The 144,179-nt window shown below is 42.0% G+C and overlaps 3 protein-coding genes across 4 annotated transcripts in view; 2 read left to right on the top strand and 1 right to left on the bottom strand.

Annotated features, from left to right (window-relative positions):
* Nucleotides 1-41,209: 41,209 nt before the first annotated feature.
* LOC139367025 (activin receptor type-2B-like) lies at nucleotides 41,210-99,871 on the top strand. The gene is made up of 11 exons (XM_071104911.1): nucleotides 41,210-41,649; nucleotides 84,307-84,514; nucleotides 86,742-86,848; nucleotides 88,011-88,159; nucleotides 88,829-88,975; nucleotides 89,051-89,194; nucleotides 89,761-89,909; nucleotides 91,216-91,330; nucleotides 91,563-91,701; nucleotides 91,900-92,030; nucleotides 97,410-99,871. The coding sequence occupies exons 1-11, from the start codon at nucleotides 41,601-41,603 to the stop codon at nucleotides 97,602-97,604; spliced, it is 1,533 nt and encodes a 510-aa protein (XP_070961012.1). The 5' UTR covers nucleotides 41,210-41,600; the 3' UTR covers nucleotides 97,605-99,871.
* Nucleotides 99,872-112,438: 12,567 nt separating this feature from the next.
* LOC139367024 (nuclease EXOG, mitochondrial-like) lies at nucleotides 112,439-124,002 on the top strand. Of its 2 annotated transcripts, none has more exons than XM_071104909.1 (6): nucleotides 112,439-112,697; nucleotides 112,915-113,064; nucleotides 113,209-113,348; nucleotides 113,537-113,613; nucleotides 113,843-113,957; nucleotides 120,819-121,647. In XM_071104909.1, exons 1-6 carry the CDS (start codon nucleotides 112,439-112,441, stop codon nucleotides 121,302-121,304), a joined length of 1,227 nt encoding a protein of 408 aa, XP_070961010.1. In that variant the 3' UTR covers nucleotides 121,305-121,647. The 2 variants fall into 2 exon arrangements, with proteins under 2 accessions (XP_070961010.1, XP_070961011.1); XM_071104910.1 differs by having other exon boundaries at nucleotides 112,449-112,685; nucleotides 120,819-124,002.
* A 12,807-nt stretch (nucleotides 124,003-136,809) lies between these two features.
* Nucleotides 136,810-144,179, bottom strand: part of LOC139367023 (sodium channel protein type 3 subunit alpha-like) — a 177,973-nt gene continuing 170,603 nt past the window's right edge. The window contains exons 23-27 of the mRNA XM_071104908.1: nucleotides 142,767-142,820; nucleotides 142,410-142,551; nucleotides 142,191-142,291; nucleotides 141,695-141,965; nucleotides 136,810-139,929 (exon numbers count right to left, since the gene is read on the bottom strand). Coding sequence (XP_070961009.1) covers nucleotides 138,671-139,929; nucleotides 141,695-141,965; nucleotides 142,191-142,291; nucleotides 142,410-142,551; nucleotides 142,767-142,820 — 1,827 coding nt within the window. The 3' untranslated portion in view covers nucleotides 136,810-138,670. The remainder of the gene's footprint in view (nucleotides 139,930-141,694; nucleotides 141,966-142,190; nucleotides 142,292-142,409; nucleotides 142,552-142,766; nucleotides 142,821-144,179) is intronic.

The raw sequence follows: 144,179 nt of genomic DNA, 5'->3' as shown, positions 1-144,179 counted from the left end.
CAGCAGCACATCTGGGTGCTATTCATTAGGCCCCAGATGGACGAAAATGCACTAAAACACAAATGTACTACCTAGATTTGTCACAAAATGTTTTCTGTTTCAAAATGTTGTCTATTGCATGCTCGAATGACTACGACCATGGTTTTGGCACCCATGCTCTTTAACACATGCAGTGTTGTTATTGATTGGTGGATGAGAGGGGAGGTGTTGGGTCGGAGGGGAGGAGTGTGGTGACACGTTGCCATGACACGTTGCCAAGTTTCTCTCCATGGTGGTGGGCGTGTTCCCCTGTTGCCATGGTAAGTTGCCTGGGAACGTGGAAGTGAAAGTGTAGAATGTTTATGCTTATTAAATGTCCCCACAGACACCCACCTCAACCCTCCACAATGACACCCCACCCCATTCATCTGTCCAACACTGGTCCTAGACAATATTTCTGTGTTCAAAATACACACATCCAATATACTTCACAGTTGTAGGATGCCAGTCATATTCTGAGAAACCCCCCCCTATGAATTTATATAGGATTTATAATAGTGGTTGCATGTTTGGACTTGAAATGTGGGTGTTGCACAGCTATTCGATATAATAGGCTTTTGCTTTGAGAAACTCGGGGTTGGGAATCCTTTTTTCCAGATTTTTTCATCATGTCGCCCTTGGTGACATCAGACCGTGGTTGCCAGAGGCATATCCAGCAGCACTATTAGGAAAGAGAGCTCTCAAGGTCTGTCTATGTACTCCTGGATAACACATTAGTGTACAAGTCCGGCGGCTTATAGATAGCCAAGAGCAACAGTACATCACCCCCTTCTCTTAATAGAGCCAGCCTCGGTTCCTGTGTTTGCAGTCTTATAGCTTCCCACATACCCCCCAACCGCGTGATCCTTCATGTGTCAAACCAAGGAGAGGGAGCACACACATGTGGGTTTGTGCGCACACACATGTGGGTTTGTGCACACACACACACACACACACATGCCCGCACTTACACACCCAAGCAAGCCCTATCCCCCTGCCTTATTAATTATGTATACAGTCACAATAGAGGCGGGTTGCAGGGAAAAGCACATGACCAATAGTTTCCTGCTTGGTTTAATCGAATGATGGGAGGGCCATGATTTCCCTAAGGGGATGTTCTAGGCTCTCTTCTGAGGAGGAGAAACGGAGATCTTCCCCATAAAACCTGATTGTTAATTTTGAGCGAATGAGGACAGCGATTAAAATGGATGACATTTCAAAAGCATAATAACAATGTGGCCATGATTGACTGCGACTGATCTGTGGCAGGCATGCTGTTATTGTTACTTGAAGTCTCACTAGAAGCCGGGAGAGTGATATGTACCAATATTTCATATTTCTCTGATGGATTTTTTTGTGTGTCACAAATGTAACCAGGATGATATGAACATGAATGAGTTCTCTGATCCCTAGTACCACTCCAATATCTATATTGAAGGACTTTTTCCCCCTTCCATTACACGTCTGAAGTGCTATCGCGTAGACTCCTCAACTCTAGCTCATTTCAGTGGAGTGTTGCTATCTCTCTATGGGAAGATAAGCCATCCCCTGAAACCTTTATCTGCTCAGAGGGAGGAATATACCTTAATGAAGTGCACTGTACACACACTCACGCACGCGCGCACACACACACACGCGCACACACACACACACACTTGTTTACATAATGCCTTTATTGAAGTTGTAATCTGAAAGGCAGGTGTATTGAGGGAGGAGGGAGCACTTTGGAAAAGGTTGGATTAGAGGGGCCCTTGCTAGTTTAATGGATTAATGGATGGTTCTCATTTGTGTCCTTATAAACCTGTCAAGAACCTGTTAGGAACCATTACGGCCGAGGATTGCTTATAGAGGAAACAGAAAAAGGAATGAGTAAGGAATGTCCTTTTGTTTTTATGTTATTCTAGACAGTATTTTTCTTGCATTTAACCAGGCATGCCAATTGAGCTTGAAAACATATTTTTTAAGAGAGACCTGGCAAGAAATCTCGCAACATAAATATTTTTATATTCCTGTCTCTTCACTTCTTGACATCCTAACTGAATCCTAATGATATGTATCAAAACTATTTGCCCATTGGAATCCCATATTGTATGTCGGATAAACCTGTAACGTGAGAAAATGCTCTATGTCACATGCATGCAGTGAAATGGTAATTATAATCTAAATATTCACATCGTCAGTGCTCGAAGACCTCTGGGAATATTTGACTAGCTAGACCCACACACAAACGCCTCAGAAAAAGACAACCGCCGTTCTCTCCAGCATCGTGATGTCGCAAAAGGCAGAACCTGCATGGCTAACATTGTATTTATAGCCCCAGGAAGTAGGCTACTCTCCATCGCTTACATCCTAGCATACATATATCCTAGCATCTTAAACATGTTACACAATAATGCGGTTATGTAACAATTCAGAGAAGTGGCACTTAGGGATTTCCGGCTGCAGCCCATCTAAGAGCCCTCTGCGATGTTCCGGCAATCTGGGTCTTACCGGGAATCTCTGATACATTGGTATGAAGGAGGAAGGAAGGAGTGAAGACAATATCAAGCATCCTGATCCACCCCTGCGGTGTAAACACATGTAAATCCATATGGGCAAACTATATGCATCAGGATATATAAAGAATACCCACTGGGCACACTACCTCATTTCAATGTCTAAATGTAGGTAATATTTGGTTGAGACGTTGATCAATGAGATATAAAGCTTTTTTCTCCCACTCAAAAAGACAGCCAGAGTTTTTTGTCATCTAACTGTGTTATCACTGCTAGTAGATACCCATAGACTTCCAGTCATTTTGCTAACGCTATGGAACAATGGTTTGCATAACTACCTCCAACTTTGTTCATACTGGACACAGAGACATAGAACTGGTCCATCTGACTCTGGGGAAGAGGAGACAAATCCCAAAGTATCCCTTTAAAGGAGATGTATCTAATGCTTGGATAGTTTCATCTGAGCCACTGGGTTAATCCTATTCTTCAACTTTTATTTTTGGTTTAGTTGGACGTGCATCCAACATATCATTTGTTAACGTGTCGACAAGTTAATAGGCTATTTACTGTATTGCAAAAATGCTATTGAATTGTGTTTGGTTGTCAACGCAAACAAATATCAACATTTGAAGGGGATGTATCTTTTGTACCACTGACTTAGTCTGGCTTTAATTCCAGTTTGTCTACAAATTAATAATGTATATGGTGGATTCACGTCTCTATTTCAAATCGAAAATCAAAGTTAAGTTCAGGACGAAATCAAACTAGAGGCCATGAGTAACTTGGTCGAAAAGAATGTCATCGATTGGCCTATGGGTGGCGCAGTTATAAGCAGTAACTCATTTTAAAAAGTACTGCCTTGTAAGCAACATCGGAGAAGGTATGTTTGCAACAGGGGCACAGTTTATATAACTAGATAGCTACTCTACAGGTGCCAACATTTGACTGTAGGTTGTCAGCAAATATAATAATAAATATAATCAATAAGTTTACACTATTGATCTATGGCAAAGATACTTATATGTTTCCCCTCTGACACAGTTGTCATGTCAACACATCTGTCAATGCTGCTGTGAACCGCGACATAAAACATTTTTACATCATTAGCTAGGTTTCCATCCAATTGGCGACAGATTTTCATGCGGATATTCTCAAATCTTTCCCAACAATGCACAGTTAAGAAATTAAGACACATTTGCTAAATACAAAATGAAATAGCAACACAATAAAATAACAATAACGAGGAGTACAGTATACAAGGAGTACTGGTAATGAGGCAATGTGTAGGGGTATGAGGTAGTTGAGCTAATTGAGGTAATACAGTGCCTTCAGAAAGTATTCACACTTATCGTCGTCAGTGATCATGTTGTCGGCAACCTTAATAATGGTGTTGGAGTCGCGCACAGCCACACAGTCGTGGGTGAACAGGGAGTACAGGAGGGGTCTTAGCACGTAACCCTGAGGGGCCCCCGTGTTGAGGGTTAGCGTGGTGGATGTGTTGTTGACTATCATCACCACCTGGGGGCGGGAAGGAAGTCCAGGTTCCAGTTGCAGAGTGAGGTGTTCAGTCCCAGGGTCCTTAGCTTAGTGATGAGCTTGGAGGGCACTATGGTGTTGAACACTGAGCTGTAGTCAATGAACAGCACTCTCACGTAGGTGTTATTTTTGTCCAGGTCGGAAAAGACAGTGTGGAGTGCAATAGAGATTGCTTCATTTGTGGATCTTTTGGGGTGATATGCGAATTGGTGTGGGTCCAGGGTGTCTGGGATGATGGTGTTGATATGAGCCATGACCATCCTTTCAAAGCATTTCATGGCTACAGTTGTGAGTGCTATGGGGCGATAGCTCTTCTGGTAGGCTAGGCGTCACTGGGCAGCTCGCAGCTGGGTTTCCCTTTATGGTCCGCGATAGTTTGTAAGCCCTGACACATCCGACAAGCGTTATCAACCTTTAGTCAAATTAAAACTAGAATTGGTGTATAAACTCAATACATTAAGCAATATCTTTAAGAAGTATTAACTGCTGCATTCAAAGATAACCAATCTACAGCACTAGACTAAACTTGCATGACGCAAGTTACCGTGTGGTATTGCGGGATAAACATGGTAATCTTATTTACAATGACGGCCTAACCTGGCCAAACCCTAACGATGCTGGGTTTGTTTCCCAATCATGGCCGGTTGTGATACAGCCTGGAATCAAACCTGAGTTTGTAGTGATGCCTCTAGCACTGAGATGCAGTGCATTAGACCACTGCGCCATTCAGGAGCCCTGATTGCACATAAAGGAAGATAGGACACAAATCAAGCACTCTATCATGTAGGAACTATCTGTCATCCTGTGAACCCCGTTCATTCCTGCTCACAGCTATCTTTTAAAGTGCATTTACTGTTTGATTTGATTTAATCCTATTCTTTAAATTAGATTTTTGGTTGAAATGGAGATGTGAATCCATCATATCAATTGTTAATTTGTAGACAAAGTGGATTTAAAGCCAGTCAGTGGCACATAAAGAATTATCCAAGCAGAAAATACCTCTGGTGATATTTGGTTGTGTTGATAACCAAACACAATATCCAGTTTGTTTGCAAATTCATATTTTGTAAATCTTTATTTAACTAGGCAAGTCCGTTAAGAACAAATTCTTATTTCCAATGACAGCCTGCCAGAAAACAGTGTTGAGCAAAACAACAGATTTTCACCTTGGGGATTTGATCCAGCAACCTTTCATGTTGCGTTCATGTCTTCATCTCAACCAAAAATCAAGTTAAAGAAAACGACAAAATTAAATTAAATCTAACTTTAAACACATTTTAAATTAAAGTTTGATTTAGTCCTATTCTTTAACTTGTATTTTTGGTTGAGATGGACTCATGATGAAATCCAACATATAAATTATTAATTCACTTTAAGAATCCATTTGAAATCAAGTTTTTCCTAGCCACCGTGCTTCTACACCTGCATTGCTTGCTGTTTGGGGTTTTAGGCTGGGTTTCTGTACAGCACTTTGAGATATCAGCTGATGTACGAAGGGCTATATAAATAAATTTGATTTGATCAATCAAAGCTTGAAACCGTATATACAGTTGAAGTCGGAAGTTTACATACACCTTAGCCAAATACTTTTAAACTCAGTTCTTCACAATTCCTGACATTTAATCTGTCACGTTCTGACCTTAGTTCTTTTTTTATGTCCTTGTTTTAGTATGGTCAGGGCGTGAGTTGGGTGGGTTGTCTATGTTCCTTTTTCTATGGTTTTGAGATTTCTGTGTTTGGCCTTGTATGGTTCTCAATCAGAGGCAGCTGTTTATCGTTGTCCCTGATTGAGAACCATATTTAGGTAGCCTGGTTTCACTTTTGAGTTGTGGGTGATTATTTTCCGTGTTAGTGTTTGTTACCACACGGGACAGTGTTGTTTGTGTCACTTTGTTATTTTGTATTTTTGTAGTGTTCAGTTTGACTTATTAAAATGGACACTTACCACGCTGCAAATTGGTCCGACCTCTCTTACTCCTCATCAGAGGAAGACGACAAACGTTACAGAATCCTAGTAACAATTCCCTGTCTTGGGTCAGTTAGGATCACCACTTTATTTTAAGAATGTGAAATGTCAGAATAATAGTAGAGTGATTTATTTAAGCTTTTATTTCTTTCATCACATTCCCAGTGGGTCAGAAGTTGACATACAATCAATTTGAATCTGGTAGCATTGCCTTTAAATTGTTTAACTTGGGTCAAACGTTTAGGGTAGCCTTCCACAAGCTTCGCACAATAAGTTGAGTGAATTTTGTCCCATTCCTCCTGACAGAAGTGGTGGTACTGAGTCAGGTTTGTAGGCCTCCTTGCTCGCACACACTTTTTCAGTTCTGCCCACACATTTTGTATAGGATTGAGGTCTGGGCTTTGTGATGGCCACTCCAATACCTTGAATTTGTTGTCCTTAAGTCATTTTGCCACAACTTTGGAAGTATGCTTGAGGTCATTTTCCATTTGGAAGACCCATATGCAACCAAGCTTTAACTTCCTGACTGATGTCTTGAGATGTTGCTTCAATATATCCAAATCGTTTTCCTCATGATGCTATTCCTCATGATCTATTTTGTAAAGTGCATCAGTCCCTCCTGCAGCAAAGCACCCCCTCAACATGATGCTGCCACCCCCGTGCTTCACAGTTGGGATGGTGTTCTTCGGCTTGCAAGCCTCCCCCTTTTTCCTCCAAACATAACGATGGTCATTATGGCCAAACAGTTCTATTTTTGTTTCATCAGACCAGAGGACATTTCTCCAAAATGTACGATCTTTGTCCCCATGTGCAATTGCAAACCGTTTTTTATGGCGGTTTTGGAGCAGTGGCTTCTTCCTTGCTGAGCGGCCTTTCAGGTTGTCGATATAGGACTTGTTTTACTGTGAATATAGATACTTTTGTACCAGTTTCCTCCAGCATCTTCACAAGGTCCTTTGCTGTTGTTCTGGGATTGATTTGCACTTTTCGCACCAAACTACGTTCATCTCTAGGAGACAGAGCGCATCTCCTTCCTTAGAGGTATGACGGCTGTGGGGTCCCATGGTGTTTATACTTGCGTACTACTGTTTGTACAGATGAATGTGGTACCTTCAGGTGTTTGGAAATTGCTCCCAAGGATGGACCAGACTTGCGGAGGTCTACAATTTTTTTCTGAGGTCTTGGCTGATTTCTTTTGATTTTCCAATGATGTCAAGCAAAGAGGCACTGAGTTGGAAGGTAGGCCTTGAAATACATCCACAGGTACACCTCCAATTGACTCAAATTATATCAATTAGCCTATCAGAAGCTTCTAAAGCCATGACATCATTTTCGGGAATTTTCCAAGATGTTTAAAGGCACAGTCCACTTAGTGTATGTAAACATCTGACCAACTGGAATTGTGATACAGTGAATTATAAGTGAAATAATCTGTCTGTAAACAATTGCTGGAAAAATTGCGTGTATCATGCACAAAGTAGATGTCCTAACTGACTTGACAAATGTATAGTTTGTCAACAAGAAATGTGTGGAGTGGTTGAAAAATGAGTTTTAATGAATCCAACCTAAGTGTATGTAAACTACCGATTTCAACTGTACATACACTAGTCACTTTAATAATGCTTACATAATGTTTACATACTGCTTTACTCATTTCATATGTATATGACTCCAACCTAAGTGCATGTAAACTTCCGACTTCAACTGTATGTGTTTTCAAAGTTTAGTTGAACCCTCGGTTGATTTGAAACAATAGCTGTTGATGACTTTGCAAATGCTATATAGTGTAGGTCTAAATAGTATAATTGATGATATGTGACTTATAAAATATGGTTACATTTTATTTGCTCTGTTAAACCTTCCCTTTGGAATGACTTCAATCGCAACAGTGAATCTATATACATAGTTAATGAGAGACTACTCAATAATCATTCTCGCGATATCACATTGGTAGTAGTCAGTGACAAATATCAAAGCCAAGCAGGAGTAGCCTTCGTTACAAACCTGGATGGGAGAATGAAGGGATAGCTGTAGATAGATCAACTCTCCAGTAGGAGGTGCTGCCCAGCTTACCTTTTTTTCTGGTAGTGGATATAACATTGAAGATCTGACATTTTTTCAAAGTTACAAATTAATCAAATGTTATACAAGGTTTGTCTATGTTGAAAATTGGTTACCATGATGATATAATCCTGTGGTCGAAATGTTATCCTCAAAACAACAGTTTCAGACCTTGGAACTATGAAGTTCTATCTGACATTTTGGTAAAAAAGGAGGTATTCACATAGAGTTGCTCTTTAGGATGTCCCTCATATATCACATATGTCAAATTTGTGAAAAAGTCCATTAAAAAAACATGGAAATAAAACAAATTGTAAAGTTCTATCTGCGTAAACACCTTTGCACTTGGCGCTATAAGATTCTATCTGCAATCCAATCATACAATGCTGGGTTGTCAAAAAAAAGTACTGTATGTAAGGTGATGTATTCCTCTTTCATGACTCAAGAGGTACATCACAAAACAGTTCTAAGATCTGGCAAGCAGCATACCACCCTGCATCCCACTGCTGGCTTGCTGCTGAGCAGGGTTGGTTGTGGTCAGTCCCTGGATGGGAGACCAGATGCTGCTGTAAGTGGTGTTGGAGGGCCAGTAGGAGGCACAGACATTGCCCTGTGTAGAGTGCTGTCTTTCGGATGGGATGTTAAACAGGTGTCCTGACTCGCTGTGGTCACTAAAAGATCCCATGTGCTCCCGAGAGGTGCAGTGATCTACTACAGACCCTGGTTCGATCCTGGGCATTATCACAACAGGCCTTGATTGGGAGTTCCATAGGGCGGCGCACAATTGGCCCAAAGTCCTCCGGGTTAGGGTCTGGCCAGAGTAGGCTGTCATTGTGAAATAAAAATGTGTTCTTAACTTACTTGCCTAGTTAAATAAAGGTTAAATAAAATAAATAAGAGTAGGGATGTTAACCCTGGTGTCCTGGCTAAATTCCCAATCTGGCCCTCATGGCCACCTAATCATCCCCAGTTTCCAATTGACTCATTCATCCCTCTATTGTCCGCTGTTGTTGCTGTAAATGAGAATATGTTCACTGTCAATTTATCTTGGAAAATACTCATCTCAAAACCATACATTTTGCAGATAGAACCTTATAGTCCCAAATCTTTGATTATTCATATCATAGGTTCTGGTCCTCACGACTTTTGAGATACACAGCATCTCTGTGGTGTACGTACGTACGTACACACACACACACACACACACACACACACACACACACACACACACACACACACACACACACACACACACACACACACACACACACACACACACACACACACACACACACACACTTAAGCTCTTTATGGTAACAACTAATAAATACAGGTGCCTTAGGCCCATTGGAGAGGCATTGCTGTTTTGTCTTGTTCTATATCAATTCGAAAACCTTCATGGAAGGAGTATTTCACTACATTTACAAACATACCAGATTTTATTGATAACTAGCAAGAAGTTTACTGACTGGGTGTCAGAGACCAGAAAAATATATCAGTTTACTCATCCAGAGCTAAGCTTTAGCAATGTTGCTAGTTCTCCAGAGGATATAGTGTATTTGTCATTTTAGTGAACTATCGCTTTAGCAAATGTGTGATGAACATTAATTAATATATTTGATAATGTGATTAGAAAGAAGGGTTTATTTAATCATTAAATGTTTGTACGTTTCTATTGAAATTGAAATCATTGTAAAATTCTGTGCCAGATAGAACCTTATGGCTGAACCCAGATAGAACCTTATGGCTGAACCCAGATTGAACCTTATGGCTGAACCCAGATTGAACCTTATGGCTGAACCCAGATTGAACCTTATGGCTGAACCCAGATTGACATTTCAGAACCATGAGGTTCTATCTGTGTTTGCACTACCCCCAATAAATTTACAAACGTCTCAGTATTTTTGATAATCTGCACTTTAGGTACCTTTAAGGTGAGGACCTTACTGGGTTATGAAAGAAGAATTCACTACAAAGCAGTTCTGAGATCTGAAAACTTTGATGCTCAAGTTCTCAGAACTATGCTTTGTGCAGATAAAACTTTATAGTCCTAAAGTCACGAGATGACGTTACTGTCTTTTTGCAAATCCAATGTGTTTTCCACGTCAAAATACGTTGACGAATGACATTGAAACAACATTGATTCAACCAGTTTGTGCCCAATGGGTAGGGAATGTCTGATTCCGGCCATAATATGGACGAGGTGATAGCAATATGTTCATGTGTTTGTCGGTGCATCGGTATGACATTTTACTGGAATAGTTAAACCCAAGGTGTCACAGATGATAGAGAACTAGAATGTCATATTTGCATTGATATATGACCAAAACGATGGGTTCGAAAGTAGTAGCCTATATGGTTGCTAGGATACAATAAACCCAATTCAATAAAAAGCAGGATTAAGTCAACAATAATATTTACCCAGTGCAGCGGGAACTCTTGTGAATTGATATGAGGTTGAGTTAACATTGTTTTGTAGAAAACATGAATTCAAACCAGCGCTCCCCTGCAGCGCTTGAAGAAATACAGTGCTCTCAGAAAGGATTCACACCCATTTACTTTTTCCTCAGTTTGTTGTGTGGAGTAAAAATGGAGTAAAAGGAGGAGAATTGCATAATAAGTTGAATGGACTCATTCCGTGTTCAATAACAGTTGTTAACAAGATTTTTGAATAACTACCCCGTCTCTGTACCCCACACATACAACTATCTGTAAGGTCCCTCGATCAAGTAGTGAATTTTAAGCATAGATTCAACCAAAAAGACCAGGGAGGTTTTTCAATGCCTCACAAAGAAGGGCACCGATTGGTAGATGTGTAAGAATAAAAAAAAACAGATGCTGAATATCCCTTTGAGCATGGTGAAGTTATTCATTAGGTTTTGAATGGTGTATCAATACACCCAGTCACTACAAAGATACGGGCGTCCTTCCTAATTCAGTTGACGGAGAGGAAGGGAACCGCTCAGGGATTTCACCATGAGGCCAATAATGATTTTAAAACAACAACATTGTAGTTACTCCACAAGGCCAACCTAAATGACAGAGTGAAAAGAATGAAGCCTGTACAGAATAAAACATATTCCAAAACATACATCCTGTTCGCAACAAGGAACTTAAGTAATACTGCAAAATATGTGGCAAAGAAATGACATTTTTGTCCTGAATACAAAGCGTTATGTTTGTGGCCAATCCAACATAACACATCACTGAGTACCACTCTTCATATTTTCAATTATGGTTGTGGCTGCATCATGTTATGGGTATGCTTATCATCGGCAAAGACTAGGGAGTTTTTTTGAGGGTAAAATGAAATGAAATAAGCGAAATCCTAGAGGAAAACCTGGTTCAGTCTGCTTTCCAACAGACACTGGGAGATGAATTCACCTTTCAGCAGGACAATAACCTAAAACACAAAGCCAAATCTACAGTGGAATTTCTTACCAAGACGACATTGAATGGCCTAGTTACAGTTATGACTTAAATTTGCTTGAAAATCTATGGCAAGACTTGAAAATGGTTGTCTAGCAATGATCAACAATCAACTTGACAGAGCTTGAAGAATTGTAAAAATAATAATAGCCAAATATTGTACAATCCAGGTGTAACTTCGAGACATACCCAAACAGACTCACATCTGTAATTTCCGCCAAAGCTGCTTCTACAAATTATTGACTCAGGGGTGTGAATACTTATGTAAATTAGATACTTCTGTATTTCATTTTTAATACATTTCCAAACATTTCTAAAAACATGTTTTCACTTTGTCATTATGGGGTATTGTGTGTAGATGGGTGAGAGAAAAATATATATTTCATCCATTTTGAATTCAGGCTGTAACACCACAAAATGTGGGAAAATCAAGGGGTATGAATACTTTCTGAAGGACTGTATGACATGGACTTTTCCCCTGAAGTCCAGTACCGCTGATTGACTGAATAGGGCCTTGTGTATATAGAATTATTCTTCCCCGTTTCAAAGGCCTACTAAAAAGGTGCCTGGAGGACACAAAGCGGCTCCCAATTCCTTAAACCTCCCCAGTATTATTACAGATTCAATCTATCAGGCAGTCGGGCAGAAAGTATGTTCTCCCAACCGGGATTAGGAGAAGGACAAGGAGAACTGGAGAAGGCATTATTTCATAAGACAGGCCAGGCCAAATAAACACGCTCCCATATGAGTTTCAGGACAGAGTTTTATTAAAATTGCAAAGCTTCATAGCCTCTCACAAGGATGAGGAAGCTGTCTCATCGAATGTGGAAGAATGTTAAAATTATTTCCTCAAGACTACACACACACACACACACAGACACACATCAAAATCAGACAGAGCACGATCATTTCATGTTTGCATTGATATATGAGCATATGGCTGCTAGAACACACACATACACAAACGTTCCTGCCATCTCCCTACATGAAGTATATAATGTGACAAGTCTCCTTGACGACTGCTGTCACATAAGTCATGGAAGGATGAAAAATGACTCTGTCATCATGTGGTGTTCCTCATTGACATTGCAGAAGAAGCAATATATCGGACGCCATTTTCCCCTGTTAGAATGGGAGGGATGGTGTGTGGCGTGGTGTGTTTATCTCTGTTCTGATGGTGATGGTGTTACCTAGGAGGTGAACTGTCGTTGAGGACAGACGGGCAATTTCTCCTAGCTAATGGTCTCTCCCCTACCAGATAAGCTGTCATGGAGGACACATGGATGATTAGTGAAATTCTCTCTCTCCCTCCCTCCCTCCCTCCCTCCCTCCCTCCCTCCCTCCCTCCCTCCCTCCCTCCCTCCCTCCAAATGGATGATGTATTGGCAGCGGTCTCAGCTGATTTCCACCTTCTGCTGAGGAGAGATGGATTGGACAGCCTGGTGGGAGAGAGCCAGATGTGTGTGTGTTTACCACAAAAACGCTGTGTATCTCAGTCCTTCTCTGCTGTGGAAAACATGCAAACTGCATATGAAGATATATACATTCATCCTCGGTCATTAACTGCCATTACCAAAGAAAGAATATTCAAAGAAACATCTCTTTAGTAAGCGTTTAAGTAATACATATAGCCAAACATTCCTAAAAACAACTAACTACATGGAACTAAACAACAATATCCAGCATCAATTATTTAAGAATGTCACAATTCTCTGATTCTGAGAACTAACTATCAGTTAAAGAATTGTTTGTGTCTCCCTGTCAACCATGCCCTTGGGACTTTGCAGCTGTGGTATCTTATCAATAAAGGCCGGAGGCTGATACTGTCTCCAAAGGAGAACAAGGAGTGTACTGCATCTCCAGAGAATGTCATACCACCGAAATAATTGCATTTATCATAGCAACGGATCATTGATTGGCAGCCCTTTCTCCTTTTGTTCTCCTTAGCAGATGAATGTGGACAACAGGGTGCATAGGAGGCCTTTAATAAACATCTAGAACAGGTCTTCTCATTCATCCTGACAAAGGAGACGTTGGCTCTGGTGAAAGAATGTATGAAAACTTATTGACAAGCTGAAAAAGAACAGATGACTGGCTTTTCTTTCTACTGCTGCCATGGCAAGTCTGTCTGGTCGTCACAAACCCCCTTAAAGAAGAATGATTACTGACTCAATCTAAAGGACATGCTGGTGATGACGTCCAAGCTATACAGCAAAATGTCTCTTTTATACTTCATCCAATACATTTTTTCACTTTCATTTTTCCTTTTAGACACCCGCAAAAATATAAAATATCACCAGTAAATCAGATTTACCTGACTAATGATATTTATGATATTAGATATATATTTATTCCCATTGTGTTATAGAATAAAAAACTATCATAAACAAAAATATTCTTTAAGATGATGTTTGTGACAACCAGACAGTAGGAAGAAAGGAAGTTACTTATTCTTGTCAATAAGTATTCATCGGACGGCTGATTGAGGACCATTTTTCTATTTATGTGTATAGTTTTTGTGATTACAGGGCTCATCTTTAATAAGAGACCTTGGTGTCAGCATGACTTCCTGTTAAGACAAAGGTTAAATAAAATCAGCCTTGCACATGATGGAGTGTTATTGAGTGTTTTGTCACCACTGCAGAAATAAGGACCAAATAAAGGTGAAAATGGAGTAAGAAACAGTCTGACAAATCTCCCACTGGGTGGCCACAGACGTCCGTTCAACTGGGTGGGCACAGACGTCCGTTCAACTGGGTGGGCACAGACGTCCGTTCAACTGGGTGGGCACAGACGTCCGTTCAACTGGGTGGGCACAGACGTCCGTTCAACTGGGTGGGCACAGACGTCCGTTCAACTGGGTGGGCACAGACGTCCATTCAACGTCTAGTTTTGACCTACATTTGGTTGAGTCGTCAAATAACATGAATTCAATGGGAAATCTTTTTTTTTTTTTACATCACCATGTCATTGGATTTAGGTTTAAAGATGGGTGAAATTCGCTTAAAATTATGACTTTATTCAAATTCAATCAGTTTTCGACGTTAATTCAATGTCATAACATTGAATTTTATGATTGAAATACGTGGAAACAACATTAATTCAACCAGTTTTTTTCAATTATTTTTTCAAGACTCTCTTGGCATAGCTCCAAGATATAACCTGGTTCACTATAAACTTCATTATAAACTGGGTGGTTCGAGCCCTGAATACTGATTGGCTGAAAGCCATGGCATATCAGAACGTATACCACGGGTATGACAAAACATTTATTTGGACTGTTCTAATTACGTTGGTCAAATGTTTATGATAGCAATAAGGCACCTCGGGGGTTTATGGTATATGGCCAATATACCAAGGCTAAGGGCTGTATCCAGGCACTCCGCGTTGTGTCGTGCTAAAGAACAGCCCTTAACCACACCCCCACGGGCCTTATTGGTTAAATATATCACATCAATATAATAAAATAACGCTCAACAGTGACAACAGGATTAAAATACCAGTTGAAGTATTCTTTCCCGGAAATCAAGTCATCAATGTATTTCTCCAATATGTCACAAGCAATTGTTCGGGGACACCAGAAACCATTCTACCAGCCCTGGGTTCAAAAATATATTATTTATTTCAACAACTTTCGCTCACTGCAACCTAATCCTTTGGAGTTTGTGCTGTGCTTAATTGAGCTTTATCCATTCATTCTCATACCAAGTGGCCAGTCAGGACTGATTGCTCCCATTGTGAAAATCTTTATTTCCCCTGATTCTTGCCCGAATTGTGTAAGCAGTTAGCGTCGCATTCAATATGCCTCTCAGTATATTGTGTCACATAGCTCGATGGCTTCACCATGGCTACTTTACCCAGTCAAGGAGGCTGGATGGGCTAAACAGGGGTCCCTTGGCTGTCAGATGGGGATATAAGCAGCGGTGTAATTCTACCATTGATTTAACACACTGAAATGAATGACCATCTCATCCAGGTGTTTCTGTGTACGTTATTGATGAGCAGCAGAATATACGGATGTGTTATTCTTACCATCACACACACACACACACACACACACACACAAACACACGGAGGCACCACCCCACACTAGGGCTGTGAAGATACCAGTATTTCAATATTTTTCCATGGCAAAAATGTAAACACAAAGCAGACCAAACTGTTTGGTCAAATATTGTGTGCTATAGTTTGGAAAGGAAATAAATGTGATTCTGGAAGACAACATAATGATGTTTGCTTCCAACATCATGTCTGTTTTCCTAAAGAAGTTAAATCTTCTTTTTGCTTTGTTTCCTTCCCACAATACTAATGATTATCACGATACTAATATCGTCCTGGACCGACCCCACATCTACTTGCACAACTCCTGCAACACCCTCACTCCCAGAGCAAAGTCTGCCAAAATAGATAAGTATGGAGAGAGAAATGACAGTATAACATATAACTGGACATCAAATATACAGTACCAGTCAAAAGTTTGGACACACCCACTCATTCAAGGGTTTTCTTTAATTTTACTCATTTCTATATCGTATAATAATAGTGAAGACATCAAAACGATGAAATAACACAAAGTGTTAAACAAATAAAAATATATTTTAGATTTGAGATTCTTCAAAGTAGCCACCCTTTGCCTTGATGACAGCTTTTCTCACTCTTGGCATTCTCTATTTATTTATTCATTTTTTATTTTACCTTTATTTAACTAGGTAGGCTAGTTGAGAACAAGTTCTCATTTACAACTGCGACCTGGCCAAGATAAAGCAAAGCAGTTCAACACATACAACAACGCAGAGTTACACATGGAATAAACAAACATACAGTGAATAATACAGTAGAAAAAGTATATATACAGTGTGTGCATATGAGGTAAGATAAGGGAGGTAAGGCGATAAATGGGCTATGGTGGCGAAGTAATTACAATAGAAGAAGATGAATGTGCAAGTAGAGATACTGGGGTGAAAAGGAGCAAGATAAATAAATAAATAAATACAGTATGGGGATGAGGTAGTTGGATGGGCTATTTACAGATGGGCTATGTACAGGTTCAGTGATCTGTGAGCTGCTCTGACAGCTGGTGCTTAAAGCTGGTGAGGGAGATATGTGTCTCCAGCTTCAGTGATATTTGCAGTTCGTTCCAGTCATTGGCAGCAGAGAACTGGAAGGAAAGGTGGCCAAACGAGGAACTGGATTTGGGAGTGACCAGTGAGATATACCTGCTGGAGTGCGTGCTACAGGTGGGTGCTGCTATGGTGACCAGTGAGCTGAGATAAGGCAGGGCTTTACCTAGCAGAAACTTGTAGATGACCTGGAGCCAGTGGGTTTGGCGACGAGTATGAAGCAAGGGTCAGCCAACGAGAGCGTACAGGTCGCAGTGGTGGGTAGTATATGGGGCTTTGGTGATGAAACGGATGGCACTGTGATAGACTGCATCCAATTTATTGAGTAGGGTTGGAGGCTATTTTGTAAATGACATCGCTGAAGTCGAGGATCGGTAGGCTGGTCAGTTTTACGAGGGTCTGTTTGGCAGCATGAGTGAAGGATGCTTTGTTGCGAAATAGGAAGCCGATTCTAGGTTGATTTTGGATTGGAGATGCTTAATGTGAGTCTGGAAGGAGAGTTTACAGTCTAACCAGACACCTAGGTATTTGTAGAAACTGCCAGAGGTCCGGACAACAGGTCCTCTGATTTGACACACTGAACTCTATCTGAGAAGTAGTTGGTGAACCAGGCGAGGCAATCATTTGAGAAAACAAGGCTGTTGAGTCTGCCAATAAGAATGTGGTGAATGACAGCGTCGAAAGCCTTGGCCAGGTCGATGAATACGGCTGCACCGTATTGTCTCTTATCGATGGCGGTTATGATATTGTTTAAGACCTTGAGAGTGGCTGAGGTGCATCCATGACGCTCTGAAACCAGATTGCATATCGGAGAAGGTACGGTGGGATTCGAAATGGTCGGTAATCTGTTTGTTAACTTGACTTTCGAAGACCTTAGAAAAGGCAGGGTAGGATAGATTTAGGTCTGGAGCAGTCTGGGTCTAGAGTGTCTCCCTCTTTGAAGAGGGGGATGACCGCGGCTGCTTTCCAATCTTTGGGAATCTTAGACGATACAAAAGAGAGGTTGAACAGGCTAGTAATAGGGGCTGCAACAATTTCGGCAGATCATTTTAGAAAGAGAGGGTCCAGATGGTCAGAGTCCAAATTTTGAAGCTCTTTCAGAACATCAGCTATCTGTATTTGGGTGAAGGAGAAATGGGGAAGGCTTGAGCGAGTTGCTGTGGGGGTGCAGGGCAGTTGACCGGGGTAGCCAGGTGGAAAGCATGGCCAGCTGTAGAAAAATGCTTATTGAAATTCTTAATTATAATGGATTTATCGGTGGTGACAGTGTTTCCTAGCCTCAGTGCAGTGGGCAGCTGGGAGAAGGTGCTCTTATTCTCCATGGACTTTACAGTGTCCCAGAACTTTTTTGAGTTTGTGCTACAGGATGCAAATTTCTGTTCTGCCTGTGTATATTGGTTCCTAACTTCGCTGAAAAGTTGCATATCACGGGGGCTATTTGATGCTAATGCAGAACACCACAGGATGTTTTTGTGCTGGTCAAGGGCAGTCAGGTCTGGAGAGAACCATCTGTTCCTGGTTCAATATTTTTTGAATGGGGCATGCTTATTTAAGATGGTGAAGAAGGCACTTTTGAAGAATAAACAGGCATCCTCTACTGACGGGATGAGGTCAATATCCTTCCAGGATACCCGGACCAGGTCGATTAGAAAGGCCTGCTCGCTGAAGTGTTTTAGGGAGCGTTTGACAGTGATGAGGGGTGGTCGTTTGACCGCAGACCCATTACGGATGCAGGCAATGAGGCAGGGATCGCTGAGATCTTGGTTGAAATCAGCAGAGGTGTATTTGGTGGGCAGGTTGGTTAGGATGATATCTATGAGGGTGCCCGTGTTTACAGCTTTGGGGTTGTACCTGGTAGGTTTATTGATAATTTGTGTGAGATTGAGGGCATCAAGCTTAGATTGTAGGATGGCTGGGGTGTTAAAGCATGTCCCAGTTTATGTCACCTAGCAGCACAAGCTCTGAAGATAGATGGGGGCAATGAGTTCACATATGGTGTCCAGAGCACAGCTGGGGGCAGATGGTGGTCTATAGCAAGTGGCAACAGTGAGAGACTTGTTTCTGGAAAGGTGGATTTTAAAAGTAGAAGCTCTGACAGAACTCTGCAGGCAATCTCTGCAGTAGATTGCAACACCGCCCCCTTTTGCAGTTCTATCTTGTCGGAAAATGTTATAGTTAGGGATGGAAATTTCAGAGCTTTTGGTGGTCTTCCTAAGCCAGGAATCAGACATGGCTAGGACATCCAGGTGGGCAGAGTGTACTAAAGCAGTGAACAAAACAAACTTAGGGAGGAGGCTTCTAATGTTAACATGCATGAAACCAAGGCTTTTACAGTTACAGAAGGGGAATAGGAGTGAAGCTAGGCATTGCAGGGCCTAGATTAACCTCTACATCACCAGAAGAACAGAGGAGGAGTAGGATAAGGGTACGGCTAAAGGCTATAAGAACTGGTCGTCTAGTACGTCCGGAACAGAGAGTAAAAGGAGCAGGTTTCTGGTAGCGATAGAGTAGATAGAGTAGATACAGTGGAGGTATGCCTAGGCATTGAGCGATGATGAGAGAGATATTGTCTCTAGAAACATCATTTAAACCAGGTGATGTCATCGCATGTGTGGGAGGTGGAACTGAAGGGTTAGCTAAGGCATATTGAGCAGGGCTAGAGGCTCTATAGTGAAATAAGACAATAATCACTAACCAGAACAGCAATGGACAAGGCATATTGACATTAAGGAGAGGCATGCGTAGCCGAGTGATCATAAGGGTCCAGTGAGCAGTGAGGCTGGTTGGAGACACGGCGATTCAGACAGCTAGTGGGCCGGGGCTAGCAAGCTAGCAGAAGGGCCTCAGAGGGACGTCGCGGCGGGGGAAGTCTATTTATAGCCTCCTCGTGCGTTTACGTCGGTAGACCAGTCGTGATGATTAGTAGGGTTCCGTGTGGTAAAGGGCACCAGTCCAATTGGCAAAATAGGTATAGTGGCCCAAGAAATTGTCCGATGGACCTATTCAGCTAACTGCCGATATGCTCCAGACAGCTAGCAGGCTAGCAGATGGGCATTCAGGGGGCCAGTTGAATAACCCCCTCGGGCAGATTACGTCGGTAGGCCAGTCTTGAAGGTCCGGCAGGGCTCTGCACCGGCAGTAAAATGGGTCCAGGCCAATTGGCAAAATAGGCATAGTAGCCCAGGAGTAGCTGATGGAACTCTTCAGCTAGCCAGGAGATGGGCCTAGCATGGGCTAGCTCCAGGCTAGTTGGTGCTTGCTTCGGAACAGAGACGTCACTGCGATGATCCAGGTGAAAAGGTTTAGAGCTTGCGGTGGGAGTACGGGGAAATGGAGAGAAAATAGGTCTGGTGTGTTCTGGTTTGAGTCGCGTTATGCATACTATCGAGAATTTTCTGAGCTAAAGGTTAGCTAATGACCGCTAGCAGTGGTTAGCTGACTACTCGCTAGTAGCTAGTCAGCTGGCTAGCTTCTGTTGGGGTACCAATTCAGGAGTAAAGAAAATACTTTAGAAACAAGCACATCTACACCACATTGGGTGAGGCGGGTTGCAGGAGAGTATTTTGAAGTTGAGGATTAGAAAAAATATCTAAAAAGGTATGCAAAGAAAAAATATAGAAGATAAAAGATATATACATGGGACACGACAAAGATGTCTGACTGCTACGCCATCTTGGAATTCTCTCAACCAGTTTCAACTGGAATGCTTTCCAACAGTCTTGAAGGAGTTCCCACATATTCTGAGCACTTGTTGGCTGCTTTTCCTTCACTCTGCGGTCCAACATATCCCAAACCATCTCAATTGGGTTGAGGTCGGGTGATTGTGGAGGCCAGGTCATCTGATGCAGCACTCAATCACTCTCCTTCTTGGTCTAATAGCTCATACACAGCCTAGAGGTGTGTTGGATCATTGTCCTGTTGAAAAACAAATAATCCGTTATTCTACTCTCCCTCTCACAAAGACACTGCGGTTGGAACCAAACATCTCAAATTTGGACTCATCAGACCATAGGACAGATTTCCACCAGTCTAATGTCAATTTTCTCGTGTTTCTTGGGCAAAGCAAGTCTCTTCTTCTTATTGGTGTGGTGTAGTGGCTTATTTGGGCCTGATTCCCGCAGACTCCTCTGAACAGTTGATGTTGAGATGTGTCTGATACTTGAACTCTGTGAAGCATTTCTTTGGGCTGCCATTACTGAGGTAATTTCTGCAGCAGAGGTAACTCTGGGTCTTCCTTTCTGTGGCGTTCCTCATTTTCGTCATAGCTCTTGATGGTTTTTGCGACTGCCAAAGTTGGCTACTTTGAAGAATCTCAAATATAAAATTATTTTAATTTGTTTTACACTTTTTTGGTTACTACATGATTCCATATGTGTTATTTCATCACTAATATTCTACAATTTAGAAAATAGTAAAAAATAAATAAACACCCTTGAATGAATGGGTGTGTCCAAACCTTTGACTAGTAATGTATATCAAAAGGTATTGTAAAATATCATAAGGATGGTATAATGAGGATCAGAAGTCAGAGTATGATACATTTCTTCCCCTTGGCCCAACAAACCTCTGTTCTCCCTGGGCTTGAAGATGTGATGAAACGGCTGCTGGGTCCGTAGCATGGCCGGCCAGCCCATGATTTATTGAGATGATACCAATGACTCCAATTTGTTCATTTTAACAAAGCAGCGTCAATTATGCATGCACCTTTATTTCTGGCCGGCAAATTAATTACCCTGTTTGGTTTCAGAGAAGAGCAGAGCAACCGACCATAGTCCAAATGTGAGTTCATCTTCTCGATGGCAGCAACGAGAGAGAGAGAGAGAGAGAGAGAGAGAGAGAGAGAGAGAGAGAGAGAGAGAGAGAGAGAGAGAGAAACTGTACTGATCATCCGTCATTTAGGAGTTCAGGAAATGGCAACACCGGGCCAAGCGAAATGGTAATGGAAAATAAGTGGTGAAAGAAACAATGATGATTGAGGATATTCATCCTTTTCTGCTGCCTCGTTGGAGAGAGAAGGGCCGTTGGAACTGCTTGACTTCACTCAAATGACTTTAACCCTCTATTGTTAGCTCTGCTCGTTTTCAAATGGCCAGTGGTGGAATGGTGTCATTGTTGAGCCACTTCATTTGAGCTGTTCCCCTCGAGAATGTGATTGTTAATAAGTAATATGAAGGTCGGATTCGAACACATTCAATTTTTAAGCGAGATCGGCAACGTTCTGATCACAGAATTACAGTAGAATATTATATTGTATCTTTACGGTTCTGATCCTGATAGGCCTGCAGTTCAGTCGAATGTGTAGTCAAGAGTAGACCAGACTTCACAATTGCTTCATTGAAGCTGTTTTTTTGGTTTACCTAACTATTTTCCTATGTTCTGTCCTCTGTGCATTTGCCAGTTTGTGGGATTTTTTTCCCTCCCAGCTTTTATGACCCTTGTCTCCATGCTGGCATGCCTACCCTTCCCATCGCCTCGGCAACAGTATTTGAACATCTGCCTCTGCCCGGGCACACCACACTGCTGGGTTAGATTAGAGGCTTCATACTGGACTGGACAGACACTTTTCTCTCTCTCTCTCTCTCTCTCCCTCTCCCTCTCCATTTTCCCCTCTCCCTTGCCAGTGGTGTTGATTTTACCTCAGATGATTGTACCTACAGGTGTAGGATCATAATTTGACCTTTAGTTGCTGAGAATTTTCCTGAGCCTCACGAAATGCAGATGTGATTTGTGATTTACATAAATTCACTGAAATCCGACAATATTAACAGTATTGCACTTTTCATGTAGCCTACTTTTGGCCAGCTAATAGACTAACCACCGATCAAGCAACATTAAAATATTCAAATCCTGTTGCTGCAGGATTATTTAGCTATGACAATATAGGTCAAATTAAGATCCTACACATGTACACTCACAAAAACAGACAACAAAGAAGCCTATATATCCACACAGGAGACCACTGGTCTTTCAGATACTTTACTTCATCATACTCAACAACTTTCATGAAATGTACAATAAGTGTTGCGGCCTGTATTACAGTGGATGTTTTAAGTCAAATTACACTAATATTACTGTAAGAGAATGTAAATACTTTCCCCCAATTGCCATTGGAGATTGATGCGGGCTTGATCAAATCTCTTCTGACTCCTCATAATAATGGATCTCTGAGACCAACCCAATAATGCCGTGCAAATTACTGATTGTATCTCAAATTTGTCAGACTACAGTATATTTCTGCTAAACAGAGCCAGGGAAGGGAAAGAGACCAACTGTCAGGTTCTTCCCCCTTCTTTTGGTATGAAATGTTTCCCTATCAAATAATTAAAGATGAATTAAGTAGTTTTTATCGGTTTTCGTTTTCTTCCCCGATTTACGATCATATAAGTGCTAATAATAAAGCCAACTCAAATGAACCCAGATAAAAATCTGCTCCGGATATAAATAAAACAAGCCAGGTTTTTTTTTAAACAAAAGGCCACCGTGATACATGTTCCCCCTGCAGCAGCGAGACTTCTTGTAGGAGATATGCATCTGATGCGTTTGTGAGGCTGAATTGCCTTCATCAAAAGCGAATGCATTGTTTGTGTGCATATGTTTACTGGAATGGAGGCATGAAGATGGAGGCACACAAACCTGCAGTGCTGGAGGAACCCTCTGCCTCAGCTTGGGAGCTAATTTGCTGCCACAGGGTTGACAGATAGAACAGAGCTATGCCACCTGGGGGAATACACACTCACACAAACACATGTGCACGCACACACGCACACACACAGCTGTCAAATTTGGCATGGTTGCTCTCCCTCTCTCTAAACTACAACCCCCCCCCAACCCAAAGACAATACAAATGCAATGTCAGGTCAAGGCTGTAGAGTCTGTGACTCTTTGCATGTCCAGGTAAAGACAGGATGATTTATGATAGCCATACTGGCAATATAGGCAATTCAATTGTATTATTTTGTTTCCCTCAGGTTTCATTTTGCTACATTATTTTGTTTCCCTCATGTTTCATTTTACTACATTAAGTGTGCTCATATGAGTCATATACAAGACCTTTAGCGCATAGGGAAAACATTACTGAGAACATTTTTGTGACTGGTAAACATTTGAAAGGTGAAACATTTCTCCATTGTTTCAACAAGGACCCCCCCCCCCACACACACACACACAATGGCTCCATTGTGACCTACTGTATACAAGATTTCAATTTGAAATTTAAAGTTTCTCATAGCAGGAAAAAGTATCCTGCAGCCACAGGAAATGTAAATTATTGTGTGGATTATAATTAATGGTCACTTTTGCCGGGGTCGATACATTTTTCGTTAGGGCAAATCAAGAGTGAAATTTAAAAATGGAAATCAGAAACTTTATAAGTCTTTCTAAACCTTGAAGACACTACGAGTGTCCTGCAACAACAGGGTGATCAAATTAAGATCCTACATTTGTATGCTGTCTTTTCTAAAGAGTCTATGATATTTTCTCGCCATATGAAGGTCATCCTTGAGCTGCGTATAGATCTTTCTCCTTCGTGCTTTGGCTCTCCTTTGTTCCTCTCACCGGAGAAGCCTTGCAGTTTTGAAAGTAGCCACACGTAGTGTTGCCTCCCTCCTTCCCCTCACTCTCTTTTTCATTCTCTCTCTCTCTCTTTTTCATTCTCTCTCTCTCTTTTTCATTCTCTCTCTCTCTCTTTTTCATTCTCTCTCTCTCTTTTTCATTCTCTCTCTCTCTTTCATTCTCTCTCTCTCTCTCTCTCTCTTTCATTCTCTCTCTCTCGTTCATTCTCTCTCTCTCTTTTTCATTCTCTCTCTCTCTCTTTTTCATTCTCTCTTTCTCTCTCTCTTTTTTATTCTCTCTCTTTCATTCTCTCTCTCTTTCTCTCTCTTTTTCATTCTCTCTCTCTTTTTTTCATTCTCTCTCTCTTTTTTTCATTCTCTCTCTCTCTCTTTTTCATTCTCTCTCTCTCTCTTTTTCATTCTCTCTCTCTCTCTTTTTCATTCTCTCTCTCTCTCTCTTTTTCATTCTCTCTCTCGCTCTCTCTTTTTCATTCTCTCTCTCGATCTCTCTCTTTTTCATTCTCTCTCTCTCACTCACTCACTCTCCCACTCTCTCACACACACCATACACTGAAAATGCACCCAGTTGCTATCGACCATTCTGGTCTGCTGTTTCGGTCTCTTTCCTCAACTGATGAATCGGATTAAATAAACATTAACAATTAGGAAAAAGGCCATACAGTGGGACAAGAGTTGAAACACCAGCTATGTATATGCATATGAGTCTTTGGTGTGAGGAGTCAATCATATCCTATCAGGGAGTGGGTAATAACATATTGCTGCCTGGGCCAAATTGCAGATTCATTTGATGAAGCACTAATCAAAGTTGATTGGTCGCTTGCACAAATTTGCAGATGTTATCGCAGGTGCAGCGAAATGCTTGTGTTTCTAGCTCCAACAGTGCAGTAATATGAGCAATAAGCAATGTCAGAGACCGGAATATAAATATATACAGTTGAAGTCAGAAGTTTACATGCACTTAGGTTGGAGTCATTAAAACTCATTTTTTTCAACCACTCCACAAATGTCTTGTTAACAAACTATAGTTTTGGCAAGTCAGTTAGAACATCTACTTTGTGCATGACACAAGTAATTTTTCCAACAACTGTTTACAGACAGATTATTTCACTTATAATTCATTGTATTACAATTCCAGTGGGTCAGAAGTTTACATACTGTAAATTGACTGTGCCTTCAAACAGCTTGGAAAATTCCCGAAAATGATGTCATGGCTTTAGAAGCTTCTGATAGGCTAATTGACATAATTTGAGTCAATTGGAGGTGTACCTGTGGATGTATTGCAATGCCTACCTTCAAACTCAGTGCCTCTTTGCTTGACATCATGGGAAAATCAAAAGAAATCGGCCAAGACCTCAATAAAAACAAATTGCAGACCACCACAAGTCTGGTTCATCCTTGGGAGCAATTTCCAAACGCCTGAAAGTACCATGTTCATCTGTACAAACAATAGTACACACGTATAAACACCATGGTCCCACACAGCCGGCATACCGCTCAGGAAAGAGACACGTTCTGTCTCCTAGAGATGAACACACTTTGGTGCGAAAAGTGCAAATCAATCCCAGAACAACAGCAAAGGACCTTGTGAAGATGCTGGAGGAAACTGGTACAAAAGTATCTATATCCATAGGAAAACGAGTCCTATATTGACATAACCTGAAAGGCTGCTCAGCAAGGAAGTAAAAGTACGATCTGCTCCAAAACTGCCATAAAAAAGCCAACTGCAAATGGGGACAAAGATCGTGCTTTCTGAAGAAATGTCCTCTAGTCTGGTGAATCAATAATAGAACTGTTTGGCCACAATGACCATCGTTATGTTTGGAGGAAAAAGGGGAGGCTTGCAAGCCGAAGAACACCATCCCATCCGTGAAGCACGGAGGTGGCAGCATCATGTTGTGGGGGTGCTTTGCTGCAGGAGGGACTGGTGCACTTCACAAAATAGATAGCTTCATGAGGGAGGAAAATTATTTGGATATATTGAAGCAACAGCTTGGTGGCAAATGGGTCTTCCAAATGGACAACGACCCCAAGACAAAGTCAAGGTATTGGAGTGGCCAATGCTCCCAAATACTAATTGAGTGTATGTAAACTTCTGACCCACTGGGAAAATGATAAAAGAAAAAAAGCTGAAATAAATCATTCTCTCTAATATTATTCTGACATTTCACATTCTTAAAATAAAGTGGTGATCGAAACTGACCTAAGACAGGGAATTGTTACTAGGATTAAATGTCAGGAATTGTTGAAAAACTAAGTTTAAATTTCTGCACTGTACATTCTGTCTTTAAACATCATTATATATATATATAAACACCGTCCCCAACCACAGCACTGGACACTGGGAAATCCCTCTACTTGAAGTGGCTAACTGCCTGTTTTCCTCCCTCGAGAAACATCTGTCTTTTTCTTTTCTACATTTCTTTTTTCATTTAAAGAAGGACAGACGAAGACTTCGACATTAAGAGTAACAATCGATCCTAGCTTAGGGTACACCCGTCTTGCTCCCCCCGACTTCCCCTTTTTCTGAGAAACCAAATGTGGTGAAATATCTAGCCTCATTTAAAGCCTGTAATCTCTTTTCTACCTGACCTCCCTGCCCCTCCCTTCCCCTTGAAAAGTTTGTATATTGTATTTCTTAAAATGTTATTATTATGGCCACTATAGTTGGCCAGCATTCATTTGCTAGTCTAGTGAATGTTGATTCTGTTTTTTGATTGTAATCATTAAATCAGCATATTGTTTCACTAGAGTTTGATTTTCTTATTTCTCAAAATTTGCTTTATACAAATTAGCAGAATACACACGAAGGTGTTTTGATACATTATATAATTCATATAGTATATGATATATACAGTGCCTTGCGAAAGTATTCGGCCCCCTTGAACTTTGCGACCTTTTGCCACATTTCAGGCTTCAAACATAAAGATATAAAACTGTATTTTTTTGTGAAGAATCAACAACAAGTGGGACACAATCATGAAGTGGAACGACATTTATTGGATATTTCAAACTTTTTTAACAAATCAAAAACTGAAAAATTGGGCATGCAAAATTATTCTATGTGTCCAATCTTTTGACTGGTACTGTATATACAGCTCCTTCGGAAAGTATTCAGACCCCTTGACTTTTTCCACATTCCACAATCTATACACAATAACCCATAACCCTCAATGATAAAGTGAAAAACGTTTTTTTTTTTTTTATTTGTGAAAATGTATAAAATATAAAAAGAAAATATCTTATTTACATAAGTATTCAGACCCTTTGCTATGAGACTCAAAATCTAGCTCAGGTGCATCCTGTTTCCATTGATCATCCTTGAGTTGTTTCCACAACTTCATTGGAGTCCACCTGTTGTAAATTCAATAGATTGGAAATGATTTGGAGAGGCACACACCTGTCTATATAAGCTCCCACAGTTGAAAGTGCATGTCAGAGCAAAGATTCAAGCCATGAGGTTGAAGGAATTGTCCGTAGACCTGAAAGACAGGATTGTGTCGAGGCACAGATCTGGGGAAGGGCACCAAAACATTTCTGCAGTATTGAACGTCCCCATTCTTAAATGGAAGAAGTTTGGAACCACCAAAAATCTTCCTAGAGCTGGCCACCCGGCCAAACTGAGCAATCTGGGGAGAAGGGCCTTGGTCAGGGATGTGACCAAGAACCCAATGGTCACTCTGACGGAGCTTTAGAGTTCCTCTGTGGAGATGGTTTTCCTTCTGGAAGATTATCCCATCTCTGCAGCATTCCACCAATCAGGCCTTTATGGTAGAGTGGCCAGAGAGAAGCCACTCCTCAGTAAAAGGCACATGACATTCTGCTTGGAGTTTGCCAAAAGGCGCCTAAAACAAGATTCTCTGGTCTGATGAAACCAAGATTTAACTCTTTGGCCTAAATGCCAAGCGTCACATCTGGAGGAAACCTGGCACCATTCCTACGGTGAAGCATGGTGGTGGCAGCATCATGCTGTGGGGATGTTTTTATTCCTGCCAGCGGCAGGGACTGGGACACTAGTCAGTATTGAGGCAACGATGAACGAAGCAAAGTACAGAGAGCTCCTTGATGAAAACCTGCTCCAGGGCACTCTGGACCTCCGACTAGGGCGAAGGTTCACCTTCCAACAGGACAACCACCCTAAGCACACAGCCAAGACAATGCAGGAGTGGCATCGGGACAAGTTTCTGAATGTCCTTGAGTGACCCAGCCAGAGACTGGACTTAAACCCAATCGAACATCTCTGGAGAGACCTGAAAATATCTGTGCAGCAACACTTCCCATCCAACCTGACAGAGCTTGAGAAGATCTGTAGAAAAGAATGGGAGAAACTCCCCAAATACAGGTGTGCCAAGCTTGTAGCGTAATACCCAAGAAGACTCAAGGCTGTAAATGCTGCCAAAGGTGCTTAAACAAAGTGCTGAGTAAAGTGTTTGAATACTTGATTGAAATTGAAATGTTTTTGTTTTTATTTACAAATTAGCAACAATTTCCAAAAAACGTTTTGCTTTGTCATGATGGTGTATTGTGTGTAGATTGGTAAGGGAAAAAAACTATTTAGTCAATGTTAGAATAAGGCTGTAAAGTAACAAAATGTGGAAAAAGTCAAAGGGTCTGAATACTTTCCAGAGGCACTATATATATAAATAAAAGTGGTGTTTAAAGATAGTATGGACAGTACGTGAAGAGAAAAGGTGTGTACATCAGTATATGTGTGTAGGGTGAGCCATGACTAGAATACAGTATATTCATTTGAAGAGGTAAAGCAGTATGTAAACATTAATGAAGTGACCAGTGTTCAGTGACTATCTACATAGGGCAGCAGTCTCTAAGGTGCAGGGTAGAGTACCGGGTGGTATCCAACTAGGACAGTGACTAAGGCTAGTAGTGACTCTTTAACATTTTGATGGCCTGGAGATAGAAGCTGTTTCACAGTCTCTCGGCTCCAGCTTTGTTGCACCTGTATTGTCTCCGCCTTCTTGATGGTAGTGGGGTGAACAGGCCGTGGCTCGGACGGCTGAGATTCTTGATGATCATCTTGGCCTTCCTGTGACACCGGGTGCTATAGATGTCCTTGAGGGCAGGCAGTGTCCCTGGTGATGCAATGGGCTGACCGCACCACCCTCTGGAGAGCCCTGCGGTTGTGGACGATGCAATTACCTTACCAGGCGGTGATACAGCCCGACAGGGTGATCTCAATGGTGCATCTGTAGAACTTTGTAATGGTCTTCAGGGCCAAGCCAAATTTCTTCCGCCTCCTGAGGTTGAAGAGGCACTGTTGCACCTTCTTCACCACACTGTGTGTGTGTGAAGGACCCATTTCAGGTTGTCAGTGATGTGCATGCCAAGGAACTTAAAGCTTTCGTATGAGCGTAATATCCGTTAATTCAATTTTATGACACCATCTGCAACATGCTGAAATGCCAGAGCAGCAGTTAGCACTTCACTAAGCCCTCACCTCACCTTAGCTTACCTCTGATTTACAAGGGGTCATACAAGTGTGACTATGGAACCACTGCCACAACACAACCATAATGGCCTGGTCCCTGTCGTGAACATAAACATAGACTCCATACAGACCAGCTGCTAATGCATGCCTGTTAATACGTGCAGTATGTATCTATAAGGAAAATGTGTCATTAAAAAACAGACCTAATAACCTGCCCAGGGACTGCGGTAGAAAATTTGCCGGCTGGCTAAAACCGTCACATTTTACTGAAACGTTGATTAATATGCACTGTCCCTGTAAAAATCGAAACAAACTCAAATTCAAACCTCAACCAGGCAATGAAAGGTGTCTGGGAAATAGGTCTACATCACAAAATACATCATGTGACGTGGGAAAAGACGTCAGTTTTGTCCGCTTGTTATATGCTATGTGCTTATCACATTTGGCTTATAGCTGTGTTCTATAAATACAGCATACAGACTCAGTCCTCTCTCTTTCTCTTTCCAATGGTTAATGGGGGTGTTATACACCAAAGCACTGATGATAATTCATGAAACCCCTGAGCAACTTGTTTTGCTGTTTCCATGGGGCTTCTATAAATTGGTAAGCTGTTGATTATTTTGTGGTAGAGGCAGCAATGCATGAGGGGCATCAGGGCAGCAGGGGATGGGGAGCATCGGGCAGCAGGGGATGGGGGGCATCAGGGCAGCAGGGGATGAGGGGAAACAGGGCAGCAGGGGATGGGGGGCATCAGGGCAGCAGGGGATGGGGGGCATCAGGGCAGCAGGGGATGAGGGGAAACAGGGAAGCAGGGGATGGGGGGCATCGGGGCAGCAGGGGATGGGGGGCATCGGGGCAGCAGGGGATGGGGGCATCAGGGCAGCAGGGGATGGGGGGCTTCAGGGCAGCAGGGGATGAGGGGAAACAGGGCAGCAGGGGATGGGGGGCATCAGGGCAGCAGGGGATGAGGGGAAACAGGGCGGCAGGGGATGGGGGGCATCAGGGCAGCAGGGGATGGGGGGCATCAGGGCAGCAGGGGATGAGGGGAAACAGGGCAGCAGGGGATGGGGGGCATCGGGGCAGCAGGGGATGGGGGGCATCAGGGCAGCAGGGGATGGGGGGCATCAGGGCAGCAGGGGATGAGGGGAAACAGGGCAGCAGGGGATGAGGGGAAACAGGGAAGCAGGGGATGGGGGGCATTGGGGCAGCAGGGGATGGGGGGCATCGGGGCAGCAGGGGATGGGGGGCATCAGGGCAGCAGGGGATGAGGGGAAACAGGGAAGCAGGGGATGGGGGGCATCAGGGCAGCAGGGGGTGAGGGGAAACAGGGCGGCAGGGGATGGGGGGCATCAGGGCAGCAGGGGATGGGGGGCATCAGGGCAGCAGGGGATGAGGGGCATCAGGGCAGCAGGGGATGGGGAGACATCAGGGCAGCAGGGGATGAGGGGAAACAAGGCAGCAGGGGATGGGGGGGCATCAGGGCAGCAGGGGATGGGAGGCATCAGGGCAGCAGGGCAGCAGGGGATGGGGGGCAGCAGGGCAGCAGGGGATGAGGGGCATCAGGTTTGGCTCTTACAGGCGGTGATTGAGGCGCTGCACGTTGGCCCCAGAGAATTTTATTTTTTATATTTTTATTTTACCTTTTTTTTTAACCTTTATTTAACTAGGCAAGTCAGTTAAGAACAAATTCTTATTTTCAATGACGGCCTAGGAACTGCCTGTTCAGGGGCAGAACGACAGATTTGTACCTTGTCAGCTCGGGGGTTTGAACTTGCAACCTTCCAGTTACTAGTCCAACGCTCTAACCACTAGGCTACCCTGGTGACATGGGAGAGGAGCGTGTGGGGTTATAAATCAGTCGCTGCGCTGCGCTGCCTGCACAGACTGGTGATCTACTCAGCAGGAAGGAAGAGGGGAAGGGCCAGAGTCACCCTCCCCTCCACCCCTCCTTGGGGCCCATCCAGGCCCATAAGAATGCAGGTGGTGACCTGGAAGACCGTCACCTCGGCTAGGGAGCGCTAAGCGACAAGGGCTGAGCGGGGAGCAGGAACTATGGGCAAGATTAGAGGAGTGGCTCAAGACATCATAAACCAACATGTTCAGTGCCCTTGCATGGAGTTCCACAAACACCCACTCGCACACATGCATAGATGTACAGACGGCAAACTGGGTGTCCCATGGCACAAACAGCCACATACACACAAACCCTCCCACATGCTCACAGTCACACACATTAATACAGAAGCAAATACATTGATGACTTGCTGACACGCACAGCCACAAACAAGCACATACATAGAGTTGAAGTCGGATGTTTACATACACCTTAGCCAAATACATTTAAACTCAGTTTTTCACAATTCCTGACATGTAATCCTAGTAAAAATGTCCTTTCTTGGGTCAGTTAGGATCACAACTTTATTTTAAGAATGTGAAATGTCAGAATAATAGTAGAGAATGATTTATTTCAGCTTTCAGCTCTTTCATCACATTCCCAGTTTACATACACTCAATTAGTATTTGGTAGCTTTGCCTTTAAATTATTTAACTTAGGTAAACGTTTCTGGTAGCCTTCCACAAGCTTCCCACAATAAGTTGGGCGAATTTTGGCCCATTCTTCCTGACAGCGCTGGTGTAACTGAGTCATGTTTGTAGGCCTCCTTGCTCGCACATGCTTTTTCAGTTCTGCTCACAAATTCTCTATAGGATTGAGGTCAGGGCATTGTGATGGCCACTCCAATACCTTGACTTTGTTGTCCTTAAGCCATTTTGCCACAACTTTGAAAGTATGCTTGGGGTCATTGTCCATTTGGAAGACGCATTTGCAACCAAGCTTTAACTTCCTGACTGATGTCTTGAGATGTTGCTTCAATATATCCACATAATTTTCCTGTCTCATAACGCCATCTATTTTGTGAAGGGCACCAGTCCCTCCTGCAGCAAAGCACCCCCCCCCCCCAACATGATGCTGCTACCCCTGTGCTTCACAGTTGGGATGGTGTTCTTCGGGTTGCAAGCCTCCCCCTTTATCCTCCAAACATAACGATGGTCATTATGGCCAAACAGTTATATTTTTGTTTCATCAGACCAGAGGACATTTCTCCAAAAAGTACGGTCTTGGTCCCCATGTGCAGTTGCAAACCGTGTCTGGCTTTTTTATGGCGGTTTTGGAACAGTGGCTTCTTCCTTGCTGAGCGGCCTTTCAGGTTATGTCGATATAGGACTCGTTTTACTGTGGATATAGATAATTTTGTACCTGTTTCCTCCAGCATCTTCACAAGGTCCTTTGCTGTTGTTCTGGGATTGATTTGCACTTTTCGCACCAAAGTGTGTTCATCTCTAGGAGACAGAAAGCGTCTCCTTCCTGAGCTGTATGACGGCTGCGTGGTCCTATGGTGTTTATACTTGCGTACTATTGTTTGTACAGATGAACGTGGTACCTTCAGGCATTTGGAAATTGCTCCCAAGGATGAACCAGACTTGTGGAGGTCCACAATTTTTTTCTGAGGTCTTGACTGATTTCTTTTGATTTTCCCATGATGTCAAGCAAAGAGGCACTGAGTTTGAAGGTTGGCCTTGAAATACATCCACAGCTACACCTCCAATTGACTCAAATGATGTCAGTTAGCCTATCAGAAGCTTCTAAAGCCATGACATCATTTTCTGGAATTCTCCAAGCTGTTTAAAGGCACAGTCAACTTAGTGTATGTAAACTTCTGACCTGCTGGAATTGTGATACAGTGAATTATAAGTGAAATAATCTGTCTGTAAACAATTGTTGGAAAAATGACTTGTGTCATGCACAAAGTAGATGTCCAAATCGACTTGCCAAAACTATAGTTTGTTAACAAGAAATTTGTGGAGTGGTTGAAAAACGAGTTTTAATGAATCCAACCTAAGTGTATGCAAACTTCCGATTTCAACTGTACATACACTAGTCACTTTAATAATGCTTATATAATGTTTACATACTGCTATACTAATTTCATATGTATATACTGTATTCTATTCTACTGCATTTTAGTCAATGCCAGTCCGACATTGCTCAATCTAATATTTATATATTTCTTAATCCCATTATTTTACTTTTAGATTTCTGTGTATTGTTGTGAATCGTTTTTATATACTACTGCACTGTTAGATACTACTGCACTGTTGAAGCTAGGAACACAAGCATTTAGCTACACCCGCAATAACATCTGCTAAATAAGTGTATGTGTCCAATACAATTTGATTTGATTTGATTTACAAATACACACACACGTGCACGCACACACACACACGCTGGAGGAATGCTGCAATTGGTAATTGTAGCCACAGGGCAGCATTTAGTATTTTTCATGAGGAGGTTGACCCCAAAGTGCCTTTCACTCTCTATTGCTAAACTCCCCAGCCAGAAAGAAATGGCTCTACGTTTTCAAGCCCCAGTACCACAGCTCTCTGTCAGCTGTCATCTTTACCCATCCCATGTCTGCTCTGGGCTTTCTTTACATGATCAATTGTCAAATAGGGGAATAGTTTTCAACTAAATGTTTTTGTTAATATTGATGACATACGACAATCCTCTGAAGTATCAACAACTGTTTTTTGTTTGATTGATCATCATTTTATATCAAAATGCAATTATATCAAAATTAGATTGAGCAACATTTACAAACAAAATTATACGAGCAGAAATGTGCATTCACATGAGGCCATCATTCATAAGGTTATTACGGTACATTTCAGACTGGATACTTACATTTATAGATTTATTGCATATAATTGCTGTTCTATCTTCATCTCCATAATGCCCCATACCTACTGACAAATGGTGAAATAAATCATGTGTGATTTTTAAATTCATGACCTTTCGTTTGAGGGGAATTTATGTAAATCAGGTGTAGCGTAGTGGATCCCTTCAGACCAGCTATCCATTTCATTATGATTGATGTGAATTTATGCATTTTTATGGCCCAAAAATATCACTATGGTAGAATGAGTTAAGTGGAATTAAATTGACTGTGTTTTTGTCTGTGCATCTTGACCATTGAGATCATTTTGCTAGTTTGTCTTCAGGTTACCTCATCTAAACTACAAGCACCAACCCATTTCTACTAAATGAATGCCTACTCTTTTCCAAAAACATGATACCTTAGGCCAGTCGTTCCCAAACTGTGGGGCGTGAGGGGTTGGCGGAGTAAGGAACTTAGTCCGGCTTTCAACTTACTCTTAAAAGTTGTAATAATAGAATGCACAAGGTCAAATTTTTTAATTGGTTAGTTTTTCTCTTGTCATGTCAGTCATTGCACAACTTGTCAGAAATGTCCAGATCAACTAGCCCATGTCAGCTAACGTTTTTTAAGCTACGTTTTTTAGCCCATATATTTAGTTGTAATCTTTGAGTCACTCAAATATCACATGAATACACATTAGACATGCCAAAATGTATACAATTGCAAGAAAATGTGCTTTAAAACTGCTAAATGTTATCGGCAACCTTTCACAAAATGTGTGAATTGCAGGAAATAAGTTTTAAACGTATTGTGTATCCACCAACAAGAGGGGTGTGAACAGTTTGTGTCTTGAACAGTGCTTGTGCCCTTACAACTGGGCGCGGCGCTGTAGGCAACATTTTTGTGGTGCAAAAGAGCAGACATCTGTGCTAAAAAAATGCAATGAACCCCATTTTAATCTGGCAGCGTGATATTATTTTGAACTTTTTTTCAACTGTGTGCAATGTAAATCATGCTGCCAGATTTTGGCTTATTGGCACCACGAAAATGTCAAAATAATATTATGTCCTGAATTTAAAAAGAGTGAGTAGATCATTTCACAGTTCGCCCACAGATTTTCCTGAAGAAAATACATTTGTCTCATCAATGGTGCATAGGCCTACAGATAAGAGCTTTTGGACATTATTAAGTAGCTGGATATGTTTCACCTCCATTTAATTGCTTATGATTGATTTCATGTATGCCAGAGATATTGTTTTGCTGGAAAATGATTTCCTCCACTTCGTCAAATATTGACACAGTTCCAGCTCTGTGAGTCATACGAGATGCTTCCCTCAAGATCACCACACAGCAAATGTAAATGTACCAATCACTCCAACACATAGAGGACAGAATGGCCTAGATCTTAAACAAGAGTTATATTTGTATGGAAACATAATCATATTTTTGATGTGGGTAAAGGATTCGTATAGATCTGTGGATGAGAGTTCCATCTTCTATATGATGATCACCTCTTTTTATGAAACATAATAGGGAGCGTTAATCATTGATGGACATTAGGAACACATTGTGACCATAGAGGACTTACATCATGATATTCGCCTGCTAAGATCACAGCCATATACTGTATATATTAGGCTCTTCTGATGACGGGGCACTTATGCAAGGCCATCATGTGATGTTCCCTGGCCGTGCATCAAATCCTCCAGCCTCACAGAGACATAATTCTGGTGCCTACGTGCATATACTACACGTGTATCAGTACATTAACTGAATGTGCCGTAGTGTGTGTGTGTGTATGCGTGTGTAATGTGATACAAGCAACGCCAAGAGGAAACAAACAACATGTTGACACAGAGATTCACATCACTTCTATCATATTGTCTCTCCTTCAACAGAACGCAATCACACACCACATGCCATTCAAAGAGTGCTGCCGCGTTGGCCTCTCATGAGCATACCCGTTTCCATATCTGAAAGCTAGCTGTCCGCTAATCTCATGGCTAACTGTCGTAGTCATAATTGATAACCAGATACTGGTAACTGCCAAAATAATGGAAACACTTCTATAGCCCAACACCCTATTAAGACACTTTATGTTGGTGTTTCCTTGGCAGTTACATTTTTTGTTTTTTTTAAATGTAACCTTTATTTAACTAGGCAAGTCAGTAAAGAACATATTCTTATTTACAATGACAGCCAACCCCGGACGACGCTGGGCAAATTGTGCGCCGCCCTATGGTACTCCCAATCACGGCTGGTTGTGATACAGCCTGGAATTGAACCAAGGTCTGTAGTGACGCCTCTAGCACTGAGATGCAGTGCCTTAGACCACTGCACCACTCGGGAGCCCAACATGTACGTCCTCTTCCAGCTCGGCATGTCAGTATGGTTTGACTGAATCATGGAATACCTGTCCTGCCTGTTGAGTCATGGTGTGCCCTCAAGGGCGCCATGAAATCGATACACTCTGACCAGAAAGGACTGCAAGCACGCCATTCACCTGTGTGTGTGTTTTTGGCTGTGTGTCTGTGTGCGTTTGTGTGCCGTGTTGGTGTTCCTCTGTAATGTATGCTGATACATATCATTAGTGTGTGTCCTGTACTTACAGAAGAACTATGTGTTATTCACCTGAGGCTGTGTGTGTGAAAATGACTCTCAGTGACATGTTGTCTTGAGCATAGCCGCCCGCAGGAAGTACAATTCTGAATACAAATATTAAAATATTAATACATTTCTCTCACTCATTTTGAGGACATATGGTATTGAGGACATATGGTCTTGAGGACACATTGTATGGTATGCTACTGTTGACATGTGGTTAACCTGTACATGTCAAGTTACATACAGTTATGTTAGGGAGACAGTCTACTGTCATGCCATTCACTGGTGTGTCTGACAAGCCCTTCAGCGATGAGTACTGCTGACTGACTAGTTTGTTTACCTGTGTGTAGCATGTGCAGTGGGGCAAAAAAGTATTTAGTCAGCCACTAATTGTGCATGTTCTCCCACTTAAAAATATGAGAGAGGCCTGTAATTTTCATCATAGGTACACTTCAACTATGACAGACAAAATGAGGGAAAAAAATCCAGAAAATCACATTGTAGGATTTTTTATGAATTTATTTGCAAATTATGGTGGAAAATAAGTATTTGGTCAATAACAAAAGTTTATCTCAATACTTTGTTATATACCCTTTGTTGGCAATGACAGAGGTCAAACGTTTTCTGTAAGTCTTCACAAGGTTTTCACACACTGTTGCTGGTATTTTGGCCCATTCCTCCATGCAGATCTCCTCTAGAGCAGTGATGTTTTGGGGCTGTTGCTGGGCAAAACGGACTTTCAACTCCCTCCAAAGATTTTCTCTGGGGTTGAGATCTGGAGACTGGCTAGGCCACTCCAGGACCTTGAAATGCTTCTCACGAAGCCACTCCTTCGTTGCCCGGGCGGTGTGTTTGGGATCATTGTCATGCTGAAAGACCCAGCCACGTTTCATCTTCAATGCCCTTGCTGATGAAAGGAGGTTTTCACTCAAAATCTCACGATACATGGCCCCATTCATTCTTTCCTTTACACGGATGAGTCGTCCTGGTCCCTTTGCAGAAAAACAGCCCCAAAGCATGATGTTTCCACCCCCATGCTTCACAGTAGGTATGGTGTTCTTTAGAAGCCACTCAGCATTCTTTGTCCTCCAAACACGACGAGTTGAGTTTTTACCAAAAAGTTATATTTTGTTTTCATCTGACCATATGACATTCTCCCAATCTTCTTCTGGATCATCCAAATGCTCTCCAGCAAACTTCAGACGGGCCTGGACATGTACTGGCTTAAGCAGGGGAACACGTCTGGCACTGCAGGATTTGAGTCCCTGGCGGCATAGTGTGTTACTGATGGTAGGCTTTGTTACTTTGGTCCCAGCTCTCTGCAGGTCATTCACTAGGTCCCCCCGTGTGGTTCTGGGATTTTTGCTCACCGTTCTTGTGATCATTTTGACCCCACGGGGTGAGATCTTGCGTGGAGCCCCAGATCGAGGGAGATTATCAGTGGTCTTGTATGTCTTCCATTTCCTAATAATTGCTCCCACAGTAGATTTCTTCAAACCAAGCTGCTTACCTATTGCAGATTCAGTCTTCCCAGCCTGGTGCAGGTCTACAATTTTGTTTCTGGTGTATCTTTGGTATTGGCCATAGTGGAGTTTGGAGTGTGAATGTTTGAGGTTGTGGACAGGTGTCTTTTATACTGATAACAAGTTCAAACAGGTGCCATTAATACAGGTAACGAGTGTAGGACAGATGAGTTTGTTTGTAGGTGACCAAATACTTATTTTCCACCATTAATTTGCAAATAAATTCATAAAAAATCCTACAATGTGATTTTCTGGACTTTTTTTCTCATTTCGTCTGTCATAGTTGAAGTGTACCTATGATGAAAATTACAGGCCTCTCTCATCTTTTTAAGTGGGAGAACTTGCACAATTGGTGGCTGACTAAATACCTTTTTGCCCCACTGTACAAGCCTGCTCTGAGATTTGATACAATGTTCAGAATGACATAACTCACTCCACATTGTCCAGGAGGCCTTGTAAGACGTGTTGCCTGGCTCATACATAGGAGTGCATGAAGTAGTGTAGCGCAAAAGACAAGGAGCCCACTGCCACCACGGGCCTTCTGTCAACTGATAAGCACTGTATTAGTACTGTTCTATGAAATCTGGCACTAAACGGAACAGGCCGTTCTATATTGGCAGTGGTTTCTATACAATTGTTCCTGATGTATGTTCAGTTGCTATTCCGCTTCCCTTGTGGTCCATCATCACTACCTGACATACAACAAACAGAGTAATTACACTACAATTGTACGGGATGGGTTGTATGAGGGAGGTCATCAGGACTATGTGTTGACTGATGATAGTATCACACAGTTTGTATTTTTCTAAAAGCTACAGAGTTTTTTCAAACTTAGCTTTTGTGCACCATGCCATTTGATTAAGTGAGATGATTGTTTCATACAAACATGAAAGAGTAAACTGATAGTGTTTAACCACAAAGGATGCATTGGCTATAAAAACATCTGTCGGCAGGTTAAACAAAAAGTGTCGCTAGGATCAACCACTGTCTTAAGGATATGTTAACCTTTTCTGCTGTTCCCATGGCAACCATTAAGGGTAGAGGGATGTATGAAGTACATAAACGTGAAGAGGGAGCATTTTACACACTACTGCCGGTCAATCAGTGTATGTGAATATCTCATCTACTGATATCACCAATGCAATTTCCACTGGTTTGATCTCATACAACTAACTCTTGACACCAAACATCCCTTTTTTCAAGGATATGTCTAAAACTGAAAGTGTGCTATTTCATGATCCATCTCTCTATCTATTAAATTCGTTGTAGAATTGAAATGAACTAAATCTGGGACTTCAGTGCAAATCTACCGATACGTCCAAAACTGAAGTTTCTTTGAGATTAAAAAAAATGACTGCGATAGAATATCTATCAAGGCCCATATGTTAAGGGACAAGGGATTCAATTAATCATCAAGCTTTGAATCAGCTGTGTGGTTTTAGGGCAAAAAAACTAACCGTGCACCCCTTGGGGTCCCCAAGACCGAGTTTGGGAAACATTGTGCTTCACGCTGAAGCTCCAGACAAGAGGAGATATTTCATTGTTAGGCTTTAATGTTCTCCAAATCTTCAGCTCCTGGCAAGAAAGGATCTAGATCAATAGTTTCACTTTTCACAGAGAGACAGAGAGAGAGAGAGAGAGAGATAGAGATAGAGATAGAGAGAGAGAGAGAGAGAGAGAGAGAGAGAAAGAGAATAGCCATGGACAAATGAGATAAAAAAAGAGAGATTGGCAAGAGAGAGGGAGAGAAAGAGAGCATGAGAGAGCGATGCACTATAAAAATAATAACAGGCAGTCACATATTTCGGTGGGTGTTAAAAATATGTTGCTGAGGTAGCAAATGTTTATAACATGCCATTGCATAACTTTAACTAAAATGCCATGTCTCACTCAGTGTATAAGAGAAGGCTCCCAAGCAGATCCACTGTTGGTGATTGGCCGACATATTCTCCTTAGTTCAGGAATGCTTTTCTACACCAATTTCACAATGAATGCATTTTATCTTTGGATGAATTCCAATGTGTACACTGTGTAAAAACAAAGACATGTGTTTCCAAGTTATGACATAAAACCATTTAAATGTGTGCAATACTTTTTTGAAGGGCTGACAGATTTCGATAAAGCTGATCTACTTTCTTACAACTACAGAGTAATCAAGATATGCATGGCTTTTTTTTAGGCTATAGGCCTATGGCTTTATATATGGCTATAGGCCTATGGCTTTATATATAATTAAAATGCTAACATACATTATAGGCTACATTATTATCTGGCATTGTTAGCAATTTAACCTTTTTTCCAGAATGTTGTATCTCTAAAGTAAATAACCATGTAATGAAAGCAGACTTACCTTAATAGCAGGACGAAAAGTGTACAGCCTTTTCCAGAAAAAAAGACCCAGGGTTTTCTTTCCAAGCACTGTTGTTCTAAAGCCAAAAATAGGCTTATGTTTAGATGTGGGCATCAGCAATATTAATATTATTATTATTATTATTTTATTGTTTTGCCTGTTGACCTTTATTACCAATGTGTATAATTGAATTCCCTTTCTAAGTCGTACTTCTTGTCTAGTATATTAACTGAAATTAAAGCATTGGTTAAAGCTCCAACATTGCTGCACTCCCTACCCATGTCTCTTTGATTGTGTTCCTGTCTTTGTATTTAAACATCCGGGTTTTCCCACTGACTGTGCTTACTCTGGCTTACTCCCCCTCTCAGAAGCCATTTTGGACTCAGTTCAGTTTCTTGCGTGTGAATATCGGACCCTGTCCTCAGCCATTCCCCACTACACAGTAGAAAAGGTTAACGCGCACCGCGGAGCGAGAAAATTGTTTATTTGAAACATCGAGTTTATTTTACCTTGTCGATTTTACATCCTGGATTCGACCGACCCTTTCCCAATGGATTTGTTTATATTTAAAACTTGTTTTTAGCCCGTGCAATTTTGTTGCATTGGGGGGCTGTACACACAAAAGCAACGCAAACTCTTGGTGCGGTGGACATCGAAGGCCTTGGGACATTTGGCTCGTTGTGTTGTGCTATCATCTTTTTAAATGTTCGCAAAGGAAAATAGGTTAATAAGGAGAACATCTGGTGTGTTTCTTTTTAATTAAAGGAATATGTTTGCTTCCTGTCTGACTTTTGCACTTCTGGGAACTTTTTGTGCAGGTAAGCACCCTATTTATGTAATAGGCTATCGCTTACTCTTATGGTTTGAATTGGCAATCAGAATGTATTCAGTGATTTCACACAACAGAAAAGCAGAACACAAATTCTGATTATTCTAATGTACCCAAACCAGGGATAACGTGCTGTATGTAGGTAGTCACTTGATTATTGATATTGGCTCTATCGAATGGTACAAAAATGACACATTTAATGGCATTACAATAGCTAAGGCAATAATTAAATGGGTAACATTTTGTATGTTTGTTATTTTGAGTATTGATGCGAAAGGTTATTTAGGCTTTTCGGTGCATTGGTTCACTGTAGATCAATAAGTAATTCGCGACAACATACAATTTCGAATGAGTTTGATACATTTCATATAACAATCTTCAATGATTAGTCATTAAAATATAAGTGTCGCATTTATTTGAACGACAGTTTATCGTATTTGGCTGAAATGTGAAAGCAGGACCGTTTAAAATGAATGAAGTCATGTGGCCTCATATGTTGCAAAGATATCGTTGCTTTAGAAGTGTTTGCGACTCTATTAGGAATGCATAGATGGAGAAACACAATGTGATGCATTTGGAAGTGTTTACACGTGTATCAGACTTATCAGTGTATTTTGACCTGTGTAGACTAAATTAAACCACATGATAGATCTTCAATCTCCATTGAAGCGCGCTGACAGAGGTGTTGTGAATGATGCTTAGAATTCCACTTATTTCGCACAACCCACATCACTTGTAGCCTAATTGGTAATTAATGTATTTTTTGGCATGTATTCTCTCAGAGCAGTAGGATGAGTACTCTAAATAACTATATATATATTTATTTATTTAGCATTCTTACTCTGGATTTCCACGCGAAATGTGATTGTTCATGTCCTCATTATCTAGTTCAGTGACGCATACATTTAGGCCTATATACCTGTAGGTTCGCAGATTTCATTTTTGGCCATTTGTTTATCACTGCTGCTTTGTTGTGTAGTTCCCTCCTTGTTTAGTCGACTTTGGGGGAGGGGTGCGTATGGGGTTGGGGTGAAAATGGCTCTTGTGTTTATTTTCGCTTTTGCTGAAATAAAATGATTGATTTATTTTTTTACCTGAAATGTAGATATGATAATGAATCCGTTTGTGTATGGTTATGGTTACCATTCATCCCAGTCAGACACAAGTTATTTGTCATTTGGCTGCATGATTGTTGTCAAACACTATCCTAACATCTCTGATATTTTGGTAATTGGTTCAAGTGGCAATTCTTCATACTTAGCCAATACATTCTACAGTGACTTGGTTAGCCTACATATTGAAGTGCTGATATTTTCATTTTACGTCTCTTCACCTTAGTAGTTCTTGGAATTTCTGCAATTTTCTAATTCAAAGATTTGTTGTGAATGACCGTAGTCCCCTATTTGATTATGGTGCCATGGTTGTTGCACTCTTCAGACTTTGATTGAAAAGGAAAATGGTTATTGCTTCAAAACAAAAATAGAATTCGACAGAATAGCCACTTATTATTTTACTATTTCTATTCATGAATGAGTTTCAAGATTCAGTTATGTCATGAGGTTTTCAATAACCTACAATTTAATACAAGGAGTGTTTGATAAGTGTGGTTGTGGGAAACCCACAGGACTTTTCTCAGCACGTGGGACCAGCTATTTTGTATCTCCATGACATTTCAGCTGAATACAGTCAGTCAGTTCCATTTCTTTCTGAATAACTTTGAACTGATTAAGGATGTATTTTTGTATATGGCACTTACTCACCCAGTTCAAATGCCTCTACGCCTGTTGCTTACTATGGTTTTCACACTGAAAGCGAAGCCAGTCAAAAATCGTAATCCCTTCAACCATCTAATCGTAAAGATCACTAGTTATTTCATAGAAGGGTTGTGCAGTATTCAGATTTTCATACTGTGCCTGTGCCATCCTGGGATAGACGGTATTACCGGCAGGGCTTCCTTTTTTTTTTTTCACATGAAAAACAAAAGCATCCCAAAAAACGTTGCCTACCAGAATCAATAACAAAATGATAGCAAGTATGGAATCCCCATAGTGGATGCTAGGTAAATGCTAATGAGCGAATGCAAACATTCACTACTAAGACGGATGACAACCCAGCTAAAGTTACGCATACATCTCAAAATTCAGGTTGCAGCACTCACAACAAAGGAAATGAGATGGCAAGATCTTAATCCTGGAGGTGATTGTTTTTGCTGCTCTTACCAAGAAACTTGATCCTGGAAAGTTAACGTTAGCAAAACCCAGCTGGAGAGAATGTTATCTGGCGCAACTTAAATAGATATAGAGCACCAGCCAAGTTTGGACATACTTACTCATTCCAGGTTTTAATTATTATTTTATTTTTTAAAACTATTTTCTACATTGTAGAATAATAGTAAAGACATCAAATCTATGAAATAGCACATGGAATCATGTAGTAACCAAAAAAGTGTTAAACAAATCAAAATATATTTTAGATTCTTCAAAGTCAAATCAAATTTTATTGGCACATACACGTGTTTAGCCGATGTTATTGCAGGTGTAGCAAAATGCTTCGAGCCACCCTTTGCCTTGATGACAGCTTTAAACACTCTTGGCAGTCTCTCAACCAGCTTCACATGGAATGCTTTTCCAACGGTCTTGAAGGAGTTCCCACATGCTGAGCAGTTGTTGGCTGCTTTTACATTTTATTTTATTTACATTTAAGCATTATTTAACTAGGCAAGTCAGATGAGAACAAATTCTTATTTACAATGACGGCTAAACCCGGACGACGCTGGGCCAATTATTCGCCACCCTATGGGACTCCCAATCACGGCCCGATGTGATACAGCCTGGATTCAAACCAGGGACTGCAGTGATGCCTCTTGCGCTGAGATGCAGTGCCTTCGACTGCTGCGCCACTCGGGAGACCTTCCGTCACTCTGCAGTCCAACTCATCCCAAACCATCTCAATTGGGTTGAGGTCGGGTGATTGTGGAGGCCAGGTCATCTGATGCAGCACTCCATCACTCTACTTGGTCAAATAGCTTTTACGCAGCCTGGAGGTGTGTTGAGTCATTGTGCTGTTGAAAACAAATGGTAGTCCCACTAAGCGCAAACCAGATAGGATGGCGTATTGCTGCAGAATGCTGTTGTAGCTATGCTGGATAAGTGTACCTTGAATTCTAAATAAATCACAGTGTCACCAACAAAGCACCATCACACCTCCTCTTCCATTCTTCACTTGGGAACTATACATGCGGAGATCATCCGTTCACCTACTCTGCATCTCACAAAGACACGGCGGTTGCAGCCAAAAATCTCAAATTTGGACTCATCAGGCCAAACAGATTTCCACCAGTCTAATGTCCATTGCTTGTGTTTCTTGGTCCATGCAAGTCTCTTCTTCTTATTGGTGTCCTTTAGTAGTGGTTTCTTTGCAACAATTTGCCCATGAAGGCCTGATTTTTAAAGCAGTCTCCTCTGAACAGTTGATGTTGACATGTGTCTGTTAATTGAACTCTGCGAAACAATTATTTGGGCTGCAATCTGAGGCTGGTCACTAATGAACTTATCCTCTGCAACAGAGGTAACTCTGGGTCTTAACTCTGGACAGACAAATCTGTTTTGAGGTGTTCTGATCTCAAAGAAGAACATTTGTGAGATACAGAAAAAGTGAGAAGATGCTGGAGGAGTGCTTCACTGCTTGGTATGGCAACTGGTTGGCCTCTGACTGTAAGGCACTACAGAGGGTAGTGCGTACGGCCCAGTACATCACTGGGGCTAAGCTGCCTGCCATCCAGGACCTCTACACCAGGCGGTGTCAGAGGAAGGCCCTAAAAATTGTCAAAGACCCCAGTTATAGACTGTTCTCTCTACTAACGCATGGCAAGTGGTACCGGAGTGCCAAGTCGAGGACCAAATGGCTTCTCAACAGTTTTTACTTCAAAGCCATAAGACTCCCGAACAGGTAATCAAATGGCTACCTGGACTCTTTGCATTGTGTGCAACCTCTCTTTTACGCTGATGCTACTCTTTTTATCATATATACATAGTCACTTTAACTATACATTCATGTACATACTACCTCAATCAGCCTGACTAAACCAGCTGTTTTCACTGTGCTGGATGTATTGTGTAATGGTCTCACTGAGTGCATTCTGTGGCTCTCTGGCTAGCAGCAGAGGTAGTAGAATGCAGCTCTGGCCCTCTGCTCTTATCAACTGATGATCCACTCTGTTGAGACAAAGGAAGCCGGATCCCTACCAATGGCTCGCTTGCTCTCGCTCTCTCGCTACTAGGAGGAGATGCTGACCCCGAGTCATAGCATCTTTCCTCACTCACTCTTGTCGATTCATTGGCTTTTGCTGAGTGGAGGAGAGTCTGTGACTGTCCTGGTATCGCCTATGATCGCACAGTGTCAACTGAGGCAGGGGCTGCGCCCCCCTGTGCAGATTGGCCTTGCCCACCGATCCGTTAGTGTGTGTGTGTGTTTGTGAGAGCAGGGCTTGGAATGCTGTTAGTGCTCTCTCATCGCAGCTTTACTGAATCCGTAACAATGGTGTGTGTGCTGTGCTGGATTTTCTAAGGTTCGGCCACATGGTGTAGTGGAAATGGGGGGAGGGGTGGCTCTGCTAGGATGGATTACTCCTGAGTTGTAATGGCCACTGCTTAACCCGCTCATCTGTTTTCTGCCTTAGAAACATATCTACTAGTTACTGCATATCGTCCCCATATTTACCGGTGAATTCATGTATCATATGGATACATTCTATAGTGCATGGACAGGAAATGGGGAGGGGGTGAAAACACTGGGAAATGGGGGATGGGTAGCCTCTAGCAGGAGAAGGGATTTAAAGTGACAGTGTGTATTTCCCCCCCTTGCCTTGGATTAAAGATGTTGAGCTGTAGGAGATTCATTGCATAGTTGTTTCTGTGAGAATAGGCCAGATATGTTTGTCGGGACAGCTGGTACTGTAATTCCAAAATCTAGTATTGAAGCATGATGTTTTTCCACAGAAGTAGATTATTTATATATATATTTATTTATTTTATTTTGGTGTAATATACAAACACTACATGACCAAAAGTATGTGGACACATGCATCTCATTTATACATCTGTCAGCAAAATAAAATCAAATTGCCAAATCCAGTCATTTGAAGGGCTGTCCCCACATACCTTTGTGTGGAAATCGGCATTTTTGGACACCGATTGTGGCCGTTTTTAAAATAAATAAATAAAATAATAATAATAATAATTTTTACAAAATTATAATAAAAATTATATATGTTTTTTTTATATATATAAAAAAAAAACATTTTTTTAAACTAGGCAAGTCAGTTTAAGAACAAATTCTTATTTTCAATGACTGCCTAGGAACGGAGGGTTAACTGCCTTGTTCAGGGGCAGAAGGACAGATTTTTACCTTGTCAGCTCAGGGATTCAATCTTGCAACCTTCCGGTTACTAACCACCTGTCTTACATTGTACTCCACGAGGAGCCTGCGTGGCAGGTAAGTTGCTTGTTAGCATTAAACTTATCTTTTAAAAAACAACCAATCTTAACCACACATGGTTGATGATATTACTAGTTTCTCTAGCGTGTCCTGCGTTGCATATAATCGATGCAGTGCGCATTCGCGAAAAAAGCACTTTTCGTTGCTCCAATGTGTACCTAACCATAAACATCAATGCCCTTCTTTAAAATCAATACACAAGTATATATTTTTAAACCTGCATATTTAGTTAATGTTGCCTGCTAACATGATTTTCTTTAAACTAGGGAAATGTCACTTTTCTTGCGTTCCGTTCAAGCAGTCAGGGTATATGCAGCAGTTTGGGCCGCCTGGCTCGTTGCAAACGGTGTGAAGACCATTTCTTCTTAACAAAGACTAATACATTTTCCAGAATTGTACATAATTATGACATAACATTGAAGGTTGTACAATGTAACAGCAATATTTTGTATTTTTTATTTCCCCTTTATTTAACCAGGTAGGCAAGTTGAGAACAAGTTCTCATTTACAATTGCGACCTGGCCAAGATAAAGCAAAGCAGTTCGACAGATACAACGACACAGAGTTACACATGGGATAAACAAACATACAGTATAAACAAGTCTATATACGATGTGAGCAAATGAGGTGAGAAGGGAGGTAAAGGCAAAAAAAAGGCCATGGTGGCAAAGTAAATACAATATAGCAAATAAAACACTGGAATGGTAGATTTGCAATGGAAGAATAGGCAAAGTAGAAATAAAAATAATGGGGTGCAAAGGAGCAAAATAAATTAAATACAGTAGGAAAAGAGGTAGTTGTTTGGGCTAAATTATAGGTGGGCTATGTACAGGTGCAGTAATCTGTGAGCTGCTCTGACAGTTGGTGCTTAACCTCTCTGATCTCCCCATCCCGGATCCGGTATCAGGAATACAGACTCAAGCTCATTACCATAACGCAACGTTAACTATTCATGAAAATCGCAAATGAAATGAAATAAATATGCCATCTCTCAAGCTTAGCCTTTTGTAAACAACACTGTCATCTCAGATTTTCAAAATATGCTTCTCAACCATAGGAAAACAATAATTTGTGTAAAAGTAGCTAGCTAGCGTAGCATTTAGCGTTAGCATTAGTGTTAGCATCCAGCACGCAACATTTCAACAAAAACATAAAAGCCTTCAAATAAAATCATTTACCTTTGAAGAACTTCTGATGTTTTCAATGAGGATACTCTCAGTTAGATAGCAGATGCTCAGTTTTTCCAAAAAGATTCTTTGTGTATTAGAAAAAGCTCAGTTTTATACATCACATTTGGCTACCAAAAAAACCCGGAAATTCAGTCCTCAAAACGCGAACTTTTTTCCAAATTAACTCCATAATATCGACTGAAAACATGGCAAACGTTGTTTAGAATCAATCCTCAAGGTGTTTTTCACATCTCTTCATTGATATATCGTTCTTGGAAGCATGGTTTCTCCCCTCAATCAAATGGAAAAGTACAAGCAGCTGGCAATTGCGCACCGAATTCCACGCAGGACACCAGGCGGACACTTGGAAAATGTAGTCTCTTATGGTCAATCTTCCAATGATATGCCTACAAATACGTCACAATGCTGCTAACACCTTGGGGGAACGACAGAAAGTGTAGGCTCATTCCTTGCGCAATCACAGCCATATAAGGAGACAATGGAAAACAGAGCTTCAGAAATTCTGCTCATTTCCTGGTTGACGCATCATCTTGGTTTCGCCTGTAGAATGAGTTCTGGGGCATTTACAGACAATATCTTTGCAGATTCTGAAACTTCAGAGTGTTTTCTTTCAAAAACTGAATATAAAACTGAATAACAGAATATGCATAGTCGAGCATCTTTTCGTGACAAAATATCGCGCTTAAAACCGGAACGTTTTTTATCCAAAAATGAAATAGCGCCCCTAGAGATCAAAGAGGTTAAAGCTAGTGAGGGAGATAAGTGTTTCCAGTTTCAGAGATTTTTGTAGTTCGTTCCAGTCATTGGCAGCAGAGAACTGGAAGGAGAGGCGGCCAAAGAAAGAATTGGTTTTGGGGGTGACTAGAGAGATATACCTGCTGGAGCGTGCGCTACAGGTGGGAGATGCTATGGTGACCAGCGAGCTGAGATAAGGGGGGACTTTACCTAGCAGGGTCTTGTAGATGACGGAGCCAGTGGGTTTGGCGATGAGTATGAAGCGAGGGCCAGCCAACGAGAGCGTACAGGTCGCAATGGTGGGTAGTATATGGGGCTTTGGTGACAAAACGGATTGCACTGTGATAGACTGCATCCAATTTGTTGAGTGGGGTATTGGAGGCTATTTTGTAAATGACATCGCCAAAGTCGAGGATTGGTAGGATGGTCAGTTTTACAAGGGTATGTTTGGCAGCATGAGTGAAGGATGCTTTGTTGCAATATAGGACGCCGATTCTAGATTTAATTTTGGATTGGAGATGTTTGATATGGGTCTGGAAGGAAAGTTTACAGTCTAACCAGACACCTAAGTATTTGTAGTTGTCCACGTATTCTAAGTCAGAGCCGCCCAGAGTAGTGATGTTGGACAGGCAGGTAGGTGCAGGTAGAGATCGGTTGAGGAGCATGCATTTAGTTTTACTTGTATTTAAGAGCAATTGGAGGCCACGGAAGGAGAGTTGTATGGTATTGAAGCTTGCCTGGAGGGTTGTTAACAGTGTCCAAAGAAGGGCCAGAAGTATACAGAATGGTGTCGTCTGCGTAGAGGTGGATCAGAGACTCACCAGCAGCAAGAGCGACCTCATTGATGTATACAGAGAAGAGAGTCGGTCCAAGAATTGAACCCTGTGGCACCCCCATAGAGACTGCCAGAGGTCCGGACAGCAGACCCTCCGATTTGACACACTGAACTCTATCAGAGAAGTAGTTGGTGAACCAGGCGAGGCAATCATTTGAGAAACCAAGGCTGTCGAGTCTGCCGATGAGGATGTGGTGATTGACAGAGTCGAAAGCCTTGGCCAGATCAATGAATACGGCTGCACAGTAATGTTTCTTATCGATGGCGGTTAAGATATCGTTTAGGACCTTGAGCGTTGCTGAGGTGCACCCATGACCAGCTCTGAAACCAGATTGCATAGCAGAGAAGGTATGGTGAGATTTGAAATGGTCGGTAATCTGTTTGTTGACTTGGCTTTCGAAGACCTTAGAAAGGCATGGTAGGATAGATATAGGTCTGTAGCAGTTTGGGTCAAGAGTGTCCCCCCCTTTTAAGAGGGGGATGACCGCAGCTGCTTTCCAATCTTTTGGAATCTCAGACGACACGAAAGAGAGGTTGAACAGGCTAGTAATAGGGGTGGCAACGATTTCGGCAGATAATTTTTAGAAAGAAAGGGTCCAGATTGTCTAGCCCGGCTGATTTGTAGGGGTCCAGATTTTGCAGCTCTTTCAGAACATCAGCTGAACGGATTTGGGAGAAGGAGAAATGGGGAAGGCTTGGGCGGGTTCCTGTGGAGGGTGCAGTGCTGTTGACCGGGGTAGGAGTAGCCAGGTGGAAAGCATGGCCAGCCGTAGAAAAATGCATATTGAAATTCTCAATTATGGTGGATTTATCGGTGGTGACAGTGTTTCCTATCTTCAGTGCAGTGGGCAGCTGGGAGGAGGTGTTCTTATTCTCCATGGACTTTACAGTGTCCCAGAACTTTTTTGAGTTAGTGTTGCAGGAAGCAAATTTCTGCTTGAAAAAGCTAGCCTTGTAGACTTAGGGATGCCACCCCTTAGATAAGATACGTAACGGTTCCGTATTTCACTGAAGAATAAACGTTTTAGTATATATAGAAATCATAGTTTCCGGATTTGACCATTTTAATGACTTATGGCTCGTATTTCTGTGTTATTGTATTATAACTAAGTCTATGATTTGATAGAGCAGTCTGACTGAGCGGTGGTAGGCAGCAGCAGGCTCGTAAGCATTCATTCAAACAGCACTTTCCTCAGTTTGCCAGCATCACTTCACAATGCTTCAAGCATTGCGCTGTTTATGACTTCAATCCTATCAGCTCCCGAGATTAGGCTGGTGTAACCGATGTGAAATGGCTCACTAGTTAGCGGGGTGCGCGCTAATAGCGTTTCAATCGGTGACGTCCCTCGCTCTGAGACCTTGAAGTAGCTGTTCCCCTTGCTCTGCAAGAGCCGCGGCTTTTGTGGAGCGATGGGTAACGATGCTTCGAGGGTGGCTGTTGTCGATGTGTTCCTGGTTCGAGCACAGGTAGGGGCGAGGAGAGGGACTGAAGCTATACTGTTACACTGGCAATACTAAAGTGCCTATAAGAACATCCAATAGTCAAAGGTTAATGAAATACAAATGGTATAGAGAATAGTCCTATAATTCCTATAATAACTACAACCTACAAACTACAACTTCTTACTTGGGAATATTGAAGACTCATGTTAAAAGGAACCACCAGCTTTCATATGTTCTCATGTTCTGAGCAAGGAACTTAAACGTTAGCTTTCTTACATGGCACATATTGTACTTTTACTTCTCCAACACTGTGTTTTTACATTATTTAAACCAAATTGAACATGTTTCATTATTTATTTGAGGCTAAATTGATTTTATTGATGTATTATATTAAGTCAAAATAAGTGTTCATTCGGTATTGTTGTAATTGTCATTATTACAGATTTTAAAAAAAAAATAAGAATCAAAAAATATATATAAAAAAATAATAATTAACAATTATTTCGGCCGATTTATCGGTATCAGCTTTTTTGGTCCTCCAATAAATCGGTATCGGCGTTGAAAAATCATAAGCAGTCGACCTCTATTCCTGAGTGGACTTGTTACAGTTGACACTTAAAATCAGCTTGAAAATCTATGGCAAGACTTAAATGGCTGTATAGCAATGATCAACAACCAACTTGACAGAGCTGCCAGATGTTTCAGCTATTTGCTAAGCCAAAGCATAAATAGAATCTCCCCTATCCATTCTTTATATAGGCTGTTGCATTAAACAGAAATGCATAAGCCAGAGCAGGCTGCAGTTGTTTGGGGTCATCTTAAGTGAACAGGCTGGTTAAGAGTTTTTATGTTAAACCTTGTCCTAACGCTCCTATATCTTTATCTTTCCTTCCCTGGTGGGGCACTGTTGACTCCCATAGCTAACTGCCATAATGAGGCCTCATGCTTAGTTGTTTACCAAGTGAAAACTGTCATTGACTATGCTCATGCTTGGGGATGGGCAACCCTTAAGCCTATAGAGATGATGTTGGTTTACTTTTAAGTGAAAGAGGTTAATTTGCACAGTATCTACGGCCTTGTGAACTATTTTCCTCTGCTTGGGTCTGGGAAACATGCCGAGTTTGCTGACAAATGGGAATTGCTTGCCAAGCCTTGGATAATGTCCCAATATAGCTATATCCTTATGTGCCCAAATCTCTTATTTCTTAAGTGTGAGCTCCAGCTTTTGAAGTGGGAAGGGAGGAAGCTTGTGAGCGTCCCCGCTCAGTCGCGTGCTGCTGAGAAGCCACACTGTTCTGGCCCCAGTGTTTGTTTACCTTTGCCGATAACACTTATCTGGGCAAAGCTGCATGGGTGGAATGCGGTACGTAAACAATGATATTCGGCAGGGCCTTATCTTTGTGTAGGCCGCGTCGTACATTATACGCAGCACTCAAAGTCCTGCTGAACATGCAGTGGGATGGGATTAGCCAAGCGTTTAGTTCCAGAAGATACGTGCCACGTTTCATAGTATGGTAATTCATTATCAATGTTTACTGTTTAGCACAAAACGCAGAGATCAAGCTTTTAAAGTCCATTCCAGATCCCTCTTTGGAAATGGATGGACAACATTCAATGATCTATACTGAACAAAAATATAAATTAGACATGTGAAGTGTTGGTTTCATGAGCTAAAATAAAATATCCCCAAAATATTCCACATGTACAAAGTTTATTTCGCTAAAATGTTGTGCACAAATTTGTTTACATACTTTTAGTGAGTATTTCTCTTTTGCCAAGATAATCCATCCACCTGACAGGTGTGTGGCATATAAAGAAGCTGGTTTACACAGGTGCACCTTGTGCTGGGGACAAAAAATGGCCACTCTAAAATGTGTAGTTTTGTCACAACACAATGCCACAGATGTCAAGTTTTGCGGGAGCGTGCAATTGGCATGTTGACTTCAGAGCTGTTGCCAGACAATTGAATGTTCATTTCTCTACCAAAGGCCGCCTCCAATAATTTTTGGGGCTGGGCCTTGCTCTCCAGTGGTTCTGCCCCTGACCAGTTGTGAAATCCATAGATTAGGGCCGAATGAATTTATTTCAATTGACTGATTTCCTTGTATAAACTGTAACTCTGTGAAATTGTTGCATGTTTGGGCCATATCCACTTTCATGTTTTTTCTCTCCAGAAAGTAAATGAGATTCCAATTTGACTCTTGGCCTCTTATTTTATTGTAAACAAATCATTCATATAAAACAATGGGATATGCTTGACCATTAGGAGGCGCAGCAGAAGCCTCTAGTTATTGAAGTAATGTATGGTAAGGACTGATGCTGTCTTCTCTGCCTTGGAACTGTTCTGTAGTAGGAGTACCATGTCGTTCTCTATCCATTTAAAGTTGCCAGGATATTCTCTTCTCTACATTTTGCGGTGATCACCAATACCCAGACTGATGTAATGACATCAACCTTATAGCCCCAACCGCTAGACACTTTGATCTGCAAGAATCAAATGGGTGTAAGCAAAATGGTGGAAACTAATTTTATAAAGCCATTTAGCAGATGCTCTTCTCCAGAGCGACTTACAGGAGCAATTAAGGTTAACTCAACCTGGCCTGCAACAGAGAGAGGTTAGGTGGAACTATTTAAAAAAAAATTTTTATAGTACTTCCTCCAACCTAATCTATCCGGAGCTACCGGAAGTGTCTAGAGAGGATGTAAAAATATTCCTGTAGGTAGCGTTGGCTAACACTAGTCGGATGGACCTGCGACAAAACTCCAGTATTTTTCATCCTATAGCTTGTTCTTCATCTTTTTGAAAATAGTGAGCCAACATGTTTTCAACACTTATTTTCCTGACTGATCAAAAATATTGCGATACTGGTATTGTCACAGCCTTTGTATCAAATCGCAATTCATATTGTATCGGCACCTAAGTATCATTATAATATCATCTCGTGAGATCCCTGGCAATTCCCAGCCCTATAGGCTAGGGGTTAGTTTTGGCACTAGTTAGAATTCTCTTCCTCTGTTCTCTGATTTCCTGCTCCATCCATTCACCCCATTTCAGAGAGCAGTGGTTTGCAACAACTTTTACTCACTGAGTGCTAGAGGGGAAGGGGGTTGGGCACTGGTTTTGAAGTTCCTTTCACGGTGGGATTGATGGCCCTCATGCTCCTGTCTGAAAGAAGCCTCCCTTTCCCACAGAGGACCTGCGCAGTGTCTCTCCACTCCACATCCAGCCCCTGTGGAGGGCCCCTCTCTGCTTTTGTGTCCCACGCACTGACCCCCCCCCCCCCCTCTTCTGTGTGGAGATGTGTCAGGCAGGCTGCTGCTGTGGCCTGTTTGTCAAGCCCTTGTGCCCCATGCTGGGGGATTTGAGGCTGGGCGTGGGACTGGGAGAAGGGGCATGGGGCATGGTGGTCACCCACTCCCCTTTTGAGTTTAGCATGATATTGACACCACCTCCCTCAGATCCACATGTTGTTCCTGTCAGGGGGGGAATGAAGAGAACTAAGATTCCGTCTTACTTCTGGGTTGGACTCTGGAGGAAGAGGACGTGTGAAGAACCGTTCTGTAATTGTATGTGTATAAGGGATGTTAACTTAAACCCCAAAGGTTTAAACAATAAGGGAATGCAAAACATTTAGCATTCATCTTTGAGTTGATTTTTTTCTGTGTCACCGTAACTTGAAATGATGTCCAATGCTCATTCAGGTTTCATTCAACATGGCCTACTTCCCTTTCAATTCTCCTTTGCTGTGAATGCTTTCCATCGACACCTCCTTTGGCATGCTCTCTGTCAGGGGAACCGGAAGAGCAACATAAATGTAACATTTGTTCCATATATGGCCTACATTTTTCAACTACCTAAGCAGTTAGGCTAGTTCACCCCAGATTCTCACACTTTTTTTGTTGTATCAAAATAGGTGTCCGTCATCTAGATAGGCCAATCCTTACTATTCAGTTGGTGTGTAGGCCTGCGGATTTGGCAAAAAAATTAATTGTATTATTATGAGTTCAGTTAAATTTTTGGACCACTTCTGAAAACATGTAACTAACTTCCTGGGCTGACCTATCCCTTTTAGCTCTCTGGATCTAGACAGTGTTTCTTTCTCTCAGATGGACGAGTGAAGGCCTTTGATCAGGCTGCAGACTGGTTTCGTTCAACACTCTTCTACCCCTCCCATCTCCATCAAACCTCACGCACCATGCCTGTGCTGTGTGTGGACTGTGGCGCTAGTTCACCTTGCTTGCTTGAACTTGGGTTTTTTTCAGATGGAGATGACGGCGGCAGCTGCTCATCTTGCTTCCTCCTGGTCTGCCGTCTACAGATGGAGGCGTACGCTGGTTCATGTTGACTCCCAGGCTGCTCTGATGACCCTCGCGTCTCTGGCCCATCTGTCGCGGACCGTCAACACACACACACACACACACTTACACAAACTTCTGTTTGGGAATTTCTTTGATGTCTTCGGCATCCTGTTCCAGTATGCCCTTGATGTGGCCAAGAGTGAGCAAAATGGAAAAACCCTGCTGCATGTGTTGTGTGGAGAATGTTTGGTTGTACAGAAAGGGAACATTTCAGACCTTGAAGCCATTTTTCTGTGGCTTTAGAATGATTCCTCTTATGACACTGCCTGTGACTCGACTTCATCATATGTATCATATTGTAAGACAAGGCAACAGCCAACACGTTGCATGAATCCTTGGTTTTGTTCTACCCTGGTTTTAATTTATGGCTACCGTGACCGTCTAGAGAATTGCCATTCACTATTGATGGACAATGATGTTTTGAGGAGTGTGGGAGAGGGTCACATATTCCCCCTAGCTCTAAGAAGGGTAGCAGGCTGAACCATAGACATGTTGATGGGCAAGATTCTCGCCGGGGAGGGAAGGGCAGCAACAACAGAGGGAGAAGGTCACGGGGTGAGTCTTTTGTCATGGTAAACCTAGTAACTTGACCACCTGCTGTGCATAAGGCCCCAACAATAGATGTCTACAGCTGCATGGGAAATGAACAGCCCCCAAGGATGTAGACTAACTCTGAAAACTTTATCACACCACCAGGGGAAATGTAAAGATTATAGGCTTATTTTGGGGGAATTGAGAAGCTTAAATTTACAGAGCTAACATTTTCTCTGAGCTTAATAATAAAACTAAATGATGAGCGAAGGTCATGCTCCAAGGTGTGTGTGATTTAGCCTAAAATGTAGGCTAGACTACCACAAGCTGGCCAATAGGTGGCTCAGCATTTTCGTATTGTCTATATTTGTTAGGATCACTCTCAGGTCTGGCAAACGTCCCCCAAGGCCAAATCCTACAACTAAATATTTACACAACTCAAACCTTTGAATTAGTTAGGATTTAGCCCCTAACATTTCTGTCTAGCAGTTGAGACACCTTGAAATGGAACATTGGTAGTTGTCCCCCCCCTCTCCCTGATGCTGCTGAGGCTCAGTTGGTGCATTGTGGGTCCATTGTCTAGGGTCCTTTTGTACTGTCACTGAGGGAAAACACTGATTGCCACACATTGAGCAAGAGGCTGATATTATGCTGTCACTGTCAGATGAGCAGAAATGTATTCAGAGCCATGCAGACCCAAAATGAGTCTAAAACATTGAGGTTTTGAGGTTAATCATATCCTCGTTTGAAAACTGCAGCTGACTGGCCTTGAGCTATGTTTTTTTAAATTTGATTTTACCTTTATTTAACTAGGCAAGTCGGTTAATAACAAATTCCTATTTACAATGACAGCCTAGGAACAGTGGGTTAACTGCCTTGTTCAGGGGAAGAACGACAGATTTTCACCTTGTCAGCTCAGGGATTCGAGCTGACAAGTCCAACGCTCTAACCACTAGGCTACCTGCCACTACCTGTGGCCAGAGTTATTTGTCCTGCTTATGTTGCTTGTAGTGTGGTTGGTGAACATCAGTTGAGTGTTTTACCCTCCCACATTACACACACACACAATGGCAGCTGTATTAATTGTCCTTGAAATATCAATGGTTTATATTGTGACGACAACAGCGTTCAGACTTTGTAAACAGACCTTGTAGACTACTGAATGTGCTGTGCAGTAACTTCAGACCTATGCTATGCTGCCACCTCTGCATAAGGTATGCGGTTCAGGCCTTGTCTTGACCTAGTTTCAGAGCCTCACTACTCACACGTGAGATTGCTCTCTGCAAATCCAGGCCTGTTGGTTTTTGACGGGAATGAGGGAACCGTGCGGTCCAATGGCTGCAGCCTGCCCATATCCCCCCTCTCTTCTCTCTGGAAACAGGCTGGCCTCAGAATCCCTCCCCTACCGTCTCCCTCACACCACCGCGTGCCACTGCTCCATTGGAAGGCCCTCCCGCCCACTCCCGTTCCCTGTCCCTCTCTTAATATGTATTCTTGACCCCGATTATTATTATTTTTGCCTTGGTCCGTGGTTATGTGGTTGAGTTGTGGTTGGTGTCTTGCCAGCATCTATAAATAGCAGAGTGTTGGAGTAAGTATCTGAATGAGGGGGAGCGGCGCAGCAGAGAAGGAAAAGTCCTTTTTGGCATCCAGCTGGCTGCCGGCCAAGGCCTGGCTGTGTGTAGCCGTGGCGGGGGAGTTTTTTTTTTTGAGGTGGCGTAGTAAAGAGCTGCTTTTTTTGTGTGTGTGTGGTGGGGTGATTTCTCTTTCCTTTTTAAAAATTGATTGATTGAAGTCATTTTTATCCAGAGCGACTGACCGTAGGGAGTGTGTACTTTTTTCGTACTGGTCCCCTGTAGGAATCGAACCTACAACCCTGGCGTTGCAAGCGCCGTGCTCTACCAACTGAACCACATGGCGCATTATGAATGGGAAGAGGCGCTGTCTTGTTTTTGTATCTCCTTAGCCTGCGTAGTCATTATCAGAACTCAATTGAGTAACGTTGGGGTTGCTAATTGCTATCATTTGGGGTTTCCTCGAGTAGGCCGTGGGTTATGAGAGTTAAATTAGGGCGGGCTTCAATGCTAGAACAAAAGTCTTCTGGTATCCTCAAAATTATAGGCAGCAATGTGAACTTAATTCAGTCATATACACTGAGTGTACAAAACATTAACACCTTCCTAATATTGATACCACCCCACCCCCCTTTTTCAATTTTTTTTTATATATATATATATATATATATTTTTTTTTACATTGGAACGGCCTAATTCGTCGAGGCATGGACTACAAGGTGTCAAACGCGTTCCACAGGGATGCTGGCCCATGTTGACCAGTGGATTCCACAGTCGTCAAGCTAGCTGGATGTCCTTTGGGTGGTGGACCATTCTTGATACCCACGGGAAGCTGTTGAGCATGAAAAACCCAGAAGCCTTTGCTGTTCTTGACACACTCAAACCGGTACGCCTGGCACCTACTACCATACCCCGTTCAAAGGCACTTAAATCTTTCGTCTTACCCATTCACCTACTGAATGTAACACATACACAATCCTTCTTTAAAATAAAAGATAGATAGATAGATAGATGGCTATCTTCTCCCCTTCATCTACACTGATTTTGAAGTGGATTTAACAAGTGACATCAAAAAGGCTTCAAAGCTTTCACCTGGTCAGTCTGTGTAACGGGAAGAGCAAGTGTTCATCATTTTCTGTACACGGGACTAGGGCTATAGAAAAATGATTAAATACCTTCTCAATATATCAGAAAATACCATATATAGATATGTACACTGCTCAAAAAAATAAAAGGAACACTTAAACAACACAATGTAACTCCAAGTCAATCACACTTCTGTGAAATCAAACTGTCCACTTAGGAAACAACACTGATTGACAATAAATTTCACATGCTGTTGTGCAAATGGAATAGACAACAGGTGAAAATTATAGGCAATTAGCAAGACACCCCCAATAAAGGAGTGGTTCTGCAGGTGGGGACCACAGACCACTTCTCAGTTCCTATGTTTCCTGGCTGATGTTTTGGTCACTTGAATGCTGGCGGTGCTTTCACTCTAGTGGTAGCATGAGACAGAGTCTACAACCCACACAAGTGGCTCAGGTAGTGCAGCTCATCCAGGATGGCAGATCAATGCGAGCTGTGGCAAGAAGGTTTGCTGTGTCTGTCAGCGTAGTGTCCAGAGCATGGAGGCGCTAGCAGGAGACAGGCCAGTACATCAGGAGATGTGGAGGAGGCCGTAGGAGGGCAACAGGACCGCTACCTCCGCCTTTGTGCAAGGAGGAGCAGGAGGATCACTGCCAGAGCCCTACAAAATGACCTCCAGCAGGCCACAAATGTGCATGTCTGCTCAAGCGGTCAGGAACAGACTCCATGAGGGTGGTATGAGGGCCCGACGTCCACAGGTGGGGGTTGTGCTTACAGCCCAACACCGTGCAGGATGTTTTTCATTTGCCAGAGAACACCAAGATTGGCAAATTCGCCACTGTGCTCTTCACAGATGAACGCAGGTTCACACTGAGCACATGTGACAGTCTGGAGACGCCGTGGAGAACGTTCTGCTGCCTGCAACATCCTCCAGCATGACCGGTTTGGCGGTGGGTCAGTCATGGTGTTGGGTGGCATTTCTTTGGGGGGGCGCACAGCCCTCCATGTGCTCGCCAGAGGTAGCCTGACTGCCATTAGGTACCGAGATGAGATCCTCACACCCCCTGTGAGACCATATGCTGGTGCGGTTGGCCCTGGGTTCCTCCTAATGCAAGACAATGCGGCTGGAGTGTGTTAGCAGTTCCTGCAAAAGGAAGGCATTGATGCTATGGACTGGCCCACCCGTTCCCTAGACCTGAATCCAATTAAGCACACCTGAGACATGTCTCGCTCCATCCACCAATGCCACGCTGCATCACAGGTTTGCCAGATGTATGTCTGAGATGTATATTATCATGCAAAATGACCATATTCATGTCATTAACACATTTTGCTGTCATGAGACTCGGGGTCACACACACATGCAAATGACCCTATTTAATCATATGGATTTGAAGATGAACTGCTCAATGGAACCGCATGGCCCAAACCTTGTTCTGGGCCTGGGTTTCTTTAGACAGAACAGAGCATCTGTCTTTTTTAAAGGAAAGTAATGCAAGTTTTCAGCCTATTTACGTGAATGTATCTGGCAAAGATTAATCAGACACGTTGATGGGTTGTGTATAGCATGGTTAGGAGAATCCTTTTTTTCTCTGCGTTTTCCTGTGTGAAAAACCTACACGTAGTTAATGTCCACATCGGCGCGGAATCTCTTGTCATTGTCACCACCGCCTGCCTATTCACCGTGTGAGAAAGGTGACTTTCCCTAACTCTACAGCCATAGGCTTCCATTCAGGGGTATAGTCAAGCCTCCGTTCAGGGAAATGACGTGTTTTAAATGTAAGTCCATCTCCATAGTGATGAAGGGCCTAGGCCTTCTCTGTTAGGAGGATATTGAAAAACAGAATGGAGCTTTTGTGAGCGGAGCTTAAATCGGCTTTTCCATTTAGTTATTTCATAAATGAACCACAATGTTATTTTCCAACCTCACAATCTTATTCAGTTTCTCTCAGCAGAACAACTTGATCTTGCACCTATACAAAACTTGCGTAATATTTTTCTGAAAAATAGTTTTTATTTATTTTTTATTTCATCTTTATTTAACCAGGTAGGCTAGTTGTGAACAAGTTCTCATTTGCAACTGCGACCTGGCCAAGATAAAGAGCAGCAATTCGACACATACAACAACACAGAGTTACACATGGAATAAACAAAACATACAGTCAATAATACAGTAGAACAAAAGAAAACAAAAAGTCTATATACAGTGGGTGCAAATGAGGTAAGTTAAGGAAATAAATAGGCCATGGTGGCGAAGTAATTACAATATAGCAATTAAACACTGGAATGGTAGATCGGCAGAAGATGAATGTGCAGGTAGGGTGCAAAGGAGCAAAATAAATACCAGGATGAGGTAGGTAAGATGGGCTGTTTACAGATAGGCTAAGTACAGGTGCAGTGATCTGTAAACTGCTCTGACAGCTGGTGCTTAAAGCTAGTGAGGGAGATGTGAGTCTCCAGCTTCAGAGATTTTTGCAATTCGTTCCAGTCATGGGCAGCAGAGAACTGGAAGGATAGACGACCGAAGGAGGAATTGGCTTTGGGGGTGACCAGTGAGAGATACCTGCTGGAGCGCGTGCTATGAGTGGGTGCTGCTATGGTGACCAATGAGCTAAGGCAGGGCTTTACCTAGCAGCGACTTGTAGATGACCTGGAGCCAGTGGGTTTGGCGACGAGTATGAAGCGAGGGCCAACCAACGAGAGCGTACAGGTCGCACTGGTGGGTAGTGTATGGGGCTTTGGTGACAAAACGGATGGCACTGTGATAGACTGCATCCAATTTGCTGAGTAGGGTATTGGAGGCTATTTTATAGATGACATCACCGAAGTCGAGGATCGGTAGGATGGTCAGTTTTACAAGGGTATGTTTGGCAGCATGAGTGAAGGATGCTTTGTTGCGATATAGGACGCTGATTCTAGATTTAATTTTGGATTGGAGATGTTTGATATGGGTCTGGAAGGAGAGTTTACAGTCTAACCAGACACCTAAGTATTTGTAGTTGTCCACGTATTCTAAGTCAGAGCCGCCCAGAGTAGTGATGTTGGACAGGCGGGTAGGTGCAGGTAGAGATCGGTTGAAGAGCATGCATTTAGTTTTACTTGTATTTAAGAGCAATTGGAGGCCACGGAAGGAGAGTTGTATGGCATTGAAGCTTGCCTGGAGGGTTGTTAACACAGTGTCCAAGGAGGGGCCAGGAGTATACAGAATGGTGTCGTCTGCGTAGAGGTGGATCAGAGAATCAACAGCAGCAAGAGCAACATCATTGATGTATACAGAAAAGAGAGTCGGACCGATGCACCCATGACCAGCTCTGAAACCAGATTGCATGTGATTTGAAATGGTCAGCAATCTGTTTAACTTGGTTTTAGAAGACCTTAGAAAGACAGGATAGATATAGGTCTGTAGCAGTTTGGGTCTAGAGTGTCTCCCCCTTTGAAGAGGGGGATGACCGAGGTAGCTTTCCAAGCTTTGGGAACCTCAGACGATACGAAAGAGGTTGAACAGGCTTGTAATAGGTGTTGCAACAATTTCGGCATATAGTTTTAGGAAGAAGGTCCAGATTGTCTAGCCACAGGATGTTTTTGTGCTGGTCAAGAGCAGACAGGTCTGGCGTGAACCAAGGACTATATCTATTCCTAGTTCTACATTTTTTGAGAGGGGCATGCTTATTTAAGATGGTGAGGATGGCACTTTTAAAGAATAGCCAGGCATCATATATTGATGGGATGAGGTCAATGTCATTCCAGGATACTCCGGCCAGGTCGATTTAGAAAGGCCTGCTCACAGAAGTGTTTCAGCGAGCGTTTGACAGTGATGAGGGGTGGTCGTTTGGTCGCAGACCCATTACGGATGCAGGCAATGAGGCAGTGATCGCTGAGATCTTGATTGAAAACAGCAGAGGTGTATTTGGGGGGCGAATTAGTTGGGCACCATCATAGATGTCATCCAGTGTTTACTGATTTGGGGTTGTACCTGGTAGGTTAATTGATAATTTGTGTGAGATTGAGGGCATCAAGCTTAGTTTGTAGGATGGCCGGGGTGTTAATTAAGCATGTCCCAGTTTAGGTCACCTAGTAGTACGAGCTCAGAAGATAGATGGGGGGGCAATCAGTTCACATATAGTATCAAGGGCACAGCTGGGGGCAGAGGGAGGTCAAGAGCAAGTGGCAACAGTGAGAGACTTGTTTCTGGAAAGGTGAATTTTTAGAAGTAGAAGCTCAAATTGTTTGGGTACAGACTTAGCCTGCAGAGTTCTGTATTACTTTCTATCTTTGCAGTAGATTGCAACACCGCCCCCTTTGGCAGTTCTATTTTGTCTGAAATGTTATAGTTAACAATGGAGATTTCGGGGTTTTTGGTGGTTTTCCTAAGCCAGGATTCAGACACGGTAAGACATCTGGGTTGGCAGAGTGTGCTAAAGCAGTGAGTAAAGCAAATTTAGGGAGTAGGCTTCTAATATTAACATGCATGAAACCAAGGCTTTTACGTTTACAGAAGTCAACAAATGAGAGCACCTGGGCAATAGGAGTGGAGCTAGGCACTGCAGGACCTGGATTAACCTCCACATCACCAGAGGAACAGAGGAGAAGTAGGATAAGGGTACGGCTAAAGACTATACGAACTGGCCGTCAAGCACTTTCTGAACAGAGAGTAAAAGGAGCAGATTTCTGGGCACGATAGCATAGATTCAAGGCATAGTGTACAGACAAAGGTAAGGTAGGATGTGAGTACATTGGCGGTAAACCTAGGCATTGAGTAATGAAGAGAGATATATAATGAATATGAAGATATGGTTTGGTTGAACATGAGTATTTGGCGCTCTTGGTAATGTTCAGAACAAATGATGCAAGAATGAGGTTGAAGAAACACTAAGATATAAAAAAAATCTTATAAGGTCTGCTGTTTTGGTCACCTGCTTTGCCTGACAAGAATGGGTCCAAAAAGCTAAGTGTTCCAACGTTCTATTTGTAGCTTTTTGTTTTTATGTCAGTATAAACCTGCACCCTCTAGGCAACGCAAACAACCCGCTCAATAACTTCTAAGCCCATTACTTTTTCATTGGCCTTTTCCTTCCACTGGTCCTTGCTGACATCAATTTATAGAAACCGGTCGAAAGTCGTTTCTTGCTACTCCTTTTACCTTTTCTATGGAGCTCATGGAAAGGTTGCACTCTAGCCTTGACATTAATGTACAGAAAGCAGTTGACATTTGCTGGGCCCACGTTGTAGGCTAGGCCTAGTTTTAGCTTTTCTTTCACAATGACAAACGCCAACCTGCCTGATGAAAAGCTCTTATACCTTGTGTTATATGGAACCTTACAGTGGTGGGAAAAGTACTAAATTGTCATACTTGAGTAAAAGTAAAGATAACTTAATAGAAAATGACTTCACTTGAGTAAAAGTATTTGGTTTTAAATGTACAGTGGTATAATTACTACATTGACATACTTGAGTTAAAAGTAAACGATGTACATCAAATTCCTTATATTAAGCAAAACAAACGACAAAATGTTCTTTTTTTTTTATGTGAACACAGTATTTGTTAGGTAAGTCCGCCTGATTAGTGGCAGTAGGGATAACAATACGTTATATTGATAGGTGTGTGAATTGGACCATATTGCTGTCCTGCACGAGCATTCAAAATGCCATGAGTACTTTTGGGTGTCGGGGAAAAGTACTTGAGTAAAAATTTAATATTTTCCTCAGGAATGTAGTGGATTAAAAGTTGTCAAATATAAACCGTAAAGTACAGATACCCCCAAAAAACTACTTAAGTAGTACTTTAAAGTGTTTTTACTCAATCACTTTACACCACTGCAGGAGTGTTGCATAAATTCTAGTCCGTTTAATTAACCACCTAGCTCTGCAGTGTCTGGTAACTAGCTCAAGAGACTACTCTTACTTAGTATTTTGAAATCTTGTATGGATGGCAGTTTCTTGTTACTTCTCTCTAGGTTTTATGGTCTTTAATTTCACTTGAAATGCTTTGTAAAACTATCAACCTCTAGAAATATAGTTGTCTATTTGTACCTTCATCCTCTCCTTTATAGTTTGGGTTTATTTTGATGTGTTTGTTAGATCCACTCGTTCTAATATTTTAAATTAATATTGTATGTTTTCAAGATTTGTATTCAGCGAATCACCTTTGGTACAGGTAGGAAAAACTATACTTCTTGTTGTGTAAGTCCCCCAGCTTTAGTGTCAAAGCAAGTCATTATTAATGAAATGCTATTGACCTGTGAAACCAACATATTAACCAGGCAAGAATGACCTTGTTCAAGGAGGTAACCAAGAACCCATATGACCACTCTGGAAAAACAACAGATTTCCTTGGCAGAGATGAACGAACCTTCCAGAAGGACAACAATCTTTACAGCACTTCACCAATCTGGGCTTTATGGGAGAGTGACCCGACTGAAGCCACTCCTGGGAACAAAGCACATGACCGCACGCCTGGAGTTTGCAAAAAGGCACATGGAAGACTTGAGAACATAAGATTCTGTGATCTGATGAGACAATGTAACTCTTTGTCCTGAACGCAATCCCATCGAACAACATCCCTACCGTAAAGCATGATGATGGCAGCATCATGCAATAGGAGTGCTTTTCAGCGACGGACTGGAAGACTGGTAAAGATCGAGGGAACAATGGATGGAGCCTAATACAGGCAAATCCTTGATGAGAAACTGCTTCAGAGTGCAAATTACCTTAGACTGGGGGAAGATTTATATTCCAACAGGACAATGACCCCAAGCGTACAGCCAAAGCAACACTGGAATAGCTTCAGAACAAGAATGTGAATTTCCTTGATTGGCCTAGCCAAAGCCCAGACTTGAATCTCATTGAAAATCTGTGGAAAGACTTGAAGATTTCTGTTCACTGCTGCTCCCCATCTAAATGAACACCGCTTGAAAAAAATCTGCCAGGAAGAATGGGAGAAAATCCTCAAATCCAGATGTACAAAGCTTGTACAGACATACCAAAGATGACTCAAAGCTGTAATCACCGCCAAAGGTTATTCTACAAAGTATTGGCGTGTGTGTGTGTGAATCCTTATGTAAATTCGATTTCTGTATTTCCTTTCCAATAAATTATGTAAGCAACAGCAGTTGGCTACCAACAGCTGTCAGACATGTTTACATTTGGTTAGTTTTATCAGTGTTATTTAGATGGAAGATGTGAGCTAAATGTGCTATAGCTAGCTAATATTAGGTAGAAAAATGGCTCTTTCACTTACCCGATTCACTTCCAATCTCACGGTTTCTGCTGGTGTGCTACTGGCTCTTTGAGATTCTTAGAAGCATTGATTGTAGGGACAGCATCCACTTTGAAAAACAACTTATTACTGAATCCCTCCTTCCATTGATAGTCAAAGTTCTCAGGGATGAAATGTGCCTCGCAGATTATCGAGTAGACACCCAATTCTATCCCCAGCTCACTGGTCACCTTAGCAACACCCACCCGTAGCACAGCTCCAGCAGGTATAATTCACTGGTCATCCCCAAAGCCAACTCCTTCCAGTTCTCGAATAAATTGCAAAAATCACTGAAGCTGGAGACTTATATCTCCCTTACTAACTTTAAGCATCAGCTGTCAAAGCAGCTTACCGATCATTGCACTTGTACACAGCCCACCTGTAAATAACCCACCCAACTACCTCATCCCCATGTTATTTATTTTTGCTCTTTTGCATCCCAGTATCTTTACTTGCACATCATCTGCACATCTATCACTCCAGTGTTAATGCTAAATTGTAATTATTTCGCCACTATGGCCTATTTATTGCCTTACCTCCCTTATCTTACCTCATTTGCACACACTGTATATAGAGTTTTCTATTGCGTTATTGACTGTAGGTTTGTTTATCCTGTGTTACTCTGTTTTTGTCACACTGATTTGCTTTATCTTGGCCAGGTTGCAGTTGTAAATTAGGACTTGTTCTCAACTGGCCTACCTGGTTAAATAAGGTGAAAATAAAAATTTGCCCTCATTCTCATTAATGTATTTAAGTTTTTTGTTCATCATGTGGGACATTGTGGGATTGAAGATGGAGTTGATTTGGGGAACCGTAAACCCTACTTTTAAAACAACATAACATTTGATTTAAGAGTTTGTAATTTGGCAATGTCTTTTTGGGGTGCTCCAAGTTACATGCGTTTCTGGCATTAAGAAATACATCGCCTGTAACCGAACGAGTCCCACTGTAATGCCGTTTTGAATGCTTCCTTGTTTGTTTCGTGCTGCATTTTTGAAGACCCTGAAAGTCTCCTTTCCTTGCTTCTGAGGTCCAGTCAATTTGGAAATATGTTTTTGGAGACAAGGGGAGCTCCTTGTCTATACTATACTAAGTACAGTGCATTCGGAAAGTATTCAGACCCCTTGACTTATAAACATTTTGTTACCTTACAGCCTTATTCTAAAATGGATTAAATAAATATAAATCCTCAGCAATCTACACACAATTCCCCTTAATGACAAAGTGAAAACATTTTAGACATTTTAGAAAGTTTTTTTTACAGTAGTATTCAGCCCCTTTGCTATGAGTTTTGAAATTGAGCTCCGGTGCATCCTGTTTCCATTGATCATCCTTGATTTTTTTACAACTTGATTGGAATCCACCTGTGGTAAATTCAATTGATTGGACATGATTTGGAAAGTAACACACCTGTCTAATATAAGGTCCCACAGTTGACAGTACATAACAAAAAACAAAGGAATTGTGCGTAGAGCTCCGAGACGACAGGATTGTGTCGAGGCACAGATCTGGGAAAGGGTACCAAAAACGTCTCCGCAGCATTGAAGGTTCCCAAGAACACAGTGGCCTCCATCATTCTTAAATGGAAGAAGTTTGGAATCAAGACTCTTCCTAGAGCTGGCCGTCTGGTCAAACTGAGCAATCTGGGTGAGAAGGTGCCTTGTTCAGGGAGGTGACCAAGAACCCAATGGTCACTCTGACAGAGCTCTAGAGTTCTTCTGTGGTGATAGGAGAATCTTCCAGAAGGACAACCATCGCAGCAGCACTCCACCAATCAGGCCAGACGGAAGCCACTCCTCAGTAAAAGGCACATGACATCCCACTTGGAGTTTGCCGAAAGGCACCTAAAGACTCTCAGACCATGAGAAACGAGATTCGCTGGTCTGATGAAACCAAGATTAAACTCTGATCTGAATGCCGTGTCAAGTCTGGAGGAAAGCTGGCACCATCCCTACAGTGAAGCATGGTGGTGGCAGCATCATGCTGTGGGGATGTTATTCAGTGGCAGGGACTGGGAGACTAGTCAGGATCGAGGCAAAGATGAACAAAGCAAAGTACAGTGGTCTTTGATGAAAACCTGCTCTAGAGTGCTCGGGTCCTCAGACTGGGGCGAAGGTTCACCTTCCAACAGGACAATGACCCTAAGCACAGCCAAGACATCACAGGAGTGGCTTTGGGACAAGTCTCTGAATGTCCTTGAGTGGCCCGGACTTGAACCCGATCGAACATCTCTGGAGAGACCTGAAAAATAGCTGTGCAGCAACACTCCCCATCCATCCTGACGGAGCTTAAGAGGATCTGCAGAGAAGAATGGGAGAAACTCCCCAAATACAACTGTGCCAAGCTTGTAGCATAATGCTTTCATTATGGGGTGTTGTGTGTAGATCGAGGAAAAAAAATATATTGAATCAATTTTAGAATAAGCCTGTAACAAAATGTAGAAAAAAATCAAGGGGTCTGAATACTTTCCGAAGGCACTGTATATGAACAATGGTCTCCAAGTGGTGGTTCTTCATTGATTGTACACAGGGTTAAGGTTCTTACAGCAGATTGATATGGCCCCTCATGCATAGCCTATGGTGCTCAAGGATACTCTATAAAACCATGGCCCACAAGTGTTGATAGCAAATTCAAGAATGAAACAATGGAATGTCTCAGCATCTTTTGTGGAAGGCACCACAACAGCTCCAGCTCTGCAACAGTAATTAGACTTGTGTGCCCAGTGGCCATGCAACAGTGACATCCTCTCTTCTGCCCAGCTGACAATACAGTCCAGTGTACACAACTCCTCTCTTGCCTTTCTGCATCAATTACACATTTGCTTTCCCCTGCTCCATGTCGTTCCTCTAAGAATCCCTCAAAGGCCAGATGTTTGTAATGAACTTCTCCTGCTGTGCTGATGAATGGATTCGCTTTATGCCGTTAAGGCATTGTAGTAAGACTAGAGCTGGAACTGTCAATGATTATATAAACTCTTATGCAAGCAGGTTGTCATTGCTTGCTGTGTTTAATTCAAAGGCTGCTGATTGTAGAGAGCATGGTATGGTATCTGATTTCCATGTCTATTTTAATCATTTGGTTCTCAGGTAGACCTACATTTTAGCTCCACTCTTACCTTGCATTGTCCTATTTAATGTGTAGTAACTGTTAGCACTCACCTTTTTCAGTTGTTTAGTACAGCTGTAGTAATGCAATCCTCCCCTAGATGTTAAATTGTGACCACTGGCATGTTAAAGGATCAAATCAATAGGTATTTCACTTGCATCACTCCTTAGTGGACTACAATTAAGTGACCCAAAAGCATTTCTGCTTGTGCAAAATGAAACTAAGCCCTACTGATTTCCATATACAGTGAGTTTCAAAAACTCTGCTCTTTCCATGACAGACTGACCAGGTAAGTCCAGCTGAAGGTTTTTGTACACTCCATGTAGTCTAACACGCTGACCAGACTGGCTCTGCACGTGCACATGTTGATTTATTTTTCTATCCCGACCAGGCGCATTCTTGAAACTCGGGTTAAAATACTAAAACCAAATGTGAGCCAACTATATATTAATTTGGGGACAGGTTGAAACATACATGGACATTTAACTAGCTTGCTGTTGCTAGATAATTTGTCCTATTTAGCTAGCTTGCTGTTGCTAGATAATTTGTCCTATTTAGCTAGCTTGCTGTTGCTAGATAATTTGTCCTATTTAGCTAGCTTGCTGTTGCTAGATAATTTGTCCTGGGAAATAAACATTGGGTTGTTATTTTACCTGAAATGAATGTTATTTTTTGCTGGATCATTGTAGAATTTGGACCCATTTGTAGAGTCATACAAAATCATGTGTTCTCTACTTAATCCACAGATATAATAAAAGGGGGAACCTAGTTCGTTTTTAGTGTTCTTTTGATAAATCTGTCCGTCCTTCTTCTGTGGATTTTATATGGTGGTTGGCAACCAACTTTATGGTGCACTACCGCCACCAACTGGACAGGAGTGTGGACCTCGTTCATCTTTCAATCACCCATGTGGCTACACACCAATGAGTAGATGGTAGAGGTGGGACATGCAATGCGTCTAAAATAGAACCAATTTGTATTTTAGCGCCTGGCTACACAGATGCGAGCAGTTTGGGTTAAATGATTGAATAACATATGTGTATACCTATTTTTGCAACGCTCGTGTTTGCAACGTGGGTGATCTTTTCCGCATGTAAACTGTATGTTAGTGCTTTGAGGACACGTGTCATACATAGAGTGACACAATTTGCAGCCTTAGGCTTGTCTTTTTTTATTAGCTAGGCACCCAGATGTGCAGAAGTAAACATAACTCTCAAATGAGTAGCCTTTGACCTCATCCAGTGACCTAGTTTCCTCTGCAGGAAGTGACTGGCTCAGTGTGGGGATCAGAGATGGAAGTGTTCTCTGCTCAGGTAGCTGCATCTGCCAAGAACAACACTGGACTTCTCCAGTTACTCAGACAGGGCTGAGAAATAGACCGTGTGTGTGTGTGTGTGCGCGAGAGAGATGGGACTGTGTGTGCGCGAGAGAGAGATGGGACTGTGTGTGTGCGAGAGAGAGATGGGACTGTGTGTGTGGTGTGCGAGAGAGAGAGAGAGATGGGACTGTGTGTGTGCGAGAGAGAGAGATGGGACTGTGTGTGTGCGAGAGAGATGGGACTTGGCCAGGACCAGTTAAGCAAGGCTGAACACCACAAAGGAGTGAGTGGTGGGCGTGGGAGGCAGCTGAGTTAAGTGGGCGTGGAATTCCAGGGCAGGCCAGGAGTTTATGGAGTGCTTTATTTACACGGCCGGAGGGAAGACAGAGAGAGGAGGGTCTTCCCATCACACCCTGCAGGACCCGCTAACTGGAGCAGGAAGACCCCCTACCCCCTTCAGCAATTCACCTTGTGAAAATCCACCTGAAACAGCTCTGAGCTTCTCCTCGTAGACCTAGAAAATATGACCCTGCGGTAATGTCTGATTAAATGACAAAACTTCTTTGTTATTGCACCTCATACCCCCTGCTTTACAATAGCATTAGGATGGAAATAAGAACATACAGGATTGATATAGGGCACATTTTATGATTTGTGCTTTATATCAGCACAAACAATGTGCTTTATTTGTATAATAGCCTGGCTATAAGCTTTCACCATTCTGGAAGTCTATTGGTTATAAGGACATAGCACTTACCTACATGACAGTAGCGCGCAGCTTACGTGACAGACCCACTTTGCCAAGCTCTTCAATGGTCTGACAGCAAGCAAATGATTTGGAAGACCCTCTTTTACTTGCAGCAAAAAATGCTCATCTCAGGCTTGTCAATACGTAGCCTGCAGGCATTTCATTATGTAGCCTGTCGGCATTTCACGGCACAGATACCTCTTCCTTATGGGAGCCATCTCTCGTTCTGAGCTGCTTGATTTTTTTTGGGGTGCTCTTTGGAGCTATATAAACTAACATATGGATACAAAAAAAAGTCATACCAAGGATAATTTAGCTATTTGATACGGAATTTATGGACCCCTTTAGGTATAAAATATATATGTAATGTACCAGTGAACGTTTGGACACACCTACTCATTCAAGGGTTTGTCTTTATTGTACTATTTTCTACATTGTAGAATAATAGTGAAGACATCAAAACTATTATATAAAACATATGAAATCATGAAGTAACCAAAAAAGTAACTTCTCTAGGGTAGGGGGCGGCATTTCAGAATTTTGGATGAAAAGCGTGCCCAAATTAAACTGCCTGCTACTCAGGCCCAGAGGATAGGATATGCATATAATTGGTAGATTTGGATAGAAAACACTGTTTCCAAAACTGTTAAAATAGTGTCTGAGTATAACGGAACTGGTTTGGCAGGCGAAAACCTGAACTCCATTCAGGAAGTAGGATTTTTTTGTTTGTTTTTCTATTCAATGCCATTACAGTATCCATTGACTTAGGACTCAAATTGCAGTTCCTATGCCTTCCACTAGATGCCAAGAGTCTAGAAATTGTTTCAGGCTTGTATTCTGAAAAATGAGGGAGTAAGACCAGTCTGAAGGACTGGACCCTAAAGTGTCAGAGCTTTTTCATACGCAATCCCGAGAGCACGCCTTTCTTGTTTACCTTTTATATTGACAATGTTATTGTCCGGTTGAAATATTATTGATTATTTAGGCTAAAAACAACCTGAGGATTGAATATAAACATTGTTTGACATGTTTCTATGAACTTTATGGATACAATTTTTTTGTCTGCCTTTTGTGACTGTGTTTGAGCCTGTGGATTACTGAAGAAAACGCGCAAACAAAACTGAGGTTTTTGGATATAAAGAGACTTTATCAAACAAAACAAACATTTATTGAGTAAATGAATGTCTTCTGAGTACAACCATATGAAGATCATCAAAGGTAAGTGATTAACTTCTTAGGGCTGAGATCCCGCTAACGGCATCGATATGACAACAGCCATTGAAAGTGCAGGGCGCCAAATTCAAAACAACAGAAATCCTATAATTAAAATTCCTCAAACACAGAACTATTTCACACCATTTTAAAGATACACTTCTTGTTAATCCCACCAGTGTCCGATTTCAAATAGGCTTTACGGCGAAAGCACCACAAACGACGAAGTCACAGAAAAACACAGCCATTTTTCCAGCCAACGAGAGGAGTCACAAAAGTCAGAAATGGAGATAAAATTAATCACTAACCTTTGATCTTCATCAGATGACACTCATAGGACTTCATGTTACACAATACATGTATGTTTTGTTCATATTTATATAAAAAAAATCTCAGTATACATTGGTGCGTTTATGTTCAGTAGTTCCAAAAACATCTGGTGATTTTGCAGAGAGCCACATCAATTTACAGAAATACTCATAAATGTTGATGAAAATACAAGTGTTATGCATGGAACTTTAGATACACTTCTCCTTAATGCAACCGCTGTGTCAGATTTCAAAAAAGCTTTACGGAAGAAGCAAACCATGAAATAATCTGAGTACGGCGCTCAGACCAAACAAGCCAAAAAGATATCCGCCATATTGAGCAGTCAACAGAAGTCAGAAATAACATAAATATTCACTTACCTTTGATCTTCATCAGAATTCACTCCCAGGAATCCCAGTAACACAAATGTTTGTTTTGTTCGATAATGTCCATTTATGTCCAAATAGCTACTTTTGTTAGCGTGTTTTGTAAACAAATCCAAACTCACGAAGCGCGTTCACTAGGAGCAGACGAAATGTCAAAAATTTCCGTTACAATCTGTAGAAACATGTCAAAAGATGTATAGAATCAATCTTTAGGATGTTTTTAACGTAAATCTTCAATAATGTTCCAACCGTAGAATTCCTTTGTCTTCAGAAATGCAATGGAACGCGAGCTAACTCTCACGTGAACGAGCGTCACGAGCTTGTGGCACTGTGCCAGAGCCCGTATGAGCCCCTCCTTTACAGTAGAAGTATCAAACAAGGTTCTGAATACTGTTGACATCTAGCGGAAGCCTTAGGAAGTGCAACATGACTAATATCCCACTGCATCTTCAATAGGGAATGAGTTGAAAAACGACCAACCTCAGATTTCCCACTTCATGGTTGGATTTCTTCTCAGGTTTTTGCCTGCCATATGAGTTCTGTTATACTCAGACATCATTCAAACAGTTTTAGAAACTTTAGAGTGTTTTCTATCCGAATCTACGAATAATATGCATATATTAGCAACTGGGACTGAGTAGCAGGCAGTTTACTCTGGGCACCTCTGGGCAACTTATTCATCCAAGCTACTCAATATTGCCCCCAGCCATAAGAAGTTTAAGTCCAATAATGGCGCCGGATGAGATGGCTGCCATTTTACGATCCCCTAGCCAATTGTTTTTTGTAACTTATTTGGTACATAATGTTTCTGCCGCTGTCTATTATGACCGAAAAGAGCTTACTCACCCCATACTGGAAGAATACTTAATGTTTTTCCTTTTGTGAGTCTGGAGGTTTTGCTCGCCTGAGGTAGAGTATCTCATGGTAAGCTGTAGACCACACTATTTACCAAGAGTTTATCTATATTCTTCATAGCTGTCTATTTACCACCACAAACCGATGCTGGCACTAAGACCGCACTCAATGAGCTGTATATGGGTGTAGACCTTACATGCTGACCAGACCGGACACGTCGCGTGCTCTAGCGTCGCAAATAAATGTAGAAATCCATGTTATTAAATTATTGCACCCACACTGCTCGCGCATGCCAACGAGTGTCTGCGACGCCAAGGGCTAAAATAGCAGTCATTCCTATTTCTGACGCAAATCGCGCATGAAAATCCTGTCTCTCCAATCTCTTCATTGGCTTATAGAAGCAGGTACCCACGTGCCATCTCCTCATTGGTTATACCCACGTGGGTGATTGAAAGACAAACTTTGTTGCCGGTTGTCGTGGTAATGCAATGAAAGTTTAGATGCGATCACCATATAAATTCATAGATGAAAAGGCCTGGAAGGAGGAGAGAGAACTAGAAACGATTCGGTTGGCCGTTTTATGTGTGGATTAATTGTCGGAGTAGAGGTCCTTGTGCATTTCAGGTCAAATAACAACTCAATGTTTATATCCCAGGACAAATTATCTAGCAACAGCAAGCTAGCCAAATAGGACAAATTAACGTTAGCTAGCAAGTGCAAGCTAACTAGCTAAATTCCCATACATGTTTAATGCTTTTCGACCTGTCCCCAAATTAATGTCATTGGCTCAGTTTGTTTTGATATATAAACCTGCGTGTCGTGATCGCGTTTGGTGTGGGGGGGGCAAAATACATTTATGCACGATGGCGTGTGGGTTCCGTGTTACAGTGAAATGCTTACTTACAAGCCCTTAAGCAACGATGCAGTTAAGAAAATACCCCCTCCCCCCCAAAAAAAAATAAAGTAAGCAATTAAACTAGGCTGATTATTGATCCTATAGTACAGTGTCCTATGTGTTAAGATCTGTTTTATGAGTCCTTAGATTTCAATGCCTGCCCTTTTGGAAGTTAAACGTGTGGGTTATACTAAGCCTTAAGTATTATACTAGGCCTATTTCAGACAATTCAGGGTGTCTTCTAACCAAGTCATTGCATTGCACAATCCCTCTCAGATAGGCCTGCTTAAAAAACATGTTAATTTCGGTACATTGACTTTTATTGGTCTTTGGCTTAACAATGCTAAAGTTAGCAGTTGGTGACCATGGTTAGGTAAACTAAAGCATGGATTACCGTCTCTCCCTGTCCAAACTCCTTTCATGGTAAGTGTCATCATTTTGGTGAACTATCCCTTTTAATATATGTCCTAATTGATTAGTGGTTCAACTGGTACCCTTCTAGATCAGAGGAACTATGCTACACATCTTAGGTTTTAGTCTTTACTGTTCTGACACTCCTTCAATAGTGCCCACATTTTTTAAGGTTCAAAGCATGTATTGTTTTGGTATACATTTTTCATCCAGATAGCCACATCAATGCAAAGTACTTTCTCGTCTGAACACATTTCTCATTTATCTTCATCTCCATGATATATGCAGATCAGCGTTTGATAAAGCCAATGATTGATGCAGACTCTCTCCCTGTTTTACAATTTGGTTGTTTTCAGTATGGAATAATTACTGAACTTGTTCCATAATAACACATTTTCTTTTTCAGTTTCAAAATGTTTTGCTTAAGTGTGTCCTTCTGAACATGACCTAGGTATTTAGGCCTCAGTTAAGTTATCAGTAAGAGTTGAGTAGGAGCTTCAGTTTTATAGGGTCTACAAGTTTTTAGTCCTGGGAAATGTTGCTCTACGGTATTCAATGACTGACGAGGGAAATTGATAATCCACTACCCAATTTGCAAATTGCACCTTGTGCATTTTACTATTACAACTTTCAAGAGTAAGTTGAAGCCAGGCTGAGTTCCTTAACTTCTTATGGTATAGGGGACGCTTGCGTCCCACTTGGCCAAAAGCCAGGGAAAAAGCAGCGCGGCAAATTCAAATAAAATTATATATAAATCTAACTTTAAATTAAAGCTACACTCGTTGTGAATCCAGACATGTCAGATTTAAAAAAAGGCTTTTCGACGAAAGCATAAGACGCTATTATCTGATGATAGCACAACAGTAAACAAAGAGTAGTGTATTTCAACCCTGCAGGCGCTACACAAAACACAGAAATAAAATATAAAACATGCCTTACCTTTGACGAGCTTCTTTTGTTGTCACTCCAATATGTCCCATAAACATCACAATGGGTCCTTTTGTTTGATTTAATTCCGTCCATATATATCCAAAATGTCCATTTATTTGGTGCGTTTGATCCAGAAAAAAACAGCTATCAAATTGTGGAACGTCACTACAATATCTCAAAAGTTGCCTGTAAACGTTACCAAAATTTTTTTAACTACTTTTGTAATGCAAGATTAGGTATTTTAAACGTTAATAATCAATCAAATTGAAGACTGGTCTATATGTTTTCAATAGAGGACGAGAGGAAACTAACGCTACTTTTCAAGTCTTGCGCAACTCTCCAAGTCTTGCGCAACTCTCAACAGTGTTACCCATTTCCTAGATGGCCGTACTTCTTCATTGCACAAAGGAATAACCTCAACCAAATTCCAAAGACTGTTGACATCCAGTGGAAGCGGTAGGAACTGAAAACAAGTGCCTAAGAAATATAATTTCCCAATGAGAACCCACTGAACAGACAGAGACCTAAAAACTAACATTCTGAACGGTTAGTCCTCAGGGTTTTGCCTGCTATATAAGTTATGTTATACTCAGACATGATTCAAACAGTTTTAGAAACTTCAGAGTGTTTTCTATCCAAATCTACTAATAATATGCATATTTTATATTCTTGGCATGAGTAGCAGGAAGTTGAAATTTATCCAAAAGTGAAAATACCTTAAGAAGTTAATAACAAAATATGTATTAATACCACTTGCATGCCCCACAGTTTGGGAACCACTGCCTTACATGTTGCCCAAACCGGACGCGTCAAGTGCGTTGCAAAATACATTTACACATACATGTCATTCAATCATTGCACCCACACTGCTTTGCACGTGCCTTTGAGCATCTGCGTTACCAGGCGCTAAAATTGAAGTTGCTTCTGTTTGTGACGCAGAACGGGGTGCAAGCCCTGCCTCTCCCATCTCCTCATTGGCTTTTAGAAGCATATACCCACGTGCCATCTCATTGGTTATATCCACGTGGGTGATTTGAAAGATGAACTGAGGTCGGTTGTGGTAATACACCTTATTATGAAGGTTAGTTGCCATTGCCATATGAAGTCTAAAGAAGAAAAAGCCTGGAAGGAGCAGAGATCACTAGAAACGATTCGGTTTAACGTTTTATGTGTGGATTAATTGTCGGAGTAGAGGATCTTGTGCATTTCAGGTAAAATAAAAACTTGATGTTTATATCCCCGGACAAATTAGTTAGCAACTGCAAGCTAGCTAATTAAATTGCCATAAATGTTTAATGCTTTTCGAACGTCTGGTTTGAGCATAGTGTTAGAGAATAAATGTCGTGTTTTGGCACCCAAGAATTTACCAGGATTTTGTCAAGGATTCACAGCTCAATTCTTAGAAACCTGTTGGAAAAGAGGAATGTATGAGAATATATGGATGCTCCTTGGTTTGTTAATGTCTCATTCTTATTGTAACCTATGTGCATTCTTATTAGTGATAAACCTGCCCCAGCCATTCCTGTGTAGAGCTATGCTAGTCCCACTGTAGCTACTTTAGTTAGAATCTTATGTGCCTCAAGCAAATTCTGTGCTCTTCAATGCTGTTGAAATTATATAAGATCAATCAAGGTGCCTCATTTGTACATTTAAAGCCCATTGGAGAGTGTAGAGGAAGCTTGTGCACTATAAGGGTATATTTGGCCATATAGATTATTTACACAATACCCAGGACCTTGTTCATATTCTAGCTCAGCAATATTGTGTACATTTTATTATCCTTGGCTCTTGTACAGTGTTGAGTAATGTTATTTCAGTGAAGCTGCAAGAATGTTTGCGTTCTGCTGGTGAGAGGACAATGCTCTAGCCACGCGCCTGGGCTCAAGGCCTAGAAATGAACTCTGACAGACGAGTCTCAACCATAGTGGGTGAACCGCAGGCTTTTCATGTGGTCCCATCCACCATGCCAAACCCCAAGCCAAACCCCAAGCCAGAGAAAGAGAAGTGATGACAGATTGTGTATCCAACATAATCTCTGTCTCTCTCTCAATTCAAGGGGCTGCTCTCTCGCACTCTCACTCGCTCTCTCTCATAAGTAAAGATTAGGCCTGCATACAAGGCTCCCTATTAACCAGAGGCAAGACAATTAGCACAGTCAACAACTCAACGGCAGGTAATGACCATCTTTGTAGGACTTTATTGGCTTGATAAAAGATTTTCATCCAAAGCATGGTTGAGTTCCCCAGTGCTTATTGTCCAACTGTAGATGTTTGTACATATGACTCACATTTGCTTGTTGAGCAAGACTGACATTTTAAGTAAGAATGCAGTTGGTAGCAACTAGTAGTGTGTGACTGTTTTGCTACAGATATTGAGACCTATTTCCCTGGAAGCATGCGTCCGTGTCTTGTATAGGCTTTGTTGTAAGTATATTTTTCATAAAGCATGATGTTTTCTTTTTTTGTAGGCCTGTTATCAAAGTTATCCGGTTGGTTCGGGAAATGTAGGACTCAAGTGTTGTGATACTCCATGTAGCCTATCCTGTTAGGGTGAACGCTTCGAGTACCCAGTCATCGTAAAGCCCCCCCCCCAAAAAAAAAAAATTCCAAGTCATAGCTCATTCCGGGGCTACAGATGTCCCCAACAAAATGAACAACCACCGTAATATAATTCCTCTGTTGTTTATACAGCAAACAAGCCTCGGAGCCTAGTTGAGAAGACCTCAATATGTTTTGTGTGATAAAGCGTTTGCCGCTGTCTTCTTGTGGTTTGCCAAATTCTGCTTCTAATTACACACTGAGGTACTTGCAAGGAATGCGGGAGCACTGCTCGCAGTTGTTCCTCGTTCTGTTCTGACCCCGTGTGTGTGCATGGGTGCAGACTGACGCCGTTTATGAGCCATATGAAATTAGTTCGACTTTCCCTGTTCTTTTTTTCCTCATCCCCACAAACCGCCCAGCCGTCTTCATGTAAGTCTGCGTTGGAGACCCACTGCTTTTCCTTCCCCTTTGAATTGCTGTGATGGTACAGGGTTCCTAGGAATAGGCCTGTAGCCGAGAAACTAGTGATGGGAGAGAAAAATGTATGTTACATATCGGGATTATTATTTTTGACGCTCTATATTGTATCGTTCTATCGCAATATTATTTTTGCGTTAGTTGGCTGTACCTGCACCAAAACTCCAGTATTTTTCCGTCATAGCTTGTTCTCCATCTTTTTAAATAGGTAGCTGATTTTTGTTTTATGATCAATTTCTCGTGGCTCTCACCTTGTCCCTCTGCAGCAGACATATGGTGAGCAATACGTTTGGAACATCAAATCGCAACAAAATCACAGTGTCGAATAGCAATACATATCGTGTCAGCACCTAAGTATCATAATAATATCGTGAGTTCCCTGGCAATTCCCAGCCCTATGTGAAACAGCATAGTTCTGGCCTTTTTGTTCCGATAAACACGTTTGGTTCATTTCACGTGGTGATATCTAGACTGAGCGGTTCTTCTCACATTCTAACCGTTCTTTGGATGGCGAGTTCACATGTGTGACAAATGTTTAGGTCGATATTGTTGTGCCTCTGAGTCGAATGCAATCATTTTACTGTATTCTTTGAATTTGGCACTATTCACTTTGGTGAATTTAAGCTGATTAATTTTTTTTTTTGGCATGCATCATCTACCTATAAGTGAGTCAACCATTTGTGTTATTGTAGTTAAGTTTCAACAAGCCTTGATGATTCATAGTGTGGTATGTGGACAAGAGAACTGGAAAATAAGTGAATTTAACTGAGAGGATTTTGCAATTGCCCAGTGTGCTTCTGGGAAACTGGATTTAGAGTTTCTCCTTTGGCTTCATGACTGTGTGGAATTCGAAGGGAATTTGCCTCCGTTGAGTGTGAATTGGTTTCTGATTGCGTTTTTGCTCTATAACCAGTGGCTATTTCGCACCAGAGTTCGCCAACTGCTGTGGATAAAAAGCAGTGTTTGGTTCGGCCATTTCAGATTGGTGCCACAAACCCCCTTCAAAATGCTGCTGTATAGCTAAGATTGAACATTGTACTGACATGTTGCACCGTCTTCCTGGGGAAATGAGTGTTTTTGCTAAGTCGCTCCATTTCAGGCAGTCAGTACTGAACAAGATGTTCTGTTTGAAGATGTGCTAGAACAGATGGTTTTGTCTTTTGTTCCTGAAGTAGGGTAAAGCTGTTTGGCTGGCCTTTTTCTATTGACTAGGAAGCAGCAGGCCTCTCTCTAGCGTCTCTGTAGTGAGGCCTGGGCTTAGTTGACTTCGCTTTTACGGCGTCCCAATTTGAGTGTCTTTTTTGTAAGACCACCAATGATTATCAGCACTAACTTGAAATATTATAGTTTTTTTTTTTTAAAGCTTTTGGTTATGTCATACTGTCGTCAATTAGCCTGCTCAAAGCGCTGTTGCCAGCCCCACTGTACACGGGCCAGAAAAACTGGTAACAGTAAAATTATATTGCCCACATAATGTAAAGGGGGAGATCAGTGGTAGTAACGTGCACCTTAAAGGCCCAGTGTCTGGAGCGGCATTTTGAGTGCATACTTCCTTTTGTTGCTCCTGACATCTGCTATTGCCATTAGCCTTAATATCCCCATGGAACCCTGTAAATTCAGCTCCTGAATGTTGATGAGGGTCCATTGCTGAGGCAGCGGGGTTTTAAGTATTCAACCCGTCGTGCAGCAACACGAACAGGACATTGGCATCGAGCTCCATTTCCAGTCTCACACTGATCCCGGGGTGTGTGTGTCTCTGCCGTTAGTGTTTATGTACACTGTGTGTGTGTGTGTGTGTGTGTGTGTGTGTGTGTGTGTGTGTGTGTGTGTGTGTGTGTGTGTGTGTGTGTGAATGAGGGGTTGAATAGGGCTTTGTCTGGGGGAGTGGGGCGACGTCGTATGCTCCCACATTTCCCGTCGCCTAGCGACAGTAATGCACAGATTGGCAAGAACATCTGCCGTGGTAGGCGCTGCCAAATTTGTGTTGTATAGTAAACACTGCTCCTCTCTCTCGTTCACCCTCTCTCACTCCCTCGCTCCAGCGGAAAGGGGAAGAGGAGCTCTCCTTCCTGCTGTTCTTTTGGTCTGTTTTCTTTCTCTTTTCTCTCCATTCACACACACCACCGGGGTAGTCTCCTTGATGACCTTTCACTTCTCTGCCAAGGCAAGGATACGCCACCCTTGTCAAACGGCCAATTGTAATATTCCAGGAAATGCAGAGATGAGGCCTCTGCCTGCGGGGATTGTTGCCGGGATGAGCATTTGAAATGTTGTGGCTGTTTGAATACTAACATTTTGGTTGAGTACTCAAATAATAAAAAAATCACATTTTTAGAGCACAAGTCCCACACTGGAAACAAATATGTGCACATTTATCTATACTGGGAAAAAAATATAAACGCAATTTCAAGATTTTACTGAGTTACAGTTCATATAAGGAAATCAGTCAAATTGAAATAAATGTGTCACTAATCTATGGATTTCATATGACTGGGCAGGGGCACAGCTGTGGGAGCCATTTGGGAGTTGTAACACACATTTCCCTACCTCAGTCAACAAGTCCATTTTGAATTTGTGATGTAACTGTCGTCATTTGGCAAGGAATGTAGCCTGTGTATCCCATCAGGTACGTTTTTCTAGGCATTTATTTCTGTAGGCCTAACGGTAGCTTGTGTGTGTGTGTGTGGAGGAAACGGTCGGAACACAGTGAAGTGAGTGTGAGATGGGAAATTTAGGGAGAAGAACTGTGATGCTTGGTTTATTTTTGGTTGTGCCCCTCAAATGCACATGTACAAATTATAAACTAGAGTCCAAGCAATTTTAATGTTGTTTTCAAGACAATTTCACTTGCTCGTTCAGGCAGCCTCAAAGCACAATCCACCAAATACTTTTACAGTATTTGGTGAAAAAAATATGATTGCTGGTTAAAGATCAAGCTTTGATGTCTGTTTTGAGTTTTCGATTACTCATGCACATCCCTAATTGTTGCTATGGACTGCTAATTCCACTGGCTGTTAAACAGTTGAGTGAAGATTTGTCGACAATGCTCTTAAACGGTTGGTAAAATGTATTTTGGGTGCTGAAAAATGTGGCTTTTACCACTCGAGCTCATTTGGTTTGCAACAGGTTTTAAATGTGTTCTTCTTCCAGCAAGTATTTCTTCTATCAATGAAAAACCGTTTGGCCAATATCAGGGTGTATCTTCAATTTATATTTCTGGATATCTGACATTTTGTTAGATCTAAGGAGTAAGGATGTTCCAGATACTCATGTCCTTCATTTTATATGCAGAGCTAGGATATGCTCAATACCTGGACAGTTTCTACATGCAGGGATATATCTGGGGTGAGAGACGCACCTGATGCGCATGCACCCGCTTACATATTTGTATAATATTCTAACATGCATATCAAGATCCTGATATGGACCTCAGTCAAGAGCATATGCATTGTATGTGCTGAGTAAATATACTGTGTAGGCTTAGTGTCAGTATTTGTCATCATATAGAGGGGGAAAAAAGATACTAATGATTCACATACTAATGATTCAATATATCCGGAGGGAATCCAAAAATGATTAGTGCATGAAAGAAAAATAGGGATTTCATATTTGTCAAATTATTGAGCCTGTGGTAAAAACTCAGAAATGCATCAAATCATCCTGTACAATATCAAAAACGTAATGTAAAGATATCCCCTGATTATCGACCCTTTTCTCCTGGTGTTTTTTTGTTAAAGAAAAATGCGGCTCTGTGTTTCTGTACCGACGAGGTTATCTGAATGACCTCACTTTCTGGGTAGCAGAGAATATCAGAGGTCAAAGGTTTGTCCCTTCACTTCCCCCGGCCATGCTCTTTGATGATCACAGCCTTGGCTTTAGATGATGATGATGATGATGATGATAACCATCCCTCTTCACTGAGGCGCGTTGATGCTGCTTTGTGTGCTGGCAAATGCTGCACTTGCCTTCAGTCTGTTGCAGCCTACTGTGTACTCTCCCTATTTTCCTCTCTCCCCTAAACTACTCTACTTCTCTCGTTACCTCTTTTTTTTCTCGTAATCCGCTTTCATGATCAGAAAATGTTCACCCTCTGCCCCGTTATCAAAATAAGGCGTGAGTAACGTCTCGAGTGCTGTTTTGACAAAAGAGGAAACTGAGACAAGTTTCTGTGCGCCGCAGGGTGGTGGCTCCGGTGCTTCTATTTGTGGCGCCGTGCCGGGAGCCATGTCCTCATCAAACACGCCCACCACCGCCACAGAAATCACCGCTACTGTACCACACTACGTGATACCGGAGAATCCCCTGCCTCAGTTGGAGTGCTTTAGTAGCAAACTTTTCTTTTAACAAAAACACATTGACACACAGTGGTTGAGTGGTTTTACAGATCTGTGATTTCTGATCGGTCCTGATCTTTGTATAATATCTGAATCCTGACTTGCATATTTGGTTGTATTTAAAGGGAGAGCATATTTTTGATTGTTTATGTCTAAATGTGTTTTGGTATAAAAAAAAGGACTAAAATAACCAGGAATTCAGCCAAAAGTGAGTTGTGTATCAAAGTATGACATTATTATTTTCAAATTCGATCTCTTTTTGGGTTTAGTTGTCAATTTGCAGTGTACAAATTATTATAATTATAGTATGTCTTCCCGACCATCCTCTCCGACAAAAATAAGCCCGCAGCTGAATCTAGTGTTCTACCCCTGTTACAGGATGTGTTTAACCATCAGTTACCGGGTGTGTTTAACCATCAGTTACCGGGTGTGTTTAACCATCAGTTACCGGGTGTGTTTAACCATCAGTTACCGGGTGTTTAACCATCAGTTACCGGGTGTGTTTAACCATCAGTTACCGGGTGTGTTCTACCCCTGTTACAGGGTGTGTTTAACCTGGGCTAACAGTGCCACTATGATACTTGACCAAACTAACGCACCTCGTCTTTCTGTCTGACAGGACCAAGCCATGGAGAGGTGGACACACAGGAGTGCTTGTTCTATAACATCAACTATGAGATTGAGAAGACCAACCAGAGTGGGGTAGAGCGCTGCGAGGGTGAGAAGGACAAGCGGTCGCACTGCTACGCCTCATGGCGAAACAACTCGGGTACCATAGAGCTGGTGAAGAAGGGCTGCTGGCTGGATGACTTCAACTGCTATGACAGGTAGAATCTCCTACCGTTGTGCCTATCAACTATTTAATAAATCTGTATTGTACATTCGATAAACTCTGCCTTCCTCCGCCTAAAATATTAGGGTCCTTGTATTCACAAATACAAGAGTTTCTCGGGATGGGGGTGCTGATCTAGCATCAGGTCCCCCCTGCCCATATAACAATATTCCATTAAGTTCTAAAGGCGGCAACTGATCCTATATCAGCAGTCCTACTCTGAGACGCTTAATCAAAACAGTCCCTGGTGTGGAGCTGAGGTAGAATCTGTGTCCCTCTCTATGGTTGGTATCAAATGTTTCATTTTCCTAGTGTGATCAAAGGCTCAACAAATGTTAGAGTATAATGACTGTTCATCTAAACATCAGATATCACCATATATAAAACACCATTAAAACACAGTTGGATTTGTCATTCACTCATTACTGCATTGACTTCACAGCTGGCATGTGTGTGCAAACTCACACAATGCTCGCATTACCAACATTTTTTTGTTTTCATTTCGTTTATCGGAAGCTTTATTGGACTCTATATTAAATGTTTCTCCGTCAAACTGGAATATTCAATTATCCCGCGCCTGGCGGGTCCCGTAGGTGCTCGATAACGTCTCGGGAGAAGTCAGGCGGAGTGGTGCGTTAGATTTTTCTACCACTTGCCTGCTGCCATTGCAATCTATTTCTGGCCTTGCTCCCGAAACCAAGAGAAATCATTGAATAAATGGATCCGGATAAGAAGCTTGAATACAGTCACTTCTCCCCAGATACACATTAGAGAGGAGCAAAGTGCCTTAAGTTTTGACTAGGACCAATCCACTGCATTGTTTACAGAGCGAGACAAATGTTGTGTGGATGTGTACATGGTTTGAATGATCAACTCTAAAATGTTTCTGCAGGATATTTGTATAAAAGCTGAAAAACATGTTGTAGTGTTGAATGAGAACAGCCAAGGCACCAATGCATTAAGGGCTTTTGTTTTGAGGTATTTAACCAGACGTTTTCTAAAAGCTCAATTCTAAAACTGTGTTTGCCTTTATTATAGTGGGACGCTATCTATGAAACGATTCCCCCGATCCCTCATCATGTGAAAGTGGGCCAGCAACAATGACTGATCTGAAACGCAACGGCAGCAATTCGAGGTTGCTTAAAACTAGAGGTCACCACTTCTTAAAATAGCAGACGAGTAGAGTCTCCGGTGCGTGTTTGAAATACCAAACACTGAAGTGTGTTGAGTGACAGGCTTAAGTCTGAAAGCTTTTTTTAAACGCTCACGACTGTTGTAGATTAGATTTAGGTAAAGGGATGTTACTTTGCCGGCACCAGTGAGGTGGTCCGACCTGCTCTGAATTAATTGTGTACATTTAATACCCTGCGGGATCAAAGATCCAGGTTCCTCAAATGCATTGATATAGTAAAGCATGTAAGTTGATCCTGGAGGCCACAGTTATCTCAGTGTGATCCCGCTTCTCTAGACATACAATGATGTCTTCAAATGTCAATCTTAATTCCATCATGATTACAAGCATGTTTCTTGTGGGAGTTTTGAGTTCATATCGGGACAGCTTGAGGAGACTCTCACAAGGCTAAGCAGCCCTTAATCCCGGCCTCCTTTCAGCGTTGTCAGGGGCGACTGGCTGGCCTCACCATTGGCTCTAGCTCTCTGAGGAGAGAGGACACTGCCCAATGACCCGCCAGGCCGCCACATTGCTGACATGGCCCGACGCTGCCGATGTGCCTGGCGCCAGCAGAATCATGGCGACACCGCCAGTCCTCTCCCTCCTTCCAGTCCTGTCCTCCACAGAGGTCAATAAGTCGTTTCGCTGTGGGCCCCGCATCAGACCAAGGCCAATAGTGTGAGCGTTGCATGGTGAGGGAAGGGAACGGAGGGGGGTGGTTAGCTACGGGTTAGTTAGGTATCTGAGCAGGTCATATAGGATCTAGCTCTGTCTCCGGGGTCATGTTCAGTAGGGCACACTGTAGCAAAGCTTTTTAAAACGTCTGGCAACGGAAAATATAAGAACAGTTTCTGATTGGACAGTTTCAGGTAGAACCTTTCTGTTTCACTGCTTTTCATGGCGTTCTGAACACAACCCTTCATAGGGTATAGCCACATTCCCTCTGAACTACTGAAGTCAATAGAAAGCGGAGGCGCTCCCTTCGCTACCCTAGACCAAAACATTTCCCTTTGACGGTCAATTAAATGTTATCTCCCGTTCTTTCTCTCAGGCAAGAATGTGTGGCGACAGAGGAGAATCCTCAGGTGTTCTTCTGTTGCTGCGAGGGGAACTTCTGCAACGAGAGGTTCACTCACCTGCCTGATATCAACGGACCATGTAAGTGAACCTGTAGGACTCTACCTCTTTGTTTTACACCCATAGAAATAGAAAGTAGATAGGGCCGCAGGTCCAACCGTCACAGAGCACGAATGGAAAAGTCTGTGCTACTAATTACATTTCTATGGTTAGGCTACACCTCGATTGCAATATTCTAAACAAATTCTGCTCCGGCCTGTGCAGATCAGAAGATCCATATATGGTTGGGTTCCTGAGACGTTAAAACACCTCAAGGCATTGTTAAGATCTGATATAGTCTTTTGCAGACCTGAGTAGATTTTGTGTTTCTGGATCGTACCCCTGATGACTCCCGTACTCCTCTGTCTGGGGTCAGATGTCAAGGGCTAGTCAAATGTAGATGTTATGTTGACCCATATCTCAATTAGCTTGTCGTCATTTTGGAATATTTGATTTTCCCAATCACTGCTCGCTCCATTTGTTTCCCGAGCCAATATCACCTGCTTTGCTGTGATATCTTGGTATGTTAACTTGGTATTCTAAACCTGCCTGGTGTGACGTGAAACCCAGTAAGTTGATATTATATTTGACATCCGTGTAAGACCTATACCAGCTTTAAATCGAGTTGGAAGCTCCACGGGCCTCACCCAGGGTTAAGTATTGACTTTGTTCCCCGAAAGGTCCTCACAGTGGGGTATTGTAGGATCTTAAACACGATGGACAGAAATGTGCAAGAGGCCACACGAGTATTGAATTACACCGCCTGTTTGCAGACTGAAGCTCCAAAAGTTAGGGGCAATTCTGCCCAGGAGAATAGCACCTCTTATATTTTACAGCTCCCTTTCCTCTCCAGATTTTCTTGAGCACACAGACATCCAGACAGGCAGCAAACTTATTTGTGTGTGTTAAAGCCAAAGCTTGGCTTAGAAAGGTGGAAAAAACTATAGTGTGTGCCTAACTATTCCTATTTCTCTGCCAGTTTCCCCTTCCCCTCTTTCTACCCTCCCTCAATCTACCTCTCTCCCTATCCTTCCCTCCTTTCCACTACTCCCTCCTTGTTTTTCCCCCTTCTCCTGGTTTCTTCTCTCCCCTTCTTCCTTCCTCTCCCTCTTTACCTATCCTCTTGTCATTTTCTCTCACACCCCCCCCCGCTCCTCGATGGCCGCTGGGTAACACTGTGTTCTGTCCCTCTCTCTACCGCCAGTGATCAAGTCGCCTCCCCCCATGCCCACACTACTCAATGTGCTGGTCTACTCACTGCTGCCCATCACCATGCTCTCCATGGCCCTGCTGCTGGCCTTCTGGATGTACCGCCACCACAAGCCACCCTATGGCCATGTGGACATCAATGAGGTCGGCCAATTCCCTCCCTAGCTACGCATCTTTCACTTTTGCTTCCCATCACTCTTCTGTTTTCATCATTGAATGACTGAATTTATTTGACATGTTTAAAGTGCATGTAGACTTCCCTCAGCTAAGTGGAACAATACACACACAAAACAAATAGAGGATTCAAATCAAAGGAAAATTACTACTTATTGTGGTCCTCCTGTCTGTCGGTATTGTTTACTCTCTTTGTCTGTAGAGCTGTTTGCTTATCTTCTGTGGTGCTACCTCTTTGTGGTTTCTCACTCCTGTATTCTCTCGCTCTTGCCGTTTTCATCCCTTGTTTTTCGGAGGCCATCTTGTTAGTAGCCCCAAAGCTGCCAAGTAGGCCACACAGGACCTCTGTTAACGACTAGCCCCATCTAGAGGTAGTCGGGTGCCACTGGCGTGATACAGGTCCCACCTATAGGACCATTGTTAGTTTACTACTGTCAGTTTTCAGCATCTGTACATCTACTTTACACAAGCCATTGTGCATAAAGCCTTATCTGACTATTAGAATTCATATTTTACATTGATATAAAATCTCCAGTTATTATATAAATTGTAAGTATGTCGCGAGTGGCAATCAATCCTCATAACCTTGTTGAATATAATGACCCAGTGTTTACCTGTTCTGACCTCTTGATCTACCAGGATCCCGGCCTCGTTCTCCCTCCCTCCCCCCTGGTAGGTCTCAAACCCCTGCAGTTGCTGGAGATTAAGGCCAGGGGGCGCTTTGGCTGTGTGTGGAAGGCCCAGATGATGAACGACTACGTGGCTGTCAAGGTCTTCCCCATTCAGGTAAGTTGCTGAAAGGTTGATTCAACTGTCTGTGTCCTCTGAAGCCTTGGTGTAACTCTTTGTGTCCTCCCACAGGATAAACAGTCGTGGACGAACGAGCGGGATGTGTTCCTAACACCGGGGATGAAGCACGAGAACCTGCTGCGCTACATCGCCGCCGAGAAGCGCGGGACCAACTTGGAGATGGAGCTGTGGCTCATCTCTGAGTTCCACGAGAGGGTGAGGAGCGAGACTGGGGTGGAGGGAGAGGTGTTAAGGTGTGGGGAGGTTAGGTTTGGGGGGGGGGGGGGGGGGGGGGGTATAAGAAGTATAAAATCAGCTGTAAGCCTGGGACATACGTTTATATCAGTTAGCCTTAACAAGGTCCCGCCACTGAGCTTTAGCAATGTTCTCTAGGCTTTCGTATCAGGCTTGCTACAGAGATCCACTATTTATTTATTGGCACAGAGGAAGCTGCGTTTTGTTGCTCAGAGCTATTGCCATTTAATTTTCCTCGCTGTTTAATTTTCAGTAGCGTGAAAGTTGTTTGCTACAATTTAATAACACTCAATTTGACTGACCACAGTGGGTTGGCTGGCATTTCTCAGACAATAAACGATGTGAACCCTGTCTCTGCAGTCGAGTTCACTTGTATTTTTCCCAGTTCAATCATTGACAAGCTATTTAGTGTGCTCTGGGGATGTCTTACTGTAGCTAGTTGTTAACAGCGCCACTTCTTTCTCACTCTTTCTCTCTTTTTCTGTGTATGCGCGCGGCGTGTGTGTCTCTCTCTGTCTATGCTCCAGGGCTCCCTGACGGACTATCTGAAAGGGAATGCAATCAGCTGGACTGAGCTGTGCCACATCGCTGAGACCATGGCCTGCGGGCTGGCCTACCTGCACGAAGACGTGCCTCGCTACAAAGGAGAGGGACCCAAACCGGCCATTGCTCACAGGTAGGGCACACGAGTTCAGCACTTAGGTGTGTGTTTAGAGCTGAGCGATTTAACAGAAATGTTGATTATTTATTTTTTAAAATGAACTACTTGAGTGACGTCGGTTCAATTATTTGAATTTGATTTCTTTTGATACTTTTCTGTGAGCTCAATACAGGCATTGCACAGTTTCTCTAGAGAAAAATTAGATCCAGCCTGAACTGTGCGATGTAGAAGGGAGTTGTAGTTTCCAACTGGCCAATATTCTACATAATTACCACATTTTATGTGCTAAACTAACTACAATGACCATAATCCATTGCGCATACACTTGTCCTGTCTGTTTCTTTTATGACTGCTGCTGAAGAGCGAAGAATGCGAGATTATGAGGTGATATAGAGAGCAGCTGTTGCTTCGAGGCATCTCTATCTGAAAATACATGATCCATGTGATTGATGGTTGGTATTCCGCTGTCATAAAAAAGTATGCCTTAATTAGGTTGAACTACAAAATGGGTATTTTGTCAGACAGCATAGGCAGAAGCCCTATAGAGATGACTTATAGTCAAGTAAAACAAATGTTAATATACACAAATGAAATATTTTATTAAAGTAATGTGAATAAATTATGTTTAATAAGGGATGAGCAGTCACTACCATCAGGACTTCCATTAATAGTTTTATTCTGTGTTACAGCATTCAACCCACATAATGCATTGGGCATTTAATGTTAAACAAATAATTGAAACCGAAATCGAAAACTTGATTTATTTTTTTAAAGAATCAAAACTAAACTGAACCGAACTCAAAAATGCGTGTGTAAAAGAGAGAAACACTAGACTTGGCCTGGTTCAAGCATCTTGTTGTTTTCTCAATGACCCATCTGCTAAGTAAAGTTGAGGTTAATCCTATAGCGTATTGATGTTTATGCTGAATCTTCGTTCTGTCTGCGGTCCCCTGTGTCTTCATTCTGCAATCCGGAGGCATCTAATCCTGAGGGTGTCTGTTGTTGTTATTATTATTATTATTATTATTGCACTCAAATCTCTGGACTGCAATTTTATTTTTCTGCATGGCATCAAAATTGTTTACAGTTTATTCCATTGGGAATTCACTTCAATTCTGTTACAATCAAACCGAGCCATAAGTCTAGACGGACCGTTCTTGGTGGGCTTTATTTGTTTGTAGTTCAGGATAAGTTCAGGCTTGACAAAGGGCAAACGGATCCCAAGTCAGGGGGGGAAACTCTCAGGCCAATCACCGACGTTAATTAATTGGCTAAAAAAAACTGTCGATGAACCCCCGTCCTCGCTTCCTTCTCCTTCCAGGGACTTCAAGAGTAAGAATGTGATGCTGCGGACGGACCTGACGGCCATCATCGGGGACTTTGGGCTGGCGGTGCGGTTCGAGCCGGGCAAGCCCCCAGGGGACACTCACGGCCAGGTGAGTGGGCTACCATCAGTCTGGTTGCGTCCCAAGGGTTAGCTGCTTTTGACTAGTGTACATGAATTAGGGAGCCATTTAAGCCGTGAAAATGTATCATACTAACTATGAACAAGTGCCATCATGGAAATACTGTTTTAAAGTTAGCTCCACATACTCACACGACAAGGAAGTGTGTGTGCGTAGTGGACCTTGTCTGACAGTGTCGTGTCCGTCTATCTCTGTCGTCCAGGTGGGTACCAGGCGCTACATGGCCCCGGAGGTCCTGGAAGGTGCCATCAACTTCCAGCGGGACGCCTTTCTCAGGATAGACATGTACGCCATGGGCCTGGTGCTGTGGGAGCTGGTGTCGCGCTGCAAGGCGGCCGACGGTGAGTCATAAACACGCAAGCACACACACAGGATCCTACTCTGCGATTAATCAGCAACCATACCACATTGGAATCAGGATGAGACCTTTTAATGCTGTGTAATAGACAAATGAGAATGCATAGCTTATGGGTAACGATGTAGCATAGCCTGTAAGGCGTTCCGTGCTAAGACACGTTGCTGTTGTGTTGATTGGTCAGGCCCAGTGGATGAGTACATGCTGCCGTTTGAGGAGGAAATCGGCCAGCACCCGTCCCTGGAGGACTTACAGGAGGTGGTGGTCCACAAAAAGATGAGACCGGTCTTCAAGGACTGCTGGCTCAAACACGCTGTGAGTATGCCAGCTCTGTCTCCAACGCAGAGAGCAGTGGGTCAATGCTGGGATGTACAGTACTTAAAACCGTACAGTTTGATTCACATTTCCCACAATATGTCACCCAGGCATGACTTGAGTGCGTAAACATGTTGCCTTCTTTTCTGGGGTATTAGGGTCAATTTTGTGGAGCTTAACATGGGTGTGATATATGTTCTCATTATCCAATTGTATTGCAGCAATCTCAGGCAGGTGTTTGTCTGTATCTGAGCTCTAGAGCATATCATAACCCAGTCCTCTGCTGAAATATCTTCCTGCAAATCATGTATCCACTGAAGTGTCTTACTATCAGAGTTGTCTTTGTGAGTAGCTACCATTTTCCCATATAATGATGTCATCTGACCTCTCCCGTAACGCATATTAACAGAGAGCGTTTCTCTAGTGGTCAAAGGAGGTTGTAGGGCAGATTGTTATAGACTGGAAAGGATAAAGCTTCTCAATTGTCAGTATTTGAAAAAATGCTTTTGTGTTAAGTTAAATCTTACCTTTAGTTCTTCAAACAACATGAGCCCCTTTTCATTGTATAAATCCATTACTTTAACAATTCCTTTTCTTGCCCATTCTTTAAGGTGTGACATTGTCATTGCACCAAATTGGTGTAAAACTGGATAATACAGGGGATTCGCACAGATATTTCTGTACTTCGTGCCATATAGTTAGGGTGTTTGTTAAAAGGGGATTAGTAGTATTCTTCTTTAGCTTCTTAAATGGAGCAGAGTACAAATATCCATCCAAAGTTAAGCCTTTTGTGGATAGCATTTCAGTCTGCAGCCAGGGTAAGTATGGTTTCTTGGAGAACCAAAACATTGCAGCCCTAAGTTGTGTAGCCCAGTAATAAAACTGTAGGTTTGGAAGTTGCAAACCCCCTCTGCCATAGGTCAAATAAAGAAGAGAAAGTCTAAACCTTGGTTTTCTGTTGATCCAGATACAATTTGGAAGTATCTTTCTGAACTTTGGTTGGGAAAAAAAGGTGGTGGAGCCAGAAGAATTTATTGAAATGGATAAAACATTTGTGCAGGATATTCATCTTAATGATATTTATTCTACCAATAATAGATCTAGGCAATGATGCCCATCTGTTGATGGGTTCTGTTGCACTCGTTACCATGGGTTCATCATTTGTTGAACTTAAGCTTATTTCTGGTGTGATTTTAATACCAAGATAAGTGAAACCTTGTTCTCTATTAACCGAAGGATGCTGTACAACTGGATGCAGTCTCTCTTGCTTGTTGAGGAAAAGGATAGAAGACTTGGTTTTTATTAACTTTCAACCCAGAAAACTGCCCAAAGTTATAAATTAAATTGGTGAGGGAAGAGAGAATTCTTTAGATCTGTTAGGAATAAGAGGGTATTATCGGCATACAGGGCCACTCGATGTTCAAAATCCAATTTTATAATTCCACTAATTGACGGGTGGGACCTTACTGCAATGGCAAGGGGTTCAAAGCTGAAGGAAATAATCCTGGACTGGCTGGACATCCTTGTCTCGTGCCCTGAAAAAACTTAAGGTTGTGAGATCAAGTTGTTAGTGTCAACTTCTGCAGTGGGGTCTGTATATCATATCTTAATCCATTTACAGAAGTAGTTAAACCCAAATCCAAATCTCTTAAGCACTTCAAATCTATCGAATGCCTTCTCTACATTAAGGTAGAGTATGGCAGTGCAGTCCCCTGATACTATGTTTAGTACGCTCCTCACATTGTGAAAACCTTGACGGTTTTTCACGAAGCCATTTTGGTCTTTGTGTATTATATGGGAGCATTCTATTCAATCTCCTGGCTAAAGCTTTAGCAATATTTTTTGAGTCCAAGTTCAGAAGATAGACCAATTTAACCTTCACATTTTGTCTGGGATTTATCAGGCTTTAGAATAAGAGTGATTTAAAGGTGAAACAACCTTGCTGAAAGGATTCAGCATACATATCCAAAAGTGGACCTAGAAGTTTGTCCTTAAATATCTTCGAAATGTCTATTGGGAGCCCATCTGGACCTGCCGCTTTACCTCCCTTCATATTTGAAATAGCATCAGATATTTCAACACAATCCAATTCCTTTTTCCGGGTCCAATTTTGTGTCTTCTGAAATAGAGGAGAAAATCAAGACCATCCAAAAATGATGTCTGATTAGTTAAGTTCTCAGGACTTTCAGAGTAAAGTGTGTTGTAGTAGGAACCATATGTTTGGTTTATTTCTACAGGCTCCATTGATAATTGTTCTGGTAAATAATGAATTGCATTAATGGCTCTGTCTGAATTTAACTTCTTCTTAATGCACTAGGCAAGCAAATTACCAGGTTTTTCACCTTGATCATAGTACTGCTTCAGCCTCGTTAAGCTGTTTGTGGTCTTTGAGGGGAGGAAGTTCTTCATACTGAGCTTTAAGAACAAATAATTCCTTGTCTTCTAAGTTATCCAAAAAAGCTTCCCTTCAATTTTCAGATTTGGCTGTCCATCTCTCATTTTTAGATTGATTTGATTTGAAACTGGTAAGTCATGTAAAAGTCTTGGTCCTGTAACCATCTGGGATGCAAATGTCATCTAGAAGATCCTTTTACTAGTTTTGTATCCCTATAGAATAATGACACGGGGGAATGGTCACACCGAACAATACTATCATATCCATTTCCTGCTACATTGGGAAGCAATCAGCAAGAAACACAAGTTGTTTATACGAGAATATGATTTAAATGTCAACGAGTAACATGAATACGCCTTTTTACTCGGGTTCTGAGTTCTCCAAGGTTCACATAGATGTCATGAAATGCTTTAATTCCTTTCTACTCTGCGAGTGTGAAGAGGAGTGATCTAGATGAGGATCAAAAGTGCAATTAAAATCCCCTGTCATTAGACTCCCTTCCTGGTAAAGTCCTATCAATAGAAATACATTCTCAAAGAATTTGGGATTATCATCATTAGGACCATAAACATTAACCAGATTAATACGATTATTCAAAAGAGTTCCCTGTATCAAAATGTATCTACAAGCTGTATCAGTTATAATATCGTCCACTTGAAACGGAACAGATTTTTTTTTAAACATAACACCACGAGAATGAGAAGAGAAACAGAATGCTATTACCTGCCCTTGCCACCTCCTGCGTACTTTAAATAGCTCATCCTTCAACAGTATCTTGTAGAAACACAATAGAAGAATGAAGTTGTTTAAACCTAGTAATAACCGTTTTAAGCTTGGGTAGTTTACAAACTCCATGGACATTCCACAAAGTACATTTGTTTTACGTTTGAAGTCATCTAACCAAAGATGTAAACATGGAATAAGCTATAGCATAAAGGCATATCTAAAATATGCTTAGTAACCACAAGGACCGCATTAATATTTTGTAGTGAGGAAAATATGTAAAGATCTGTTGGAAAGAACATAAATCTATCCTAACAGGAAAACACTGAACCCCATTCCCTTGTCTCCTTAACCGAGACACCCAATGCTTCCTCTCCCACCTCCCTCTAATCGTAGAGTGTAGTCTGGTGGACGACTGATCCGTTACAGGGAGCAGTCTAACCAATGTGACGCTCAACAAAAGTGTCTCCTGCCTTCTCGGCCATTACTCCTCATGAACAAAACAAAAGGCATATCTTGAAAAGATGTTGTATGAAATATCACACCAAAAGGCATATCTAGGAAGATATGTGAAATATAATGTAGTATTCGTTTGAAAAGTAGCAAAGAATAGCTCCACCTAAAACAGTAACGCTAGTTAGTGAATCCTAACTAACGTTACAATATGGACAGTCCTAAATAGTTGTAGATGAGCCACAACACAGGGTCTACCAAGTAGCAAAATGGCCCATACATATAGTGTTAACGTAGTATACCATTAGTAAGTTTATAAACCCCCCAAAAATATCAAAGCTCAGAAATTAACAGGCTACTTGAGATAAAGCGATACCATTGAATATGCGCTACGTTACCCAAAGACCCTTGCACATGATGTTGATGTCAGGCTTGCACGTGAGTGTCAATTATTTTAGTCCAAGGATATGATTGAAACTTAAGTCATCATATAAAGTAGTCCCGATGCTTCTCTGTGGTCCAGAATGAATAAGGTCCCGATGTGTCCGTTGACATGGAGCTAAACATCTTGTCTGACATTTTAGTGTTTTATGTAATCCAATGGAAGAGAGTGATTAACATAATTAAACTTAACATGGCGTCCAATGCTCAATGGACAGCTATCTCGCCTGTCATATAGAGATTCAAACTCGTGTGACCGTCGATTGTAAGTCAGACGTAGTTTAGCTGGGAAGGCTATTCCAAAGGCAATGTTGAGGAACCTGAGCTGGCGTTTCCCCCCTCGTAGCCTTTTCTTTTTTTGGTGCAGGTCCGTGGATAGGTCAGGGAAGAACATGATCTCTTGGGTACATCACCTTGCCCATACACAGACCTGGCTTTCTGCATCACTTGGAGTTTGTCTTGAAAGTTGAGAAACTTAATGATAAGGACTCTGAGAGGGGGTGGTTTCTCGGGCCTGTAGGAGCCTGAAGCGAAGGGCTCTTTCAATGCAATGCGCAAGGCGTCCGGAAAGTTGTCCGGCCCCAATGCCTCGGTAAGCCATCTCTCTCTTGCAACTACGTCACCTTTTTCCACTTTTTTGGGTGGATTAACCAGTCTCAAATTAGACCTGTGGTGGTTCTCGAGCGAGCTTAGTTTTGAAGTAAGGTCCGCCACCTGTTTATCCAACTTTACGGTCATTGAGTCGAAAGGGACGACAGTAATTTCCACCATGCTAATGCGTTCCTCTGATTCGTCCAAGCGCGTGAAGTAGTCTTGATGGTCACGTTTAACCTCACTAATCCCCGTTAGGACACCTTCAAGTTTGATGAAAAAGCCTGCCCCCATGGCAAAGATTGCTTCCATAACCCCTTGGTTCTGGTTTAGGTCGTCTACATCGTTGGTTGTCATGTCAGACTCGTGGTGTGAGGAGCTTGCAGAGCTAACTGGGTTAGTAGAGCTGGCTGAATTAGCAGGGCTAACTGGTCTAACCTGGACCACGTTGTCTGTGATATGTTCTTCATGTTTTAGGAGCACTATGTTTAAGTCGATTCATAATGGATGTAGATACGCCTGACATTGTCCTGTTTGTTACGAGGATTTAAAATAAGAGATTAAGAGAAAATAAGAGATTAAAAGAAGTTTAGCCGAAATTGGCAGGAGAGCACTAAAAACCATGTCAGCTCCGCCCCGTTAATACACATTTAATACATCTAACAAACACTGAATAAGATGTTAATACATGCATGTAATAACACTTAAATTACAATAAATAAGCAGATTGGTTTTGCTAAATGCTGAGTTCCTGTCCTAACTGATGTGTCTCCCAGGGCCTGGAGTCTATGTGTGAGACGATAGAGGAGTGCTGGGACCATGACGCGGAGGCGCGCCTCTCTGCTGGCTGCGTGGAGGAGCGCATCTCGCAGATCCGCCGGCTGACCAGCCCCCCTACCTCGGACTGCCTGGTCTCCATGGTGACCTCTGTCACCAACGTGGACTTGCCACCCAAAGAGTCCAGTATCTGAGTCTCAACCCGACCACCACCAACCCTCCCAACGCAGAGCGGCAAGCAAGCATACAAAACAACCACTCGTCTTCTTAAGCCTCAGCGGATCTCAGAAAAAAAACATGAATGCAGCTGCTATTTTATCCTGAATTTTTTTAATTATTAATTATTATTATTTCTATTTGATTTCCGATCGGATCACTATTACCAGCACACTTCTTCTATACTGTTTTTTTTTTTATCAATACAGGACAAAAAAAGCTAAATGGACATCTCAAAAGCGCATTCAGGTGCCGACTTATGAATGCTGACAAGGTGCAGGTACCTCAGATGTTTTCAGCTCTCAGTAGTTTCTTTGGGTTTAGTTTATTCCTCTTTTTCTGTCTTCTGGACAGGATTGCCTGTGACAGAACCAACCAACTCACCCACCAACCAAGCAACCATCTACCACGTTGGACAATACAACAATGCTGCATAAACCTTGTAGGAACATTTAAGACTGTTACACACAACTAACCTTACTCAAGGGATTTTAGTTTTCAGAAAACATTACCTTTCCGACAGCGTGTCCCATACAAACCTTCGGAACTAACGGGTGTCTCTAGAACACAGGGCAAAGTGGAAAACAACTGGACTCATTTCTTTTAGGTTTTTTCTGTGTTCAGGCTGGTGACTATGGATGTGGTTGGCTACAGCATTCTTATGAGTGCATGTTGAAAAGTTCAAAAGGAAATGGCTTACATTCAGAGATTGGACATCACATCATCTGGATAGTGCGTTTTGGTATGGAACTACTTCTCAGGTAACCAGTCTCAAGGGGCAGGAGATGTTGATTTGAGGTGATATCGCAACGCGTCCTGTAAAGTAGGGCGAGAGCCACAACTGCCGCCCTTGAGTGGTCGGAGGGGGCAAACTTTAGTGGGAGGGGCTTTTCTGACTTGGTTCAGAGCCTTTTTATCTGAGATCAAAATGGAGTCTAAACACAGAACGTGCCCAAACAACCACAAAAAACACAATCGGTGCAAGACCCTGGGGAAGATATGTATGCATTTTGGGTGGGTGTGTGTTTGCGTGTGACTGCTTGTGCAGTGAGAGTGACTGTGTGTGTGTGTGTGTGTGTGTGTGTGTGTAGCGGAGAGGGATGGAGATTAAGACCATAAAAAGTTTCAGCCGTAAACATCTGAAGATAAGTTAAATGTATTTTTGTTCCGTTTTTTTTCTCCTCCTTTATTTCAGTCAGTAGATTGGACATTGGGAGCTAAGGACCTAGACTCTTCTCCACAGAGGCCCATTCTAGGCCTCAGCAAAAGCCTATATCCTTCACTAGTGTTGAGCAGGAGGGAATACAGTTGAATCATCACTGCCTGGTCCCTTTGTTATTTACCTCTTTCGCACAGGGACCAAACTTAGTTTTGACCGGGTAGGTCCTGCATTGTAGAACCGTTTTTGACAGGGCACCGAGCGTAACAAGCGGTTTAAACTTAACTTCATTACGATTAGTTACACGTTCTCATTCATTAGAAGGAAAAAAAGAAACTGAAAACGAACATGGAACTTTTTTTGTCTTAAAAGTGGCACGCAAGAAACCACATTTCCGTATGCCATAATGTAACAGTGAATGTCCACAATGCTGCTGTTTCAACTCAAAGATGAATATATTTCTGTGTTCCTTTTTTTCTGTGCATTACACGTGCAACTCTCAGTAGTAAAGGAAACATGCATAAAACAGCAAAAGTCATGTCTACCAACGTACAAGGCTTCCGAGGTGAACAATAAAATCTAGTAGAGAAAACATAAAACGAAACGCAAAAAAAACAAAAAACATTAATGAACCACAGACCACCTCAAACCAGAAATACCTCAGATTTTTCTACGTGTATGAGTTCTGTTATATATTTTGTTAGTTGTGTTGACTTGTATTAAGTATATTTTAATGTGAGTTTTTTTGGCTTATATGATTAGGGAGTTTTGGAAAAATAGTGCTACCGCAACATGTTGTATAAATGAAAGAAAATAGTGTAAATAGCTGTATACAGTTGTAGTATTCTACCAATATATGACACCTAGGCATTATTCATGATTTGTGCTGGCTCCCCCCCTCTCCGTTACCTAAAGGGACATTGAACCTTGCATTTGATTTTCCTCCCAGAAAAACGAATATCCACCCACCACCACCGTGTCTCACCTGTAATATTTTTGCATACCCCAGGATATACCTTGGGTTTGTCATTGCTTTTAAAATGTATTTTAATGACTTATCCCATTCCTCTATAAAAAAAAAAGAAAGCATTTATACAGAAAATACAAATTGAGAACTAAGAGATACCATTGAATTTCCTTATACAAAGCAACGCATCTCCAAATTAGTTTCTCGATTTATAGCGTTCTAACTTTTTAAAGCATAGTCATATTTTTATGAAATTGTTCTCAATTGATGATTGATTTGATAGCGCCTTGGGGGGGGGGGGTAGTGTCCCTGGATTCTCATCCCTTCATCTCCTTTCCTCACACATTGACTGACAAGAGACACCATGGCGGCGGCTTCAGCACCTTAGCACTACATCCTACAGACGAGAGCTTTAAGTTTAATTCACGGTGTCATACGTTCTTTTAAGGTTCTACATCGTTTACCAGTGTTCCGCATGTGTGTAAGTGGAACCATGTGCGCAGAGTCTTTCGGGGTGTTTTAGGGATACCCATGGAGAAGTGAGAGCATTGAGACACTCATGACTTCAATCTCTTGTCATCATGAACCCCAGTGATTGATGTGGGCCTGCAGATCGCTGCGATCCAGCTACTTTGAGTAGGAAAACCACAGCTAGCTTTATTTGAGCTTTTGGGCTTAGGAAACTTTAACATGTATTTAGGTCTGTTAAGAGACTACTTTTCAAGGAGCCCCACTTTCTCTGTAATATTTGCCAAGTGGGCAAGAAAATAATTTCTCATTCTGCCAAGGTAGCGCACGCTTGTTTAGCACTTTTTAGTTTCTCTGGATTGACTCCCCACCATTTTATCATTAACCAGAATGGAGGTATTCTTGCTTTGATTTCAATGGCCTGTTAGCAAATCGGGGTTATGTTTGTGTCAAATTATCAGGTTAGTGTTTGATGTCTATCTTTTCAGGAAGCTTATTGTAACACTATGGTTTACAGTATTTCTGCTATAAATGTAATGGGAGCAAGAAATTGCAAGTTTGGATATAAATGTAGCAAGCAATATCTACAGCAATAGTCCTACATATTGTTTCTGGTATGACAGAATAACCTCATAGGTACTGCAATAGGCCCTTGAGCTAGCGACCAACCAAAACATCTTGTTCAAGATGCGCTTTGTTGTCAAGAGGAAGGTTGGTGGGTTTGCTGATCCCCAAGTCATGGTCATAAAGCTTGTTGAGTTATGATAGGTTTACCTTCTTTTATAGACCTTTGACCATGAAAAACATGTAGCCAAATCCTTGCACCTAAGTCTGAAAGAAGGGGAACCAAAGTCTTTCTTTTTTTCTATATTTGAGAGTTCTGTTTATGTGGAACAGCGGAGACAAAATCCTTCTGTCCTATGATCCTTTGACTTTGATGATTTGAGACGCTAGACAAAATAATCTGACGTATTTTCCTTGCTTTGACATTTTTGCCACCTTTTCCAGAGCTAAGTGGATTAATTTGATGGGGAGGGAGTGTCAGTGCAGGGAGTAAGGTCTACAAAAGTGAGTTGTTAGACTTCCAAATGAAAAGCTCTAAAGTTTCTTTCCAAATAGTGGCCCGTTGCACTCTCAGCATTACATATGTCGTGCGGTCTTAAGGGTTTAATTCTTTCAATTTGGGGGGGGGGGGGTCACTGTTATGATGAATTATGCAATACCAATCGGTGGTTTTAAAGTTTTAGCCACGATGGGAAAGGCAAGTATTACTCTGGTCTTTCATCATTGTCTGGGTTTTTACTCTGGTGCCATTTTAATGATTCTACGGTCACTCTAGTTTAGTCTTATCTGAGAGCAGAGGGATGGGAGCTGGACTTAACACATCTTTCCAAATGAATATTTTAGCTTTAGTACATTGGACAGGGTAAAATCAGTGATCTATTATTACCAATACTCACATTTGGGTTCATGATGACAAATCTGAAGTCTTGGAATACAAACAGCATGTAATATCAGTAACATTGCTATTGCTGGAGCTTTGGACTAAAATCCTGAGGTGTTCTGATGTTGTGCCTTTTATTTTCCTCATCGTCGTTGCTGAAGCCACTGCTGCGGCGCCCCTCTTTGTTTGTTTGTTATTAGTACCTGACAAAAAAATGCTCTATATATATATATATATTAATCTCTCTATATATACACAGTGCCTTGCGAAAGTATTCGGCCCCCTTGAACTTTGCGACCTTTTGCCACATTTCAGGCTTCAAACATAAAGATGTAAAACTGTATTTTTTTATGAAGAATCAACCACAAGTGGGACACAATCATGAAGTGGAACGACATTTATTGGATATTTCAAACTTTTTTAACAAATCAAAAACTGAAAAATTGGGCGTGCAAAATTATTCAGCCCACTTAAGTTAATACTTTGTAGCGCCACCTTTTGCTGCGATTACAGCTGTAAGTCGCTTGGGGTATGTCTCTATCAGTTTTGCACATCGAGAGACTGAAATTTTTTCCCATTCCTCCTTGCAAAACAGCTCGAGCTCAGTGAGGTTGGATGGAGAGCATTTGTGAACAGCAGTTTTCAGTTCTTTCCACAGATTCTCGATTGGATTCAGGTCTGGACTTTGACTTGGCCATTCTAACACCTGGATATGTTTATTTTTGAACCATTCCACTGTAGATTTTGCTTTATGTTTTGCATCATTGTCTTGTTGGAAGAAAAATCTCCGTCCCAGTCTCAGGTCTTTTGCAGACTCCATCAGGTTTTCTTCCAGAATGGTCCTGTATTCGGCTCCATCCATCTTCCCATCAATTTTAACCATCTTCCCTGTCCCTGCTGAAGAAAAGCAGGCCCAAACCATGATGCTGCCACCACGATGTTTGACAGTGGGGATGGTGTGTTCAGCTGTGTTGCTTTTACGCCAAACATAATGTTTTGCATTGTTGCCAAAAAGTTCAATTTTGGTTTCATCTGACCAGAGCACCTTCTTCCACATGTTTGGTGTCTCCCAGGTGGCTTGTGGCAAACTTTAAACGACACTTTTTATGGATATCTTTAAGAAATGGCTTTCTTCTTGCCACTCTTCCATAAAGGCCAGATTTGTGCAATATATGACTGATTGTTGTCCTATGGACAGAGTCTCCCACCTCAGCTGTAGATCTCTGCAGTTCATCCAGAGTGATCATGGGCCTCTTGGCTGCATCTCTGATCAGTCTTCTCCTTGTATGAGCTGAAAGTTTAGAGGGACGGCCAGGTCTTGGTAGATTTGCAGTGGTCTGATACTCCTTCCATTTCAATATTATCGCTTGCACAGTGCTCCTTGGGATGTTTAAAGCTTGGGAAATATTTTTGTATCCAAATCCTGCTTTAAACTTCTTCACAACAGTATCTCGGACCTGCCTGGTGTGTTCCTTGTTCTTCATGATGCTCTCTGCGCTTTTAACGGACCTCTGAGACTATCACAGTGCAGGTGCATTTATACGGAGACTTGATTACACACAGGTGGATTGTATTTATCATCATTAGTCATTTAGGTCAACATTGGATCATTCAGAGATCCTCACTGAACTTCTGGAGAGAGTTTGCTGCACTGAAAGTAAAGGGGCTGAATAATTTTGCACGCCCAATTTTTCAGTTTTTGATTTGTTAAAAAAGTTTGAAATATCCAATAAATGTCATTCCACTTCATGATTGTGTCCCACTTGTTGTTGATTCTTCACAAAAAATACAGTTTTATATCTTTATGTTTGAAGCCTGAAATGTGGCAAAAGGTCGCAAAGTTCAAGGGGGCCGAATACTTTCGCAAGGCACTGTATATATAGATTAATATATATAAAAATCTTAGTGACCAGCTGTAATTCTGGATGCAGTCTTAGATCCAGGTTGTTCAGGAACCAATTACCTCAGACCTCACGTGAAACAGTGTTGCTAGCTGGATAGTCATCTACTACAGAAAAATTATGTACACTTTCGTCATACCAACAGGAAACCTCGTTTGTACTGGTGTAACATGTATGATCCACCCCTTGACAATGTGAAAACCCTCTTCCTTTCCGAGCTTTTCAACAGCTAAGAAATGGTATTGTATGGAAAACCATGTTCAAGTGCTTCCTCTGCTACTTTCCCAGCTGAAATTGTTAGTGTACACTGGTTTGACAGCTCACTCTGTCATCTGACAGAACTGAAGAAAAAAAACAACATTTAAATTAGCCGAGATTTCATTATAGTCCTGTCTACCTCACTAAAAAAGTCCCAACAACACTAATTACTATTGTACCCTTAGATTGGTCATCAATCCCTCTTAGACGTCTACTTCTTTTTACTTTACACAACTCTCTATGAGCATCTTTTAGTGTTATTACGTTACTTATTTACTGTGCATAGACAGTCACTCAGGCCATGTGAACGTTACCTCGTTTTCCAAGAGATCAGTGTTCAGGTCCTGTGTCAAACAGCAGCAGCGAGCTGTGAGCCTGGGCAATCGACTTAACCTCCTTAAGTATTAAGATCTTCCCCAGCAGGGGAGAACTATTGATTCTAAATGCCAATGACTAAACACTAAGAACGTCCAATATCTTTGTAGCCTCTGGGTTAGTAGAGCTTGCTGCTTTAAAAAGCCACTTCCATACAGTGCCAGTTTCTTTCGCTCCTTTAAAACCAGGTGGAATTTGCTGTTGGTAAACAATGTCAATGTGGAATGTTTTTTTGTTCCTCATAAGAGCTCATCAGTGGCTCTTTGCACATGGAAGTGTTCAAACAAATCCGAAAAACGATTCCACTGCAAAGAACTGATTCACCACGTCTTTCTTCCAAGACCCACCAAAACAAGGGTGCAGGATTCGGCAAACGGGTCAAGGGGGGTTTCTTGTTTTGTCAAGGGGTCTTATTTAAAAGTGATGTTTCTATACCAGGATACGTGAAATGTAAATGTTGTAGGTTATGTTTCACTATTGTAGCTAAATTGTAGAACAGAGATGGCTTGTACTACTGATTTTAACATAAATATACTCAAATAAATCTGTATAAGATAAAATGTATACGGAGAGTTGATTGTTGCTGTAAACCCCTCTTTTGGATTGAAGAATATGTTTAAAAGTTTTATGTATATGAAATGCCCTGGAAAAATCCAACATCCATTGTATTGCCGTAATGACATGAGGACTTTTTGAACGATCAGTGTAACATAGTTCTTTAATTTGCAGTGGATCATTGTTCCTTTTTACTGTGGTAATTTTAGAACTCATTATCCAAGTAGATTTGCCTAGTTGTTGGGGTGTGGCTGTTTCTACTCTGCACTTGGTGCCAGAATAAACCAGTATGAATGTAGTATTTGCCCAGTGTGAAACAACTACACCCTGACTGTTAGAGAAAAAATACTAGTATGGATTATTTCAATTGTATCTTTTTGTATATGAAAGTAAACAATAAAATACTGTTAAAGCATTTGATTGCATTCTTTTCTTACTGTGTGTTGTCCATTTAGAATGACAGTTCATCAAAATGATGTTTAAGTTTTCTAATGTGCTAGGATGTTAATCATCACACCATAATAGAAAGAGAAATTCTATCCATCACAAGTTTTTGTGATAATGTTGCGTGTGTTCTGTGTAGCCACAGTGGCCTTGAAGGGAGCTGACAATGTTTATTCTCTGGAATTCGAAAATGCTCTACATGCAGTGAACTACCATGCAGGAGTGGGCTAAATGCCTCAACTATTGATAATTACACAAGATTACTGCACATTCTAGCATATATGCAAATGGAATGTCCTAAAGGAACTTATTTTAAAGCACAGCAGCAATTTAGTGATTTCATTGACTATTCTCAATTTGTTCTTGCTTGAGGTAGTGTAGCCTGTTCAAGTGCTTTGTGCTAACTGTGTCCCCAGGCTCAGTTGCTACCACATAAATATAACATGTTATTGTGTCATGATACACTGAAAATCTATTCATAATTTTTGCAAATCAATTAAAGATCTCCTTTTTTCATTTTCACTTTGAATTTAGGCTCTCCATACAAACACACCCTGTGGTTTGGTTATGTGATAGGCTAAATCTATTGATTGGTGATGAAAAGGGCATTCTTTCGTGCTTGATTGTAGTTTAAATTAAATGCAAAACGTGTTGATAGAAATTCAATAAACTTTAATCCAGAAATCCAAGACCAGTAAATTCCTTTGATGCCACTCTGTTTATACCCCTGCCACCAGAAAGCAATGTTTATATTTCTAGTACTTCCTTCACCAAGCTTGCGTTGTTGTTGACCGCATGTGTTTCAAGTTCAACAGTTTCAAAGAAACCTCCTTGGAAAACGAAACCAACCGGCAACTTGATTAGTGTCATGGCAGCAACATTAAGACTTCCGGTTTTCCGCACTACCCCAAATTATAACTACATTGTGGAAAAATCTAAACTAAACAGATTACTACTTTATAAAATATATATATTATACATTGAGAAATGGTTAAATGAATGTAAAGAACATAAGATTCTACAGACCCTATTGAGTAAAGCCAACCCCACTTTTACTTCAGCACCTAGAATAGTTTTCTTTCTACACTGAACAAAAATATAAACGCAACATGTAAAGTGTTGGTGCCATGTTTCATGAGCTGAAATAAAAAATCCCCAATATCTTCCATACACACAAAAAGCTTACTTCTCTAAAATGTGGCGCACACATTTGTTTACATCCCTGTTAGTAAGCATTTTTCCTTTGCTAAAATAATCCATCCACCTGACAAGTGTGGCATATCAAGAAGCTGATCAAGAAGAAACATGATCAATACACAGGTGTACCTAGTGGCCTTTTACCTTGTGGTTTTGTCACACAAAACAATGCAACAGATGTCCCAAGTTTTGAGGGAGCCTGCAATTGGCATGCTGACTGCAGGAATGTCCACGAGCTGTTACCGGAAAATGTAATGTTAATGTATCTACCATAAGCCGCCTCCAACGTTGTTTTAGAGAATTTGGCAGTGCGGCTTGACAACTGCAGACCGCGTGGAACCACGCCAGCTCCGGCTTCTTCACAGGCGGGATCATCTGGGGTGGGTATTTCTGTCTAATAAAGGCCTTTTGTAGTGAAAAATGCATTCTGATTGGCTGGGCCTGGCTCCCCAGTGGGTGGGCCTGGATGCCAAGTGGGTGGGCCTGTACCCCTGCCCACTCATGTGAAATCCATAGATTAGGGCCAAATGAATTTATTTCAATTGACTGATTTCCTTATATAAACTGTAACTCAGTAAAATCTTTGAAATTGTTACATGTTGTGTTTTTGTTCTATATATAAACTAATATGTAATGTATAGGCCTATAGTGTATTGCATTGGGACCAATGGAGTGTGTGGAGTAGAAAGTGTTGTTGGGCATATAGACCTGTTGAGGTCTATTTCAACAAAACAAGCACTCGTTACAGAACATTTTAGAACTTTTGCAGCGCGCTGGTTTTCAACGCATTAATTACTCTGTTATTTCGAGATGAGCTAAAGCTGCAACAAGAGGGGAGAAATGGTCAACAATGCTGACCATATCATTTTTTATTTGGACATTTCTGAATTGATATTTGGCTGTAAAGGTAAATATGAGGGACAAGAAGCAGCTAGCCACAATGACGTTCATTTTGAGAAGTCAGCTAACTTGTAAAATACCTAGGGTATAACTGGCTAGCTACTAGCTAGTTCAGTTTCTCTCACGACTATAAAGCCAGCATTTTAAGAAAAATAGCATATTATTGACCTAAAAGGTTAGCCGTTGTTAGCGTATCCAGGGTCAGTGATACATAGATAAACCATGTACTGTCTATCTATGGGAACAACTGCAATCATATGGTGGATTGGAAATTATGCAGACAATTACATTGATGGAAGCCACAATCTATCAGCAATATTAAAGCTGAGCCAACCCCCTGAAAAAACATCTGCAATCATGTTCCTAGCAACATTGCTAAAATGAATTAAATAAAATGTTACCTGTAATGGGGACCTCATGTAGTTTAATTGTCATCTCCTTATTTTCCCACTGTACCTAAATTACAAGGGATGGATTCGCACTAAACAATTTTATTTGTCAGCACTTAAAAGGCCAAATCTGGTATATGGTTTGCCTCATATTCATTGTCGACTGGTATCATTTTAAATTGAGCATATAGCTCAACATGTAAACAATGAGTGAGGTTCGCTATTCTCTGCTTCAGATGACAGATGTCCATAAGGTAAATTATGCTATCATACTCTATCTAGGTTTATGGCTGCATTGGCAACGCATGCCATGTGAAAAGCTGAAAAATGTATTCACATAACGGATATACTGAGAGAGAGTGACAATCAAATAAAACAGATTGGAGATCTTCAAAGAATCAACACTTCATGATTCTTCTCATGACTTCAACATGTACAAATAAGATCATATGTAAAGATTAGACATCTTAGTCTAAACAACAATAGGTACTTGAGTAGTAACAAGTAGGCTATTATTACTAAAGCATAATTTAAGGTGAACAAAAAAAACTCCATACCAGCGGTGGCTAACCTTGCTCCACTGTTCCCTGATCTACTGGGTTAGCGGATTTATATTCCAGCCTAGAAATAGCCCCCTTGATTATCAGGTGTATTATTGCTGGGCTGAAAGAAAACCCTGCATATCCAGCAGACCTCCAGCAGGGTTGGCCTGCTCCAATTGCAATATGTTTATACATTTTGTGTGATGTTTAACTGTATTTATGTATACAATATTTGCTAACATAGGTAGGCCTACACATGGCATACAGGATCTACCCTTAATCTCTTAGGACATGGGTGTCAAACTCTGGCCCGTGGGCCAAATTTGGCCCGCGGGGTAATTATATTTGGCCCGCGAGACAATACCAAATTACTACTAGAGCTGGCCCGCCGGTATTATACAGCGCATTCACCACTAATACTACGAATCCCATAATGCTCTGCTGTTTTCGCGCGCCAATCAGGACAGGACCCAGAAACGCTCTCTCCTCTGTGACAGTAGTCATAGCAACATAGACGCTACAACTGTCAGCGAGCTAACCCTTCCCAAAAATGGCGAAAAGAAAGGCAGAAAACAGGAGCTTTCTGGACAAGTGGGAGGCAGAATATCTGTTTACATATGTAAAAGACAAACCTGTTTGTCTTGTTTGTGGAGTCAACGTGGCTGTAAGTAAGGAGTACAACATTAGACGACACTATGAAACGAAACACCATGACAAATACAAGGACCTGGACATGACTCAAAGGAGCCAGAAAGTAGAGGAGATGAAAAGAAGTTTGGTTTCACAACAGAATATGTTTAAAAAAGCCACATCACAAAGCGAGGCTGCTGTAAAGGCTAGTTATATAGTGGCAGCAGAGATCGCAAAATCAGCCCGGCCCTTTAATGAGGGAGAGTTCATGAAAAAGTGCATGATGAAGGTTTGTGACCTCGTATGCCCAGAGAAAAAACAAGCATTTTCAAACGTGAGCCTGAGCAGGAACACAGTAGCTGATCGCACATGTGATCTTGCCACCAATCTGTATGACCAGCTGATGGAAAAGGGAAAAGATTTTGTTGCGTTCTCCCTCGCTGTGGCTGAGAGCTGCGACGCATCTGATACTGCTCAGCTGTCAGTCTTCATCCGTGGAGTGGACTCAAATCTGTGAGTTACGGAGGAGCTATTAGGATTCAAATCAATGCATGGCACAACCACAGGAAAGGAAATCTTTGAGGAGGTTTCCAAATGTGTAACTGAAATAAAGCTGCCGTGGGATAAACTCGTTGGATTAACGACAGATGGTGCGCCAGCGATGTGCGGTAAAAAGAGTGGACTGGTGGGCATGGTTCGGGAGAAGATGCGGGAAGAGAACTGTGCAGGTGAGCTAACTGTTTACCACTGCATCATACATCAGGAAGCACTGTGTGCCAAAGCCCTAAAGATGGAACATGTTATGACCACAGTAACACAGGTAGTTAACTTTATAAGAGCCAAAGGTCTAAATCACCGCCAGTTTAAATCTTTTCTGGAGGAGTGTGGTTCGGAATACGCAGACGTGCCGTATCACACAGAGGTGAGATGGCTAAGCAGAGGAAAAGTACTGAACAGATGTTTCGAGCTGCGTGAGGAAATATGTCAATTCCTGGAAACCAAAGGGAAGGATACAGCAGAGCTCCGGGAGCAAAAGTTCCTGTGTGAGCTGGCCTTTCTCTGTGACATCTCGAGCCATCTCGATGCGCTGAACCTGCAGCTTCAGGGGCGGGGGCGCATCATCACAGACATGTACGCTGCAGTGAGGGCCTTCAAAACTAAACTGTGCCTGTGGGAGAATCAGATGCTGCAAGGAAACCCTTGCCATTTTCCCTGCTGCCAATCCATAAAAGCGCAGATCTCTACCGCCGTGTTCCCATGCGCACAGTTTGCTGAAAAACTCAGTGTTCTCGCCGCTGAGTTTAGCCGGCGATTTGCCGACTTCGATGCCCAGAAATGCAAGTTTGAACTGCTTAGTAATCCCTTCGCAGTTGATGTGGAAAATGCACCAACCAACATCCAAATGGAGCTGATTGAACTCCAGTGCAACGACACGCTGAAGTCAAAGTATGATGCTGTGGGCGCCGCACAGTTTCCACGGTTCATCCCTGACACAATGCCTCAGCTCCGCACCCAAGCTGCTCAGATGCTCTCCATGTTCGGCAGCACTTATCTATGCGAGCAACTTTTCTCCTCGATGAAGATGACCAAAACAACTCACAGGAGACGTCTGACTGATGAACATCTTCGCTTGATACTGAGGATTTCTTCAGCTCAGAGCTTGAGCCCAGACATTGATGAACTAGCATCCAAGAAGAGATGCCAGGTATCTGGCTTGGGCACATCAGATTAGACCAGTGTGCAATAATTAACGTTTTCTTTATGCACTTTTTCTTGCTACAAGGCATGGGCTTGAATGGTTGATTGATTTATTATCATTTTATTTGTAAAATTATTAGCCAGTGGAAAAAGTTTATTTTGGTATTTAAATCAGAAGGCTGCAAATAGAAAAGAGGCATACAATTTTTATTTAAATTTTATTTATTTAATAAATGAATGCCATTGATGTGTTTTTTCATTTGAAATTCGATTTTGCATGTCTCCACTATTAAATTATATATTGTATGGTAATAAGCAATGCTTGTTCCATATTCAATGTTAAAGCAAAACTTGTTTGGGTCCATATTAAAAGGTTAATTTGTTCAATGTTGGCCCGTGACTTTGTTCAGGTTTTACATTTTGGCCCACTGGGTATTTGAGTTTGACACCCCTGTCTTAGGACATTCATTGGGACCTCTCTCTTCATCACAATCAGGCTTTACATATCTTGAGGACATAGACTTTACATAGACTGGAACTGGAGAATATTGTCATGTCCTCCAACGTAATTACCTCACCCTATCCAGTAGTCTACTGTACACTCCCTTTACTGACAGCTGGAGCTGCAATTTCACCCTGTCCCATGGCTGTTATCTACAAATGCATTTGGAGTCTGTATTTTTAATTTACAAGGATTACATCAAGATAGCTAGCTAATAAGAAGTTAGTTAGCTGATGACACTTAATTCACTTAGCAAATTTTACAGCTACCAGCTCAGTTGAGTTAGCCTATAACGTGGCCTACTGTAGCAGCTAGCTAATAATATATAGTTTTTTTTACTTAAAAAAAATGTATTCTCCCACTGCCTGTTTTTTGTGTCCTTACAAAAACAAAATAATGTTCAACCGTCACAATATTTTTGGTGGTAGCAAAGCGCAGCCATGTTGACAAATGGAATGGGGGGGACAGGTGTGTTTTGTCACCAGAGCGGTTTAGAATGTGCGCGTGCTGCTCTCTCCTCTCGCTCACGTGACTCAGCCAATAGCTCTACTGCTCTCTCAACACACTGCTCCAGCCCTCCCCACCACTCACTCACTCACTCAGCAATAGCCTGGCAGTCAGCAGCAGGTCACAGTGAAACATATATATGTTTAAGAGAAATTCCATTGCGGCTGCGGTGCAACTTAGAAACAACCTGCGACAACAACAAAAAACATTCACAAGCGACATCGTTTTCAAATTAGCCTATTTAACAGGAAAACCGCGGACATAGCAACAGTGCCTGAATCTAGCAGAGGCAACAACTACAATGACGGAACAGTGGCTCACATGACATACAGCACCTCCTTCTACGGGCGTTTAAGGGGAGGGTTCTTGAAATGTAACATCCAATCAAAATCTTGCCACTGGGAGCCAGCGGACCATTCAAACCGTTTTTTTGCTATAGAACGTTCTTCAGACTTCCAAGGGAGATATGACAACGACGTGATTTGTGAGGTATGGCAAGACGAGACTACATTGGGACGAATGGAGTGGGTGGAGTAGAAAGTGTTGCTGGGCACATAGACCTCAGTCCCCCATTAAATAACATATAGATTCTACATTCTCTAGTGTGTAACCTCAACCCCACTTTTACTTCAGCATCTGGAGTAGTTCTCTAAGCCAATATGTAAGCCAATAACATAATAATATAATAAGCCAATATGTACTGTATTGCATATACAGTGTATTTCCTTGGGGCATTTATTTGACCCAAATAAAAGTGCAAATGTCACTTAAATATAAACAAATATGGATAAGTGTTCATGTTTAGACTAGTATTTTTCACATATCATGAACGTAGGAGACTTTTATTTTGAACATTTTCGAAATTTCGTGACCCGGATGTACTTTTCTTTGTGTTGCCCACGAGACGCTGGTGATATTTTCTACCTAAAAACACAAAGCAACAAGACAAATTATTTCAAAGTATTTTATCAGTTGAATATTATAAAGATGGCAGGGAATGTTAAATTATTTAGATTTGTCGGTGGTTATGTGTGCGGCGCTGCCGTCACCACTGGATCATGTGTTGCAGTGATGAAACTTTACAAGGTTGAGGACACAGAGGACCAGAGAGAGCCCGAGAAAGGTTTGCTTTTAAGTTAGTATTTAGCTAGCTAAGTTAAGTTAGCCGTTACCTGTAATGAAATTAGCCAGTATACACAGATGATACGTAATGAACAATTATCATAGCTGATACACAAGTACCCAAATGATTCATATTAAACTTAGCCAGTTCAGAAGCCAGCCAAATGTGATAGAATTTTGCAATATTTGTGAGTTCTGCCTATGTAAATAACATCAATTCTTTGTTACAGTTCCTCAGGCACAGCAGGAGATAGGGCGGTATGGCTTCCCCTTGACAGGAGCTGAAATACGATACTACGCCAACCACACATTGTCCTACAACCAAGCCATGAAAACACCAAGATGGGTCGCAGAGCACCTGTCACATGAGAAACTATTGGGTAATAATGTTGTAATGATAATCTAATAATGTAGTCATAATATCCCTATGAGCAAAAATGTATTGTGCTCACTGGGATAGTCATAGGCAGCTGTTATACAGACATTCTAGATATAGGCTAATTCTCTTCTTCTTGCTGCCGCAGGGAAAGCCGACAGAAAGCACTGTAAATTCAAGCCAGATCCCAGTATCCCAGAACCCTTCACTGCACACAATGCTGACTACCTGGGCAGTGGCTGGTCCAGGGGCCACATGGCCCCCGCAGGAGACAACAAGACCTCCGAGGTACCCAGCAACATCACACCTATCCAACATATTGGTGACATTTAGTGTCGTAGATTGAGCTTGGAGTAATGTCTTGTTCTTAGTTGATGTGGTTTACACCAGTGGTTTGTTAAGACCTTTTCTCGTTTTGATGGTATGTGAGGTGAACTGGTCTTACAGAATTCTCTCCTTTCTGTTCCTATTAACAGCAGTCAATGGCTGAAACCTTCTACCTATCCAACATTGTGCCCCAGAACTATGAAAACAACGCTGGATACTGGAACAGGTATATGGGAACCCCCAGTGATATTCATTGCATTTGTTCCACAAGTTAGGTGATACTACTTGGTCCTAGTACTGTATATAAATGGAACGACCTATGCTGAAATAAAACTCTCTCTTAATCTAAGCTATTGTACCTTGAAGCCAAACTTGACTTATGATCAATGTAATGATCATTTTGAAGTCTGTGAACTGTGTGTTGCCCCAGTATAATAGACTGTTTTGTATTTCAGACTGGAGATGTACTGCAGGGACCTGGCCAAGCGCTTTGATGACGTGTGGGTCATATCAGGACCTCTGGTCCTTTCTGAAGAGGGGGCTGATGGGAAAAAGACAGTGTCCTACCAGGTAACTGAAGCTGTTAGGCGGACCACACTGTGCAGTCCAGGGTGCACAGCTCTAGGATCTCCCCAAATCCTAACCTTAACCATTAATGGGGGAAATGCGACATGGGGCAACTGTACAGTGTCCACTCAATGTCAGTGGTTTGTCTGAGAGCTCCAAAAAGAAATGCACTTGTAAAGTATTTAGACCCCTTGACTTTATCCACATTTTGTTACGTTAAAGTCTTATTCTAAAATTGATTAAAAAGAAAACATCCTCATCGATCTAGACACAATACACCATAATGACAAATTTAAAAACAGTTTATTTTTTAGATATGTTTGCAAATGTATAAAAAAAAAATGGAAATATCACATTTCCATAACTATTCAGACCCTTTGTTCAGTACTTTGTTGAAGCACCTTTGGCAACGATTACAGCCTCAAGTCTTCTTGGGTATGACGCTACAAGCTTGTCACACCTATATTTTGGGAGCTTCTCCCATTCTTCTCTGTAGATCCTCTCAAGCTTTGTCAGGTTGGATGGGGAGCGTTGCTGCACAACTATTTTCAGGTGTCTCCAGAGACGTTTGATCGGGTTCATGTCCGGGCTTTGGCTGGGTCACTCAAGGACATTCAGAGACTTGTCCACGAAGCCACTCCCGCGTTGTCTTGGTTGTGTGCTTAGGGTCATTGTCCTGTTGGAAGGTGAACCTTCGCCTCAGTCTGAGGTCCTGAGCGCTCTGGAGTAGGTTTTCATCAAGGATCTCTCTGTACTTTGCTCTGTTCATCTTTCCCTCGATCCAGACTAGTTTCCCAGTCCCTGCCGCTGAAAGACATCCCCACAGCATGATGCTGCCACCACCATGCTTCACAGTAGGGATGGTGCCAGGTTTCCTCCAGATGTGACGCTTGGCATTCAGGCCAAATAGTTCAGTCTTGGTTTCATCAGACCAGAGAATCTTGTTTTTCATGGTCTGAGAGTGGGCTGTGATGTGGCTTTTACTGAGGAGTGGCTTCTGTCTGGCCACTCTACCTTAAAAGCCTGATTGGTGGAGTGCTGCAGAACCTGTCCTTCTGGAAGGTTCTCCCATCTCCACAGAGGACCTCTGGAGCTCTATCAGAGTGACCATCGGGTTCTTGGTCACCTCCCTGACCAAGGCCCTTCTTCCCCGATTGCTCAGTTTGGTGTGGTATATGGGGGTGTGGTATATGGCCAATATACCACGGCTAAGGGCTGTTCTTAGCACGACACAATGTGGAGTATATTGGCCATATACCACAAACCCCCTAGGTGCCTTATTGCTATTATAAACCTGTTACTAACTTAATAAGAGCAGTAAAAATAAATGTTTTGTCATACCCGTGGTATACGGTCTGATATATCACCGCTGTCAGCCAATCAGCATTCAGGGCTCGAACCACCCAGTTTATATATAAGGGATAATCAACGAGGAGCTATGCGTTCTCGGGAGAAAAAGTGTATGATATGGAAGGTGTATTCCACGACACACTGGGAGAGTGGAACTAACCTTCCAAGGAGTTACATTATTTTCCAGAGAACACATAGTGCCCCAAGTTGATTATCTATTTTATACCATGGCTATAATTTAACACATTTGCAGCTAGAAATGTGTTCAACATCTACTGAAATAATTAGCAAGTTCACTAGATAGCTACAGTAGTTGCCTTGGTAACCAAACAAACAGACTTACTAGTTTAGCTAACCAACCCATTAGTCCTTGCTATAATAACTTCAATTTGACCTTTGCTTCCAAATGCAGCTTGTTGATTATCCCTTACGTATACAATGAGGGAGGAGGTAACATGATGGTTATTTCCTAGACATATCACAGTGCAGCCTCATGGCCACTAGATGTCACTGTTGCACAAAAAATCCCTCTTGTCGATGAAGCCCATCTTTTTTTCAAGTTTTCCAACCCACAGAAAGCACACAAGTACTAAGTTGTTATTTATTCACTGAGACTTTTGTACACGGCCCATATTGTCATTAATAAAATATGCCAACACTCTCGTAATATTAGTCTTACTCAACATCAGACAACACTCGCTAGATTCTGACAGTGGCTGTTTAGTAGCTTTTAATTTAAAAAAAAAAGTGAATATCTGGATGCTGTTGGCTGGTTAGGTTAGTGTTTGTTTTCCTCTGCGTTAGTTAGGTTTGCATCGATGCTTTGCCCCCCTGTGGCTGTTCTATCAGAGAAAGTGTGCAATGAATGTTTCTTTGTCCTCCAGTGAGGCCCAGAGTGTAAACCCACAAGGACAGACGGTTGCCCTAGGGCAGGGATCATGAACTAGATTCAGCCGCAGGCAGATTTTTTCTTGAGTCGATGGTCAAGGGGCCAGAACATAATTTCAAATAATTTGTAGACTGCAAATTGACCGCAAGACGCCCCAAACATATATAGTATTTGACTAAAACATCATTTCAAACCTTGCTTACATTTGTATACGATCACATATCTCTATTATTCGTGGGAATACTTTGGAACAGTTTTTTTTACATCAAAATAACTTGGGAGCTGATTTGCTGGTGTTTTTACACTCTTTTATGTCTACCAATAAAAAATTATAATAAATAAAATAACACTTTTTCGGGGGCCAAATAAAGTCACAGTGACAGGTGTATGGGTTCCCCGCCAGTTGGGGAACCTAAGCCCTAGGGCTGTTACCTAGACTCACAGATCATCTGCGACAGGGGCTGTGTTCCACCCATTGAAACCCCAAACCCACCTGGGGCCTGAGCTGCAGCGGTGGGGATTAAACACACACGACACACCCACAGTTTATTATTTCCTTTTGCTACCTCTCCAGTTGCCATGGCAGTGCCCCCTGGGCATTGCCAGGCGGTCCTTGTTTCCTGTGAGGGATTGAGAGGTTTAGAGGGCTCTGGGGATGCCCGCCTTAGGTTGGTAGTGCCAGCCTCTAACATCCGTGGTGGAGAGGCCTGGAGTGCAGTGTCTTTATCCCAGATGAACTCCCCTGGAGTAGGGTCTCCCTGTGGTTTATCAGGGGCCAACACACTGTCCCCCCATCAGCAGGAACAGGACTCCCACCTAGAGTGGAAGAAGAGAAAATGACAGGAAGATATAACAGAGAAAGAGGAAGGGATGGAGTGGGGAAGGAGAGCGTAGAGAAGAATGAAAGCTCTGTGTAGTAGGCCTACCTTTTGTCCTTATGGGGATATTATATATATATACACTACCATTCAAAAGTTTGGCGTCACTTAGAAATGTCCTTGGTTTTGAAAGAAAAGCACATTTTTTTTGTTCATTATAACAATTAGAAATAAAAGCTGAAATAAATAATTCACTCTAGTATTATTCTGACATATCACGTTCTTAAAATAAAGTGGTGATCCTAACTGACCTAAAACAGGGAATTTTTACTAGGATTAAATGTCAGGAATTGTGAAAAACTGAGTTTAGATTTATTTGACTAAGGTGTATGTAAACTTCCAACTTCAACTGTATATATATATATATATACACACATATAAGCTCAGTTGACATTTAATCCTAGTAAAAATTCCCTGTCTTTTTAGGTCAGTTAGGATCACCATTTTATTTTAAGAACGTGACATGTCAGAATAATAGTAGTGAGAATGATTTATTTCAGCTTTTATTTCTTTCATCACATTCCCAGTGGGTCAGAAGTTTACATACACTAAATTAGTATTTGGTAGCATTGCCTTTAAATTGTTTAACTTGGGTCAAATGTTTCCGGTAGCCTTCCACAAGCTTCCAACAATAAGTTGTGTGAATGTTGGCCCATTCCTCCTGATAGAGCTGGTATAACTGAGTCAGGGTTGTAGGCCTCCTTGCTCACACACACTTTTTCAGTTCTGCCCATACATTTTCTATAGGATTGAGGTCAGGGCTTTGGGATGGCTACTCTCATACCTTGACTTTGTTGTCCTTAGGCCATTTTGCCATAACTTTGGAAGTATGCTTTAGGTCATTTTCCATTGGGAAGACCCATTTGTGACCAAGCTTTAACTTCCTGACTGATGTCTTGAGATGTTGCTTCAATATAATTATTTTATATAATTTTCCTACCTCATGATGCCATCTATTTTGTGAAGTGCACCAGTCCCCCCACAACATGATGCTGCCACCCCCGTGCTTCACGGTTGGGATGATGTTCTTGCAAGCTTCCCCCTTTTTCCTCCAAACATAACGATGGTCATTATGGCCAAACAGTTATATTTTTGTTTCATCAGACCAGAGGACATTTCTCAAAAAAGTACGATCTTTGACCCCATGTGCAGTTGCAAACCGTAGTCTAGCTTTTTTATGGAGGTTTTGGAGTAGTGGCTTTTTCCTTGCTGAGCGGCCTTTCAGGTTATGTCGATATAGGACTCGTTTTACTGTGGATATAGATACTTTTGTACCTGTTTCCTCCAGCATCTTCACAAGGTCCTTTGCTGCTGTTCTGGGATTGATTTGCACGTTTCACACCAAAGTACTTTCATCTCCAGAACGTGTCTCCTTCCTTCCTTCCTGAGCGGTATGACGGCTGTGTGGTCCCATGGTGTTTATACTTGTGTACTATTGTTTGTACAGATGAACGTGGTACCTTCAGGCGTTTGGGAATTGCTCCCAAGGAAGAACCAGACTTGTGGAGGTCTACAATTTTTTTCTGAGGTCTTGGCTGATTTCTTTAAAATGTTCAATGATGTCAAGCAAAGAGGCACTGAGTTTGAAGGTAGGCCTTGAAATACATCCACAGGTACACCTCCAATTGACATTAATGATGTCAAATAGCCTATCAGAAGCTTCTAAAGCCATGACATAATTTTCTGGAATTTTCCAAGCTGTTTAAAGGCACAGTCAAATTGGTGTATGTAAACATCTGACCCACTGGAATTGTGATACAGTGAATTATAAGTGAAATAATCTGTCTGTAAACAATTGTTGGAAAAATGACTTGTGTCATGAACAAAGTAGAGGTCCTAACCGACTTGCTAAAACTATAGTTTGTTGACTCCAACCTAAGTGTATGTAAACTTCCTATTTCAACTCTGTGTATATACAGTATATATTTATTTATTTATATATATATATATACACACACACACACAGTTGAAGTCGGAAGTTTATTTATATATATATATATATATACAGTGGGGCAAAAAAGTATTTAGTCAGACACCAATTGTGCCAGTTCTCCCACTTAAAAAGATGAGAGAGGCCTGTAATTTTCATCATAGGTACACTTCAACTATGACAGACAAAAAATCCAGAAAATCACATTGTAGGATTTTTAATGAATTTATTTGCAAATTAATGGTGGAAAATAAGTATTTGGTCACCTACAAACAAACTCCTCTGTCCTACACTCGTTACCTGTATTAATGGCACCTGTTTGAACTTGTTATCAGTATAAAAGACACCTGTCCACAACCTCAAACATTCACACTCCAAACTCCACTATGGCCAATACCAAAGAGCTGTCAAAGGGCACCAGAAACACAATTGTAGACCTGCACCAGGCTGGGAAGACTGAATCTGCAATAGGTAAGCAGCTTGGTTTGAAGAAATCAACTGTGGGAGCAATTATTAGGAAATGGAAGACATACAAGACCACTGATAATCTCCCTCGATCTAGGGCTCCACGCAAGATCTCACCCTGTGGGGTCAAAATGATCACAAGAACGGTGAGCAAAAATCCAAGAACCACACGGGGGGACCTAGTGAATGACCTGCAGAGAGCTGGGACCAAAGTAACAAAGCCTACCATCAGTAACACACTATGCCGCCAGGGACTCAAATCCTGCAGTGCCAGACGTGTTCCCCTGCTTAAGCCAGTACATGTCCAGGCCCGTCTGAAGTTTGCTGGAGAGCATTTGGATGATCCAGAAGAAGATTGGGAGAATGTCATATGGTCAGATGAAAACAAAATATAACTTTTTGGTAAAAACTCAACTCGTCGTGTTTGGAGGACAAAGAATGCTGAGTGGCATCCAAAGAACACCATACCGACTGTGAAGCATGGGGGTGGAAACATCATGCTTTGGGGCTGGTATATATATATATATATATAGTAACTGTCAAAAGTTTGGACACAGGTACTCATTCAAGTGTTTTTCTTTATTTTAGTATTTTCTACATTGTAGAATAATAGTGAAGACATCAAAACTATGAAATAACACATATGGAATCATGTAGTAACGATTAAAGTGTTAAACAAATCAAAATATATTTTAGGTTCTTCAAAGTAGCCACCCTTGATACTATGTCTAAGCCTATATATGTGTTTTATTTTCGGTACTTTCCTTCACAACCCCAATTTTATTTTATGACCTTATGAAGGGAAATGTGATCTTAGTGTACAGTCTATACTCCCGTTTATTTGAGTAATGTAACCGATTGAGAGGTCTCCCTGATTTGTCAAGGCCTTAGTTGGAGCCCCGGGCACTGGGCAGGTGTGGTGAATGATTCTCCCTTTAACTGAATGGTTATTGCCCCTCTAACAAAGCAATGGCATTGTCCTATTTAGGTGCCGCTTGTGGATTTGACAGCTCTAATGCAGTTCCACCTCAGACACCATCAAAACAACAGCTACAGATATGCGGATGTCGGCTGAAGCGGATCTGCCTGGCTCCTGGATTATTTGATGAGGCTACTTTAATCTAGAACAAACAACCTTTACCATAAATCAGCGTGGACCTCTCCTTGAGATCTCAGGGCGCTGAAGGCATAAGTCCATCTGTTCTTTACGAGGCCTCCATAAACTAACACTGTCGTATCTCGGAACAGCCTAGCCCACAATCTATCGAGGCACGGGTAGACCAAAATATGCAAAATGCAAAAAAAATGTGTGTTTTAACATGATTTAACATAATATGTTGTTATTTGTGCAGGTCATAGGCAAAGACGACGTGGCCGTCCCCACCCACCTCTTCAAAGTCATCCTCGTCGGGAAAGACCAATCGGCATCGGGCAATTTGACTAACAACCAATCGGCATCAGAAACCTTGGCCCTTGGGGCCTTTGTCGTACCCAACCAGCCAATCGGCTTCAAGCGCCCACTGACGGACTTCCAGGTGAGTCTATCGGAACTAGAGAAGATCTCGGGCCTGACCTTCTTTCCCAAAGTGGAGCGGACAACTCCGAGCCTCCCCAACTTGTGCGATAGGGATTCCTGCCAACTGATGGACTTTAAGGATTTCACCTTGTACCTCACGGCCAGGAAGGTGGGCAGTGCCCGCACCACGGTGAAGCTGGAGAAGAGCATGGCGGAGCTGAAAGAGCAAGGCATTGCCCCGGACGACTACGTACTCAAACTGTACCAGGAGAAGAAGAAGGAGCTGGAAAACAAAGAGCATAACCTGGCTCATCTTCCTTAGTGCACTAAGAGAAAACGTTTTGTAGCAGAAACAGAAAATGAGTGTTTCTAATTGGACAAGTCCACATAGTCCCTCCTGTTTTCATTGGTTTGGTGCCTAATGAACACAACCCTGGATGGAATGTCCATTATGGCTCTGTGAAACGAGCAGCTGGTCAAGTGGCTGTTTTGCTATGGGTTACATAGTTTGTTAGATTGTTTATTGAACAGATTTTTCTGTATATTTCTTCGTTTTTTTCCCATTGGAAGGTGTATTTCCCATGCCAGAATTACAAAAAGTTTTTTTTAAATGTGGATAGTTTTTTTTTATTTACCCTGAACAAAAATATAAACGCAACATGCAACAATTTCAGCATTTTACTGAGTTACAGTTCATATAAGGAAATCAGTCAATTTAAATAAATGTATTGTCCCCCCGTCTAACTCAATCAGCTTATCAGGCTTTTATGGGTACTAATCGTTAATAGAGACCCAGGCGGAATCATGTGTTTCCTGTCGCCACTAATTGCATTGAGACATTTCAATTGGACCGCAGGAAAAGAAGGGCACATGTATCACCAGTGTAATGGATCAGTTTGTTACCGAGAAGCACTATGGGTCGCTTTATTGTTTGTATTACCTCATAGCTGACTTCAGGACATTACCACTCAACCACTGCCGTCCGCCAAATGGACCACGCAGATATCAGATATACAGTAGTATCACATCACTAAAGACTAGCCTAGACCCCATCACTCACCCATCATCCACCTTACACAAACACAGGATCCTACTCAGCCAAAGAAAAATCAACCATAGCCTATTGGAACCAGGATGAGAAGTATTAGGCCTAATGCAGTGTAATTGACAAATGAGAACACATGAACACACACTCTGTCTACTGTACACACACTGTCTGGCAGACCAGAGCTGCATCTCAATATTACGAAACAGTTTACTCTGCTTGTGTTCTCTCCTTGAAACTCATGCTTGATGCCTACCAGGAATTTGCTTGGACCTCTCCAGTCTTGTGAGATTACTAAAGGTGCAGCCTCTGTCGCAGCTTGCCGCGACTGGGAGACCGATGGGGCGGCGCACAATTGGCCCAGCGTCGTCCGGGTTAGTGGAGGGTTTGGCTGGCAGGGATGTCCTTGTCCCGTTGCACACTAGCGACTCCTGTGGCGGCCCGGGCGCAGTGAACGCTGACACGGTCGCCCGGTGCACGGTGTTTCCTCCGACACATTGGTGTGGCTGGCTTCCGGGTTAAGTGGGCATTGTGTCAAAAAGCAGTGCGGCTTGGTTGAGTTGTGTTTCGGAGGACGCATGGCTCTCGACCTTCGCCTCTCCCGAGTCCGTATGGGAGATGCAGTGGTGAGACAAGACTGTAACTACCAATTGGATACAATGAAATTGGGGAGATAAAGGGGTGACTAAAAGGATACAGGGGATAGATAGGTGGCCATTTGCAACTATTGAGATGCTATATTTGTAATTCGTCTAGCTTAAATGATTTGATGCCACTTTACAGTAGGTTGGGGCGACAGTAATCCAGTCTGAGCTCAGCTGGCACTGCTTTACCGGTTAGATTCCCACTGTGCCACTGTGTTTGTCAGGGATCACCAGCCAGGGAAGGTCAGGGGCAAGGGTGGCACTGGGAACCATGTGATGATATATTATGTAGAAATACGTTGTTACTTTTCCAATGTATGGCATGGTTTTATTAATAATCAACTGTACATTAAGATCAAGTTCTCCCAACAGCTAATAAATATGGAGAGCAGAGAAGTTCTCATTTGGAAGATGGGACCTTGTCCCATTTTAAAGCAGATTTTCCTTTTAACTTTTTTTATCACCTACATCCTCTTAACCTTACTAATAAGGCAGACGCCATAAAGGAAATTGAATGCAGCTGGATCAAATGTAATCACATTTTTTGTGTAATCCAGGTCATTACATTGTAAATTACATGAGAGAGTTCATAACTTCACATGGCCTTTGGGAGATATCATAATATTTTCAAAGGTGTTGGCTACAGGTGTTAAAAATGTGAATGGAATCTGAATAGGCTAGCAAGAGAAATACTTGATACACACAATAAAGGCAGATCCAAACTGTATTGTGCTGCTCGGTTGCATGGTTACAAGAACTATGGCGTGGAAAAGGGTATGTTTAATTCCAAGCTGGACTCAGGGGTAGATGTAACATAGCAAGTGTAACTCTTGTAACTCCCTCCATTTAGTATGAAATGTTACATTTTATATGGTATGTATTAATTTGTGGATGTCCATCACCCATTTTGTAGGATATGTTATTACAATTTGTTGTGGCTAACATTAGCTAGGTGGCTAACTTTAGCTAGGTTAGGGGTGAAGGTTATGGGTTAGGGTTAAGGTTAGGGGAAGGGTTAGCTAACATGCTAAGTAGTTGCAAAAAAGTAGTAACTAGTTGCTAATTAGCTAAAGTTTTCTGTGATGTGATTCGAACCCGCAACCTTTGGATTGCTAGACTTTTGCATTATACACCTCCCTGACCAACCTTCCTCCTTTGGTTTTTGGCTTAAGTAACCTTCTGTCTTATGTAACCATACCAAACGTAACATATCATACTAATTTGAGTGTCACAGACTTACGTTTACTATTGTACGTCTAATATTTGAGGCCAGGCTGAATTCATGTAGGCCTGCTATTTGCACCACCCAAAAATGAAGCTTAAATATATTACTGCCCTGTTTGGAAGCATTGTTATTCATATTAGACCAGATTTTATAACCCACAGGGCTCTATCAAGCATTGCAGGTTACTTTTGCACGTGTGCATTAAACATAAAATTAACTATATTTTTCACAGTGCAGCTTAAGTCATCAGAAACTACTACTGACACAGGAGCACTATCGGGTGTCTTTCCACCCCTGAGAGCATTCAGAAACTACTAGTTGCTGCCCACGACCTCCACAAGACTTCAAATCTCCAAAAGCAGGAAATAGTGGGAGCGAGCGGTGGCATGGGCGGATTTGACGGTGGCATGGGGGGTTTTGACGGTGGCATGGGCGGTTTTGACGGTGGCATGGGCGGTTTTGACGGTGGCATGGGCGGACTTAACGGTGGCATGGGCGGTTTTGACGTTGGCATGGGCGGTTTTGAGTAGCGTCTGTGAGTCTTGTGAGTGTCATATCTGCAAGTGAGTGTGTGTACCTGCGTGCATGTGAAAGTGTGTGTCTGTGTAGGCTTCCATGCATGTGTGTGTGTATGTGTGAAGTTGCAGTGTTTCTCCTCCCCATGCAGACCTGTGCTGTTACTGTGTGTGGAGCAGCTGCGTTGGCCAACCCAAGGCTGTAATTAGCTGCCCCAGTCTGCCACGGTGTCGGAGTGAATTCCCCCTCAGAACAACATGCCATGTAAGCAATTAGTCCATCTATGCTCTGCCCGTCCTCTGGTTTACAGCACAGTAGGAGGGCTGATCTGGCTTGCACAAGGCTACTGTGCTGACTTATAATCAACATTGCTATGTATGTAGGCCTACACACTTCTGGGAGGGGGGGAAACAACATTTCACTCTTTCACATTGTCCCTCACTTCCTCTGTGTCCCTTCATAGACCAAGCTCAAAGTTGTTGTGAATCTGACATCAATTTATTGAACCACTGTCTTTAATCCAGTGTTTTCCAAGCTTGGCAAAGCTATAGCTAATTGAAATACCCTGACTCATCCATTTCTTCCATAGAGTGCATTACCATTGGGGCTCTATAGGCTCAATACAACTTACTCTCCCCATCTCCTTCCCATCATCTGCTCAGATCTGTAAACACTGGATACTGACAATGAGTACTACTGACTATCTCTGCTCAGTCAAAGCAGATATAAGGGAAACTGTTGGTAATTCCTTCGAGGGTGTGTCTCCTTCAGCCGAGAGCAGGTTATCTGTGTTCAGGACACTCTTGGTTCCTACCTGTAGAATCCAGCAGGGGGAGATGTTAGACCATGTACTGACAGTATCAGTGCTATATTATTAGTGAGTTGATTACCACACGTCTTTAGAGTTGATGGTAATAACAGTGTAGTTTAATACCAGCAGGTTTAGGATCTTGCTCTGGAGCACAGAAGTCTTGAATTGTGTGTGTGCATACGTGCGTGCATGTGTTGATACAGAGGATACAGGAGTGGCAGAGATGGAGGGAGATGAAGAGAAGGAGAGAGAGGGGGGAACAAGCCCAGACTCCTTGAGGGGATTGAGGTGAAAGGATCTGTGATTAAGACTAGCCTTTTCTCCCATTCATGTAAATTACACTGACCTTTGCCCTGTTCCTTAATATCATCCTCCTAAAGGTGCTTCAAGAACCACACAGGTAATGTCGTTTAGGGCACACTATAGAAAAACGTTTTGCAATGGAAAACGAAAACAAGCATTTCTTATTTGACAGTTCATCTAGTCCCTCCCTGTTTGTCTGTTTTCTTCTGTTGTTAGGTACCTTAATGAATACGACCCAGGCATGTCTGTCCACACAGACTTAACAGTTCATTAATATTTATAGCTTAGCCCTGTACAATGGACTTGTTCTGCTTACTGTAATATGAATCTCAATTTTTTAGGCCACTTTTGCCTCCTTCGTCTTATTCTTATAACTAGACCTATCAAAAATAGAAACAATTAACTTTTTTAAGTGCTGTGAAGTAGGCCGGATAATATTATGCTTTGTGTAGAAGTTTAGGCCAGCTGATAATAGTCAACGTAATGGACTTTGTGAAGAGTCTCTCTCTCGGTCTCTCTCTCTTTTTCTCTCTCTCTGTCTATCTTTCTCTCCCTCTCTCTTTCTTTCCCTTGACACTTGCAAGTCGACATAATGAACTTCAGTTGCTCTCTCTCTTTCTCTCTCCCTCTTTCTCTCTTTCTTTCTCTCTTTCCCCTGACGAGCTGTCACGTTGAATTAGCGCGACAATGCCACCCTGAAAGATTTGGAAAACACAGAGACGCTCTGAGGTCAGGCATTCTAGAGGACAGCACAACACGCTTGGCTCCGAGGACCACTCGCATTAAGTCTGAGTAAGGAGGGCTGCAGCCGATATGCTGTCGGAGGGGCTTCCGGTATTGTTGTATTTGTGGCCCTCCTAGACCCTACTCACCGTTTGCTGGCTTGACTTTCCTGGAAGCTCGTCAAGGAGAGGCACTTGCCACACGATTTGGTAGCGGCTTGAATTGTTTACTCTCGATCTTGTTAAACTTCAGGGGGTATGTCTTTGAGAAAGGCGATTATTCAACACTTGAACACTATTCAACACTGAGAAGAATACATAGGATAAGCACACCAGAGTGGATTGACTGTCCCATCCACCCAGGGTGTATGATCAAACTGTCCCTCTTCTTTTCACATCTTTCGGGCCTAAAGTTTTGGTCCTCCAGAAACAATCACCCAGGGTCTCATTTTGACAACCCAATTAAGTAGTGTTAAGACTAAAATAGGCATTGTTAGTGCCATAATAAACAGTGTTACTGTCAAAATAGGCAGTGTTAGCATCAGAATAAGTAGTGTTAGCGTCAACATAAGTATTGTTAGCGTTAAAATAAGTAGTATTAGCTAAATAAGGAAAAATGTAACATTTTAATATAAGCCATGCTGAAGTGATGATGTCTGTTGTGACAACTGCACAGCTTTTTTGCATCGACAAAATGTCAGCCCAAATGAGTCCGAGGCCAATCACGGTGTCACCAATGAGTCAGTTTGCAGAAGTTTGAAATTCTACTTTTCCTAACCTTGATTCTGAAGGTAAGGGATGCCCTTCTCTATCACTATAGGGTATTTTCTCTCTACGGCTGTGGGCATGTGTTAGCACATTGACATGGCGTACATGTGTGGACCTGCATATGTGTCTGTGCTTATTGTATGTGTGTGTTTCAAGTTTTATTGGCCTTATGTACAGGATACACACGTTCCAACAAAATGCTTACCTGCAGGTTCCTTCTTGATAATGCAACAACAAAAATAAATAATGCAAGAAAATAGTAGAATATAGTAAAATCAGTAGAATATAATACATTTTTTAGCATAAGTATAATACAGGATGCACAATTTATAGTCCCAATATTGTGTGTGTACACAATTGTGTACTGTGTGTATTGCGCATTGTGTGTACATGTGTGTGTATTGTACATACTGTATACATGTACATGTGTGTGTGTGTGTGTGTGAGTGAGTGGTGTGGTTCGTAGTCATCTCTGTCTGTACGACGGGAGGCAAACAGGAGGATTAACCCTGGGAGAGTGAGGTCAGAGCCTTCCACCTGGGAGAACACAGTCATCTTCCCGGGCCATCCTGAGACCTCATCAGGACCGCGGCTGCCATGGCAACGTCATACAGCAACACACTGCTCCCCCGGGACCCACCGCAGACACATACGCTTATCTCTTAACACATGGAGAGAGGGAGGGGAGGGAGGGAGCGGGGGGAGAGGAGTGGAAGATAGAGAGAGAAGGAGAGGTAATTACAGAAAGAGAGACAAAAGAGAGAGAGGGAGAGAGATAAAGACCGGACCCAGGACTCTTTGACTACTGCTCTGTTCTGCTTCCTCACAGCAGTGACCTGTGGTGAATGGCTGGTTTAGTCAGTTTATTTCAGTTGTTTAAGGGTTTTGCATTGACACAACAAGTTTTAGTTCATTTTTATGGCCATTTGTTTGTTGTAGTGACTTCTTACTAAAACCACAATAATTTCTGTTGACTTGATATTTTCAGCGTTAGTATGCTGATATCCTAATATATTTGACCCTCATCTTGGAGTAAGTACTATTCAAGCCTAATCATTGCTGGAGCAATAGAATAGAATAGCTAGATTGATGATAACTTTATGCACAGTAGGACCTGGAACCTTCCCATGAGTTAGACTAGTGTGTGACCAGCTTTTGTCATGTGAGTGCCCTATGCCACGAGGTCTCTCTAACCTCCACTCCTAACAAACACTAACGTCTAACCAACCTATTGTGTGCATGCCCCATGCCCTGTGGTCTCTCTAATCTCCCCTCTTAACCAACTCACCTCTCCAACTCTTAACATCTAACCAACTTGTGTTGGTTTCATCATTAACACTGCAAATGAGCCCCAGACGAAGTGCCTACCAGGACTATACAACTGCACGCCAGCTTCTGGGTAGGGCACAGGACAACGTTTGCCCAACTGGTGGTGTACTAGTCCAAATCTCATTTATCTGTCTCTCTCTCCCGTACCATTCCCATATACCCACCCCCTTGCCCATTCCACTCCTCACGCCACTGTATCCCTCTATCCCCACACCCCCGCATCCCCAGTGGTGTGTATTCATGGATGCCAAGGGAAGCCAGGCTTGCACCAAAAATCTGACCAATAACATACATTTTAAAAAGCATATAATTATTTATCTTTCGTCTCTCTATGTTTCCTTCAATATGCAAGAGGCTGAATGTACACTACCGTTCAAACGTTTGGGGTCACTTAGAAATGTCCTTGTTTTTGAAAGAGAAGCACATTTTTTGTCCATTGAAATAACATCAAATTGATCAGAAATACAGTGTAGACATTGTTAATGTTGTAAATGACTATTGTAGCTGGAAACGGCTGATTTTTAATGGAATATCTACATAGGCGTACAGAGGCCCATTATCAGCAACCATCACTTCTGTGTTCCAATGGCATGTTGAGTTAGCTAATCCAAGTTTATAATTTTAAAAGGCTAATTGATCATTAGAAAACCCTTTTGCAATTATATTAGCACAGCTGAAAACTGTTGTGCTGTTTAAAGAAGCAATAAAACTAGCCTTCTTTAGACTAGTTGAGTATCTAGAGCATCAGCATGTGTGGGTTCGATTACAGGCTCAAAATGGCCAGAAACAAACAACTTTCTTCTGAAACTCGTCAGGCTATTCTTGTTCTGAGAAATAAAGGCTATTCCATGCGAGAAATTGTGAGATCTCGTGAATGTCAGTTAGATACTATCTGTAGGTGCATTATCTTTATCAGCATCATAAAAGCTAATTGTATTTTAACCACATAAAATATGCATCTAAGCCAGACTGAAATCATATCAGAAATATATTTTCCATCTTATTTTCTCCACGGTCCCGAAATGTCTTTGGTCCACGAAAAAAGCAGATGACAGAGAAAAGTTTACCGATGTCAACTAGATTGAAGCGTTCATTCTATCGATTTACGACATTATTCTGGTGAGCAAGGGTTTATTTAGCCTTCCAGGACAACATAACGGAAGAGAAGCTGCATGTACAGTATCTAATTATAGACAAGTTGACTAACATATAGCCTACCAAAATGTCAGAAAGACAAAAAAAAGGCAAAATAATATCCTGCATCCCCTGTCAAAAAATCCTCACCTCTGTCAAGAAATCCTCACCCCCTGTCAAGAAATGCTCCATTGTCTCTGACTGTAGCCTACAGTGCATTTTCTATATTAGCGGGTTAGGGTCGGATGTGGGCCTTAGATTTTCACTTTATCACATATAGTTGTCCGTTGAAGATGGGTTATTAGCAATTGCGGGTGGGTGCGGGTGAACAAACAGCTGACATGTGCACCACTAGCAACTAGCCATCCCCCACTTTAAAATGTCCAACCCTCCCATCCCCAATACCACCCACATCAACCTTCACTGACAGCCCAAATGAGGCACACAATTTCTCCTAGTCCCCATCCAGTCTCTGACCAAGACGCCACATCAGTCATATCACTTTGACATGAGAAAGGACTCCGAGACTGACTCAGTGCAGTATGGGATGGATGGCACATAACGCAGGCCAGCTCTTATGCAACAAATAAACTATGCAGGTCTACATACTATAGCCTGAGGCCTTCACGGTTTCTGTTGTCTAAGGTTCATGTTAAAGCATATCACTATATGAATTATTTTGATTTAATGACCATTCAGAGATTAGAAATGAGAGGTTCATTTACAATGCCTGATTGACTTGTTAAGTATTTCAGCCATCACAGTCATACAGCAGACTAGTTGGTATGTCACATGGGGATATGTTTCAATATATCTGCTGAGCCCCTCATGCCCCTATTGCTGATTGGTTAAACACACTGCTCATGTTGAAATACTCCCACGGACCCGCGCCATGAAATTGCTAGCTTCTCTGTGGCGCAGCTGGCTACCAGTGTTTCGAGAGTCACTTATGTTTGCAAGAAAGACGTCCCAAGAGCTTGTCTCAGTGCGAGCTCATGAGGGCGGAAGCTATACTGTTATGCTATAGGTCATTTATACTGTGGCAGCACGAGGCTGGTTACATATACATGTATGTGCGTGAGAAGCGTTGGGGGCTGGGTGATGTTTATACACCTGACATAACGAGGATATATAGTCCTGACTCGTGCTGTGGCAGAGTGTGTGCGACAGCACTGTCGGATTGATAGGAATGAGCCGGGGCAGGTATGGTAATAAGCACCGCGTCTTAACCACAAGACAAACAGGTTACACACTGAGCCAAAGTGACAGCTGTCACTGTGTTTTAATGACAGACACAACCCAAGGTGACCACTAAACAGTCAGGTGAGATGACTACATGGGCAGTGCTTACATTACACACATAAATACGTCATATATATATGGGGCCTGTTTCCTAGACCCAAATTAAGCTTAGTCCTGGATTAAAAAGCATTCTCAAGTGAGAATCTGCATTTAAAATGTATTTTAGTCCAGGACACAAAGTGTCTCATAATTTGCAATTTTGTACATGTTTACAAGAAAACAGCATGGTCCTGCATGTGCTTAGAATTTATTGTTTTGACTGTTGAAAATGCCTATGAGTGCTGATCTAGAATCAGTTTTGCCTTTCAGATCTTAATGGATATAAGGAGGGAGTAGTATTAATACAGGTGAATTATTTTATCATTTTATTTCACCTATAGTCAAATAAAGTTGAGCAAACTGAAGGGACTGACGCTTTCTAAAGGGCATTGTCCCCAGATGATACCAGGTCATCGTGGAGGAACAGCTAATCTCTCTCCTGTACAAACACTAATCTAATAGAAAGCATCAAAGCAACTTCCTTCCCAACGACACTGATGAGGACATACAGTGAGTGGGTTGCCAGGCTAACGTCAACATTTCCGCCGCTGTCTGTCACTTGGCAAGGCTACGCCACATGTCTCCCGTACAGCGTGTGTGTGTTTGTGTAAAACAGTAATTAAAGCCAGTGATGTTTACTATAAGATCTTTTAGGTTCAGATTCTCACTGTGGGCGCCATCTGCTCCAGGTTGTGGATATGGGTATAGGTGCCTTTCTCATTCACTGAAAAACACCCTGCAGAGGAAAATATTCAAATCCCTTAGGGGGTGTTCCAAACTGGGTATTCGCCAATGTGTGTGTGTGTGTTTGCATGTGCGCGCATGCGTGCGTGTCTGCGTGCGTGTGTTTCCTGTCAGTTTGTGTGTCTGTGTCCTGCCAGTGGTTGAGTGTGTCATGTACTTTCAGTCAGTTCACACAGAGCCCATGTGTCGATATTGTCCAGGGCATTTAGACATTAACCAGGCCAGGGTCAGATTAGGGCACAGACAGTTCTACAAATCTTATCGCAGGGGTGCGTCCAGGCCCTAAGCCAGATTTGTTTGCCCCCCCCATTAGAGTGTTTTTATAACAAATTTCATGCAATTCTATTCATTTTGCCATGGGACAGAGAGAAAAAAAATCAGTTTTGAAACTTATTTCCTGCAATTCTACATATTTTGCGATGACGAATGCCACGTTAATGATATCTGAGTGAGGTCGATGTTCGGCCATGATTACTAGAAGTTTAGAAGGCTGGTGAGACTAACTGACCAATATAAACATTGTTAGCTAATTGAGTGACTGTCAGTGACTAACATAACAAGAGAAAAAGTACTGATGTACAAATTCCGAACTTGCACCTTATGTTTTCTACTATTCTAGCTCTCAACAGTAAGTTTCTTTAAAAAAATTGAGATATACTGTATATAAAAAACATATTTTGGGGGAGCCGAGGGCCCCCTAGCAACCCAAAGAGGGGCCCAAAGAGTCTGGTCATGTCGCTTATGCCTAGAGTCGGCCCTGGGCGCGTTTCAATAGTCTACAGTGGCTTCCTTCAATCTTCTTCAACTGCACTGATCTGAAACTACAGGATTAGGTGAAAGCAATATGATTGATGCCTTGTAAGGAGTTGCTTTCACCTCACCAGTTCTTTCCAGGCAGTGGAGATTAATGAAAAGAGAAAGTGAGAAGAACCTATTTTAGACTATTGAGATGCATTCCTGGATTAGCCATGGCCTGAAACTAGAAATTGGATCACTGTTGAATTACAAAACTGTCATAATAGTACAATAACAACATAATTGACTACACAATTATGCATTTTGTTCTACAATAACTCCTGTCCTGCAGTTAGTTGACAACTCAATATAGACGTCCTTGTTCAGACAACCAGATTATTTTAAATATATTCTCCTCATAACAAGCCTCATTGCAGAAGACGTGAACATGCTCTGAGTAGCATCAAGGGCATTGGCTTATTTACCTTGGTTGCACAACTAGGTTTCAGGCAAAGAGAGACGCAGATTATTTCACACTCACAGTGTTTTTCTCTCTGCTCATATGTTGAGGACATCTGGCGTTCTTAAAAAAAAAGACAGTGAGAAAGAGAGAGTGCACTTTTTCTTTTTGTGTCTCCATCTCAACGAGTCGGGGGTGCGTCTGAATTGGCACCATATAACCTAAACAGTGCTACTTTTGAAGTCCCTCAATCCAGACAAAATACTCCAAGGTCTGTCCCCAGTGGAGGTTGACAGCTGTGTGTATGCATGCGTGCGTGTGTGTCTGCCTGCGTGTGTGTGTAGGGCTGTAAAATTGACAGGACTAGCAATTATAGAAGTAACAAACAAAGTACATCCGTTTTGACTAAATAAAATTGTGTGCACTTACAGCAGTGATCACTCATATCAGGTGTATGGTCTCATGCTGCACAACTTACCACGCTTCATAAACATCCACATAAAATATATTTTTAAAATAATGGTAATTGCTTAAATGAGAAAAACATAAACAGTGAATTCCTGGTCTTCTAGACTGCAAAGAGAAGAAGTGGAGCCAGAGCGATGTGCTGTTAAACAAAGCCCTGAACAGAAGGGGGCCTTTGTGCCCTGCGTCCAGGTGTCAAAGTCGATCTGCTCCTCTTCTCCGGCACAGAACCCATCTGAAAGCATCAGATCACAGAGATAGCAGCATCGCTCCGCTTTCGTCCTGCTGATCAGACGCAGCACTGTATGCCATGGTAAAGTGAAGTCCACATACACAGGCACATACAAATACAAGTTCACACACGTACAAGAAAACACAACCACACACACAACACCCAATACACAAGATATACACATACTGTATAATCTAGAAGTACACACCTGGGTACACGCACATCAGCTTACACACGCGCGCACACACACACACACACACACACACACACACACACACACACACACACACACACACACACACACACACACACACACACACACACACACACACACACACACACACACACACACACACACACACACACACACACACACACACACACTTATGTAATAAAAGCTCAGGTTGTGCGCAATAGCAATAAGACTTTGGGCAGAATCCAGTCAAACATGCAATGTCTTTCAGTATAAAATCACTGTCCCTGCACACGTGTATTGTGCTTGGAAAACCATAAGCAATGACGAGTGAAGGTTTTTCTTTTTACAGTAATTACGGATGTGCATTCTTATTATCCTCAGAGAACCTCAGCGTCATCCTCTGTGATTTTTCTGACTACAGGAAAAAAAATATTTCTATATATGCTACTGCATAAATACTGTGTTTTACGCTTGATTGAATTGAGCCCGAAGACAGGTTTAGGATCCATTTTGACTGACTCCTTCTTGTTGCACATAACGATATGCACAGCACAATGACATTTCCTCTACTGTTTTAAACTGTTTTTAACATCCATGCAAGACCAGACTTTCATGTAATGTTTTTTTCTGCAGTTTCTGTATTGTTGGCCCTAATTTAGGATTTGATCATCTTAGGTAGCCTAAGTCCCTTTCAATCTGTGTTGGAAAAAAAAAAAATACCAAATTACTGATGCCAGAATTAACCCAACTGATTCCAAATGACATCATCTCTTTTGAGGGTCGGTGGGAACATCTGCATTGAAGCCCTGGTGGGGTTTCCGCTTAAGTAGCCAAACTTCCTTGTATAACCAAATAGGTTGCGTTTAGACAGGCAGCCCAATTCTGATATTTTTCTAAATTAATTGGTCTTTTGACCAATCAGATCAGCTCTGAAAAATATCTGACGTGAAAAGATCTGATGTGATTGGTCAGAAGACAAATTAGTGGAAAAAAGATCAGAATTGGTCTACCTGTCTAAACGCAGCCATAATAGAGACATGTAATACTTACTGACAGCCAGTAACCTACATCATTGTAGGTCACTTGAGTTGATGTTCTGAGCTACTGTAGCATGATGCTGCATCCCTTCTGTATGCCAAATCCAAACGTCTTCTTCATGCTGCGGAGTCATAGTACAATCCATCGCCTTCTTCTCAACATAATGCCACTCTCATTTGGCAAAATGAAGATTGCTTACATTATACTGTACCACATACCAGCCGTGGGTTCAAATAGTATCTGTTTCTTTCAAAAACTTTGAGCGTTCGATGGAGCCTTTCTGCAGTTCCAGATGGGATGAGCTCGGACTATCCCATTGTTTCCATTGTGCCAAGCAAGCTCAATCAGGTGCAGCTAAAGTATTTGAAAGAAAATATTTTCACCCAGGTCTGCCACATACTAGTGATGAGCGGGTTGAGTCATAACCCCAGTCCGAGGTGTGGGCCTGGTGGGTTTAGGGTCATTAAATATTGGGGGTTGAAAACAATACCTTTTAGGAATCCATAAATGTATCATTATATTACAGTTTATATCTATAGGCTACATTGAGTTTTTCTTTTATCATTTTAGACTACCTGGTACTAATGTGTAAGCCTATAAGCTTTAGGGCCTAACTGTACATGCGCCAAATAGCCTACACACCAATCGCCAAATAGCCTACACACCAATCTCCAAATAGCCTACACACCAATCGCCAAATAGCCTACACACCAATCGCCAAATAGCCTACACACCAATCGCCAAATAGCCTACACACCAATCGCCAAATAGCCTACACACCAATCGCCAAATAGCCTACACACCAATCACCAAATAGCCTACACACCAATCGCCAAATAGCCTACACACCAATCGCCAAATAGCCTACACACCAATCGCCAAATAGCCTACACACCAATCGCCAAATAGCCTACACACCAATCGCCAAATAGCCTACACACCAATCACCAAATAGCCTACACACCAATCACCAAATAGCCTACACATCAATCGCCAAATGCTTTGGGAAATGACAGAAAATGTTAACATGATCCATGTAGGGAAAAGGACAATGTCTGAGTTTAATTCAATTGGAGAAAAGCTGCAAAATGTAGAGTTGAAAATAAAGAGAAAGGAGGCCCAGAAAAGTAATGTTTGGGAAAGATTTGTCAAAGTGGTTAAAGAGGATGATAGGAGTGTCTGTTATGTTGTGTGATGATTGTGAGGCGCTATACACATTCGACAGTCACAAGATGGGGACTTCAAATAGGCCTATGGCACGTCAAGGGAACTGTAGCCTACTGTTCAGATGTTTTAAATGGAAACTGAAATCCTGACACTGACTGTAGGTCTAGAACCTCTCACATAGCCTTAATATTAACTCCTGCAGAATTAAGCATTTATTTAAGTAAAATGATACTCCAAATGTCGGTGAAAGTTTGACTCGGAACAGGAGTGAAGAAATATGATTTCTTTCTTTCAGCATCTTGAGAGAATGTGAATGCCAGTTAGATACCATCTGTAGGTGCTGCATCTTCATCAGCATCATAAAAGCTGATAGTATTTCAACCACATAAAATAGGATTCCAAAAACATGTTGGGTCGTTTTCACAGTTTTCTATTTCGTTACAACCGATAAAAATTTTGCACAGAATATCTTTCCAGTTTTTTTGGGGTTGAGTTATTGCATTTTCTCCCTGGTCCCTAAATGTATTTGTTGTGTGAAAGCAGCAGAAGCATTCATTCTATTGATTTATGACATTATTCTGGTTAGCAAGGGTTTATTTAGTCTTCTAGGGCAACATATAATGACAGAAGAGAAGCTGCATGTATCTAATTATGGACAAGTTGACTAACAAATACCATACCAAAATGTCAGGAATTATCAGCAGAAACATATCTAAATCAGGCAAAAAAAATCCTGTACCCCCGTAAAGAAATCGTTCTGCCATCTCTGGCTGTAGCTTACAGTACATTTTCTATATTAGGGTTAGGGTCGAGTGCAGGCCTCAGATTTTCACTATCACATGAAGTCGGGCAGTTGCAGATGGGTTATTAGCAATTGTGGGTGCGGGTGAACAAACAGCTGCGCACCACCACCACATACATGACTCTGAAATCAAAAGAATAATCAGTGATATTGTAGGCTTTCTCATTTATTTCACAGGAGGTTGTTATCTTAAATACAGAGGCATGTGTTTGCAACATACTAAAAAAAACGTCAACTGAAAGTAGTAAAACTTCTTTCTGAATAATATTTACTGCAACGGGGGCTTCACTGAAGCACTGCATTGTGGTTGAGCAGTGAGAAATGCTCTGGGAATAATCATTATAACAACAAAACGATTATATACGGACTGCTGAGAAGATGACTGTTGTAGGTTATTGCATTTCTGACAGTTTATAAGAATGAAAAATAAGCATTTTCTGGGCATGTCTTGGATGTTTTTATGATGAAGCAGCTCTCGTTAGGATGAAAACAGTGCATTTATGACAGAGATGTGCAGAGTTGACTTTTCACCATGACATTTTTGTATAAAAATGTCCCACCCAAAAACGAATAGGATCGCTCCCGACTTTTAAACATGTTCCCCAACATTCCCAATACAAAGCATGCAATCAGAAATGTCTTTAGAAAAGTCCCCGTAGACACTGGTAAATAGCAGTGCGATCCCAGTCACACACCCATGGCATCTAATGGGAGAACGATGTGAGTAGAGGTCCATTTAGAAACAGGACAGGGGTATATACCAGGCACACACTGGATCTATTGCTACAGAAAACAGCCCTTCAACACACCTGCAACCATAACCTGAAAATATATATCATATTAAAGTTGAGCGGTGTCCTTATTATTATTTGAGTCAAATAGAAACCAGTGTCAGTGATATAGTTGAGAGTAGGCCTAAGCTATGGGTAACCAAGAGAAGCTGAACGGTTTGTAGAGTTCAAGCAAAAATAAATGCTGTACAAACTTTGACCCTTTTATCCTAAAAAGTAGTAAATTATTGCTAAACACAGTTTGTGCAAAATAGATAAATAATTGTTTTTCAGTCTTGAGCGCAACGTCTCTATATGATGCAGTCAAAACATGCGAAACACACTTTAAATAAAAAATAAATAGGACGAATATCCGTCCGACTAATAGTGAATATGATCGCTGATGGTCATATAAAATATATAGCCATTGGGGCAGTTTTAATCCTACAGAAGTTATGGAGAAAGAGAAATCTGTCAATCGTAACCATGAGATAGATGCAGGTTTGATTGTCACATACAGATCATGGTTACTGGTTACATGGTGTAACTAGGCCCAGATTGTTATGAAAGGGAAACAACTCAAATGCAGGGCCCCCGGATATCCCGGGATATCTTTACGTGTAAACGTAAATGCAAAAATGCTCAAAATATGCTCAAATACAATGTGGTAGTACTGCAATTCAGAAGAGGCCATGTTTTTTTTCTTACTCTAAAAATATAAAAAATTGTAATTATTGTACTGCTATGAAAGACTGGTAACATCAACAATGTTATACTTTACTACGAAAAATTGTATCCCTTAGTTTTTTTCTCACATCTCACAGTTTGAAAACTATTTATTATAAGTAATTACACCAATAATAGTAAGACCTTTAATGAACTCATAAGGTCAGGCATACTTTGTAAATATTGATAAACTGTATTTCCTTCAGTCTAATAAATTATTATTACATCAGTGATATAATTGTTGTGACCCTGCAAAGGTCATTCATGCATATTAACTGTGAAGCAAAGTTGACATGAGCAGGGTCAAAGGTTATCTAGGATTTACACACACCGCCTTTGTGTACTCCCTCAAAGCATGTTCTCCAAAAAGAAATAAATAGTTAGCCGTTTCTCTATGAAAACCCCTGCAGATTCTCTGGACAACCACAAGTATTAAACCAGTGTCATTTGAGCTATGTTACATTCGGTAAACAACAAAAAAAGAAAAAAGAGAAAAAAGCATTTCCTAGTTGCCATTACAGAAATGTCTCGCGATCTGGTACTCTGTCGGGTGCGGGGCAATGTTCCCTCGAGTCACTGTTCCTGGACTGTTCGGAAATTAAAACTTGGAAAAGTTCACTAGTCGCCCGTGTGACGCTGTCGTAAGACGGTGGAGAGGAGGTGGAGGACAGGGTCTCCATCAGCTCCATCTCAGGCCCCCCGTAGTGCTCCTTGATCATGGAGGCTATGAGACCCTCTTTCTCTGGAGCGGTGCCCCCCTCGCCCGTGGGGCTCTGCGTCAGACTGATCTGCATTGATCTGTACAGGAAGGAGGCTTGCTTCATTTGCCTCCGCACCAGATGCCTGCGGTAGCACCTCTGGATAACAGCGGCCGACACATCCTCCTGCTTGCGCCTCAGCGTGGTGGTGATGGGCTCATAGGAGATCTTGGAAGGATTGGCCATCATGAACTTCTCCTCCATCTGCTGTTTGAGAGCATCCATCTCGCCCGACTCGCCCAGCACGCGCTTGGTGAAGGCAAACAGAATGTCCAGGCAGTGGATCTTATCACCGCTCACCATGGGCAGGTCCATGGAGATCAGCTTGATCTTGTTGGGCTTGCCGATGCGCAGCGGCTCCGACAGCGTGTCTGCAAAGTCTGACAGCTTGGCGTACTCGATGAACTGCGTGGCTTCCGGGTCAAACTTCTCCCACACCTCGTAGAACATCTCGAAGTCGTCCTCGCTCAGCGGCTCGGTGCTCTCCTCGGTGGCCACGCTGAAGTTCTCCAGGATGATGGCGATGTACATGTTGACCACGATGAGGAAGGAAATTATGATGTAGGTGACAAAGAAGGTGATGCCCACCGAGGGGTTGCCACAGTTGCCCCGGGCATTGGTGCCTGTGTGGATGAGGTTGGGGTTGCACTCTTCCGGAGAGTTGTTGAGGATGGGGCTGAGCAGGCCGTCCCAGCCTGCCGACGTGGTGATTTGGAACAGACAGATCATACTGTTGCCGAATGTCTCGAAGTTGAACATGTCGTCGATCCCTGCCTGCTTCTTGACATAGGCAAAGTTGGCCATGCCAAATATGGCGTATATGAACATTACCAGGAAGAGCAGGAGGCCGATGTTGAACAGGGCGGGAAGGGACATCATTAAGGCAAAGAGTAAGGTCCTTATTCCTTTGGCTCCGCGGATGAGTCGCAGTACTCGTCCAATCCTGGCTAATCGAATGACTCTGAAAAGAGTGGGCGATACAAAGTACTTCTCTATGATGTCAGCGAGAACGATACCTGGAAGAAAGGAGGGGAAAAAACATGAATGAGATCTCTGTACTTCTAATAGACCATCATGAACCATTTAACGGCATAGAGTAAGGTCAACTTTTTCACATCATTTAGCAGATGCTCTTATACAGAGTGACTTACAGGAGCAATTAGGAATAAGTGCCTTGCTCAAAGGCACATTGACAGATTTTTCAACTAATCAGCTCAGGGATTGGAACCAGTAACCTTTTGGTTACTGGCCCAACACTCTTAACCGTTAGGCTACCTGCCACCCCTACACACTATGTACACAATATCTTAGAAAATTAGGTTGACAATTGGTAACCAGGAGTGAATATTAGCTTCGTTATCCTCCATGTAAATTCCAGCTTCCACCATCTCAATCACCAATGAGCCCATGATAAAGGCTTCCACTCTTACTACAGAGTCTGTCTGCCCTCAAATGACATTCATGTTGCCTCCCAACCCTCTCACCCCCACAACCAATTTACCATCTGTCCCTGATTTGTGACCCTCCTCTCCCCATGGAACAAGACTGTCACCTGAGATGGATCGGAGAGGGGGGTTGGGAGCCACCCTTTAGAGCCATATGTCAAGCCCCCAGCCCCCTCACCGACTACAGTCAGCTGATGCAGCACCTCAATCACGCCCAAATCACCCCCACTGACATCCCTGATTGCTAGGATTACCTTCACCTCAACAGGGGCATCCTTGTCCACACACATCAGTTAGCATGGAGGCAGCTACTTAGCTTCAATCTATGTGCTGGCCCTTTGGTTTGCTTCAGCCCCCCCCAATGCGGAACAAATATGTTCACAGAACGGGGAATTCGTTTGGCGGATACTGAACAGGGGCTATTACCTACTGGAAGCACAGTGCCCTAGTTTCATCAGATATAGCCCCACTTAAGTTCAATGACTTGATTGACATGATAGATAACCTTGCCAAATGGATACTAAAATCTTGGATGATGGCCAAGGTGTATTGTCCGTTGTATTGAAAAACACAACTAAGATTCTGAAATGTGTTCTTTGAGCATGATATTGTTTGGAACTAAATTCAAATGATTTGTAATCTGTTGTAAATTTGAAGGTTCCAAGCTAAATATCATAATCTGTGTATGGGCCAGCTAGTGACGTGGTTTGCCTTGCTTACAGACAGGTTGGTTGTTTAGCAAGTATGAGGCAAACAGATGGGGTTGGATTAGATTTTTGACAACATGTAAACTATATTTAGTCTCCAAATGTTTATTGAAAATAGAAATACATTTGCACACGGAGCACTTGTTGTCTCTCAAATACATTGTTGTCGCTCAATTGTTGGTTAGCTAGCTAGCGAATTTTAGCCATATTAGCATTGACATGAAATCAGTCAAAACACCGCAAAACAAGACATGGTATCATGAACAAGATAAAACTAGCTGAAACGAGCCACCTACGATTCCCCACATGGCAGCTTCTTGTCATTGTTGCTAGCTATCTGACCGCTCAGAATCATAGCTAAGCACAGCTTCCAGCCCCATCGATGCGCACACATAATTTTTGTGACATTGTCAGCCAACGCAAGGTCATGTGATCAACTGTAACACCCAAGGACACCCAAGGACGCAGTGACATTAGAAGAGAACTACAAACCGTTGGCCAGACATCAGGTACATATAGCTACATATAGCAACCTTATTCCAGTATAACTGCCAGGTGATGAACACATGTAATTACATTGTAACGAGAATAATTGAAAACCTCTGATTAAGCCCAAGCAACAGACTCACCAACGATGGAGAGGATGACCACCACAAAGTCAAAGATGTTCCAGCCAATGGTAAAGAAGTAGCACCGCAGCGCCACGATCTTGATGAGGCACTCGCAGGAGAAGATGATGATGAAGGCCAGGTTGATTTTGTTGAGGATGTACTCCATGCGGGCCGGCTGCTCGTCCGTCTCCACCATCATGGTAATCATGTTGAGCAGGATGAGGACCATGATGATGATGTCGAACGCCTGCTTGCCCACCAGGTCGAAGAAGAAGCCCTGCACTTGGTTCTGGGAGAAGAGAGGAGGTGTGAGAAGTGGGTGAAAAGCCCTTTTGGAACCCAAGAGGCTAATACACTAGGGCAAAGAAAATTAAAGGAATAGTTCACTTTATTTAGGTTTTAACTTATTTTCGACTTATCTGGGGTGTTATCAAAAACAAGTTAATACCTTCAAAGAAATGATCTATCCCTTTAATAAGATCAAGAAAGTAGGGTTCAATTAGCTCCAGCTTACCACTGGCCTTGGAATCGGTTTCTGAGGCTTTTTAGACCCTAGCTTCTTCATGGCGTTGTAATATTTTTTCTGTTCCTCTGTCATGAAGATGTCTTGCCCACCTAAGTAAAGAGACACCCCTTTTCTGTTATTTTCACTGTGAAAATAACACTTTTTTTTCATGGCAGGTATCTGGTTTGTTCACATCAAACCATTTGTTGGCCATGATGCTTTTGATACTTATCTTTCGTTTCTGCTGGTTGAAGTTGTCGATGATCACCCCGATGAAGAGGTTGAGGGTGAAGAAGGAGCCAAAGATGATGAAGATGATGAAGTATAGGTACATGTACATGTTCACCTCTCTGATAGGCTGTTCCTCCACCTAGTCCAGCCAGTGGAAAAAGCAATACATCATTCAGTTACATTTTTATCAGTTGAAATCTGTGTTATTCTGGTAAATGTTATTGTGATATTGCATCAAGGCATGGCTATGACAAAGACAGCCATTAATGAAATGAATGAAAATACCAAAGCTCTATGTACCAAACCCTTTCGATAATGTTATACAAAACAAGTACATTGGCGTTTAATACTTACAGCACGAGAATCCACTGCTGCATACATGATGTCCATCCAGCCTTTGAATGTAGCCTTGTAACAAAGGACATAAACTTCAATGGGCATGATGAGGTAATTAGAGGAGGTGTGCCACTATTATCGCCATATAAACACATGCAGAGGACAAAAGATGCATTTGTATACACAACGTTCATGCAGTAAAAGATGTTCGCTTTTGACATCAGATTTGAAGATACACTACATGACCAAAAATATGTGGACACCTGTTAGTCAAACTCATTCCAAAATCATGGGCATTAATATGGACCAGCTTCCCCCTTCGCTGCTATAACAGCCTCCACTGTTCTGGGAAGGCTTTCCACTAGATGTTGGAACATTGCTGCGGGGACTTGCTTCCATTCAGTCACAAGAGCATTAGTGAGGTCGGGCACTGATGTTGGGCGATTAGGCCTGACTCGTATGGGGGCAGATGGTGAAGAGTGATCTAGAAAATGCGTTTCAACTGCTGCAGAGTCCAATGCGGGCCAGCTTTACACCACTCCAGCCAATGCTTTGCATTGCACATGGTGATCTTACGCTTTGAACTCACCCACAGTGTCGTTGCGCAAAATAGTATGCAGCATCATCTGGATTTATATGCAACAAAAGTTCAACATTCACCTTCCGCTACTATTTCTGTCAAGCCGTCTACTAATACAGTTTGACGCATGCGTTTGATAAATCCAACATAGGCACCAGACCGAACGCACTGCAACTGCCTCTGCAACGCAATGCTGTGAAGCAAACGCAGCATTTAATTGGAAATTAATGTAATTCTGGTTTACCAAAATGCTGTCAGCGAGTTTGAAGCGTTAGGCTTGTGTGCGGCTGCTCTGCCATGGTAACCGGTTTCATGGAGCTCCCGACAAACAGCTCTTGTGCTGATGTTGCTTCCAGAGGCAGTTTGGAACTCGGTAGTGAGTGTTGCAACTGAGGACAGGCGATTTTTACACGCTACGCGATTACGCACTCAGCAGTCCCGTTCTGTGAGCTCGAGTGGCCTACCACTTCGCGGCTGAGCCGTTGTTGCTCCTAGACGTTTCCACTTCACTATAACGGCACATACAGTTGACCGGAGCAGCTCTAGAGCAGGGCAGAAATTTGACACACTGACTAGTTGGAAAAGTGGCATCCTATGACAGTGCCACGTCGAATGTCACTGAGCTCTTCAGTAAGGTCATTCTACTGCCAATGTTTCAAATCAAATTTGATTTGTCACATGGGCCGAATAGACCTTACCGTGAAATGCTTACTTACAAGCTCTTAACCAACAATGCAGTTTTAAGAAAATAAGAGTCAAGAACATTTTTACTAAATAAACGAAAGTATAAAAAGTAGCACAATAAAATAACAATAACAAGGCTAAATAGAGGAGATACCGGTACCGAGTCA

Source organism: Oncorhynchus clarkii, chromosome 15, assembly GCF_045791955.1.
Source record: "Oncorhynchus clarkii lewisi isolate Uvic-CL-2024 chromosome 15, UVic_Ocla_1.0, whole genome shotgun sequence".
Lineage (NCBI taxonomy): Eukaryota > Metazoa > Chordata > Actinopteri > Salmoniformes > Salmonidae > Oncorhynchus > Oncorhynchus clarkii.
This window is presented reverse-complemented; position numbering and strand designations above follow the sequence as displayed.

Excerpts from the sequence above, each read along its gene's own strand:
- LOC139367024 (XM_071104909.1), top strand. The coding sequence starts at position 112,439 with ATGTACTTTTCTTTGTGTTGCCCACGAGACGCTGGTGATATTTTCTAC. Across the intron at positions 112,698-112,914 it reads CGAGAAAGGTTTGCTTTTAA|TTCCTCAGGCACAGCAGGAG; the intron begins GTTAGTATTTAG and ends TCTTTGTTACAG. Across the intron at positions 113,349-113,536 it reads GAGACAACAAGACCTCCGAG|CAGTCAATGGCTGAAACCTT; the intron begins GTACCCAGCAAC and ends TCCTATTAACAG.
- LOC139367025 (XM_071104911.1), top strand. The coding sequence starts at position 41,601 with ATGTTTGCTTCCTGTCTGACTTTTGCACTTCTGGGAACTTTTTGTGCA. Across the intron at positions 41,650-84,306 it reads TCTGGGAACTTTTTGTGCAG|GACCAAGCCATGGAGAGGTG; the intron begins GTAAGCACCCTA and ends TCTGTCTGACAG. Across the intron at positions 89,195-89,760 it reads TCTCTGAGTTCCACGAGAGG|GGCTCCCTGACGGACTATCT; the intron begins GTGAGGAGCGAG and ends TCTATGCTCCAG.